Source organism: Metopolophium dirhodum, chromosome 1 (assembly GCF_019925205.1).
Source record: "Metopolophium dirhodum isolate CAU chromosome 1, ASM1992520v1, whole genome shotgun sequence".
NCBI lineage: Eukaryota > Metazoa > Arthropoda > Insecta > Hemiptera > Aphididae > Metopolophium > Metopolophium dirhodum.
Window position 1 is genome coordinate 122,920,087 of NC_083560.1, and position 144,179 is coordinate 123,064,265.

The 144,179-nt window shown below is 28.5% G+C and overlaps 4 protein-coding genes, 1 long non-coding RNA gene and 1 pseudogene across 8 annotated transcripts; 5 read left to right on the plus strand and 1 right to left on the minus strand.

Moving 5' to 3' along the window:
- The first annotated feature begins 6,477 nt into the window (after window positions 1-6,477).
- LOC132933664 (tubulin beta chain-like) lies at window positions 6,478-13,831 on the plus strand. The gene is made up of 5 exons (XM_060999935.1): window positions 6,478-6,572; window positions 8,821-8,929; window positions 11,489-11,684; window positions 11,819-11,978; window positions 12,935-13,831. The coding sequence occupies exons 3-5, from the start codon at window positions 11,539-11,541 to the stop codon at window positions 13,745-13,747; spliced, it is 1,119 nt and encodes a 372-aa protein (XP_060855918.1). The 5' UTR covers window positions 6,478-6,572; window positions 8,821-8,929; window positions 11,489-11,538; the 3' UTR covers window positions 13,748-13,831.
- A 6,231-nt stretch (window positions 13,832-20,062) lies between these two features.
- On the plus strand, window positions 20,063-21,462 carry LOC132937362 (uncharacterized). 3 transcript variants are annotated; one of them, XR_009663661.1, is made up of 4 exons: window positions 20,063-20,377; window positions 20,443-20,545; window positions 20,614-20,717; window positions 21,103-21,462. It is a non-coding gene; the product is annotated as an uncharacterized LOC132937362 (long non-coding RNA). The 3 variants fall into 3 exon arrangements; XR_009663662.1 differs by having other exon boundaries at window positions 20,443-20,510; XR_009663660.1 differs by having other exon boundaries at window positions 20,443-20,717.
- A 5,008-nt stretch (window positions 21,463-26,470) lies between these two features.
- LOC132933872 (multiple epidermal growth factor-like domains protein 8) lies at window positions 26,471-61,744 on the minus strand. 2 transcript variants are annotated; one of them, XM_061000145.1, is made up of 41 exons: window positions 61,611-61,744; window positions 61,269-61,549; window positions 55,920-56,083; window positions 50,840-51,123; window positions 50,578-50,756; window positions 50,274-50,500; window positions 49,973-50,085; window positions 49,670-49,914; window positions 48,328-48,591; window positions 47,236-47,373; window positions 46,977-47,160; window positions 46,627-46,907; window positions 46,398-46,546; window positions 46,113-46,322; window positions 45,848-46,042; window positions 45,465-45,775; window positions 45,212-45,323; window positions 44,902-45,154; window positions 44,591-44,792; window positions 44,185-44,376; window positions 43,939-44,115; window positions 43,620-43,802; window positions 43,316-43,500; window positions 43,027-43,238; window positions 42,677-42,961; window positions 42,380-42,589; window positions 40,019-40,202; window positions 38,299-38,480; window positions 37,403-37,547; window positions 37,154-37,334; window positions 36,702-36,930; window positions 36,445-36,614; window positions 36,210-36,381; window positions 35,921-36,151; window positions 35,476-35,854; window positions 34,197-34,653; window positions 33,794-34,103; window positions 32,556-32,716; window positions 32,305-32,475; window positions 31,995-32,235; window positions 26,471-31,342 (listed from the first exon to the last, which is right to left on the minus strand). In XM_061000145.1, the coding sequence occupies exons 2-41, from the start codon at window positions 61,456-61,458 to the stop codon at window positions 30,944-30,946; spliced, it is 8,757 nt and encodes a 2,918-aa protein (XP_060856128.1). In that variant the 5' UTR covers window positions 61,459-61,549; window positions 61,611-61,744; the 3' UTR covers window positions 26,471-30,943. The 2 variants fall into 2 exon arrangements, with proteins under 2 accessions (XP_060856128.1, XP_060856129.1); XM_061000146.1 differs by lacking the exons at window positions 50,840-51,123; window positions 55,920-56,083; window positions 61,269-61,549; window positions 61,611-61,744 and having other exon boundaries at window positions 50,604-50,712.
- Window positions 61,745-67,434: 5,690 nt separating this feature from the next.
- Window positions 67,435-92,286, plus strand: LOC132937435 (uncharacterized). The gene is made up of 5 exons (XM_061004253.1): window positions 67,435-67,490; window positions 87,153-87,287; window positions 87,886-88,101; window positions 89,857-90,008; window positions 91,625-92,286. The coding sequence occupies exons 2-5, from the start codon at window positions 87,191-87,193 to the stop codon at window positions 91,862-91,864; spliced, it is 705 nt and encodes a 234-aa protein (XP_060860236.1). The 5' UTR covers window positions 67,435-67,490; window positions 87,153-87,190; the 3' UTR covers window positions 91,865-92,286.
- Window positions 92,287-111,254: 18,968 nt separating this feature from the next.
- LOC132953608 (uncharacterized) lies at window positions 111,255-114,580 on the plus strand (annotated as a pseudogene).
- Window positions 114,581-124,452: 9,872 nt separating this feature from the next.
- On the plus strand, window positions 124,453-128,095 carry LOC132953610 (uncharacterized). Its single transcript, XM_061025987.1, has 4 exons — window positions 124,453-124,585; window positions 125,109-125,260; window positions 126,824-127,118; window positions 127,926-128,095. Exons 1-4 carry the CDS (start codon window positions 124,468-124,470, stop codon window positions 128,093-128,095), a joined length of 735 nt encoding a protein of 244 aa, XP_060881970.1. The 5' UTR covers window positions 124,453-124,467.
- The last annotated feature ends 16,084 nt before the right edge of the window (window positions 128,096-144,179 follow it).

Here is a 144,179-nt window from a genome sequence, read left to right on the forward strand (position 1 = left end):
TTTTATGTACCTATACATGATTCAATAAAATACAGTAGGTATTACAAAATAGAATTATCCTAATACATATACTTGAAAATTCAAATCTTTTTTTCCTAAAGCCTATAAAATTAAATGCTTTTTACCACTTGACTAAACCCTGATACAGGGTGTCCCGTGAGGATATACCATAGACATATTAATAAATTGACTGCGCTTCCCACGCCTATTTCACCGTCAGACCAACATTAGAAAGATATCAAATATATTATACATGTATATGAAAGAGATAGAGTATAGTTTAAGAGAATCACAACAGAAAAAAATTTGATTATGTTTTTTACTCCATGATATGTGATTTGTTCTTTTATGACCGCGTCATATGATGCATGCTATGATGTATGCTATCTTTTTCTAATAATGTTGGTATACGAACCTCTCTATCTACGACCGGTCCATTTAGGTAATAATCTGTCTATGGGATATACCTATTACCCATTAACGGTAGAGGGGAACGCGGGACTCGCCGCCCGGACAAAAACCGGTTTTTGCCGTTTACTTATAAACTAAAAAAAATATTAAAAACCATGAGATGAATAAAAAAAAACGTTGAAAAGTCAAAATAAACTCTATAAAATGGCTATCTTCAATTGTTTCAAAAATAAAAATAAAAAAATATTTTTTTTTAACATTTTTACACAATAAATTTAATTTAATTAAAATATAAAACATGTGTAGTCCTTGTCTCTATGAGTCTAATAAAAAAAACAGATTTATGATATATTTATTATCTCAGGAGATATCGCAATGGGTAAATCCTCGCGGGACACTATGTACCTATATGTAATTACTAATTAACATCAACAGTTAGGTAAAACTTTTAGGTAAGTTGATTACATAGTTAAATATCGTGTGCATTATATACGAAAATCAGCAGCTCAATAATATTGGAAACATCGTATGAATTATTTATTGAATGGACAGAAAATGAAGGCACAATAATGCAAAAAAGGATAGTTTATCTGTGTTTTTTGTGTTTAGAAACCTAAACCTTACACGACAATACAAATCGAAATATAATGTTTTATTTAATATGTTTACATTGACATATAGTAGAGTCAATAGCATATATTCTTATTAATCTCAGTGTACATAATGTTATATTATATGTAGTCCATTATCTACCCGAATCGTAGTCTCATGAGTCACATAGGTCATAGTCCATAGTCCATAATTATTATAATACCGAGACTTGAAAATTTAATTCAAGATTTCTCATAACAAGTTCATACTAAAACCAAAAATCTAAAATATGTTTAAACACAATTTTTTTTTTATAGATCTATTTAAAGTTTGAATTTGTTCAAAGTTCAATAGATAATGACAAAATAATATTAGAGTGTTTGAATCTGAGCGTTTCGATGAATGTATTTGTGTAAAGTGTAAACAATGATAAATATATATTTTTATTATTTTTATTGTGATAATTATCAATATCTACATTTAATTCCCTTGCTATATTGCAATAACCGTAATCTTTAATTGCTTTGTAAACATTATTTAGTATCATATCTTTAAACGAACATTATAAATACTTTAAATGTCATATTATACTCATGTGTTATATTAACAAAAACTTACGAGGAACCATGTGTTAATAATAAATAAATAAATATTTATTTATTTATTTATTTAATTTATTTATTGTTATAAATAAATAAATATTTATTTATTTATTTAATTTATTTATTGTACAATTTTTAAGTTTTTTGACTGAATGAACAATATTTTATCGACAATAATTAAAAATAACTAATAAAAATAGAAATATCCTTAAGTTTATAATCAGGTTGAAAAAATTCAAACTATTTTGTAAATGTTATAGTGTTTAGAGAATGCGAATATAAATATTTTGTGGAAATTTAAAATACATCTACGGTTATTATTTTTTGAGTTATATAAAAAAAAATTGTACGTTTTTCATTAAATTTTTCCTGGTAATTCCTGATACTTTTGAAAACCACTGAGAATTTTTATTTTCGACCCTCAAAACTACCAAATAGATTCTCTTTCCTACCAGAAAAAATGCTGAAAAGAAAAACACACATCATTGTAAAATCAATACATTCATTGCTCAGAATCTAAAAATACAAACATTTGTAAAATTTTAATATTATTATTAAAATAGCTGATTGGTAACCTTTGTTACCAAAAAGTTGGACCATCTTTGTTTAGAGGAGGGGGTTTTCAAAATTTCAAAATTACACAGCATAATATGACAGACCGTCTTCGATTTTTTATTTTCCATAAATGTCGATAAAAATTACTAATAGTAAAATAAATAAATTTAATATCAATATCAAAATACATTCAGAACTCCACTCGGAATCTAAAATATATCGTGAAAATAGGTAAGCACATAATAATATTGTCTTTGGCTCAGAACCGTTTTATTCGTAAGCAATTATTCATCAATTGAATTCAAATTTAACTCGTACATTACAGTGACTTACTCAATGACGATGTGTACCCTACTGGCTACTCGACATAATCTACTGTATAGCAGAGTGGTTACCAACTTCCCCTGTTTTTGATGGATTCTCAAAATGTTTATCGTTTAATATACTCCTGTTAATATTGACACCGGCGTCGGTGTGACCTACTTATAACGTTTTTCAACAGTAAAACACGTATAACAATATTTATTTTTTTTGAAATAAACTTCAAAAATTCGTGTATACTTAATACTCGTTTTCAATAATGTCTTACAGGCACAGATCCTATTACTTATTTTAACTAATGCATTTCGATTTTGTTCATGAAATCGTTACTGATCGGTTTAGTGGTGTACACAACACACTTAAAACATTTTTTAATTTTACACACAATTTTCGACAATATTATTGATAGTAGGTACTATAGGTTCAATTATGGGTCTCATATACTACTATAAGCAGATCTCAAAATTACTTACATAAATGGTTAATAAAAAATAATAATGTAATATTGTACTGTTTTTGAAAATAATTTAATTTGCAGGAAGGTTCCCTATACAACTATAATGATACCTGTAACCTATTAAGAAATTATGTTACTGATTTAATTTTACTGATTTAATCAGGGTACCTATTTAATAATTTCATATCTAGTAGTATTTGCAAATAACTACGAAATCATTTTTAATAAATAGATTTCATTTTCACGATTCATCATATCCATCATATACTCGTATGACGGCTAAAACTGTTATAATATGATAATACCTACCTATTTGTAATTTAAATAATATATTAAAAAATGGGTCCACACAAAATATTGTAGATCACTGACTGTATGATGCCTTTTTTAATATGGTAGGTCTAGCCACAAATATGCATGGATATAGATAATGATAAATATTACTTACCTACAGTGTTTATTATCATTGTTATTTGTTATAAATACTATAATATTATAATATACAATGATATTATCTATTAGGTACATTACGAATCGTACAATACAATCGTATTAAATCATATTATAATTCTTACCTATTAATTATTATTGTATTCTTTTAGCATAATAATTAATAAGAAACTTACATTTTACCAAATAGCAATAGTAATTAGTAGTCATATAAATGGAAACGATACTCACATTGAAGGTGATTATGATTTCTAAAAAAAAAAAAACCTGCGGAGGTTGTAAAACCCAAAATCCCCCCTCTTTTTTATACCACTTACCTTACACATTAATATTTGACACACTTTTGTCATTCAGAGGACACACATTGATTTTCAAAGGGACACAAAATGTGTCAGGTGACACAGTATTATAGCCCAGCATTATAGTATTTTTGTGGGAGAGGAGGGGGGTGAAAAATATTCAAAGTCCCCCAAAATTAAAATTAAAATAATTATTATTTTTGTTTACATTATTAACATATTGCCACAATTGGTATCTCATTAATATATTTAAATTATAAAACCATAAATAGGCAGTGTTGGGAAAAGATAACCAAAGAATCATCTGGATAAGATAACAGATAGATCTTTCAAAATGTATCTAGATAAGATAAAATATAACATCATTTTTTTATCTAGATAAAGATAAAAATATACATACATTTATCTAGATAAAAAGTAGATAATTTTTTTAAAATTATATTATAAATAATGTAATTTATTAGTGCCTAATTCCTAATTAGATAATATTTATTAATTAATAAATCCTTAATGTCATTTCTCAACTAAAATAATATATAATTTAAATTTTTAATACAACTAGAATAAGAATAAAATAAAACTTACGATATTTCAGTAAACATTTCTTTTTTTAACTATAATAATATTGGAATTTGGAATCACTACTCGGTTCTCGTAAATTATTGGCTATTTCAGTATTTAAAAATATTCTTAGTATTATATTATTTATCTAGATAAATTACCACAGATAACCATTAAATTTATCTAGATGAGATAAATAGATGATTTAATTATTTTTTATCTAGATAAGATAATAAAAGAAATAATTTTATCTAGATACAATTATTTAGATGATTCCCAACACTGTAAATAGGTAACTGGACAATTTGGTCTTGTTTAGTAAACAACTACAACTAACTATGAACTACAAATAGCGCCTTCACGGCCTCACGACAGTCTATAAAACAATAATTTGGACTAAAAATATTTTTTCTAGGACTTACTTATACTTAATATTTCCTATACTTAAAACTTACTTACTAAAATTTGTAAAATATACGTATTTTAAGAAAAAAAAATTAGTAGTTATCACGACAATAAGAAATTAATTTGAAATAAAATAATTAATCAATGATAAAGAACAGACATAAAATTGTATGAGAATAATACTGCAATATCCGCATATCTTATCATTGTTTTGTACGATGAAATAAACATTACAAAAGAACTTATAATAATATATAATATACGGTAGGTACCTATTAATATTTAATAGGTAACGCAGTTTCGTTAGAATTTTATTGGAGTATACCTACATAAATGTTAATACTTACCTGTTATCTAATATTCAAATGTTGAAATTATAAACAGTGAAGCCTTGAATAACGTAGATATGTATACATACGAGTACCTATACGACCTACCTAAAAAATACGTATGCTTCGGCTAAAGATTTAATACGAAATATTAAATATATAATACAAACCTATTTAAAGGTCAAATTTATAATTTTTTTACTACACACATTACTAACTCATTTTCGTAGCATACCTAATCAATTATTTGTAGTTTCAAGCTTATCCACTTATTAATGTTATTTTAGAGAGATAAGAATTTTATTTTGCATTTAAGTTTTTATATTACTTGTTTGGTGTAAATATAGGTCTTACTACTATTGTCTATTACTAATAATATAAAATATAAGTACATACATTATAATAATCCTATGTACACGGGCACTAATTGTTAATGGTCTCAAGATTAATATTTGGAAAGTGAACATTTCTTTTCTACATTTTTTTAATTTTCTAATAGTTAAACATTATTGTGGTTTTTCACACCATAAATAAATAAACAAATATACAGAAGAGCTAATTTCGACGTGACCATATGGGGTGCGACTGTGTGAAATTACGCAATATAGGTACATATTATTATACATATACTATACTATTCCATATACACGTGTGTGCACAAACGCACCGACATTTTACGAAACACACAAATGATTTGCTGGTGAATGGTGATACATATGTTTCACCGAGGTACGTAATATATTTACGAACTCGTCGAGATCCCTTAATACGTTTCGTTCAACCAATTCTCATTAATAGTAGAAGGGATGACATTAAAATAATTATATATAAGGATCAAACGAAATCCACGCAGCAGCCAGTCTCTTAGGAAAAAAATCGCGAGACACCTCGTCCACACCAAGATATTGCGCTTCGATTTTTTTTCCACACAAACGAGTAGGTAGGTACTTGCATTCGCACTTGTGTATTAATATATTATGTATTGAGTTATTCCAACATCCGGTTCTGATCATAGGATTTATTATTTTCTTTAGTTCGGTTGGCAATCGGTGTCTGAAAATGACCTAATGGTAACTACGAATGTAGGAATTTTCAAAACTTTTATTAATTGACGATCAAATCATAAATGTGGACATTATGTGGTGTTCGAAAATGACTTATGTAGTAGCCACAAATGAAGGAACATTTAGAATCCAATAATTTATAGTTAAATACTTAACTTTTAAGCACTATAACTTTATAACTTATAACTAGATAATAACCCAACATTCTCTAAAAAAAAAAAAATACCGAACCTACATTAAATAATACATTTGATTAAAATAATATAAACTAGGTAACTCATGTAAATGGTGTTCGAATTACTTCAATCATATAAAAAAAACATAGGAGAAAAGTAAATCTCAATATCTTATAATATTATAGTTCAATAAGTGAATAGTGATAACTTAAATAAATACAAATCAAATTACGTTTTACATATCGATATGTTGCAGTGAATTCGAGCATCAAATACTGCCCCGTGGAGACATATCCATGAATATATCTATCAGCTTTATATATTGAACAACACCTACTACGAGCTAGCAAGGTGAGGTAATTAAAATATATTCGCAAAACGTTTATAATGTATAATAACACATTAGGTACAAAATATAACGAATAGTAGTAGAATAGTTTTAAAATCTTACATATTATTCGCCCTGCTTTAGACTAATAAAATACTTTAACATCTAAATAACCTTTAAATGACACCAAGACGCGCAAACACCTATGCACACCTATGCACACCCATGTCCATCATATCATATTATTACGTATATACTAGTGCTGTACAGTCAGAAAATGTTTATTATTTATTTGTCTCTAGTTTTTGTTATGCTAGAATACGTTATACGTATATAGGCTATAGGTAGGTATACTTACAGTTAATAGTTATCATCCATTACTTTATGACACATTTGTTCATAAAGTGTTTACTACACAATATGTGCTTTTTTCTTATGACTACAGCAGGTATATTAAGTCTGCAGCTATAGTCTATAGTGTACATTTAACATAACAATGTATAGTAGCATTACTGTAAATCATACGCGGAAATCCATTAAAATTTCAGAAGGGGGGGGGGCTAACATTATTAACATCAATGTGAGCGGGAGGTCTTTCGATCCTAGAAAACTAAAAAGAAAGGGGCTCGACGGACTTGGGGGGGGGGGGTAAGCCCTCTTAAGCCTCCTCCCTCCGATTTCTGCCAATGCTGCAAATATTGTAAACCAGTGATTAATGTACTACATTAACCACATTCGGTCGGAACATCGACCTTCCTGCATACTCCGTGTTTCACTTAGGTATCCCTCTGCTTACAAATTATCTTCGTACGTAAGCCCCCTTATTTCTCTCTATATTTGTATTCTATTAGGTACGGGAAGAAAGAATCATTTTTAAAGTTCCTGACCAAATCGAGTGGTTTTGTGTAGGTTGTTGCATATTTGTGTAATAGGTACTGAAATTTGCATGTGTGGATTTTTAAATATTGTACCTATACTAAATGTAACCTATATCAAAAAAAATGCATATCCTGCTCGTCTGATTTTGCATGCCAATTTAGTAATTAACAACTATATAAAATTAAATAATTAATAATCAGTTATATATTGCACATAACATAAAACAGGTGACAAAATGTGGCATTAATAATTAAATAGGTAGCCGGAATGGTACCTATATGTACAATGTAGATACTGTTAAATTATGAGTTTATTAAACTTATAACTGGAGTCGGGATGATGCTCAGAAATTCTATGAACATGAAAAACATGCATTTATGATATAAAGACCATAAAATATGGCCTTAAAAAAATAATTAGACATTTTATTTTCAGTTTTATTGGCTGGTATCTGTGTGACAATTTTTAAAAACATTGATACAAACCCCGTAAAATTTACAAAAAACATTTTAAAGCACTTAATAATTTATATCATATTTGTATTACGTTTCGATAATCAAAAGTCGCATTATTTAATACATATTATAATTAAACAATTAATGTAAAACAAACAACGATGAACGATGTGTCTATAATCTATACCTACTATATGTATAAGTACGTGTAAATAAAAAATATTTATCAACCAAAATATATTATGGTATTATTATTTGTTAAATTAATTAATTTATACATTTGTATAAATATATTTATAACTTTATACCTAATATTTAAATGTTTAAATAAATTATTTAGTTTAATTAAGTTTGAACTTACATAAAAATAAAAACAATAAAATCAGAATTCCTAAAGTTTTGTAAGATGATGACAAAACAGAAATTTTATTTGAATAAAGCATATTTCCCTCCAATTACAAATCCAACGTCATCGGACGCCGATGATCGGAAAAAACATCACAGATGGATAAACGTTTTCTGGTATGTTCTATGTTACTGGCCATTTTAATTTTACAACTATCATTTTTTGTGTACACCTCAAACATTTATTGTAGAGCATAATTCACTATTAAACATTTTCATTTAACACATCGTTTACAAATTCAATAATTGTAATAATTACAATTAAAAATTTATTGATTATTAAACTATAATAATATAAAATAATCAATCATGCGTGAAATTTGTCACTTACAAGCAGGTCAATGCGGAAATCAAATTGGTGCAAAAGTAATAGACTTTTATATTAATATAATATCTGACTATATAATATCTGACTGTTAATTAGTATATTCATATTTTATAAATCATGATCTGAATAGATAATTACAGGAACATAAATTATATTATAATAGGTACTTATTACACTACAACGATGAATTTTATATTATTTTAGTTCTGGGAAGTCATATCCGATGAGCACGGTATCGACCCAACAGGGTCATATCACGGAGATTCTGATTTACAATTAGAACGCATCAATGTCTATTACACCGAAGCACTAGGTAAAATTCATTTTAAACCACATAATTATTACCTATTCAATTGGCAAAATATTATTTTAATTAAATTATCATAGCATTTAAATTAATCAATTTCTGTGATGAGAAGATTGAGAACAATCGCATACGTTTTACTGTATAATTTATGGTTATAAAAATATCTAACAGGGGTCTGGAAGTAGACATTTATCTTACATGTGTTTTGGAATGTCTATAATCTGACGATACAATAAATTATAAATAGTAATTTATAATTTTTAATGACTCATTTTTTTGCGGGATTTTTACATTTTATATGAAGTACAATATTATTATTGTCTATAAGTTACGATATTTTCTATACACGATAGTTGGCTCTTTCGATGTATCAATTCATAGAATAAACTCGGAGAGGTGAGAATTAATGAAATATATATATCATTTAAGTACATACGAAATATTTTATTATTTTATTTTATTTAACCAAGATTTACTTTATATCTTTATTCGGATTAAATCAATGGACATTGACTGATGTGTCAGTCAATTAAGCCATGGCTTAATTTAATTAATACCATTTGGCATTTACCAACTGTAATTTATTAAACACATTTTTAGTTATTGTATTTCAGTTTAGTATTAATTCCATACAAATATTTATTTAATGTAATTTAATTAAGGTATTTTTTTTTTTTTTATTTATTTTTAAAAGGATATTTTTTTAGATTATTTTGGAACTGATATCTTGATTTAATTATTATGAAAGTTGTATTAAATGTACACAAACGGATTAAAGATTGATTTAATATTATATCAATTAAGTTAGAAAGTACTAGAATGTTATGGGTAGGTTAAATGTATAAACTAGGTACATTTTACCTATACATAGTTAACTAGGAACTAGGTAGGATGACAGTAGTTATGTACCTATATAAAAGCATATTAAATAATAATTAACAATAATTATTTAAATATTTATATATTAGTTTTGAAGTTTAAGTTCTTTCAGTTGTACTGTAGTACCATGATAGCATTCTTGATTTTGTATTTTTTTCTCTATAGGCATATTATAACGTTCACTTGTTATTCATTATATTATATTGTAACAGATTATGAAATAGTAAATTAAGTTCAAAATAATATATTATATTATATTTGTTTCAATTATTTTTTTGATAAACGTCAATAAAGAACGATATTTTTAATCTATACACAAAAAAATAGATATTTAAAAAATACAAAGAATAATATTGTACAAAATATAATAAATAATAGTTAGTACTTAGTTAAATAATATCGTATTAACATATTGAGATTTTTATATTGTGGTAATTCTAACTTCTAAGCATTACACTACAATATTGTTAAAATGACTGTTAGTGTTATTTTGTTGATTATTGACCTACCTAAATGCAATTTATTTCAAGTTATGATTTAATAATTATGGCAGTCTTCACTCATATGTTTCTTGGTGCTAAGACCTAAAGTACTTATTTTTTCCAAACAGGCAATATTATTCAAAAGTGTGCTGCCGACATATAAATATTATATAATAATTAATAACTTACAAGTTACAAGAACTACTGGACAAAACTACTATACCTATTCTTTCGAACTTCAAACACACATAAAAATTTAATTTGACTTTCTTATAGACATTTTTTTTTTTGATAAAGGTAGACAAACTTATAAGGAATCTTGTATTACATTTTAAAATCTTAGATTTAAAAACAACCATTTATAGGAATTTCTAACTTAAAATAATTTGCACATTTTCGTGATTTTTTAAGTAATTTTTCTAAATCTGAATTTTAAATGCCTAAAAAAATAATGTTGAGTGTATTTTTAATATTTTTCAACTGCCATTATAACAATATATTAAAAGTCATGTATTAAATTTTCAAGCTTTTTGACCCAGTGAATAAAATTTTATTTACATCTATAGAAAAAAACAAAAAAAAAAATTGGAAACTCAAAATATAAGTAAACAGCTCAAAACAAGTCAAAATATTTTAAATATTTTATAGTGTATAAAAAATTCTAATATAAATATTCAGTAAACATTGCATGTATCTACGGTCATTTTTTTTAGAGTTACGCTAAAAACCAAAAACCGATTTTGCGTAAAAATTCCCGTTTTTCCTTAATTTGTATATTGTTTTTTCCGTCGCTTTTGAAAACTTCTGGTAAGTTTGACCTCCTAATGCATCAAATAGTTCTAGTTTCCCATCGAACAAGATACTAAAGTTGAAAATCTAAACATTATTTTGACTACTTATCGTGTACACAGGCATAAATAAAAAAAATAAAAAAATACGTATCATTCTAATATCAATTATACATTCATCGCTCCACTCAGTACCTATCTAAAACTTAACTATATAGTTTAAATTATATTATAATGTAAAATAAAGTAAAAATAATAATAGGTATATTATGTATATTATTATAATATTATATTAATTTTGTATAAATCTAAATTATATTACCTTTGATAATAAATTGTTATATTTTCTATAAAACGTACTGAAAAATTAAAAAAAAAACAATTTTATAACAATTTATTGTATTAACATATACTAGGTGGTAAGTATGTTCCTCGAGCAGTTCTTGTGGATTTGGAACCTGGCACCATGGACTCCGTCAGGTCAGGCCCATTCGGTCAATTATTTCGACCGGATAATTTTGTTTTTGGACAATCCGGTGCAGGCAATAATTGGGCCAAAGGACATTACACAGAAGGCGCTGAACTAGTGGATTCAGTACTCGACGTAGTTAGGTATAGTTATGTTGAAAAACACGGTTTATAACTTAATTAATGTCCTATTGAATCTGTATTAGTATTTAAAAATTATTAATATATTTTTATTAAAATGAATTAATTGATTTTTATTTAAAAAATTTGTAATTTAGGAAAGAAGCAGAGAGTTGCGATTGTCTACAAGGATTCCAACTGACCCATTCATTGGGTGGCGGAACTGGTTCCGGTATGGGCACACTTTTGATATCAAAAATTCGTGAAGAATATCCAGACCGCATCATGACCACATACAGTATCGTTCCCTCACCAAAGGTAACTTATCTTACGTTCATAATCTTATACCCATTTGTATACTGTATGATGCGTATTACGGTGGACAAAGAACACTGAAATGTGTACTTTATATAGTATATTTACCATTATTATCAATGTCTGTAGCATATGCTGTCACATATGTGAATGACGGTGTATTTTTTTTTTTAATTATGCTTTATTTAATTATAGTTATTATTGTTTATTGGCAAAACTTCTCTTATAGTTTTTATTTTGTAGACATACGCCTACTTATTGTTTAAACTTAATAGCCATAATCTGTATTACAAAAATAACTATTGTATTGGGGTATTGTTAATTTATTGCCTTATGATCGGTTTTATTAATATTAAAATATTTAAAGTAGAACTATTGAAGAATCTATTTGTATTAAGGGTGTCGGTGCCGGTTTTTCCAATTTCCCGAAATACTATACAATTTTAAAATTATATTTTATATTTTAGTTGCTACCTTGATCATAATATTTTTCTATTGCTCAAAACCTACTTAGGGTGGGTTGATAGGTATATTATATCAACAAAAATGACTTCACAGGAAAAACTCTCACGCCTCTTTGATATGTCAAATTTCAATAATTTTTTTTTTTATCTGAAAGATGAGAAATTTTTTTCAGGTCGGATCAAAGCTTGAATTTTAATTTTACTTTAAATAGTGCTAGAAAATATGTTTGAAAAATAACGAATATTGTTCATTATTCAAATAATATTTCAAGAGTTTACCCGACTTGAACAGTTTTGATATAAAATGAGAATTGCTAATAGTTTATATGCGTTGATAAGAGATAACGAATTTCTCAAAAATATCCTCTAAAGAGTACTGTATTAAAGTTCTCTACTCTCCTCCCCCCCCCCCAAAAAAAAAAAAAAAAACACAATCAAATCGAGTCATATCGCCCTTCACTGATCGGCCTGTATTTTTTTTTTTTTTGCGCACAGGTATCCGACACGGTCGTAGAGCCTTACAATTCTACGCTGTCGGTGCACCAGCTAGTGGAGAACACTGACGAGACTTTTTGCATCGACAACGAGGCACTGTACGATATCTGCTTCCGGACACTGAAGCTCACTACGCCCACGTACGGCGATCTCAATCACTTGGTGTCGGCGGCTATGTGCGGCGTGACCACGTGCTTCCGGTTTCCCGGACAGCTCAACTCGGATCTCCGAAAGCTGGCCGTCAACATGGTGCCGTTCCCGCGGCTGCACTTCTTCATCACCGGCTTCGCGCCGTTGACGTCCCGCGGCAGCCAACAATACCGCGCGCTCACCGTGCCCGAACTGGTCCAGCAGATGTTCGACGCTAAGAACATGATGGCCGCGTGTGACCCCCGACACGGCCGGTACCTGACCGCCGCCAGCATATTCCGCGGCCGCATGTCCATGAAGGAGGTGGACGAGCAGATGCTCAACGTGCAGACGAAGAACTCCAGCTACTTCGTCGAGTGGATACCAAACAACACCAAGACGGCCGTTTGCGACATACCACCCAGGGGCCTAAAGATGTCGGCCACGTTCATCGGCAACACGACCGCCATCCAGGAGATGTTCAAGCGCGTGTCCGAACAGTTCACGTCCATGTTCCGGCGAAAGGCGTTCTTGCATTGGTACACCGGCGAGGGCATGGACGAGATGGAGTTCACCGAGGCTGAGTCCAACATGAATGACCTGGTGTCCGAGTACCAACAGTACCAGGAGGCGACCATCGACGAGAACGGTGAAGAGGACGAGGACGAAGATGCCGACGCGTAGTCTGGCCAACTTCCATGAGACACATCAAACACATTAATTCTCACAGGTCTGATGTATTTTTTTTTATTACCAAATACAAATTATAACCGATTTAATAAAATAAAAAAATCATTCTATTACGATCGATATATTATTTTAATAGTAATTGGTACAAAATATACCTTATTAATATACCACTTGATTAACATTATAATGTAAGTAAAACCCGTTAGAACGTGGTGTTCAAATGGGTGACCATGCAATTCACATATCACATGTCGAGTGATTTATAAATTATAATAATATGCTATAATTTGTACATCTTATAGACATAATGAGATCAGAATTATAAATTCAAACTTCGGGATTATTAATCTCAAATAAATTTCATAACAAATTTTAAAACTTTTCACATTTTTTATCGTATAATACCTACGATTCTTATCTTACCATGATGTTTTTAGATTATCTGATTACGAGTCGAACGATGAATGTATTGATTTTACAATGATGTGCGTTTTTTTAATTTTTAATGTTGTTATTTATGTATATGTATACTGTACACGACATATAGTTGAAATAATGATTAGATTTTCAACTTCAGTATGTTTTTTGAGACATTTTCCGATAGGAAAGTGATTCTAGTTGGTAAATTGGGAAGGTAAAAAATGTCAAATCTCTCAATCTACTGACCTACAGCAGAGCGACACCCACTTACCCGCTTTTTTTCTATTGAAGTCACCAAAAATACTTCGTTCTTTACATTTGAGAGTGGTTTCTTATATGAAATTCAGAAATTGGTTCTAGTTGATACTTTGGGTGTAAAAAGAAAAAAAATCTTAGTACTTTGTAATTCAAAAATGAATATCTATGAAGATTTAAAATTTTTACCAACTCATTGTATTAGCATTATCTAGTTATAATAAAATTTTAAAATATTTTAAGATATTTATATACATTTGAAATTGTAGACTTTTTTTATTTTTTATTTTCATTTTGGTTTTTGAGTAAAAATAGTTCGAAAATAGAATACTGAAGACGTTTGAAGAAATCACGAATTTTTTTCATTGTAAATTAAAAAAGGTGGATAAGTGGATGTCACTCTGCTGTACAGTAGGTTACAAGTGGTTCACTGTAATGGATGGTGTTAAATTTGAATTCAATGATATAATATCATTGTATAAGAAAAACGATTCTGAGCGAAAACGGTCAGTCAGCCTATGATATTACAAAGTATATTTGATGATATTATTGTGAATAAAGTAATTCATATATAACCTATTTACGTGGAGCCTTGTTTTACATTTTCAATCCTTAGCCATAAAAGTTAAAAATTTATAAATTTTTAACCACAAAATAATTAATAAATTTTAAATTTGATAAATTTTAAGCAATTAAACTTTAATGCTTATAAAATAAAATTGTGCCCATGTATTTTTAATATTTTCAACTTCTATTGTAACAATATATCAGGAGCCTTGCATTACATTTTCACGCTTTTTTACCCAACAAATAAAAATTTATTGATATTTATAGAAAAAAAAACTAAAAAAATTGAAAACTGACAATGTCCGTAAACAGCTCAAAAAGAGTCAAAATATTATCAACATTTTATAGTGTATAGAAAATTCTAATATAAACATTCAGTGAAATTTTCAAGTATCTACAGTCATGCTTTTTTTAATTACAATAAAATAAGAAAATTGTTACATGAGAAATCGAGTAAATATCAAATGTTATAAAAATATAAATTTCAGACGCTCATAAAAATTTAATTTAAGTTTCTTCTAGACATTTTTTTTTTCTGATAAAGGTAGACAAACTTATGAGTAATCTTATATTACATTTTCAAATCTTAGATTTAAAAAGAAAAATTTTTATGAATTCTCATCAAAATAATTTGCTATTTTTCGTGATTTTTCCGTATTTTGTCAAAATTTGAACTTTAAATGCTTATAAATAAAAACTGCGACTAAGGATTTTTAATTTTTTTCATCTGCCTTTGAAACAATAACATAGGAGCCTTCTATTAAATTGTCAAGCTTTTTTACTCAACAGATAAAATTTTATTGATATTTATAGAAAAAAAAACTAAAAAAATTGAAAACTGACAATGTCCGTAAACAGCTCAAAAAGAGTCAAAAATTTTATGGTGTATAGAAAATGCTAATATAAACATTCAGTCAAAATTTCATGTCTCTACGGTCATTTGTTTTAGAGTTACACCAAAAACCAAAATCGATTTTCTCGAAAACAGATTATGCGTAAAAATTCCTGTTTTTCCTTAATTTTTCTTTTGTTTTTCACGTCTTTTTTAAAAATTACTGGGAAATTTTTACTTTTGACCCCCTAAAGTACCAACTAGATTCACTTTCCTATCAGAAAAGTTACTGTTGAAGAAAATCCAAGCACTTTTACTGTCCTAAAAGGTGATGACAGACACAAAAATATAAAAAATAAAAAAAAAAACACACATCATTGTAAAATCAATACATTCATCGCTTCGCTCAGAATCTAAAATATCGAAAATACGTAATGGTTACAATTTTATGTATAGTTTAATTTCAAATTTAAATTCTAAATTTTTTATAAGGGTTTGAAAAAGTAAACGTGGTCTCTCATAACTTTCATAAGTCTTTTAAGAACTTCATGAACATTTTTTTACTATTGTTGGGTGTCTATTCGATTAACAATCGACTGTACAAGTAGGTATTGATGGAATGATAATATGAGGTTCAATTAATAGTGAATAATAATATATTTTATTACAGAGTAAAATATTTATAAATAATCAAGTTTAAAAATAATGAAAAATGAAGTTTGGAACTACGGAAGTCGTAAATATAAAATCGTAAAATCAACTAGCGAGAAGCTGCTGACTAATGTTCATGTTTCATTGACAAAATAGTAAATACATATTATGTCAAATTAATTATTATTACAATTAATAGTTCTCTGGCGCGGGCTTCCTTATATACCTACCTAGTTATATAGGTATATTATTATTTTTTATCTCTCTATATTCTCATAATATTATTAAGTTATTATAATCATAGTAAAAACAATATACTGACTGGCTACTGAGAGTTGAGACCATTGGCAATATCTGTAATTTAAATCTGATAACTCTTTTTAATTGATAGTTTAAAAATACTTTAACTTAATAGTATATAATGTATCGAATAAATCATATTCTGTTTAAAATAAATTTGTACGGGAATATTTGTCCATTTTGAGTGCATCCGCATACTTCGAAGAATATATTTTGTAATTTTTATAGTGCATATAAATCCGAGCTTCCTTTATAATATTGTAGTACACTGAGCACACTGCAGCCACGCGCGAGGATGAAATGTTCGGGAACCTCGTTCATCTAAAATTATTAAGTACTTAAATGGTTTTCATACTTAAAAAAAATATATTGTTCAATAATAAAAATAAATTTAATGCTCTACCTCTATTATACATACGCAGAATGAAATATCAAATAACTTAAAAAATTAAAAAAATCATAAAAAGAAAAAAAAAAATGTGTTTATATTCTGGATTTTAATTTTATAATTAAATAGGGAAATAATATATAAATATGTAAGTAATAGTTATTTAGATTATAAATAAAATATTAAACGCGACTGTTATATTATGGTATAATAGCTGAAATATTATTTATTTATTTTAAAGTAATCATCCAAAGGGCTTAAGTACAATATAGGTAAGATGTATTAATAATAAAATTGTACAGTAATATATAAACATGATACAATAAAAAATGGCACGGTGAATAACAGTAATAGTCATAGATAATACTATAATATATAATATATTGCTAAGCTATACAAAATTACTAATTAAAGTAAAATATAATCAGTTCATAACAATAGCTGAGATGTGTTCGGAGGTAGAAAAACAACCAATGGAGGGATACAAAAGTTTTATATCAAACAAATCAAAATTACTTAACGTATTACATTCGTCATTCACGAGAGATTCGATAAATGTGATTATTGTAACCATAAAAAGTAGATACCTACGATTGATTATAATTGTGGATGTAGGATTAGAACGCCATTGGTGTAGAGGGACTGTTCTTATAGAGTCCAGGGGGGGCTTTGAGATTAACCCCCCCCCCCCCCTCACCACCAGAAAATAAAAGTAGGTATATGTGTGTAGAGTTATTAATTTCAATTATACTGTCTGAAATTTAGACTCTGGATAAACATTTATTCGAGTGACCTACATGCAACCTTGTGTTATGTGTAGTACACATATTATTATTATTATGTAAAATAGCTCGACCAAAAGACGTGGCTGGAACGCCGCGTAAAACTAGTGAACTATGTGATGAAGAAATGTGTTAAGTGTGTGTATATAGGTATTTTGACTATGAAAATATAGTAACAATGGGTAATATGGTAATAATTGAATAAATAAATAAATATGAACAGATAATTCGTAATAACCGTATTAAGGTATTTACAATTTATAGCTCTCCGTTCTCAACAATGTATAAGTATATATTAATTACGAAATAAAGCCTTTGTGGTTCAAGTTGAGGCTCAACAGAAACAATTATTACAGTAGGTATTAGGGCAATCCCTCATGATCAAACTTATGAAATATCTAAAATAATATTTAGTTATAAGTGAAACAATTGAATCATAACAACCTAATTAATGTTTCAAGTACCTATAGTTGGAATAAACTATTTTCAAGGAGGCATCTATTAGCTGGATCAGAGTTTCCTAAACTTTTTACGGTATCTACGACCCATTTGGAAAATTTTGGTGACCCACTACATAGGTAGCCGTTTTTTATTTTTGTTTTATCGATAATTGCTATCTTTAAGATATAAATACCTATATATTTCAAAAATTCCACGACCCACTAAACATACTATTTCGACCCAGGGTTTGGAAATCTCTGAGCTGGATAGTTATTAAAGCTTGTATATAAACATAAATATAAATTCCTAATAATACAAAACTACTATTAACCACTAACAAATAGTATAGTAATTAGTAGGTAACATTGTAACAATAAATATTACGAAGACTATTAGATCCAACGAAAAATGCACAACACAATATATAACACAGCTAGTGATTATAACTGGTAACAAATATAATCAATTAACACTATATCTGACCTATAAAATAATCTGGTTATAGTAAAATAATAATAATAATGAATAATTTGAGGCATAACAATTTAATAAACAAAAAGCTATTGATATAAACTAGAGTTACTGGTGTATTCATACAAAATAATATAATTCTGCTATTCAAGGTGTCTCAGCACATGAAAGAATAATTCATCAGAATTAAAGCCCTTTTGGCCATCAATACAATAAAATTCAACAGTTATTGAGCTGTTATAAATTAATAATTAAAATGGGTGTTCGACCTATTCTTAAAAATAATATAAAATATGATCATTAAAGCTTTTGCCTCTTATACCTTACCGATTTAAATGTGAATCAGAAGGGCGTTAATGCAATGTCGATCTGGCTCAACCAGCTACCCGTCAATCGCCGGGGGCGCTTGGATATTTTTCAATATTGGGGAACCATAGTCAAAGCCAAATGGGAAAATGTATATTTAAGTCACTTATAAATCGTGACTCGGGTTCCATCTAATCAATTCGTAGACATTGGACATTGTAATAAATAAAAACTGAAGTCTTGTGTATTAAACAGATTTTACATAGGAATCAAATATATAGGCATGTTCTTATACTTCCATATATATGGACACAATTAATTGAGTGCAAATGAGCATTTTTAAAACTTAAAATTTAAAAAACCCAACTAAAATATTAGATCTTCAATAATCTAACGATACCCGGATCCTTTAAAATTTAAATTGTCTATTTACTGAAGAAAACATTTAATTTATAATCAAAGATAAAACTATTGGTATGATCTTCCAGCAATTAACTAAAAAAAACTACTATTTTAAAAATAATTTGTAATCTATCAATAATATTTTTTTTACAATAAGAAATTTTTCATATTATGTAGGTATGCAATTGTAAAAAAGTATTTATTTTTTAAAATTATTATAATAACAAATAATTTTAAAGTAATAAATTATTTTTTAATTAAAAATAAAATAATTTTATTGTACTTGATGTTTTAACTTTTAAAAAGCAGTTATTCCTAAGAAATGTATTCATCAAACGTTTTTTATGGGGTGCTGAGGCGTAATCATGAGCCACACCGACACTGGCGTAACTCAATATAATATATATAATAATTAATTTAAGTAGCTCACACTCAAAAAATATAACGAAAAATTCGAGTGGTCATAATAGGTACCTAGTATAGAATTGTGAACACGACGCGCGTTTTTCTTACGTACGTATAAGGTATAACAACATACAAACGAAGAACAACAACAATAATCGGTTATCACAATAACCTTACAATTATTCATGAATATATTATGTTGTTATAATTCACAATTGTAATTTAAATAATAATAATAATTCATTGTGTACCTAAGTGTGTGTGTGTGTGTGAGTGTGTGTTGGCCGGTCGGTGACAAATATAATATAGGCTATTGACCCATATCTGCTCTGCTTCGGTTACGGTGTGGTGCGACGGAAATACATGGACAATCGACATAGTACCTATACGTGGAGTTTGCAAAGGTAGGTAAAGGTATCTACACATATTTTGTAATATTTTGTAATATTTTGTAATATATTTGCAACAGGCACCCATCATAATTTTATTAATACCATCTGATTGTTGGTCGGACCATGGGATTTATGAAATTTATGAGTAATAAGAATAACAATATTTACCTATACCAATAAGTTAATTAATAGTTATAAATGTACAACTAATAAGTATCAAGTAATGACTTATGAAATATATTATGTAGATGTGTATGGAGTATCTATGTTATAATACTATAAAAATCCATTTTTGTTCGAACGTTTCGTACAAAAGGTGTGAACAAAAGCGCAATCGAAACAAAATACTGTGGTAAATATATTTTATTTTAAGTAATTGCTTGCAATTTACACTGCCGCGGTATAATATTTTTAAAAATTATTTTCTTGTGAATATCATCGCGGTTCAATAAAATAATATGCGATTAGCAATAAAACAATTACTCGAATGGGTTTCGAGATTTCGAAAGTCGCTCAATCGTTTGGTTGCCACCTTATTATTTTGCTTAGTGCTTGTTATGAGAATAAAATTATAATATAAAATATAATCGCCGTGTTTTAAAAATCAAATAATAAGTATTCGTACACACACACACATATATATATATATGAAAATCCATGTACCTATCTATCAAATATAATATGTTATTGACCGAATATAATATTATTAATTAATTATTAATATTACAATATTGCAGATAAGCTGGTCCGAAGCTGTAACGCGAACTGCCAGCACCGTCAGTAACAGTCGGTAGTAAACACAAACGTTTTTATTTATTGATAAAAGGCAAAAACAACTTACTGGCCATCCCGTGCTGGCACACGAAATGTTGTGTTCGTCTGTATAAATGCAACGGACACCATTCCCTTCTAACATCTAAGTGACCTTAGAAAATGTTTGATAATTATAATTTTAACTTTTAACCTCGGTCGGTCATTGTAACTAAGTATAGGTGTATGCCTACCTATTTTTTTTATAATAATCGTTATATTTGTAACTTCTTATTTGAATACAATTGAGTAAAATAAATTAAAATGTTTGTGTTGCACGGTCTTAATGTTTTCGATACTAATTAATGTTATACACTACCGTGAATGTTGAATTCAATGTAATTAATACTAAATAGGTAAAAAATAATATTGTCAGCGAGAACCTTTATAATATTTATCAGTATACATATTATACAAACATATTATTTATATTAAACAAATAATTGTTTGTACTTTGTTGAGTAAACATTCGCATGCTTTGCAGTTATTAAAAAAATGTTTAATTCGGGAATGAGTCGATATCACGAACATATTAATATGTATTATATTATAATACCTAATATATGTCGATGTATTAAAAAAATATAGGTAATAGCATTGATTTTAAATACTAGCACTTATAATCAATGGTAATAGCTTTATGTTTATTGTACTAGGAGCTTTATACATCAGTATAATACACTGAAGAGTTCTGTCTATAGCATTTTTGTTAAAACCTATTTCATCCAGTTTTTTTGTCAGTACCTGTATAAATTATAATAATATACTCCCACTAAATATAGTACGTAATATAGTTGGTAGATAATTAATTAATTTGTCCAGTATTAGTAGAGTATTTTCCGTGCAGTGTAGTTCGTATATAAATATATAATTAATATATAATACTAGCAAATTCCGCACGGCGTTGACCGTGAACAATTAAATTCCCGTGGATTTACCCCATCTTAAACTCTGTTAAATGTATTTAAACTACACAGATTTTTAACACAGTAATTACTAATTCGGATGGTTTTATCCAAAAATAATAATATAATATACCTACAGGTCTAAAATGATATCCAATGTTGAGAACTATTTTATTTTCTGTAATCCCTGTGTGAACACTTATTTTTTAGATGCCAATTATCGAAAGTCCTTTCTCAGTGCAGCACATCCACGTAGGTTACGAAAGTACCATGCAAATTTCATGCGTCAATATAGCTGTCATAGTAGGTACTATATAGTAGTTTTGGCTGTTCGTTAATTATGAATCAGTCATTCAGTCAGTTAGTAGAAGTACTTCTTTTACACATACCGACTTATAGTGAATACAATATGGTAGGTATTATAAATGTATAATTTATTACATCATAAATATAAATTAAATATATTTATATTAACATTTTCTGAATTTAGTTTTTGGTCGTCATTAAAAGTTTACTGTGGTAAATTTTGAAATGAAATTCAAGTTTATTTTATTTTTTATATTTCAACAATGCAGTCGTATACTATACACGCTTATTAATATTTTACGAAGCACCGCATCGTGATTTATTTGTTGTGAGCGGCCGAGCAGTAATGTCGAATTTTGGTACCCTATCAATGGACGTGTCCAGACAAGAGGGCCCTACACGTAAGGATATACATTTATATAATACTTTTAAATACCTTTATTCGGATTAATTTGTGCTTAATTAATTTAATAACATTTACCAATTGTAATTTATTAAATACATCATTTGTAGTAGTTGTTGTATAATCAGTTTAATGTTAATTTCATACAAATTTTTTTTAGTGTAGTTAATATAATTTGAAGTTTTTTTTTTTTTTTAAAACCATTAATGCATTATTTTTAAAAGGATATTTTCATTTAGGTTATTTTGGAATCGTCATCAGAGTTTAACAAACACGTTAATTATATTATTAAATGTTATGAACAACCGGATTAAATATAAATTTAATAGAAATTTAGTAAAGTTAGAATGTGTTAGAATATAATTTGGAGTACAATTCATAAACTAGGCACATAGCTAGAAATCTAGGTAAGGTATGATCGAAGACAATAAAAACCTATGTAAAAGCGTATTAAATTATATTATTATGTAACAATACTTTTTAAAATATTAATTCCTAAGGGGACGTTACACCCACATGTCTCGTCTTACAAATGTACAACAAAGAAAAAACGGTTTTCCGCGGGATAGAACCACTCAGACTATAGTGATAGTTAAGACTCCAAATTGGTATACAATAATATAGTCGACTGTCGAGAACATTATATGTGAAATATCATTTTTATTTTTTTTGATATCATTTATACGAAAAAGTGAAACTTGAATAACTTTTTTTCTTGTTCCTATATCGAAAAAATAAAAACGATTTTTCACAGCCAAAGTTCTCTTTTTATGTGGTGAAAAATTCGTTTCTTAGTTATGATTGCAGCCTTCTCGGTTCTTTCCCGAGCAAATCAGTTTTTGCTATGTTTTATATTTGTAGGGCGGGTTTAGCGTCCTCTTAATGCATTCTTTATTTTCGAAAACATGTCTTTTTTCTTCATAGTTATAACTTATAATATAATCGGGTAACATAAGTTGGTTTATATAATGCTGAAACTTAACTACTAAGCAATGTACACTACAATATTGCTAAATTAACTGTTAGTAAGTAGGTACGTAATTATATATTGTTATATTTAATATTCTACTTTTTATTCACGTAAAGACATTTTACCTAATTTTATACTGTGCTTACTGTATATATTATAACAAAGTCTATAATTCCAGTAATTCCAATAGGGCCACTTAAAAATTAATAATTAAGAAGATTAATTATTCGACATAGAATATTATGTAGGTATTAAGAGTGCCACATGTCTTTTTATTTTGGAACACTGAAACTTTTTTGTGGGATAATCACTATCATTATAGTATTAAATGAATTTATAAGAATTGTTAAGAATAATTTTACATAGGTACCTATGTGATTTTAATACTCTGCGTATTTTTTAATATATCAATGGCGGCGAGATTCGAACTACAAGTATAGGCACTCATTATAATTGGATCTTGTAGGGAATTCAATTTTCAAGCGTTTCGACAAAGTGTCAAAGTATAATATTTTTTATCACCATTGATGTGGAATATGACTAAAATTATATAACATTTGAAATGCCTAAAAATAGATTAAAGTTAGTCCAATTTTTTGAAAATGTCACTTTGCATGGACGATATTAGCAATAATGGAATTCAAGTATCTAGGATTTATATTTTTTGAATAATAAAACAAAATCAAAGTTATCTTTTGAGTATAATTCGTTATTATACGTTTAAAATTATAAATTAACAAATCTCATCAAAATTTTAACTTCACTCAAAGAATGTATGTAATTTAACACTTTTTTTAAATTTCAGTAAAAAAAACTTATGAGATTATAATAGTACATAAATATGAATTATATAATATTATATATTAGCATATTCTAGACTTTAATATAATTTCAAAAGTTTATGGTTTGATATTTGTGTTATTATAGATATTTCATATTTTCAACTTTTTTTCGATGTATCTTTACAATTTTACATATAAGACAAAAGTTTTTTTTAAATTAAAAACTTGAAACTTTAAAACATGATTCCTCAGAAGTTGTACTTATAACAATTAAATAATATCTATATTATTTGCAATTTTTTTGTTATAAGCGTTCGAAGTTTTTCAAAATTCTTTTCACAAGTTTTCACAAAATTCATCAAAATCACGATATTTTTTAAATTATTTTTCTTAGATAGTTAATAGTACATTAAGTTTTTAATCGTAGTAATTAAGGCTTAAAAGTGTTTCAATGTACTGACAAATATCGTATTGAATTTTCCAGCTTTTTGACTCATGAACAAACATTTTATCATAAGTCCATTAAATACGAAATAAAGAGTTAACATTGTTTGAAAATATAAGCACATATGGAAAATGGTCATTTTAACATTTGGTGAAAATTTTAAGTGTCTAGGTTATTAGTTATTGAATTACAACAAAATATCAAAAATTGATAGATAAAAATTCGTTAATTTACCGATGAAAATACAATATTGTAAAAATGTTAAATTCAAACACTCATAAAAATTAATGTTACTTTCCTGAAAACGTTTTTTTTTTGTTTTAAGGTAGGAACATTTGTGGGAAACTTTCTATAAAAATCTATGAAAGAAAAAAAACTTTTATGAATTTCTAACTGAATAATATTTTGAAAATTTTAATGAATTTTGTCAAAATTTGAACTTTAAATGCACATAAAAAATAATTGAGCATAATATTGTTTAATATTTTTGATCTTATATTAATTACATTTATAAAGAACCTAGCATTATAATATTTTCAAGCGTTTTTACTTAGTAAAAAAGTTTCCATCAAGAATAATTTCGAAAAATGTCGAAAAATGTCTCAAAGCTATATCTAGCTCAGTCAAAACATTTCAAAAATGTTACCACTTATGAAAAATAATAATTTAAACATTTGGTAACATTTCAAGGTTCTATGGTTATTAATTTATAAGTTAAATTTAAATTTTTTTAAAAATTGGTTTTGCATGAAAATTTCTTCATTTTTATGTTTATCTTGACGCTTTCTAAAACTTATTGGAATTTTCAATTTTGTCATTCCAAAAATATGACTTATGCTCACTTTTCTATCAGAAAAGATCTTAAAAATTGAAGCATTTTCACTACCTAAAACGTTACTGACAAACCAGGAAATTTTTTTTTATTGTAACTCTGTCCAACTGTAGCAAAGGCCCGGGGCCCGGAGTAAGGGCCCTACTTTCCCAGTCCTATGGACGGCTCTGATGATATGAATCAATAGTTATTATAATTTATAGTATAATAGCATGACAATATGACATTAGTATATTACTGTATCTTGAATAGCGGATCTTCTATCAGAAATTATAATTAATTATATTGTATGCATCTTCTTACCAAGAAGAGTGTTTTCGGTTATGATACTCTGACTACAGCAGTTGTAGCTATTTATAAAGCATTGTTGAGAATAATGACTAATATGGTTATCGTTTGGCAATACTTATCGACAGTTGTCAAATCATTAATTTAATTACATATCACAAGAGTTATAGCGGAAATTAATATTTAAACAAGAGGTTAAAAAATTAAAACTAAATAATAGCAAAACATAATTAATATCACGTTTTATCATTTTATTGATCAAAAAAAAAAAAAAATTAAAATTAATCAATAAACAATAATAAATTAACAAACAAACACATCAACACATATCTGAAGTATAACACTACATTAGAAAATATTTCAATTATAATTTTAGTTTTGTTTATTATATTATATACACTACAAGTTTAACAATACAATACGCACTCAAATATTAAATAGAAAAGCTGAAATATAATATACATATATATTTTGCACATGATATTTGTTAAAAATACGTATAGGTAGAATAGTATTATCATATATAATATGTTTAAGGTATTTAACACGCAAATAAAACAAATTATCGTTATTTTAACTATTTATAAGTTACGTGTTCATAATATTAAGGAAATAGCCAATACAATATAGGTAGGTAGGTAGTAAAAGAAAAGCTAAGGTAACATACATTATTATAATCAAGACAAACAAATTGGTAGGTTATTGCCTATTGGTAATATTACGTCTATAAAAATTAAAATATGGGTTGGTAGGTAAGTAGCTGTACCAAGGTAGGATACACTCAACTAAATTATTGATTTGTATTATAATACACATAAATAATAATATACAAAAAATAGCTATAGTATTATGATATGAATGCGAGTTACAGAGGAAAAAGACTGACAGAAGAATACCTTATGGAATTTACACAAGACAAAAAAAAAGGTATAATATTAATTATTTACGTGAAGGGTGTAGCCAAATAAAATTTTTGAGGAGGTTTTACAATTTTTATCTGATAGAATAGAATAATAAAAAATTATATTTTTCATTGTAATACATACGAAAATTAACAATACTTTTGTCTGTCTGTATAATATTGTACTTTTATTGACTTTTCTTATTAATGCAGATATTAATATTTATAAGGAAACACTTGAAGACTTCCAAATACACCCTTGACTTACAAAATATACGACTAAATTAAATTATATGTATACTATTATTATAAATATCAGGAATGGTTACAATTTTCTTATTATAATCGTACAGGTCTACAAAAATATATTATAATATGCAGGAGTAAATATATTTGATCACATGTACGGTTTTGTAATATATATAATTATCGTTTGCACTTCGCACTATGTGCTTATAATGTTGATGCATATAATATTATTATGATTTATAATGAAAGCCACCAAAATATACGAAGATAAGAGACAGATTATGTTGATTATACATTTACACATGAATAAAACGGATTAATGCCGTATATTTTGGTCAATTCGATTATCACAATTGTTTATAATAATGAGGTATATTAAATTATATATTTTGCTAAGTAGGTAAATAGGCATTATTTTGTTTGATTTGTATGAAATTATGAATCTACTTGGCAACATTATTGAAGCTTTATAGCTTATAGTTTTATTAATTTGATTATTTACGTTCGTTCTTTCTAGGTTTTGAATTTGTGATGAATCTAAGATGATAATAATAAATAATGAATCTAGAGAAAAATAATGTATTGCATATTTGCATGATTCTAATGTTAAGTTTTAATTTTGTACGCTATAGTCACTATCTGCCAATACAAATATATTAATAACAATTTGATGTTATAAAGCGTTTATAGGTACAATTTTTTTTTTTTAAATCATAAATCATATCAAATAATTACCAATGCAATAAAGTCAAAAAATAGACTTTTGAATTAAAAAAGGAACAAAAAACAACACATTATAGCGAACAGGGAGAATCAAAATGATAACGATAATTGTAAATCACTCAATTTAAAATTAAGAATTTATCTCATCAAAACGTAGACATAATTTGCAATGATAATTTCTCTATTGATCTAAAATTAAAATTTTTATTTTTCCATAAAAAAAAGTTGTGTACATAATTTCACAGTTGGTATTTTATAAATTGAGCCAAAGTTACATGGTAGGTATAATGAAACACTGTATTATCTGAGATTCTAATCTATGATAAGTATATCGAACAAATTCTAAGAACCTATATACTACCTTCTTAATTATTATAAACAGTACGTTTAGTACAACCTGGTATTATAAATCTTAAATTGCATTTTTAAATTTCAAAAGTTAAAACTAATTTGAACTTATTAATTTGTAATTTTTATTTTAAAAATAAATAAGCATTAAGTATGATTAAATTAATTCAATATTATCTTTATATATTTCACAACCAAATAGTAAAAAATTGCAAATTGGACATATAGTGTTTCAAATATTTGAATTTTTCCTTAATTGTATATTATGAATTCTCAAACTGAAACTATCACATTAAAACATTTGGTGATATTCACAATTTAATAAAATTAAGTTGAATGTATATTGAGGGGATTCGATACAGACCATTTTTAAGGAGTTCTATATAGGCAATTTCCTAAGTTTGTATGTGTTGTATAAATGTATGTGTAGTAAGCGGGTGCAGGATTTTTGTTGGGAGGGAGGGGCTTAAAAATGTTCTTATTTTCTATACACACAAGTAAACAATTTTCACACATATATATACGTATGTCCTTATCGCATACTAATTGAACTATTTATTTGTAGGTATCTAACGTCTACTATATTTGTGACAATATGGTATAATATATAATTTGAAATATTTTTTTTTTTTTGGGGGGGGGGGCTTCAGCTCAAAAGCCCCCCTCCACCTGGGTTAGGTAAGTGATAATTAGTATGTAAAGTGTGACAGTAGTGTTAAAAAAATAGTGGAGCGCTTCCTTACTTTGATAAGGTAATAGAAGAATATAAATATTAATTTTTTTTTTCCAACAATATCAATATTGAAGTCCAACCTATTTATCCGATAAAGTTTTAAGAATCATACTAGAATTTCTTATGAAATTTACTTGAAAATGACATTCTTGCATATTTATTAATTGAAAATTGAAATTTGAAGTGTTCAGTTTCAATACGTGGGAATGTTGTTTTCAAGTTAACTTCATGAGGAATAAAAATATTATTTTCAGAACTTCAGAAGTCTTAACCGATCACTAGGATTTTTGGTACAATTAGCATAAAATATGGGTCTATTTTGGTAGAAAACACAGCCTGGATCGAATCCCTTTAAACGAAAAAATTTGTAAACTATGAGGTGGAGAGTGGACCCTGTTAAATATTAACTAATTTTTAATTAATTAATTTAACTGAATTTTTCTTAAGATGTTGGAACATAGCAGTTATAAAAAATGTGTAAATGTAATAGTGATGTTTTTGAAGGTATTCATTTTCGCAAGTAATTTCACACAAAATAGTGGATTATGGACAAAAAATGATTGCCTAAAATTGATTTGTCTAACATTTTTTTTAAATTTATAATTTCTTTTAATTATACTGATTTATTTACAATAACATTATATAATTATAAGTGTATATGAATCATAATGAAGAGATCAACAAATATAGTGTAATATGATAACATAATAATCATAATAGTAATAATATAAAAAGCAATCAGAAATCATTCAGTTCATTTATCATGGAAATTAGAAAGACTTAGTTAATAAACGATACAATACCTAAACATTATACAAATAATAAATATAATAGGATAAAAACAGAATTAGAGAGTAAATGGAGGGTTGATAACAGCTACCAAAAAGTTCAAATAAATTATTACTAAATATCAATTGACAAAATTAAACTTATAAATAAATTAGTGGAATATTTAAATATTAGGTTTCATTACCCACGTATGTCTACTAAAATATGGTATGTTTTATTTATTGCATGTTTTGGCGAGTTATAATGCACGGGCTCTAAAATTAATTGCGTTCGGTCTAGAGTGAATATCCGATCGGTATGTCTACATGGGCCGCGTACTCATTGTATCAGACTCGCCAGTGATTTGTGATTTTAGTCTCACCAATTATTGCGAGTTGGAAATACTGATTTAAACGCCATGTTAAGGGGCCTCGCTACGGTCATTATTTAAGGGGCAACATTTAGGCAATTTCTAATTTTTTCATAACCACCCGGGATTTATGTGTTAGTTGTAAATGATTATTAGTGTGAGTGAAATTAAATGCGGGTATCCTCTCGTACGCGCATGCACATGTCAATAACACTATAACCATATCAATTTCACAACACGAATTTTGCAAAAACATACATTTGTTTTGACAAAATTAAAGTTAGTTAACGTTGTCTGATTTTGATTCTGAAAAAATTATTGAGTTCAGCAGAAAAATGTCTGTAGATCGTACGAAACATTTTCCGTTTTTAATATTATATTTAATTATGATTCGAAAAAGTTGATATTCAAGTTTTCAATTACAGTTAACAATAATATAAAATGTAGTTTTTACAAAGTGCTTTGTAGGATCTATAGACAATATTTTGGTGAGTTTAAATTTTTTTTCAGAATCAAAATCAGACAACGTTAACTAACTTTAATTTTGTCAAAACAAATACATGTTTTAATGGTTAGTCTAAAATTGACGGCAGTAGCGAGGCCCCTTAATGGATTATGTTACAACACATTACTATTATTATTTTTATTATTGCAAACAATATAATGGTTATTACGACCAGAATATTTTAGAATATACCTTACAAACAATATTTATACGATTCACGGGGAGAACAGTTATCCACAATCACTGGGGCGCGTTCCTCCTTTGCCTAGGACCAGCGTTGTTGTGATGGTGGTGGTGGTGATGGTGGTGGTGTCGGTGAGCGTTGGAAGAGTAACCACCTCTCGGGTTAAGCATGTTTAACACCAACGTGGAGCCGAGCGCCAGCCTCGTGCCCGCTGACTGTTGGCCACGGTCTGGCAGCTTTATCAACAACGTGGTGACCGCCGCATTTGCATCGCTGGTTGGTTCGATCGCCAACGGCCTGATGTCACCAAACCTGGTCACCTGGCTGTTGTTAGTCTCCGGCTGTTGCTGGGGCGTGCTGCAGTTCAGTACGATGGCCACAAACGCGAACGGTCTCTTGGCCATGTGCAACATCTCCACAACCTGCTGGCGACGCGCTCGTCGCATGTCAGCTGCCTGAAAGTCGAAAAAAAAACAACATTTTAAGAAAAATTCACATTATATTATTACGCAATATATAATACATTATAATCTAATCATATCGTTATATCGTAATTACAAAATTATATGGAAAATTCATAAAAATTACGTTGATGCAGAACGGTTATACTCATACTTATGAATAGTGCAAATTAAGGCTAATAGTAGGTATAGTAGGTAAGCCGGAACAGACGTCTAAAACCTTTGCCCCATTCAAAGGATAGATATGTTCACCGAATCAAAAGAAATACCTATGTGAATAGATTCTCTATTATAGAATATGAGCTTCATGACTGAATGCCTGGATTACTAGCGGAAGAAGAAACATAGGTTGTCATAATATTAATTTTTCTCTCTCTCCAGTGAAATTTGCTTTTTTTGCCCTAAACTTTTTTACTTTTGTAGTACAGATTTATATTTAATTTATCTATTGACTTTAATACCCACAATTAGTAATAACAGTAATATAAATAAATTAATAAATTAGAAATAAATATTGTTATCGTAATTTGTATGAGTATTTTTCTATACGATTCTTGACAAATTACAAAATAAATCCATTTCCAGTTCTCAAAACTTATGACACCTCTACGACCTATACATGTAGTAAAGATGTGGTATTATTTACTTGTTTTGCTTTCCATCCAACAACGCATACGGCAAGAAACAAAAAGAAACACGAGAAAAATACAGAGAAAAACACAAAGAGATCAATATGAAGTTGGTCTTGTCTAAAAAACACCGTTCCGTAAGTTGGAACAGGTACTAAATGAGTGGCTTGAGCAGGTAACGATGAGATTGCTAACAACGCCATGTAATATCTTGTTGCTGATAGGTCATGTTTGTCATGTGGAAGTGTAATGATCAATCTGAAAAACAAATGATATAATAATAGTATAATATATTGGTACTGTATTGTATTTTGACCATTAACATACCTATTGTTGACATTTTTCACCATAAGCAGAGACATACTCTTTTTCAGTGTCACGTATGTAGACAAACCTTTGGTTTTGTGCTCTTGATATGTAAATAAATGTCTACCTTTTGAAGAATTTGAGCTACTACTCACACGTTCAATCGTTTCCATTTCACTAAACCACTCAAACCTGAAAAATGTGCCAAATTTAAACTATTTAATTATGGGTCAAATTATCTACCATCTAACTCTATCAATGAATTATATTACCTTGGATCAAAATCAAAAACATTTCTATTAAGTGACTTATTTTTAGTAACTATGAAAATATCCTCATGTGATGTTAAGAAGAAATCGACAGCGCCTTGTGTTATGTCAACAGTAATTCTGATATCGACATTCATAAAACGTGGTTGAACAACGAAAAACGACTAATACAAAAAAGAACAGTATTAAAAAAGAAATACAATATAACATAATACTTTACTTTCAAGATAATTTAGATAGTTAACATTAAAAAAAAAAATTGAAATAACAACATAATATATTAAGGACTAGTAGTTGCTTGACAAATTTAAATATTGTTAGGCACAAGTGTTATGTGTTAGATATTATAATATTGATCAATAGATCAAGAATTATTGTTTGACTGATTTGATTTATCACTGTTAAGGGGTCTCGCTAGAGTCATTATAGAAGGGGCAACATTTAGGCAATTTCTAATCTTGTCATAGCCGCCCAGGATCTATGTGTTAGTTGTAAATGATTATTAGTGTGAGTGAAATTAAATGCGGATATCCTCTCTTGTATGCGCATGCACATGTCAATAACTCTAACTTCTAACCTCAATAACCATATCAATTTCACTATACACATTTTGACAAAATTAAAGTTAGTTAACGTTGTTTGATTTTGATTCTAAAAAATATTTGAGTTCAGTAGAAAAATGTCTGTAGATTGTACAAAACATTTTCCGTTGTTAATATTAATTTTAATTTTAATTATGATTCGAAAAAGTTGATATTTTCAATTACAGTTCACAATAATATAAAATTTAGTTTTTACAAAGTGTTTCATAAGATGTATAGACAATTTTCTGGTAAGTTCAAATTTTTTTCAGAATCAAAATCGGACAACGTTAACTAACTTTCATTTTGTCAATACTTAAGATCTTTTCAGCTAAAATTGATGGCAGTAGCGAGGCCCCTTAATAGGTTAAATATCTATATCTTAAGAGATATACTGCAAGTATATATTAATATATATTAATATATATTAATGTAATAAAAGTAAGCAAAGTAAGGTCTGATTTAATTTTTTTTTTATCTTATTTCTATGACAAATAATTATTTAAGATTTTAAGTGAAATTTGCGATATTTATAAAAGTAACACAATGGATATTATTAGTAAAATGTTTTACAAACATTGTAAAAATGTTTTTTCTTATTGTAAAGTACAAATTTTGATGAAATACAATATTTATTATTTTTATTATTTTAGTGCATACTGTTTGTCCTGGGTAAAGTGGATTAGGTTTTGTTTTACACTCATCAAGCAGTTTGGCATCCAGGCAAAACCTTAAGTCTACACTCATTTGTTTGTAACACTGATGGCCATCAGTTGGAGTGCCCATATATGATTCTCTGCACTTTGAACACTGTTGCATCCAACATAGCTGAACGGTATTTTTTAATGTTCGATGATGAGGTACGCCCCCTGACTGACAGTTTGTGTCACTTTCAGTATTGTTTTGACAATCACATTTTTCTCCAGTAATTGGATCACAAGTACTCCCATGACCATGACATTCACATGGTCTACAGACAAATATTAATAGTACATATTAAATTTAGTTGATGATATAATTTATTGAAAATAATATATAACCATATTATAAATATGATACTTGCCTACAAGGATCTCGATTATCACTTGAACCTCGAAAATGGCCAGATAAACAACCCGAACATGTTGGACCGGTTGTGTTGTCCATACAATTAATGCAATATGCATCAGAAAGAGGTCCATCATTTTGCATAAGATTAGTATTAGGATCATTTAAAATACTTAGAGCATCAAATGGTTCAGTATCGTATTTTTCAACACATACTTGAGCATGCCCATTACAATAATCTGAGCATGGTATACATTGGCCATGATCAACTGGGTTACCAACATAAAATAGTTTACATCGTTGACATTGAGACCCTTGGGTGTTGTTTTTGCAACTCAAACATTCTGTTAAGCGATCAGGACCAGCACAATCAGAGTGTCCATTACATTCACATTGTATTGTACAATTGGAACCAACATAACCAAAACCACAGCGACAGACATCTGGTTTTATGCATTCACCTCTAACGCAGCCTGAAAACCAATACAATTCAAGGTTATTTTTATTATTTTCACTGAAATTTTGATTTGTAATATGGGTTATCTCCCAATAGTGGTCTAACAATGAACTGTGGTCTACCGTAATGATAATTTAATTATAGTATGTGGTCTACAATACATAATAATATGTTCTTAGTTATTATATTTAGTGATTTTACATGAAATAAATAATTGTAAAAAATGAAATAACCAAAATAAAAATATTAACTTGTTTGCAGTTTGCTACAGACCATATTAAATACTTGTCATGAAACTGATAAAATTGAAGATTATAGTATAGTATAAAGACGCCAATTGAAATAATTCAGCAAATTATTCAAACAATGTTAAATTACGCCATTTGCTGTAAGTTTATTAGTATTATCATTTTATAGATTGAAAAAAATTATATATATATTATTAAAAACCATAACTGAGTAATTTATCTATGATTTTTTTCAGTTACAAATGTACTTTAAAATTCATTATACCCATTTATTACCTACTAGTCGGCATAACCCGCAATAATACACCATAAACAATACAACACCAACTAAACTGTTGTCATTTATAATAGCATTGATTTTAAAAACACTGGGATACATAAATATAAAATATTTATCACTAGAAGATATAAAGAGAAAATATATTAAGTGATTTAAAATGATAAATAATATAATAATCTAATGATGTGCTATAGTATAACACAAGACAGTGGCAAGGCATGTTGGTACATAGCCAATGTAAAATAGTATATATGTTAATGTATATTTAAAATTATTAAAAAAATGTTAGTAGTATATTTTAATTAATCACCTTGTGTACAAATTGGAATACATTGAGAATTATCATCAGGTTGATAACCATTGCCACATACACAATGAAAACCATCAGCAAGATCAACACATTCTTCACTTTCTGAATTGCAACTATGATGACCATTTACACATTCATTTTCAGGTGGACAAGTTATGTAATACCATGCTACAGAATCATTCAAGGTTAATTCTTTATTTAATAAAGCTACATCTGTTGATGGTGAAAGTGCATCATCTATTCCGTAAATGAAATCATGAGATTCTAAGTTTTGATAAGCTGCCATTTTAGGTTCAGTATTTAAGTGTTGAAGTAATTCCTGACATGAATGGTTAGGACCAGAAGCTGGACTAGACATATAACCTTCCGTACATATTCCCTGAAAAAAAATAAAAATATAGTTCTCTGCTTTTTTAACTAAAATATTTTTCAACAAATGTTTTACCTGTCCAGTTTTGTTCAATACATCTAAAGCACACCATCCACAATGGGTATGGCGGAGACACGTAGAACATTGAATATAGCTAGAACAAGGTTGAGGGCAACGATCTATATTACCACCACTAAGAACAAGTCCACAAACACCCCCAGCACAGTATAGTGGTTGATAACTAGGTGATATGCACTCGTTTAATGTAATTGACCAGCGACATTCATGCCATCCTCCTTCTCCACCCTATAAGTTAAAATAATTTTAAAACAATTATAATTTATGGATATTAAGAATATTTTACATGAGATGATAAACATGTTTCACAAGATTTGTGCGCAGAACAACGTTCTGGACAAATGGAAGTGTTTTTTATTTTGATATTTGATCGTTGACTGAGATCTAGACTAGAACAACTCCAATCATACAATGACCCACTATTTGAAAGAGTTCCAAACTCAGATGTATGCACTTGCCTGAATATGAAAAATAATAAATTATGACTGAAATAAGTAGTTGAAATTTTAGTAAATGCATACCTAGTCCATAAACAATTTCCTTGCTGATGACATTTTTCACAATTAGTTGCCATACATTGAATATTTGGACACATTTCTACTTTTGTCACTGTTTTACATTGATTATCACAGCTTGAAGCATCTTTAACACATTGTCCTTTAGTACCACAATTTGCACACCATGAACAAACCTAGAAATAATACATTAATAAATATATATATTTTAAATATAACCTTGTTAAAATTTAAAAAAATGTAATTTAAAGTTTATTGCTTACATTTGAGTTTTCATAGTGATTATTAGGCCATGTAGCTAAACAATCGGTACATGTTGTGTACTGTTCACAAGATCGACTAGATATCCAATTTGAATTGCAAGACACTCCATTATTTGTTCGTGATGTACCATTAGTCGAAACACAGGGATTAAAGCCTGGACCAAGATGAGTAAAACAGTAACTGACATTTGTTCCTATCACTTGACAAAATGAACATCCAACCAGAGATCTAGTTAAAACGAAAAAAAACAATACATATTATATAGTTAAAATATTTAAAAAACGAGATTTACATTTTAACATTTACCCTCTTTATAATAATCAGTAAACATAAGAATTAGTAATATAACTGGGTTGTTAATAATTTAAATACGTACATATTTAGGTAATTAAATCAATTAAAAAATTTAAACATTATCTAGAAATTGTATTAAGTTTAAACAATTTCTGACCTGCATTTATCTCGTTTACCAGACCACAGATTACAAAGGTCTTGTGGTAATTGAATCCGTGTCACACGAGATTGTATATCGCCAGCAAAACCACCAAGAATGTACATAGACTTTGTTTCTATGTCTAATGTCATTGCATGAGCATGAGTAGGTGGTGGCGGCAAACCAATAATAAATATATCTGGAAAATACAAATGTATTATTTTCATTTTCATTTGAGCTGCACTTTTTATACTGAGTTAATTTTACCTGGAGTTAATAAACGTATCCACTGGTTACATGCATACGAGTAAGCAATAAGAGTATCATTTGTACTAGGTGGATCAGTCCTTCCACCAAAAACAAACATATATTCATCTGTTGTGATAGCTGAATGTAAAAATCGCCCTCTTGGCTGAAAAATTGAATAAATACTTTTTAGATGGCAATATTAATGACAGGTGTTATGAAAAATGTATATTCTATTCAACTTCAAAAACATAGTTTGCGGGCCACTTGTACGCAGGGGGCGTGGCTTCATTACAGCAAGGACCTCAAACACGAGTACAAATTATAGTTATTCTACAATGAATGTTATTAATAGTTATTATTTGAAATTCAACAGAAAATTGTACAGCTACAAACACGTTGTACGTCCTCCATCGTCGTATGTCAGTAGTTCACGTGACAGTGGGGGGGGGGACAAAAGGCAGTACTTGACCACCGCCGACTACGTTTTCTTAAGTTGAATAGAGTATAAACACGTTAATAATTGCAAATAAATTTGTGAATTCTAATACAGTGTACTCTCGGTAACTCAAAATTATCAACTTCTTGAACAACTACAATTCCCTTCAAATATCAATAACAAATTAAGATTTTGATAACTCAACATTTTTTTCTCTGTGAGCTTCAGAGAGTACACTGTACAAATAGTAAAATTATTTAGAAATATACTATTGCTATAATTAGTATGTATGAATTCAATATAACTTGATTTGAATATTACTTTTGGTCGATCATAATGTATGATTAATAATAACAACAATATGGTATATATATACAGGTGATATATTTCTAGGAGTAAAGATTGTTCAACATCCATTTTTATACTATAATTTATACAATTGAAATACATGTTTACAACATTTAAACTAATTACTTACTAGGCTATTTTTTGGTGGATTATAGTCTTTGAAAATCGGTAGAATAGTCCATATTTGTAATTCATAGTTAAGTGCGAATAATTTATCTGTCATTATTGTTTGATTAACTGAGTAAATATATCCACCAAATACATACAAACTATCGGTTGGACCATGGTATACTGTACTATGTCCATAAATACCTAATAATCAAAATGGTAAAAGAGATACGTTATACATAAGTATAGAAAACAACAAAATAAATACATACATCGGTATTTGGAAAAAAAATGTATTTATGTTACAGTTGACGTGTTGAATCAGTTAGTTAATGAAATAACTAGGTAATTTATAAAATAACTAAAACGTGTAGGTAATATACTTTAATTAGTTATTTTACACATTACCTGGCATCACTTCGTTAATGGGTCAAATTGTATAAAATATCATGTACAATATCGTTATTTTACTGTCCAGCATATTAATAAATTAGATAAGACTGACGTCCTTGTTGTCGGTAACCACAATGTTCATATACGTTTATCATGTTAGATAAGATTATCACTGTACATGTATTATCTATTATTGTTTAAAGCTTAGTAATAGTCTTACAGTCACACGAGTTTAGTATTGGTTCGTCTGTCTCCACACTATTATTTTAAGTATTAATAAAGTAAACAATGAATATAAATGAATTAGATTTAATGAAAGAAGTTTTATATAAGTCTTAAAAATTGTTCATTAAAACCAAATTTAACAAAAGAAAAATTTGATGAAAGACGTAAAAAAAATAAAAATAAAAAAGGAATCTTTTTGTGACTATTGGTTAGAAAAACATTACAATATTGTAAAAATAAACGGCATTGATAAATTAATACTACCCTTAAGTAATTAAAATAAAATTTTTTAAGTTATATGTCATGATTGAAGAAATGTAAGATTATTTAAATTAAATTCACATTTCTATTGGACATGGGGGTAGAGATTGCATGTTATATGAAATAAATAAACGTTATAAAAATATTATTCAATCCAATGTGAAGCAAAACTTGGATTTGTGTATACCTAACCAGCAAAAAAAAAAGTCAAATAAAGGTATTGTTGTAAAACCAGTGGTGTTTGAAGATTTTAACAGCCATTGCCAAATTAATTTAATTGATTTTCAATCTCAGCCCGACGCAGGGTATAATTTATTTATTTTCCATCTGACCAAATTTTGTATTTTAAGGCCTTTTAAAGAGCTTGATTTGGATATTTTTGGTTTATTTGGTGCTCCCTCAGTACTGCAATCATATAATGGCTGAGAATTTTGTAATGAAATTGTAAATTCTTTAAAAGAGATGTGGCCCAAATTGACTTTTGTCCATGGCAAACCACGACATAGTCAATCTCAGGGCAGTTGTGCAACTCAAAATTCCACAATAGCCTTGTGTGTACAAATAAATAATTAATTCAATTTAAAATAAATAAAATATTATAATATATTTTTAATTTTAATGTTATTATACTTTAACGTATATCAAACTAAAGTTGTATGGAATAACTATAGATATTCTATAAAATAACTAGATAAAGTATAATTTTCAAGTATGATTTCATACTTTAACTAATATTTGTAGGTAATTCATGAATACCTAATTATTTCATAAAATGATAGAATTCAACACTTTAACTGTAGCATATATACTTAAATATAAATTAATTACTAATTAATTTTACTGTTGTTTTGTGATGCACTTACCAGCTGGTCCATAGCCACTTGTTTTAAACTTTTTCCAAACTTCTGTTTGCATATCAAACTCCCATACATCTTCAAGGAAACCCATATCTGGACTAAAACCTCCAATTAATATAAGACTTTCTTTTTCACCAACAGATCGTAATGTAAGAGTATGGCCGGCCAATGGCGGTGGATCTAATTCAGTCTGAAATTTAAATAATGAATAATACAATAATTAAATATAATTAAAAATCAAACAAATTGTGTACACATATTAATTAAAAATCTAATATATTGAAAAAAAAAGAATAAAAGAAAATAAGGTATAGAGCTGAAAGTTCCAATTCTATGTTGTCAATTCTATTGAAATGTTATTGCCAAATTTAATTTAATTTGCTATGTTGTTGGAAATAGTGTAAAAAATATTATAATTAAGTAATATCCATTTGTAGGTATTTGAGTATTAATACTCTTATATTTTTAAATATTTGTTACCCTTCATTTATCTTTACTTTAGATACATAGTTTTTATACATGTTGTTCTTATTAATCATATGAAATTATAAAAGTTAAAGCCAAGTTCTAATACAGAAATAATGTATCTATAAACATAATAAACGAATAAATACGGGTTTTTTTAACCCAGGAGAAGTATTGTTTATAAGTCTGGCAAAAGTAATTTTTGTTATTTATATAAGCCATAATTAATAAATGGTGTATTACTTAACAATTGGTAATTTCTCATGCCTTCCATACACATATTATATAATGACTGTTTTAAATAATATTAGATAAATAATATTTAATTTTTTATTTATGAACTGGTGGGAAGAGAGGTTGGACTTTGGGGATGGCTGTACTCTAACAATAAATATATATTTATATAAATTAAACATTATTTATATATCTATATCTGATGAATTAGTCAAAATGATCAATTTACTACTTTTTTTTTTAAATTTTTTTATTTTTGTGGCTGTCATCTCCTTGTAGGACAGTAAAAATGCTTAGATTTTCTTCAACAGTACCATCCATTACAGTTACCCCCTTGTAACCACAGTAATAGAATAACAACAGAGTGACTTTATTAAATAGTTAACAGAAGACATTTTTCAAGTGCTTTTTTTAAGATTTTTTAGCTCATAATATTATTGTGCATATTTCAGTTCGTTTTAGTGCTATAAAATCCTAGTCCTGATGATGACTATAATTTGGACCAAATATAAACAAATTTACAGAAGAATCAGCAAATATCAAAAAAATATTTGTAAGTATTTTTAACAAAATTATATTAAATCAAATTGTGTTTGAAGTTTGCTCCAAATGTAGGTTATATGTTTTTGTGTTGAAAAGTGTTGACCAGGGTTGGGACTTGGGTTGCATTTGCATATTCTTTAATTATGGCTGTAGAATATTCAAAGTAAGATATATATTTAATAAAATAAATAATGGGTGATTCATTTGACACTCATAATTCAAAAAGTATTTGAAGTATTTATTTCTTTTTTACATAGTTTCAAGTTATTACAAAATAACATTTTTAAAAATATATATATATAATATATATATTTTTAAATATTTTTATACTTATAATTTTTTAAGTTTTACTTTTTTGTATGACAACATACAGTTTTATAGAATAATATTATTCTGAGCATTTTGATATATAAAAATGGAATTTATGAGGAGCAGTGTATGAGTTATAAGTAAGTAAAGTAATCTTTAGATGAGTATAGTAGTGGACCAACATTTTGAGGGGTTATCGTGTACCACTCCATCTGCTCATCTAAAATTCAAATACTTATAAATTATAATTCATAAACTACTCTTCCTAAATTTTATTTTTATGTATCGAAATACTTAGAAAAATATTCTGCTTTGGAATATGAAATTAAAAATGTAAGTTATCATTAAAAACTTAAAAATGATGAGGAGAAACCTTGTAAGTATGAGTAATTAAAATATTACAATTTCCAAATTCTTTTATACTCAAGGATTAATAAAGCTTCCCACACGAATTTGGAACTGCTGAATACAAATTTGTTATGTTGTGTATTCGGAGACCACACATGCAAGTATGACATCCTCTAAATTATTGATAACCGTGGTTACCAAATAAATTAAACCATAATAAACCATGTGATTTTCTTATCATTATAATAATTTTACCGATCTGTAAGTATTTACAGATGCAAATCCTATCTGCAGTTTACAGGTCCGGTAGCCGATAATTTACAGAGCCGGTAACTGTACCGAGCGTTCAAGCAACACCTAATTTTATTTACAGAGCCGTTAATGCACTTACAGATCTGTAAGTCATTACAGAACGTTTATGCAACCCGGCCTTAATAGTTTAACACTAATCATATTTATATTAGTTACTTGTATGCCTATCCATCTTTGATCCTTTAAACTGAATTTCCAAAAGTCTGATAAAATCTTCATTGAATATTTCGTAGAACGACCGTAAGGAGTTTGAATTTGTGTTAGACCACCATAGACATATATTTCCCTTCGAGAATGTACTATTTCAGCTGCATGGAAATACCTCCCATTTGGCATATGAGCGTCATTCGTACCATCTACTGTGACCTTTTAATAATATTAATCATATTACAAATAACTCAAATGACTCAAAAAGTATTTACAAAGTTTTGTTTATTTCAGACTGTAGCTTACTTGCATCCAAGAATTGTTTTTAGAGTCAAACAAACGAATATCATTTAAAGGACCATGTGATAATGAATAACCACCGAATAACCACAACTGACCACGCCTTGTTGCAACCACTGAATGTCCAAATCGAGGTAATGTTTGACGCAAGTGATCTAAATTTTCTGATACGTGAGCTGAGTTAAATAGATCCGTAAATATAAGTGGTTGTCGCAAATGACTAGATATAGGAACTGAAATTGAACAATCTTCTCCTTCATAAATACTATCACAAATACAGCGACCATATTCCTAATAAATAAATAAAACAATTATCAGTTATTTAAATCTCTAGAATTTGACAAAAATCTACTAACATGATCACATTTTCCATGGCCTTTGGCATGATTACAATCATTTGGACATATTAAGTCTTGACAAAGTACTCCAGTACTTCCTTTTTGACATACACAACGGTTATGATGACATACTCGGGTTGGGGGACAGAAGTCTGGACAGCTAAACACTACGTACGTAGCATTAAACCCTTCAGTAGGTTCAGATTGTTTGTAATAAACAGTCATCACACCTAAATTTTTAATTAACTGTTTAATGCAACATTTTAACTTGTAAGATAGAAACATCTAATGTAATATGTAAGCTTACCAGTAACCCCTTCTATGGTTAAAGGATACTGAGAATCTCTAGTACAAAATACACCAAGAGAATGAGCTGGGTGTGTTCTAGACATAGAAACAAAATTCGGTAGTCCATCATACACATAAACACTGTTCATACCACATGGGACATTTATATCATTATCGATTGTTAACTGTATCACATAAGATCCACTGAAAACCACAAGAGAAATGAAATACTTAGAATATTAATATAATTTTAGAAACTATTATTTTATAAGTATTATTTATTTGTTGTTATTTTTGCAACTAGAAATGGATTATGAACTTACATTGCAGTTGAATTATTTCGCATGTTTTCAGGATCAATTATCCAGAGACATTCTTTCGATGGCGGACCTTCTAAACGTGTTTCCCAAGCACTAATCTCCACAGATTTTGATCCAAAACCTTGAGGGCCCATGCCAGATAAAATACCTCTGGCCATACATTGATGATAACAAACATTTCCATTTCTATAAAATCAAATAAGTTTAGAAAATATCTTATACAAATCTATACTTAAAAATTAATTAAAAAATATTTTGAATCATATCATTATTATCAAATAATTGGTTTATATATTTAAATAGATTTAATGATAATAATTACTTTGGATCTCCAAAAAATCCTTTTTTGCAAAATTGACAATTATCTCCTTCAGTATAATGTTTACAATAACATTTACCCGAATTAGAATCACAAATACCAAGTTGTTCATCACCATGACCATTGCAATCACATTTATGGCATCCTTCTATCGATGTTGCATTACCATAACTTCCAGCTCTTTAAAATAATTATTGGATTATAAATGTGAGAATAATATTTTTTAAAAGTTTATTTCATTGGACTTACTTGCAATATTCGCAAAACTGCCCAGTGGTCCAATCTTGACACTGGTCACATGTTCCAGGTCGTTCGTTGCAGGTTGAATGATTATTACATCCACAGTTAATTGCACAATCAGCTCCAGTCCATCCGAGATCACATTTACATGTATAGTCAGGTGCTCCAATACAATATCCATTTAGACATTTATGATAACACCTATGGATTGAGTCATATTTAAGTAAAATGTTAAACGTAAAAGTTATGCTCTTAAGTTTTATTTTCCTCTAAATGAAATATAATACTGGTATTATATTAGTTCGACATCAGTTAATACATTTTACTTGATATAATTTCCATCGATAAAATAAAAGGAAAGTATTTATTATTTGACAGTTGAAGAACCAGTATAATACCGGCATAAGAGACTTACGTTCTTGTACATGAATGTTTTCCATCGCCTATAAAACCTCGTTTACACTGACAGCTATATGAACCTTGAGTATTGGTACATTTGGCTTCTTTATGGCAATCATGTAGTCCCAGACCACATTCATCAACATCTGGACATTGTGCATATGCCCAACTTGAGTCTTCTTCATAAGTATTGTTGTTCATTATGTAGGAACAAGTTCCTAGGAGATAATAAACATAGTTAAAATATAACATCCATAGCATATAAAACTGAAATATTTTTAATACACTTATTATAATAATATTTGGATCATTAAACAATGCACATACCTATAAATGGTTTACTAAAATCACCTCCTGTACAAATCCCTTGAATTGGGTTACCACTGTCATAACACCATCCACAACCAAGAGTTTTTAGACAACTAGAACAATTCATACTTTTTTCGCATGAGGTACATGCTAAGTTAGGTTTATCTATTTGCATCTGTCCTGATCCATAATAATGAACACTTCTGTCAATCCATTCTCGACATCGTCCAAATTGATATTCTGATGTATATTCGGAAAAATGGAAACATTCCTAAAAAATTATGATAGGTAATAAAAATTGAGCTAGAGATAAATATAACTACATTACATTTGTTGCTCGGCACCAAACACATCGACCATTGTCCAAGCAATCAGAGCATGAGTGTCTATTTGAACATGGAACAGGGCATGAATCAATAGATACCACTCCATCAGGTAATCTAAAAAAAAGTGGATAGTGATATATATAATCAAAACATCAAAATACTTAGTGTAAATTGCTTGTAAATAATGACATAATCTTCAATAATTCATACTTACTAGTTTCAATAAAATAAAAAAAAATATATTTTTTAACAAACCTTCCACGTCGTTCACATTTGGCTTCTTGACTCCACCATTCACAATATCCACTTTGAATACAATCAACACAATCCACATGATTAGAACAGTTTGGACATAGCTGAGGTGATATAACAAGATATTTCCATTCATTAATATTTTTATTATTATGGCAAAAAACTGAATCTGTTTGATTTCTTGTGGTGCAAACTGATTTTAATTCACACCATGCACAATTAGCATCACTAACACATATGAGACAACTTTGATAGCCAGTACATATTGAGCTGTCTCTGCTATGATATGGTTCAAGATACTCCATTGTAAAAGGCTATTTATATTTAAAATACATTATTGCATAAATAATTAAAAACATTTAGTATTGAATAATAATTATAAATACCTTTGAATTATTATGACCTTTATTGTGTTGTAATTCTACAATAGAGGTACCAGTGTTTTGAGAATATGTTATATTTTTATGAGTAGTTAAATCTAATAAGTATCGTTCAGGAGCATGAAATGGTTGATCTTCAGTAGACCACGATGAAAGTTGTAAACATTGCCAACCATCAGCTTTCAATGTTATATTGATTTCCTAATAATTGATTTTAGTTGATAAGAAAAGATAATTAATGAGAATAATGAGAATTTCTGAATTTACTTACTGGTTGGTACATATATGGAGATGTCATTATAAGTCGTGTATTTGTAAATCGAGAGCATAATTGCAGTTGGTCCTTATGATTGTCCCACATCTGAGGAAATCGCAAAAATCCAGAAAGCCTTACAACCATTGTACCACCAATTGATAGATCAGCTCTTGACATTGGTAAATGGGTTGAAACATCAATGATACTTGTATTAACTACTGATACCTATAACATTTATTAATTATTTAAAAATAATAAGTAATAATCAACATAATAAATATACAGAAAAGTTGAATTTACTAGATCTGGCTGTGAAAAATTTGCAGGATGTAAATATTTGAAAAAAGTCAATCCTGATCTTCTATCTAATGCTCTGCAATTGTCTGGATAAGCAACTTCTATTCCTCCACCATTCAAATTATTATGTAGACCACACACCTCGTAATTATCTGTAAAAATTAAAACATTTTAATCCAGTTATAATATTATTTTATACATTAATAAATATCAAATATAGATATTTATTTACCATTTTTATGATGACATCGACCATCTTGTATGCACCAAACACATCGACCTAATTGCATTATATGGGCAACTGAAGTGGTTGACTGATTATTGCTAAAAGGAGTACTTTCCCCATGAATTAAACACGAATGACAATCAGTTAAAGCAGAACAGATACCCGGGCATCTGGTTGTTTGTAAATTGGTTGTACAATTTATACCCCCGTTGCGTCCATAACAAGTATCGTCAGAAGAACACCATCCACATTCTGGATTTGCTGTACACTCTTGAAGACCTTTGTGTCTAAATATTAATTTTATTGTTAATATTATTTAGGAGTAAATATTTATATATTTTTATAATATTTATTACCTTAAGCACATAAGTTCTAAATGATAGGAATCGTTTCCTGTAGGAACTAATGTTGGTGGTAAAACAAATGCTAACAAATCTGAGTTTATGTTTCCTCGATATCCACCAACAATAATTAATGTGTTTCTGTTACGGACATCAGACCCGTGTCCAAATACACCAAACATTTTCTTATGAGTGAACTCTATAACACATTTATTGACAGTTAAAAATGTAGAAAAATTAATAAAACTATGACAGAAACATTTTCTTCAATTACCTTTGTTAGATAATCCAAGGACATCTCGACTAAGCCATGTATTACAACCAAGATGATACAGATATATTTCATTGTCGTAACAAATTTCTTCCTTGGCATGTCTATGTGTATATCCTCCAAAAACAACAATGTAATTTCCTAAAAACAAAAGATTTGATAAAATCAGTTATATTATTTAAATTAATTTATTAAGGTTAAGTAGCCAACACAGACTTAAAAATATAAAAAATACAGTCAATAACATAAGTCATATACATTTTAATAGTAAGTTTTAAATAATAATACTCATTGATAATAACGAACATGGTAGTGATCAGGTGTAAGACCATCCGTTTTGCTTCGATCACTGAAGGGTAGAATAGTATTGAATAACCTATTATTAAAAATTATTCTAACCATAGCTTAGTTTACTTCAATTAATTTAAGACTGTATAAACATTTATTAAATGTAGTTATGATTGTATGACAGTGAAAAATTTAAATATCTTAAGCTACTAATGTTCACTATTGTTAAATGACAAATATTGACTTCAGATTTCTGAGATTTTTTATTAAATAATATGGTCATTATTGATTATGACACGGCCCTAGCGCCTGCATTCTCTCCTCAACCGTACGTCCGTACACACTGCCGCTCTCGCCCAAGAGGGAGAATATCGAGGTTAATATGATAAGATCGCGGTGGATTACTGATAAGCAGTCCGACCTGTGAATCGCGGGTTAAAATCCAGGACCGTGGGTATTTTTTATTTAATTCTCTATATATTTTTCAACACCGGCAACAGGAATTGTGGCCGCGTCAAGTATAAGGTATATGGATCAGCAGAACACAAAATCATCAAACTATAATTACAATTATTATTTATTCTAAAACTTCATGTTCTATATTCATTTAAAATTTCAATAGGAATGTGTAAAAAGTAAAAAGTGAGTTAGGATTGGTATAAAATTTCAGTAGATATAAATATGGGAGAAAGATTGGAAAACTGCGTATTTAAAGAGACAAGTGTGTAAGTGTTACTATCAAATGTACTATAAAGTTAACAAAAGTTTGCTTCGTATGGAATTCTTAATATGAGTCAATATACAAACCCATTATATTTGCAGAGTGAAAAGCTCGTTCGGTGGGTACATTTGATGGTGGATATTTTATTTCAGACCAATGCTGTGTCGGTATATTAAAAATAAACATACGATCACTAAGTTTTGAAAACCATGATGCACTTGTGACTATTCCACCATAAATAATGAGAGATTGAGAACGAATATCATACACTGTCGAATGAGCTGCAACCCGAAAATTTAATTCTTTGCCACCTCTTGGTTTAATTTCTTTCCATTGTTCGTTCTCATCATCTAAATGTAAAACATTTAATTTTATAACAACATATAAAAAGTTTTGCATAACACATTATAGGTATACAGGGTGATTCATTAAGCGTAAAACACTCATTATCTCAAAAAGTATTTACGTTTTTGAAAATATTTTTCATATAGTTTCAAGTTGTTAAAAAACAACGTTTTTATTAAAAAATCAATATTTTTAAATATTTTTATCCTCATATTTTTTAAAGTTTTTATTTTTTTGATGACAACATAGAGTTTTAATTTCATATTCCAAAGCAGAATATTTTTCGAAGTATTTTGATACAAAAAATTGAATTTAGGACGAGTAGTTTATGAGTTATCAAGTATTTAAAGTTTAGACAAGCGGAGTAATGGACAAACATTTGCGGGGTAACCCAATACTACTCCACTCCGCCCATCTACACTGAGGAAATATTTAAATTGTTAACTAAGTATTTTGTTGATTATAGTTTTTTATTAAGAAGGCCTTGCTACTGCTGCCAATTTTAGCTGAAAAGACTTAAAGTATTGACAAAATTAAAGTTAGTTAACGTTGTCTGATTTTGATTCTGAAAAAAAATTTGAACTCACTAGAAAATTAAAATTGTCTAAAGATCCTACAAAGCACTTTGTAAAAACTCAATTTTATATTATTGTGAACTGTAATTCAAAATTTGAAAATATCAATTTTTTCAAATCATAATTAAAATTAAAATTAATATTAACAACGGAAATTGTTTAGTACAATCTACAGACATTTTTTTGCTGAACTCAAATATTTTTTCAGAATCAAAATCAGACAATGTTAGCTATTTTTCATTTTGTCAAAACAAATGTATGTTTTTGTAAAATTTGTGTAATGAAATTGATATTGTTATCGAGTTATTGACATGTGCATGCGCGTATGAGAGAGGATACCCACATTTAATTTCACTCACATTAATAATCATTTACAACTAACACATAGATCCGAGGCGGCTATGACAAGATTAGAAATTGCCTAAATGTTGCCCCTTAAATATTTACTGTAGCAAGGTCCCTTAATATTATACATTTTATTTTTAAATCAAAAATGGTATATAATTACCTGTATTAAGTTGAATAGAAAATATTTGAGAAGAAAAATATCCTTTGCTATTACTACCACCAACTAAATAAATAGTATTTGTATGTTCCACATATGTTAGAGTATGTCTTGTAAGAGCAGGCGGTATAATTGTAGAATGTTGTGCTCGTAAAAACCATTTTTTAGTATATATGTTATAAAACCATAGTTCTCCTGACAAACCCTTTTTCAGTCTACCACCATACATGAGAAATCCTCCATTGTACCTGAAAAAACATTTTAATATAATTTTTGTTTGTATTTTTATATAATATTATAATCCACTTTGTTGCTGCATGTCCAAAGCGCGGAGCTGGTAATCGTTTTTGTTTAATTTCATTCAATATATGTTCATTATTTTCATCATTAGGAAACTCAAATGGCGAATGACGTGTATTCTGAATTGTGAAAACAAACATACTTAGTAATCAATAATTATAAACATAATATACAACTTAATTCACATAAATTTAAAGCACAATAATTTGAAGTGATGGAAATTTTAACTAAATTAATTTTTCTTTTATTTATTAAGATTAAGATGTATACAATACACCAATATATTTTATTAATAAAATAAAATTACATCATTTTGATGTTCAAGGAATGTTGAATCGTCAGCTAGTGATACAAAGATATCATGTAATACAGCTGACCACGTTTTGTTCCGTCTATGTTCATTTACACGACTAGTATTATCAAAAGAAGAGTATTTAGATCGATTTGTTCCAATTGTTGTGTCTCCTAACTTTGCAGTCATCAGAGCATTTATTGTGGCTGATCCAATGGAATTGACGGTTGTGTGTAAAGGATCTATTTGTGCAAAACAACAAAAATAAATATTAAGATATACTTACAAATATTTATTTATTAAATTACAATTATGTTACCTATGACATTATTATTTCGATCGTACCACATAGAAGTGTTAAACCGAAAGACAACGAGATCACCAAGAATATTGTTTAAATCATATCCACCAAAAATGTATAAAGAATCAGCCTCAGAAATATACACAGCTGAATGGGCTGCTCTCGGATGTATGCCTCCCTGATACAAGTCATGCCATCTAAAATTCAACAAATGATGGAAATCATACTTTATGTTGAAATTGTAAGATAATACTTTAATAAAGATTAAAAAATATCAAACCTATTCCCTGTAGAATCAGAACTATTCAATGTGCAACCCATTCCTGAATAGTTTTGTAAGCAATGGCATCGACCTTGTTTGCACACACCCCTGTTAGGTTCACCACATTTATCAGGACACAGTTCAGTTGCGCAGTCAGGTCCACCCCATTCGTTATCACACACACAAAAATTTCGAAGGCAAAATCCATGATTTGAACAATTTCTTGGGCAATCAGATACATAATAGGAAGCTTCAAAACCTTCTAATGCATAATTTGTGTCACTGAATAACAATATTAACATCTAAACATAAAACAAAATAAACTAATATAAACTAAAAAGTAATGAAAATAATAAAAATAGTCATGAAAATAATTAAATATGTATAATAAAGAAAGTTAATGTTTAATAATAATGAATTACAATTGAATCATGTATTAGGTAACTGTTTTTAAAATGTATCACATAAAGATTAAAGTTGGTGTTTAAAGTGATCCAGAATTATAATAATTATAATAGAGATTCATTTTTGCACTAAATACAAATTATTGAATTTTCATAAATAGTCTAATAAATAGTCTAATAAATAAAAAATGTATTAGTTATAATATTTTAAAGTTAGGACGATTTAATAATAGAACAGAGTTAAGAGAAAATAAATGAAACAGTGATCTTTTATTACTTTTTTCTACAAAACTTTCAACTATTATAGTTGAATTCCTATCACTAAAATTGTAACAATTTAATTTATATTCATAGATAAGTTTAGGAAAATCATTTCTATTAAGGTCTAACAGTAAAAAAGGTGGGCAAGTCACTCTGCTGTACAGTAGACTACAAGTGGGTCACTGTATAATGGATAGTATTACATTAGAATTCATTATTCAATGATATAATATAATTGTATACGAAAACAGAAAAACGATTCTGAGTGGAGACGGTTTGTCAGTGTGGATATTTTATATAATGTTTAATGTGGTTACTTATTATTAATACGGTAGCCGGTAAGTTGAATTAATATTATAAAATAACTAAAATCGTTATTCTTGGTTATTTAATATGTAATTTTGTCCAAATTTGAACATAAAATAACTATTAAAAAAAACTGTGTTTATATATTTTTGAGATTTTTTGATTACAAAATAACCTTCTTACGTGGAACTTTGTTTTACATTTTCAATCCTTAGCTATAAAAGTTGAACATTTTATACATTTTTAAATTTTAAATTTTTATTAATTTTGTCAAAATTCGAACTTTAAATGCTTGTAAAAAAAGTCATGACTATGAATTTTTATTATTTTTCAAATGTCATTGCAACAATATAATAGATGCCTTCTATTACAATTTCAAGCTTTTTTTACCACCAAACAAATAAAATTTTATTGACATTCATAGAAAAAAACTAATTAAATTTAAAACTGGAAATGACTGTAAACAGTTCAAAACAAATCAAAATATTTTGAAAATTTATCGTGTATAGAAAATGCGAATATAAATAGCCTGAGAAAATGTCATGTATATACGGTCATTTGTTATAGAGTTAAAAAACTCAATCAAAAATCAAAATCGATTTCAAAATTCCCATTTTTTCTTAATTTTTATGTTGCTTTTTCCTGGCGCTTTTGAAAATTATTGGAAACTTTAAATATTGACCTCCCGAATGCATCAACTAGATTTACTTTCCCATCGAACGAGATACTATTGAAGAAAATCGAAGCAGCTTTACTGCCCCAAATGATGGTGACAGACACAAAAAAAAAAAATAAAAATAAAACACACATCATTGTTGTAAAATCAATACATTCATTACTCCGCTCAAAATCTAAAACATTTTATTTAAATTATTGCAAAATATCACAGATTATATTGAATATCTTGAATGCTTAAATGTTATGATAAATCAATTAACAGTAGAAACAAAAAACACACATTGTTATAAAATCAATACATTCATGATGTCATGTATCCTGACTCCGCTCAGAATCTAAAATTTCTGCAAACAGCTCAATAACAGTCAAGATTTTCACCATTGGTGCTGAAACCTAGCCATTCAAACAAAGAATAGATAGTGTTGGACGACTATGGTTTTTTAATGTTCCAAAAATTTCGAGTTAAAAACACGAGTACTCGACAAATGCCAAGTATGAAAAAAATTTGAGTACTGGGAATTGCTCAAGTATTTTAAATAATTATACTACACTAGAATTTCAAAAATATTTTTAATTTTCTTTCATACAAACCTTGCCCTGACAATTACTAATGTGAACCAAATTTAAACTTTTAATTATCACCTACCTGGTATTCTTATCGGAAATATTTGTGTTCTATCAGTTATTTATAGTTTTAACATTTATTTTAAAAAAAAAATACTAAAAATAGCCTTGAATCGAGTACTCGGTCTTAATTGACTATTTTTTGGTCCAACAATATATTTTAGTAGTATATTTGAATAAATACAATACTGTTAAAAATTCTTTTCTGAAAAAGAATTATTTAAATTGTCTTTATTACTACTACCAATCAGAAACATTTAAACAGATTCCGTACAAACCAGACGAGGCCTGAGCTATTTTCGATGGTAACAACTTAATAAAAGAACAATACTTACATAAATATTAGAATGCCTGCAAAATTACGAAATGCAAATATTTATCTTCCCTATGAAAAAATTATGTTTTTAAAAACACAGTGTTATCCTGATAATTGTATCATACCAGAAACGTGCATCGAAATTGTACGTTGAACTAAAAACCAAATTCATATTTGTGTAAAAATTCCGGTTTTCCTTAATTTATATTTTGATTTTCCCGGCGTTTTTGAAAGTTAATATGATTTTAAATTTTAACCTCCCAATGCACCAACTAGATTCACTTTCCCATCAAACAAGATACTGAGGTTGAAAACGAAACATTATTTCAACTACTTATCGTGTGGACAGACAAAAATAAAAAAAAATTTTAAAATTTAAAAAAAGTGCACAATTGGGTACCGGTCTGCTGTACAGTAGTGGTCGAGCATGTTGTTGTGATGAATGTGTTCGATTCGAATTCAATATCAATCATTGTATACGAAAAATGATTCTGAGCTGAGACGTTTTGTCATACCTACTTGTATAAATAATCAAATTTAATACTCACACATTTAATTTTTACAAAAATCTAAAATACCTCATAGCGTGATTTTGCGATAAACTCTTTTTTTTTGATAGAGGTAAAAAATTTTGTTGGGAACCTACTAATAAAATTTTTTTGGAACAAAATTTGAAAAAAATATCATGGCTATAAATCCCTCAAAATAAATTCAAAATTGTTTTAAAGTATTACCATATATATAGAAAATGGTAGTATTAACATTTGGTAAAAATTTTAAGTATCTAGGATTATTTGTTTTTGAATTACAACAAAATATCAAGAATTGATAAATGAAAATTTGTTAATTTACCGATAAAAATCCAATATTTTAAAAATTATAAATTCAAACGCTCATAAAAATTAATGTTTCTTTCTGGTAGACTTTTTTTTTTTGATTATAGTAGGAACATTTTTGGGGAGTTTTCTATTAAAATGTCTAATGTTAGCTATAAAAAGAAAACTTCTACAAATTTCTAACTGAAAAATAGTTTCATAATTTTCGAAATTTTGATGAATTTTGTCAAAATTTAAACTTTGAATGCATATAAAAAATAATCGAGGTTATGTATTTTTGAACACATGTTAACGAAACTTATAAGGAACCTGTGTATTACATTTTCAAGCATTTTTTACTAAGTAAAAAGTTTTTATTGAGAGTAATTAAAAAATATTTTACTCATTTCTAAAAATATCCCAAAGCCATAACCAGTGGCGCATTATGGCTTACATTTTTTTTTGGGGGGGGGGGGAGCTCTAACCTTACCTGATATTGTATGGAAATTAAATTGTAAGGGCATTGCTTCCACACCCTATATTCACTTATTAATATAAAAAAACATCAAAAAAAAAAAAACCAAATATTTATTTACTCGAGTTTCATTTTTCACAATAATAATATATGGTCTGTGGTTATCGTAATAAAAATCCCTAGACAATATTACACACAACCACTTGCAAATGACTGAACAAATATTTTTTAAAAGCTAATTAGTGTAATTACCACATTATTAATATTTAATAAAAATATATATTCATATACTATAGCAAGGCTGGGCATTAACGAGTTAAAAAGTTATAGTTAAGTTAAAAAATTTATTTTATTTTAACTTTTTAACTTAACTAGTTACTTTTGGCTTTACATTAACTTAACTGTTAACTTACTAAATTTCTTTTTTAATTAATGTGAAATTAACTAATTCATTTTTAATTTTAAGAAGTAAGAATTAATTAATTTTGTTTTGATTTAATTATATTTCACTATTTTGTTTTCATGTCAAAAAATATTTACCATGAATTGCTTAAAGTTAAACATATATATCATTCAAATCTAACTTATATGGAAATACTGTATAAAGTATAAACACTTTACTTTATAATTTAGTTTTGGGTTGGAAAAAAATTAAGTACGCTAGCTTTATATAAACGAATTAACTTAAAAGTATTTTTTCATTGAATAATCTAATTTTTATTTTGTGTGGTTCATTTTATTTAATATTTAATATAATTTTTTTACTTTTGGTAATCATTTCATAAATCATAGTAAAGAATTATACTATGAAGAAATGTAGATTAAATAGGTATTATAATAATAATTATGATAACATTTCAAAATAATGTTTCTATTTCATTTTGTTATCATTGTGTGGCTGCTTTTATTGGGAAATTACAATATGAAATTTTTAATAGGTACTTTATTGTATTCCCTGATTATCAGTATTTCCAGTAACATATTAACAAGAAGTCTTGAAATATTGATAAATAATATTTTTCAAAAAACTATAATAATTTGGTAGCATTATTATTTGTTTATTTAAAAATACATTTAAACATTTGACATGCAAAACTTTTTTAAATTAAATAGCATTGTTATAAAATATTTAATTTGGTAGCAATAAATAATTTTTAAACAATGTAATTATTGTTTTTAAATTGATACATATGATAATATATTCAGTAAAAATACTTACAAAACCGGATGACGCTAATATCGATTGAGGTTGATTCTTTCCACTATAACTTCCAAGGAGTGGTGAATTAAAAGAATCTCCATCATAAACAAATACATAGTCATAAGAACATTCTGTGTTTAGTGTCTTGAACTCCAAAGTAATAAACTGATTTGTACTATTCGCTAAAACAAGTAAAAAAAATACTTACGGTTAAAAAATAATTTTTTACAGGTAATAGAAGTCTATGAGCTATAAATTTAATTCACATACAATAAATAGATACAAACAATCAAAAATAAATTGGATTAATTCAATTGAATTATAGTCATGATTATATAAATGTACATACATATGTATTATTATAGTCATATAGATAATGAATAATTTAAGATGTTTAAAAAGGTGGGTAAGTGGATGTCGCTCTGCTGTACAGTAGGTTACAAGTAGGTCACTGTAATGGATGGTGTTAAATTTGAATTCAATGATATAATATCATTGTATAAGAAAAAAGATTCTGAGCGAAGACAGTCAGTCAGCCTATGGTATTACTAATATATTTGATGATATTATTGTGAATAAAGTAATTTATATATAGGTAATCTATTTAACCTTGTTTTAAATGTTCAATCCTTAGCTATAAAATTTGAACATTTAATAAATTTTAAACCACAAAATAATTATTAAATTTTAAATTTGATACATTTTGTCAACATTTGAACTTTAATTCCTTATAAAAAAAAATTGTGCCTATGTATTTTTAATATTTTTCAACTGCTATTGTAAAAATATATCAGGAGCCTTGCATGCAATTTTCACGCTTTTTACCCTACAAATAAAATGTTATTGATATTTATAGGAAAAAAAAACAAAAAAAAATGAAAACTGACAATGTCCATAAGCAGCTCAAAAAAAGTCAAAATATTTTCAAAATTTTATGATGAATAGCAAATGAAAATATAAACATTTAGTAAAATTTTCATATATCTACATTTATTAGTTTTTGAATAACAATAAAATAACAAAACCGCTACATGAGAAATCGAGTGAATATCTAACATTGTGAAAATATGAACTTCAAACGCTCGTAAAAATTAATTTTAAAATACGACTTTCTTATAGACATTTTTTTTTTGATAAATGTAGATAATCTTATAAGAAATCTTGAAATTACATTTTAAAATCTTAGATTTAAAAAGAAAAATTTTATGAATTCTTAACTCAAAATAATTTGGTAATTTTCGTGATTTTTCCATATTTTGTCAATTTTTGAACACTAATGCTTATAAAAAAAAAACTGTGACTAAGGATTTTTAATATTTTTCAAATGTCATTGTAACATTATAGTAGGAGTCTTGTATTAAATTTTCAAACTTTTGTACCCAACAAATAATGTTTTTTGACATCCATAGAAAAAAAGACTAATATCATGTATAGAAAATGCTAATATAAATGACCAGTGAAAAATTCAAGTGAATACGTTCATTTGTTTTAGAGTTACACCAAAAACCAAAATCGATTTTGTGGAAAACCCTTTATGCGTAAAAATTACCATTTTTCCTTAATTCTTATGCTGTTTTTCCCAGCGCTTTTGAAAACTATTGGACATTTTAAGGCATTTTTGAAAGTTAGTAGGAATTTTAAATTTTGACCTCCCCAATGCACCAACCATATTCACTTTCCCATCAAACAAGATACTGAAGTTGAAAATCCAATCATTATTTCAACTACTTATCGTGTACACACAAAAAAAAAATAAAAAAAAAACACACATCATTGTAAAATCAATACATTTATCGTTTCACTCAGAATCGAAAATAATAAATATACATAGGCACAAGTTTTTATTAAGTTAGCGTTTTTATTTCAAATTTTGACAAAATTCATCAAAACCATATTATTTTAACATTTTATAATGTTTTGACAACAAAATCACATTTTTATTCCAAAAAACAAATACTATACATATAGTTTGAGAAAAAATGAATTAAAAATAAATTGTGTTTATTTCAATTAGGCATATTATAGTCAGTTATAAATTATAGTACAAATATACATATAGTTTGAGTAAATTATAATTAAAAATAAATAAATACACCTTTTTTCATATGCAAATGATGTCTGACCTTTTGATGCAAGGTAAACAGTTGATACACAAACCATGTATATTGTATAACCCATAAATCAAATGATGTGCAACTGCCTTACAAAAAAGGTCAAAATTAACAATAGTAATGCGCAATAGACAACCGGCACATTATGTATATTCATAAATTGGCTAAATTGGGGTTTTATGCTTTTATGTTATTTATAGTGCTTTTTTAGAGCTTGACCCAATTTTTAAAAATATACTTATAGTATTTTTGTTTTTTAATTTTTATACAAAATTGAAATCAAAATCCATCAAATGACGTAGAATAAAGTTTTTTTTAAAAGTATAAACAAATATTATAATACGATTGTCGATAAAAATGTATGTTTGAAAACTTAAAAACACTTAATTCTTTCAATGCAGCAACTCAGATGATATTAGGAAATTATTTTAGTACTGTTTTATCATTTATTTTTATAAATTAACTACCTAAAAGAGTTAATTAAATTTACAGACTAACCATGGAAAGAAAAAATTACAGCAAAATAAATTAGTAAAAATATAATATAATGATACAAATCAATCTTATAGTTATTTTATTAAGTTTTTTAAAGGATTTTCATAGCTTTATTGCAAATGATTTTATTTGGTTATATAATGCATCAAAATTCGTAATCTACATATATATCATAAAATTTACTTAGTAATAAAACAGACTTCGCTCAGAATCATTTTTTGAATGCAATGATTTATCAAGGATTTTGATAATAAATCACGTTAAAAATGTTTATGAAAAACAATTTATATTAAAAAGAATCTAATCCTAATCTATTATTTATAGAAAAAAATAAATGTTTTCATTTTGATATCATTTTTTTTAAAGAGTCGATTCCATTTATTGCAAATGATTTTTGTTCAATTTATTTAGTTTTAAGCCTTGATGGTTATGAAATTAATAATAAGGTTTTTTAACACTAAACATTTTGTTTAAAATCCAAAAAGTAAATTTATATTAGCTTGGTTGCATATAATTATAAGATAAAATATAATAAGTATACTGAATAGTGAATTATGTTTATGTATAATATGGTACTTTCTTATTATCCGTGACTAGACTACAGGCAAGAATTGTGATAAGTGTCACAATATGGTTATTTAAAGCTACCAAAATGTACTGCTTTTTTGTTATTATCTCGGTTATTGCAGACTACCTAAATTAGCATTTTAATATGATCAAGGTGACAAGATATCAAAGATTCCAAATTTAAAAATAATTATTCATACATTTTTAAAATACCATAGGATATTATAATATGTATAGTAATTATCAGGTAACAGTTGCTACCTATATTCAAATATAAATTAAAATGTGTAAAATATGTCCCTATACGTTAAGTACAATATTTCTGAAGCAAACTTACCTACCTACTCCTTATACAGTTAAATTTAAACTCCTGTTGTCATATCATCCATTATTTAGAACAGTTTAAGAGAATATCACACACGCATGTGTTGTCTTCGTCCTATAAATTTACAACATTGAAAAAACGTTTTACGTGGGACAATTTTATTCCCTCTGTATTTATAGTAGAATTACCAAAAATCCACAACACATAGGGAAGAACTTTAACTGTGTAGTAGTGTTTTTATTATTTGGATAATATAAGTACAGTTAAAGTCATCAGTTAAGGAACATTAGAATTTTTTGTTTTTTTTTCATTTAATTATTAAAACTTATTGGTTAGTGTTATTAAAAAAATGAAAACACTACGACACAAATAAAGCTCTTCCCTATGCGTTGTGAATTTTGTAATTCTACTACAAATATGGAGGGAGTAAAGTTGTCTTGCGTAAAACAGTTTTTTTTTATTTTGTACATTTGTAAGACGGAGACAACACATGCATGTCCTCTTAATGGTAAAAATTAAATTAGAACTAACAATGGATTTTTGTTAAATATTATATTTTGTTTCAAAATTGTGTCACTTTTGTGTAATAACTAATAACTAATGAATAATTTAAAGACTCAGTCGAGCTATATAACAATTTATAATTTATACACTGTCTTAAAATATGTTTGATACACAACTAATATCGGTTTCTTCAATTATTCGTAATAAAATAAGCAATGTGATAAAATCTCAATAGTAGTAGTTACTACAGCTGAGGTGGTCAAGTTAATAGTCTTGTACAACAGAAGGTAAGAATTATTATTCAATTTCAGCTAAAAAAAAGTATGAACATGAGACTCTACAATTAAGTTGCGTATCTATGGGGAGGGGGATATAGGGGTCATATCACCCTATGGAGGACAACATTTTGTACATAATACAACATGTATATAATAATATGATTATGTCTATTTATATCCCCCTGTGAAAAATCCTATATACGCTATTGATACAGTTAATAATATTTATATTGATACATTAATATGTGAACATGAACCTATTATGCATTGATATCTATAAATATAAGGTCAACACAATAAAAGATAATTTACTAATGAACCTTTTATTTTCAAAGCAAGAGCTGAGAATTAATATTTTTAAATCTTTAAAAACAATTGCAAATCAAGCATTAGCCAAAGCTAATAATATTTAAAGGTGGATAAGGTAATGAAAAAAATTAACTAGAGTCAATGTTAAGAACGTTGTTTATAGTAAAATAATTAACATTCAATATATCCAACTTTAAAACTTTAAAGTTAATACAGAGAAAAATATTCACTTAATTCAGTTGGAAATAAGTTAATTAGTGTTTTGCCACCGGGTCAAACAAAGTGATTGTGCAACTATCAAATTTCTGGTGCTAAGGTGCCATAAAATTGAAAATAATATAAAAAATAAGATTAAAATATTTGGTAGGTCAATTGATTTAGTTAAGACATTACCAGTGGTTAATAAATAAGAAGTTAAGCTTGAACTAAATTCATTCAGCATTTGTAGTAGTAATAATAATAATAATAATAATAATAGCTATTGCTATAATCAAATAAATCTCAATGAAAATTGCTATATTTACTTTATTGCATGATACCAATTCCACATATTAAGTAGGCATTGGTAACTAATTAAAAATATGTACCCAATAATTTAATAAAGAATGTTAACTGTAAACAACTTATTCTACTCTTAATTTTCATACTTTAACTACTATTGTCTATTGGTACATAGGTTTGCACGCAACAATAGTTAACAAATATATTTCAATTAAGATTTGTGATTTGTAACAATAAAACAAACTCTCATTCTATAACTTTAATCAAAGTAACTTACCTTTGATTAACCATTCGCAGTGAGTGTTCTGTGAGTAATTTGTTCCCGGGGGACCATGAGTGATGATTCCACTAGCCTGGGACAAGATGGTACGGGTCTTGTCGCAAGGCACATCGTTTGAACGAACAGCATTCAACAACAAGGCGATCGCCAGCAATTCCCTCGGAAACATGACAGATATTTCTCCCATTACGGTTTAACATGTTGGATACACATTAAACGCAATCCTCATCGTCACATTTTTTAGTGCAACAGAGTTTGTAGATGAAAAATCCAATGACCTATTAAGATGCATCGAAAATTTGAAATCAATAAGATGGGAACGTTGGTTAGCGTACCTACATAGTTTCGAACACCGCCGGAGACATTTAAGACGTGTTATTTGGACGGTTCCGAGCGATATTCATAGTTTTATGTTGAGTAAATAAAAAAATTATTCACTAATTCAGAATTCTGTTCATTAATTCAGATTCTTATCACACAATTTGTGTTTTGATTTCTGTGCCATTATCACTTAAGGCGTATCGTTACCTGTTATCACCGAATATCAATAACAAACGAAAACGAGATAAAGTATTGATGTTTTTTATTCCGACCGAGGGACACAATTTATATACAACATATTATAATCACAGATTAAGTGAAAGCATCGAGATGTATATAATATACATATAGTATATAGATATATAGTGTACCTATAGTCTATATACTATATGTATATACTAATACTATACATACAATCTATATACTTTATGTATATACTATACATAGTAATATGTATAGTACTATAGTATCAAAAGTATAATAATATACATCTCGATGAGTCGATGAGTGAAAGTGAAAGTGTCACTTAATCTGCGATACCATAATATTATCATTATAATATTTTGCAAGTGCACAACATGTACCTTGTAATTAGCTAGAAGTATAGTATAATTACATTGATTCAGGGAATACAATTATGTGCAGTAGCTAATATTAAATGTGCAGTAGCAAATTTAAAAGTGTGCAGTACTTATTTTCGGCTTTTATAAATTTTTATTTGATTAATATTCAATATTGATTATTGAAAATTACTAATTACTAATTAGCATATTGTATTCGTTTAAAATCACACTGAAAATAATACCGACTACACCATATTCTGGGCGGCTTATAAGTTATAATATCATAAGTATAATACCCAAGCTATTTCGTTTTTAATTTTAAAATGTTTAGTCATATAGGCATATAGCCCTATAGGGATCAAGGAATTTTATAGAAGAATGTCTCAGATTGTATTTATTATAACTAATTAATAATGAATAGCAAAAACAATTATGCAATGAAGTTATATGTGGCATATGCACTACTAGGTCTATGTTCATTATTTTAAAATATTTTGGTGTGGAATTCGGCGTGGAGTAGCAAAATATCTTAATTTTAGGCCTTGCATTGATTATTATAATCAATGGTACTAATTACGATAATATTTTGTTTGACCGTTTGATGTTTAAGAGAACGCCACACCCGCATGTGTTGTCTCCGTCTTACAAACGCGTAACATACCAAATGTACGCTCAGAAATTCAAATCTTATGCCGTTTAGTGGCATACTCACGGGGGGGGGGGGGGTATTGGGGTTTAACCCCCCCCCCACCCATCGGCCGTATTTTTTTTCACTATTTCATATGCGTATTACAATTTAATATTTTCTTACCAACAATATCACGTTTATTGATTAAGTGATTAAATTAATAAAATAAATAAAAATAAATTAATGTATTGAATTTACAATGATGTGTTTTTTTTTTTTATTTATTTATTTATTTTATTTATTTGTGTACACGATAAGTAGTCGTAATAATGCTTCGATTTTCAACTTCAGTATCCTGTTCGATGGCAAAGTGAATCTAGTTGGTGCATTGGGAAGGTCAAAATTTAAAATGTCCAATAGTTTTCAAAAGCGCCGGGAAAAACAACATAAAAATTAAGGAAATATGTTAATTTTTACGCAAAATCGGTTTTGGTTTTTGATGTAACTCTAAAACAAATGAACGTATACACATGCATTTTTCACTGGTAATTTATATTAGCATTTTCTATACATGATAAAATTTTCAAAATATTTTGATTTGTTTTGAACTAATTAGGAACATTTTCAGTTTCCAATTTTATTAGTCTTTTTTTCTATGGATGTCAATAAAACTTTATTTGTTGGGTAAAAAAGCTTGAAAATTGAATACAAGGATCCTACTATATTGTTACAATGATATTTGAAAATTATTAAAAATGTTTACTCACAATTTTTTTTAATAAGCATTTTAAGTTCAAATCTTGACATAACACGGAAAAATCACGACAATTAGTAAATTATTTTGAGTTGTGAATTCATAAAATTTATTCTTTTTAAATCTAAGGTTTAAAAATGTAATACGAAATTATTCATAAGTTTATCTATCTTTATCAAAAAAAAAAAATGTCTACAAGCAACTCAAATTAAATTTTTATGAGCATATTCAAAATGTATTGCATATTTATTGCATATTGAAGCAAAAATTTAAAAAAATGTATAAAATAATATTTTGTCAAGTAGAAAAATTAAAATACATTTTATGGGCACGACGTAAATTTAATCGCTCTTGCTCTGTCAGTCGGTTATCGTCGTTATCGACATACCACTCTGTTACATCGACGATTAGAAAATAATCTATGTACTTTGTACTATGTACTTTTGTGTCTACCTATAATCTTAATACCTCTTGCTGTATCAGTCAACTATCGACATACCACCGACTCAGTAAATTCAGTTTCATCGTTTGTCGTTGTCCGTAAATTGTTAACATGCCGAAAATAAGTAGTTCAATTTGCAACAAAATTCGAGGATGGATTTCTTCAGCAAACCAAGACACCGAAGTTTTCACTACAGACGGAAAAGTAGTATTTTGTAATCCTTGTGGAAAATCTATTTTTTGTGAGAGGAAGTCTCAGGTAGATCAACACTTAAAAACAGTTTAGTACTTATACAAATAGAAATAAATTTTGTTTATTTATTTTTTATATTTTTCAATAATTGACGAAATCAAAGAAAAAATTAATTCTATTCCTGGGCCAAAAGGTGCAACACATACTACAAAATTAAATGAGCTTTCCAATAAAAATAAAGGTCTAGAAATTCTACGAAAAATAAATGCAGTACTATCAGGCGAAAACGTTCAGCTCGAAGATGTTTATCAAGACCCGAAAATAATAAGTTGCTTCAAATATGCCCCAACAACTTCGGTTGACGTCGAACGTTCGTTTTCAGTATTTAAAAATATGTTAACTGATAAACGTCATAGCTTCACTGAAAAAAAACTTGAAATGCATATGATCATTCATTTTAATAGTAAATAAAATTAAAAAAATTTAAAGAGAAATTTATATAAGTATTTAATATTTTAGTATTTAAGTAATTAATTGTTATAAGAAGTTTAATTTGTAAAATTTTAAATAAATAAAAAAAATGAATTTCATGATTTTTACTGCATATTTTTGCATATTTTCATGATTTTTACTGCATATTTTTTGCATATTTTCATGATTTTTACTGCATATTATATGGCATATTTTGATACTTTTTAGTGCATAAAAATCCGCGCTCTAACCATAACCATTTCAAAATATTTTGAATCTTTTTGAGCTGTTCACGGAAATTATCAGTTTTCAATTTTTTTTCAGTTTTTTATTTTATAAATATCAATACAATTTTATTTGTTTAGTAAAAATGCTTCAAAATTTAATAGGATAAGGCGCCTAATATATTGTTTCAAAGACAGAAAAAAGTTATTAAAAAATCATGGTCACAATTTTTTTTTTTATATGCATTAATAAAGTTTAAATATTGACAAAATACGTAAAATTCACGAAAATGTGCAAATTATTTTTAGTTAGAAATTCAAAAAAATGTGAACATTCAAATCCAAAATTTGAAAATGTAATTAAATATTTAAAAAAGGTGGATAAGTGGATGTCGCTCTGCTGTACAGTAGGTTACAAGTGGGTCACCGTAATGGATGGTGTTAAATTTGAATTCAATGATATAATATCATTGTATAAGAAAAACGATTCTGAGCAAAAACGGTCAGTCAGCCTATGATTTTACCAAGTATATTTGATGATATTATTGTGAATAAAGTAATTTATATTTAACCTATTTATGTGGAGCCTTGTATTAAATTTTCAATCCTTAGCCATAAAAGTTAAACATTTTATACATTTTTAACCACAAAATAATTAATAAATTATAAATTTGATAAATGTTGTCAAAATTTGAACTTTAAATGCTTATAAAAAAAAATTGTGCCTATGTATATTTAATATTTTTCAACTGCTATTAGAACGATATATCAGCAGCCTTATATTAAATTTTCACGCTTTTTTACCCTACAAAAAAATTTTTATTGATATTTATAGAAAAAAAAACTAAAAAAATTGAAAACTGACAATGGCCGTAAACAGCTCAAAAAGAGTCAAAATATTTTCAAAATTGTATGGTGTATAGAAAATGCTAGACATTTTCAAATATCTACAGTCATACGTTTTTTAATTACAACAAAATAAGAAAATCGTTACATAAGAAATCAAGTAAACATCAAATGTTGTAAAAATATGAATTTCAAACGCTCATAAAAATTTAATTTGACTTTCTTGTAGACATTTTTTTTTTCGACAAAGGTAGACAAACTTATGAGGAATCTCGGTTACATTTTCAAATCTTAGATTTAAAAAGAAAATTTTTAAAGAGAATTTCTAACTCAAAATAATTTGCAAATTTTCGTATTTTTTTACGTATTTTGTCAATATTTGAACTTTAAATGCTTATAAAAAAAAATTGTGACTATGGATTTTTAATTTTTTTTATCTGTCCTTGAAACAAGAACCTAGGAGCTTTCTATTAAATTTTCAAGCTTTTTTAACCAACAAATAAAATTTTATTGTTATTTATAGAAAAAAAAACTAAAAAAAATGAAAACTAAAAATATCCGTAAACAGCTCAAAATATTTGGAAAATGTTATGGTGTATAGAAAATGCTAATTTAAACATTCAGTCAAAATTTCATGTACTTTCGGTCATTTGTTTTAGAGTTACACCAAAAACCAAAATCGATTTTCTCGAAAACAGATTTTGCGTAAAAATTCCCGTTTTTCCTTAATTTTTCTTTTGTTTTTCACGTCGCTTGTGAAAACTACTGGGAAATTTTTACTTTTGACCCCCCAAAGTACCAACTAGATTCACTTTCCTATCAGAAAAGTTACTATTGAAGAAAATCCAAGCACTTTTACTGTCCTAAAAGGTGATGACCCCAGACAGCAATTTTTTGATTAATAATATTATTATAACATTGTAACAATGAGTAATAGTAGTATAACGTTATTATAATATTATCATTACAAAATGCTGTCTTGGACAGACACAAAAAAAAAAAAATAAAAAAAAAAACACACATCATTGTAAAATCAATACATTCATCGCTTAGCTCAGAATCTAAAATATGACATTTGAAAAAAATTAAAATTTTGAATTTTGACAAAAGGCGTAATAATTACGAAGATATGAAAAGTATTTTGAGTTAGAAATTCCTAAAAATGTATCTTTTTAAATCTAAGTTTTGAAAATGTAATTAAATATTCCTCATAAGTTTGTCTATTTTTATCAAAAAAAAAAATGACAATAAGCAGATCAAATTAAATTTTTATGAGCGTTTGAAGTTCATATTTTTACAAAAATTTGTTGTTGTTCAAAAAAGAATAACGTAGGTACATGACAAACAAAAGGGTCAAACAAAACATTAAAAATTTAAAACAAGGCTATATAAGTAAATACGTAAATAGGTTATATATGAATTACTTTATTCACAATAATATCTTAAAATATACTTAGTAATATCATAGGCTGACTGACCGTTTTCGTTCAGAATCGTTTTTCTTATACAATGCTATTATATCATTGAATTCAAATTTAACACTATCCACTTGTAACCTACTGTACAGCAGAGTGACATCCAACTACCCACTTTTTAATATTACAAATGTACAACTGTACGTCTGTACAGTAATGATTAATATACACCAATATGTCTTGCAGGTGCATCGAGTGTGGCCCGCATATAGAACTGCAGCTACAGCACGATAGAATATGAATCGGACAGAAATGGCATGTGTGAAGTGTAAATTCCACCCGAAGTAAACTGGTAAAATTAAGGTATATGGTAAATTCCGCCCGGGAATATATCTAGATAAAATATTGTACATTATTGACAAAAAATAAAGAAAATTTGTATCACGTTTCCGACTGTATCACAATCATGCGGGTTAAAATGGACCGTTTTTTAAGGTCTATATATTTAGTATTTTAGTATTTTAGTATTTAGTATTTTTATATCATATAAATAATTATATTTACTGTCTGCTGGAGGGAATAAAATCATTTTCGATTACTTCAACCCTCATTGAAAATTAAACTTACGGGACAGACGTGACAAAATAATATTTTTATTATATTTCCCTATTAATATGTTTTGGAGGATACGTTGGTATAGTAGTATACGTAATGTATTGATGCATCCTTCTCTACTTGTCAATCTATTTAGGTGCATAACAAATATTTCAAAAATTACTATCTTATTGGTAGTATTGTAATACTATTTTTAAGTATAAAATTGTATTACAGTTAATATTGCATGATTTAAAATAATTATTATTATAAGATATCCTTTTTAAAATAATTGAATCTATTACTCATTAGGTTAGAGTGTAGTGTATTAAGGAATGGTGTTAGGCATCTTATATGTTCTATATATATCTTGACTGTGTCAATGTGTGAGTCAGTGGCGGATCCAGGGTTTAATTTTGGGAGTGGCATGGGGAGAGGGGGCAAAAGTACAAAATGTTGCAAAATTGGCTAAACACAGTGTAAAATAAAGGAAAACTACGGCGATTGGGGGGGGGGGGGGGAGAATGCCCCTTTTGCCCTCCCCCTGGATGCGCCATTGTTGTGACTTATGAAGTCAAGAGAAGTAAATTAAATTAAAGTTAGTTTATTGCGTAGGTAATCTGTTTTTCTGGTACACCGATGCACGACACTTATACGTAGGTATATTTGAAATAATATTATTACACAGTGCCGTTGTTTAGGGTCATGTTTTTCATGTTTCTATACATGTATGTAGGTAGTAAAAAATGTGTGCATATTATGGACAGTGCAAAACCTTCCAGATGTACAGTTTTTTTTTAGGTACCTGTAAATCTCATACTCTGCCAGGTAAATAAAACAGGTAAAATTTGGGTTCATATAAACTCCGCCAAAGAAAATCAAATAACAGTATACAATTAATATAGTACACCAATTCTTAGGAAACAAAAATTCATAATTTTATAGTTTTATAATAGTTAAGTATGCGTATATGCCAAAAAATATATAAAACTTAAACATAAAAATAATAATTGCCGGAACAAATCATACAAATTGTAATAATCAGTATTAAATTAAAAAATCATGATGGATAATATTGTAATAATCAAAAAATATTTATAGGTGTGTTATACTATGACATATGTTATAACTTGTAATATTTTAAACTGTAAACTAAAATTATGTTAAACAATTTGTAGATATTCTAACTATTAAATCTAATAAAAATCCATTATTATAACTATTTATAGTGTCCTCTATACACCATAATTTTTTATTCATTTTGAATTTTTGAGTTTACTTAGTTGAGATATATTATTTAGTTTAAGATAAGTAAGGCCTTAACGCTGGTGGAGTTTCCATATACCCATTACAGGTAAGAGAATAAAACTGGTGGGTTTTATATTATACCTTTTCATTATTTTTTGATCCAACCGGAAGTCTGACCCGGTAGTTTCTTCGAACCGAAATTCCTACCTTTATATGGTTTGCACGAGGCGTTTGCGGCGCCGGCGAACAGTTTTTTTTGTTTGGTAGGTAGTTTTTGACCTTTGGTCATCAGGTATGCGACAACAAGACGCCGAATTTTGAATTGTTGTCGGAAATCAATAATACATGGACCGGTTTTAAGGGTCTTTATATTCGAGTTTTAAACTGCATGTGCTGTATCGATCGAATTATATAGACTATCCGAAAAATAAACCAGGAAAATTATAAGAAATATTAAAAACCATATTAATAATAACTAATAATACCACCATATGATGTATGTGAATATCTAACTGAAGACAGCAAAATGACACACGAAGAGATTTTGTTTCTGTGCGATTTACACACAACACACTATAGGTTCATATAAACATAATTCGACACGATCAAATTTTTGTTTTATTACATAAAAACTACCATGGCTAAAAGTGTCAATGGAGTAGCTAAATAGTTATTAAACAAATTCTAAGCCTGATCTAAATAATATATATAATTATTCAAATATTATATCGACCAAAGTATGCTACGCTAAAAAAGTAATATGTACGTTTTGTGTGTCGGGATATTTATTACAGTTTGGTATGTTACAATATTAGGCATTACAATGGATTTAAATATTTAATATCCGGTCTCTTTGAATTACTTAAAAATAAATCATTGTAGATAAATATTGTAATTTTGATTATTGTTTTATTTTTATTTATTCACTAATTTATAACTTTTTTAAAGTACGATAATTGGCTATCATAATTAATAATTTTAAAAATACATATTATTATCTGCAAGCGGCAATAACGTCGTGATCTCGAATTTTCTACTGATGAAAACCGATGGGCAATATACTATACAAAATATAATTATAAAATATAGGTAATGTAATAAAAATATATAATTTAATATTATAATGCGTAAAGCAACAAAAATTATGTCATCTATTAAAAATTGGTTTAATGCAAACTCTCTGGAAATAAATTTTAATAAAACATGTTATATTCCTTTTTCCTTATCAAAAGTTAAAAGTCTTGAAATTTATGCACCCATTAAAATACACGATGACAATATTATGATGGGTTTTATAATCGTAACTATATAATTAGTGTAAGAGGTGCAGAATCAGTGAAGTATCTGGGGATCATGATTGATAAGTTTTTAAAATGGAATTTTCATTTTGATTCAGCGGTTAAAAAATTAAGAAATATGTTTGGTAGGTTTAAACTTTCAAACATTAAATAATATTTTATCACCCAACTATATGAAAATGGTTTTCTGTGCAATTGCACAGGCAGTATACACATACGGAATTTGTGTATGGGGTAGTACCTTCATTAAATATTTAGGTTTTCTCAGAACTACTATAAAATCATTACTAAGGATAGCCTTTAAGAAAGCCTTTCATTCGAATTCTGACATACTATATAATACTTATGATATATTAAATTTGGGGAAATCTCATGCAAAAGAAGTACTTACAAATATATATTTTTATAAATTTGAAAGTGTCAGTTTCAATCATAATATTATTCTAATCCTCAAACTATATACAATGTTTTTAGATTAAATAAATATAATACTGAATTTGGGAAAAAAGACCCCTTTAATATTAATATAGGTATTCATTTATGCACGAAGAACGATATAGATTAAATAATTTTTATTTTATAATAATTATGAACATTATAAAAAGTATATTCAAGTGCCACCATCCTCCACCCGGGCATGGCAGATACATACGGGTGCCCAAATCAAAAATTCTGCCAAAACAAACACACACGTGTTTCTCCCCTTACCAATAAAAAAAACCTACAAACAAAACAAAAAATAGCTAATGGCCTTAGTTACCGGGCTCAAGTTCAATAAAAAAAAAAAATTTTGTTAAGTATACGTTGAAATCTTGTTTATAAAATTGTACATACATTTGTACCGTACTTAAATATTGTCCCTGTCTTATAATATATTATTTAGTTATTACTTATTTGTTTGTTCAAACTTAATTTGAATAGTTTGATAAGAATTATTAAGAGGACGTTATACCTGCATGTGTTGTTTCCGTCTTACAAGTGCGTAACATAGCAAAGTTTACGCTCGGCAGAACACGTGTAGCTCCGTTAGTATAAAAATTAGAGCGATTGACCTCTTATAAAATCTAAAGGTAAAATTATTATCTAGGCGACCTCATGGGCTTTTTATTATATTTTAATTTTAACGCGAGTTATGAGTATTTTAAAATCGTAAATTTTTTATACATCTTAAAATACTCATAACTCGCTTTAAAATTAAAATATACTAAAAAGCCGATGTGGTTGCCTAGATAATAATTTTACCTTTAGATTTTATAAGAGGTCAATCGCTCTAATTTTTATACTAACGGAGCTACACGTGTTCTGCTGAGCGTAAACTTTGCTATGTTACGCACTTGTAAGACGGAGACAACACATGCGGGTATAACGTCCTCTGAATGTAGTTGTCTTAAAATTGTAAACAAACTTTTAAAATAAGAATTGTTGTCTCCTTTAAAAGCCTAGGTTTTTGGAGACAATCATTTAAATAATTTTTATTTGTATGATGTATGTATATTTTTTCCTAAAATGCAATAAAGTTATTATTATTATTATTATTGAATAAAACTCTTTTAAGATCGCAATTAGGTTAGGTATGGTATGTAGATTTAGTCAATGTCAGACTATATATAATCTTCTGTACTAGTGGTTTTTAACCTTTCTAATAATTCGGTACACGCCTTCTTCATACTTTATAGGTATTAAGTATATTAATATATATTAAATATTAAACGTAGACTTTCCACTTTTAATAGATTTATGCGGCACTCTTTAAATACGCTAGCGGCACACTGGATGAAAACCATTGGCCTATAATACTATAAGTACGTTATATATAGCACGTGTAGGCATAGGAAGATTTATTTTAACACATTTAAATATCCGTTTTCACATTTACTGAGTATAGATAATAAATATATTTTTATGATTTAATTCATTGACATGATTTATACATATACATATAGTTCAACTTTATATTTGATACTAACCTGAAAACGTATTATTTATAATCATAAATTATATTTTTACTGGGACCTTATACCTTATAATGTACATCCTCGCCGATTGATACATAGTTGCGACACCGTTATTATAATACAGACATACAGTAGGTATTTTCAGAAACATGAATAAACTTTTCGTTTTTAAATCTAAAGCGATCTTCGTTTTGCATTTCTATAAGTTGTGTGATAGCACTATTTAATGACTGTGGAAATGTTGGGTAATCTTTTCGACGTAAATCATACATACTTTTTCGAACCCGACCTATCTTATTTTCAATTAGTTTGAACTTGAAATGTCGGGGTAAATATGGAAAAGTTCAGGTCCCTAAATAATATGCACTAATTGTATCAATCTCATGTTACAAGAATAAACGTGCGGAATCGCATTCGTTACATGGCAACGTCGCATTCGAATACAATACGGAGTTGGGTCGAAAAAAAAAGGTAATATAGAACAATGAACGTGCGGAATCGTGTTATACCCATACCTACACTATACGAAATACGTGTATGGACAGACCGAGCTATGAATGATACTCAGTCAACGGGGCACCAAAGATATTAAGTGTCGTAACGTAAAAGAAAAAGAAGAAGAATATTGTTATGGGTAGAATACTAGAATCCGATTTCGTACGATTTCCCTTTTTATTTTATTATATTGGGACTTATGTTCTCTGTAGGTGTGTATCAGGGGTGCACACTATTCGACGTACTATAGCGTCCCGAGTTCGTGTCGAACGCTCAACCAGTGTTGGGAACCACTTGCAAAGGCGGCTTATAAAACGAAACACGGGGTGCAGCTCGCCAATCGCCATTCTTGTGCTAACCGTGCCATTAGCTTTACAATTTCTCACGCCCGCAGCTGACTTAGTTACGACCGTTTTGAGTTTATTAGTAACACGGTAGATGAACTAGTAATTAACAAAAGTGAAGCACACATAATATTATATACATATACAGGGTGTATCTTATGTCATTGTACGCGGGGTTTTTTAACGATTATGGATCGATGATATAAAATTTCGTTAAAACAAAAAAAAACGTGTTTCTCTATTTTTAACAGGAAATTTTTTTATAACAATTTTTAAATTTTTAAACACGCAGGTGTACCAATAGCAAAATCAACTTTATTTTTCAAATGGTAACTAATATATCTTTTAATGGATTCTGGTAAAGCTTTTTTTCTGAAAATTTTGATAGTCAAATCATCAATTTTGGTTCGCTAGTTTATTAACTATGGGCCTCTAAAGTTTAGTAAAATATGCATTAATACTTTTAATTGAAATAATTGGTATAGGTTTAATTTACAAGAGCTAAATAATTTTTTCTTGTAACTACCTATTTATACACTTAAGTAGTTTAATCAGTAATCTAATGACACTCTCTCTCTCAAAAAAAACATAAACATAATAGTTGGCAAACATAGTTCATTATTTTTATTTTAACATACAATTATCAAAATCTGTATTAATATTTTAATTTGTTATTATAGGTAATCGTATTAAAATCATATTAAAATCATAATACCTATAAGATCATAGCCTATACCCTATATATTATACCCAATAGGCAATAGGTAATTAAGGCTAGTGAAAGAAAACCATTTTTAAGGGATTGGATTTAGGAAATATTCTATTTCCCAAATCCATTGTGAGTGATGTGTGACTGTGTGTATATAGTGACTGATCGTTAATATGTGTAAGTTCCCCGAACACTTTATGCTAAGATTCTTGGAAATCCGTCACGTACCTACATACGCGCAGACTATATTTTGATATCTAAAGAGTTTCAATATGAAAGTCCCAAAATGTGGAAACATATTTTAATTCCTTATTCTCTTTTCTAAGTTATGTAGGAAATGGATTTTTGAATTTTTATATTGTTTAATTAGTACCTATAGTACCTACGTACCAAATCAATATTTTATTTTTTTCGAAATTCCCCTTTACTTTATTGATAATAATAAAATTAATTTCCTACATAATCTAGAAAAGAGAATAAAGAATTCAAATATTTTTTTAAAATTAAAATTGGTCTTCTGAAAGTATAATTTTTTTTCTTCCACTTATTGGTTTAAATGCCCGAAAAAACGAACCGTTTCTAACTGCCTTAATGATTGTGAACTGTGTATTAAATTGTATTATTATACAGTAAAGACAATATAGAATATAGTCATATTAAGACAAGAAAAGGTTTAGAAAATGTAATTAACTTCTAACTAAAATACAAAATGTTTTTATATTTATAGTGGTTACAAACTATTTAAGGATAATTTCTGCTTTGAATTCAAGTTCGGGACAGTTTAACCTTATCTGACTAACCCAAGACTATTATAGTTATTAAATATGTAACTAATTTAGAGGAGAGACTAAACAATAATGTTGAAATTGTAAATTAAGGAACACCTTATTGTATGTGTTAAATGACAAAAAAAAATTCCATTTTTGGGGGGCAATATTAGTAATATTTTCGATTCATACTTCCCGGGCTGAAAAAAATCGCCAATCCACTCCTGCTCATAGTTAATGTGTGTTTACCAGCGTCTGTATACGAAAATAATAAGTAATTAGTAAATACTTTTAAAAAAAGAATACTCATTGCGTGAGTTGTATATTTTATTGGTATTACAACATATAATATTTATTGTCAGTTTACAACATTTGAAGTTATATCTTATAATAATTGGGTATACTCAATTATACTACAATATTAATGGTTGATGTTAGATATATTTGCAGTTCAAGGGTCGGTTTGATTCATATTTCCCGGCCGAAAAATAGCCCCTGGGCCTCTATACTTGTTATTTCTGATTCAATTGTCAATGATGGTAACGCAAAACACCATTATTGGTCCGTAGTTTACCTTAAATATTTTTTGTAATTATTAATACAAAATCCGACTAATTTATGAAAATAATATACATTTTTGAGCCACATATAATAATTAAATTTTAAAATTTATAATATAAATTTATTTATTTTTTGTTACAATAAATACACAATAATAATATATCAATATTAATTTGTCGCACTGGGCAACAAGATACACTATTGTCTCACCCTAAATACGTTTCTGGTTATGTTGTTACCGACTTCTAGCTACGACGACAGATTTAGTAGGTATCTAATAACCTATAAGCCTGTAGAAGCTACGGAAAAAGAGCTATTCAGTAGCGGAAGATATTATTGCGGCACAACTGGCCTTGCTGTTCTCACTATCTAGATTTTCTAAACTGTTTCATATAGAACAGCACCGGAGTAACAGGCCATCTACAAGCAAGAATATGATATAAGAGATAAAACATAATATCGATTCGTTCACGTATATTAATTTGCTTTGGACAGTAAACTTTCCGACAACTGTTTAGCGGAGACTTCCAATTTACCGCCTCTAATCGGAAAAAGACTTTAGTGTTAAATTTGAATTCAATGATATAATATCATTGTATAAGAAAAAATATTTTGAGCGAAGACGGTCAGTCAGCCTATGATATTACTAAGTATATTTGATGATATTATTGTGAATAAAGTTATTTATGTATAACCTATTTACGTGGTACCTTGTTTTACATTTTCAATCCTTACATATAAAAGTTCAACATTTTATAAATTGATGACTACAAAATAATTATTAAATTTCAAATTTGATAACTTTTGTCAAAATTTGAACTTTAAATACTAATTTAAAAAATATGTGCCTATGTATTTTTAATATTTTACAACAGTTATTGAAACAATATATCAGGAGCCTTAGGTATATTAAATTTTCATGTTTTTTGGCTCGACAAACAAAATTTGATTGATTTTTGTTGAAAAATAAACTAAAAAAATTGAAATTTAGCTAGAGATAAGCTTATGATAATATTATTACTAAGTATATATTTGATGATATTATTGTAAATTTGTATTTGATACATTTTGTCAAAAATTAAACTTTAAATGCTTATAAAAAAATTGTGCCTACGTATTTTTAATATTTTTCAACTGTTATTGAAACAATATATCAGGAGCCTTGTATTAAATATTCACGATTTTTTACCCAACAAATAAAACTTTATTGATATTCATAGAAAAAAAACTAGAAAAAATTAAAAACTGACAATTTCCGTAAACAGCTCAAAAAGAGTCAAAATATTTTCAAAATATTATGGTGTATATAAAATAAAAATATAAACAATTGAAATTTTCATGTATCTACGTTATTCGTTTTTGAATTACAACAAAATAACAAAATCGCTACATGAGAAATCGATTGAATATCCAATCTTGTAAAAATATGTACTTCAAACGCTCATACAAATTAAATTTGATCTGCTTATAGTAATTTTTTTTGATGGACAAACCTTGAGGAATCTTGTATTACATTTTCAAATTTTGGATTTGAATGTGCACATTTTTCTGAATTTCTAACTCAAAATAATTCGCATATTTTCGTGAATTTTACGTATTTTGTCAATATTTAAACTTTAAATGCTTATAAAAAAAATTGTGATTACGAATTTTTAATATTTTTCATCTGTCTTTGAAACAATATATTAGGAACCTTCTATTAAATTTTCAAGCATTTTTACTATCAAATAAAATTTTATAGAATAAAAAACTGAAAAAAAATGGAAACTGAAAATGTCTGTAAACAGCTCAATATAAGTCAAAATATGGTTATGGTGAATAGAAAATGCTAATTTGAACATTCAGTGAACATTTCATGTATCTACGGTCAGTTGTTTTAGAGTTACACTAAAAACCAAAATCAATTTTGTCAAAAATCAATTTTGCGTAAAAATTCCCGTTTGTCCTTAATTTTTCTTTTGTTTTTCACTGCGGTTTTTGAAGACTACTGGAAACTTTACTTTTTACTCCCCCCAAGTTACAACTAGTTTCACTTTACTATCAGAAAAGATACTGTTGAAGAAAATCCAAGCACTTTTACTGTGATAAAAGGTGATGACACACAATGAAAACACACATCTTTGTATAATCAATTCATTCATCGCTCCGATCAGATTCTATATTCTTTTTGTTAAAACAATACTGAGTAATTATTATAAAAAAAAAATTTATAAATAATGGCAAATATCGTATATGTAAATTCGTTTGAATATTTAAAGTCGATTTTTCGAATAAAAAATAAAAGTACAGCATACTTATACAAATCAAATGCAACGCACTACGGCACCAAGTCGTTTGTATTTATGTTTAATTGTTTAAAGCCATAAATAGTCACCAAATTAATTATTTAATTACTTATAAATTATAACTAACTTTTCGCATAATGACGTGTGTTTACACCTTCCGGCTTCCGTACAACAAATGCATAACTTCTTTCAAGCATCGCTTGTAAGTAACCAGCGTATATTATCGAACCCGATATGATTTTATGTTACCTGATTAGGTATATACATAATGTATTGTGATACTATTGATTATGAACACGGTGATTCGTTGCTATTATGTATTGTTATCCTTATCTACTTGTTAATCTATACAGGTAGGTAGGTAACAAATATTTTTAAAAAAAACATCTTATTGGTGCCGAAACACTGTTATCGATTCATAATAATTGTAATTCTATTTTATATATATTGTACTACATTTTTATATGATTGCATGATTTAAAAACTTAAATACAATATCATTAAAATATATCCTTTTTCAAATAATTAAATGTATTATGTTGAAGAGTAGATACTAAAGTTATGTTAGGTATCAGTGCCGTAGTCAGGGGGGGGGACTGAGGGCGCGTGCCCTCTCCCCCGAATTTGCTTAGAATTTGTTTTGGCTTGTTTTATATTATATTATATGTTTGATAAAAATTAAAAGTTAAGGTTGTCAAAAGCGAACCATTTTGAAAGGGTTGTATTTAGGAAATATTCTACATCCATAAACCGTTTGGGCGAATCGACTCAAATTATAGTCTGTTTGGGCGAATAGATATATACCGTTTGGGTGAGGGTCAATTCAACTAAAACTATCGTTTGGGCGAGGGTTTATTCTACCAAAGCTTCCGTTTGAAGCTTTTTGTTAATAAGGTTTAAATAGGTTTATAAGTTAATTAATCATGTATTGTATAGTACCTAATGTACATAATTATTCATATATTGGTATAGGTAGATATAGCTATATTATTATATAGTAATCCACAGTAGAAAAATAATAATTAAAATAACACGTCACATAATATTATAATAAGGTTTCAATTGGTTTATAAATATATTAATTTATATATTGTATAGTAATATACGATTTTTAGTTTAATACTTTTTAATAACATTCGTACAACGTACCTACCACAATTAAGTATAATAGTATATACACAGCACATCACATAGCACACTGCAGTGTTATTACTTATTAGTTATTATTTAGGTATACAACTTGTACAGAATGACTGAATCATCATCTGGTTTTTAAGTAAAAATAATTCTACTCACCCAAACGGTACAAATGATACTCGCCCAAACAGACTATTTATTTTTCGGTAAAAATGATTACCTTTGCCCAAACGACCATCCCCCGACTATTTGTATAGTGACTGATCATTAGCGTGTGTGAGTTCTCTGAAGCTTTATGTAATAATTAAGATAAACTATGGCTAAGATTTTTAGAAATCAGTAACGTATGTACGCGCAGTCACACGTCACTATATATTCGAACAAAAAATGAAATGTTTTGTTTACAACACATATTGATATAATGATATATTAATATACTTATATTAATGAATACATTAACCTATGGTTTACAATAATATTAATATATTGTTATATTAAATATTGGCACCATAGTTGTTAAAATAAATATATAGTCATAAAAAGAGTAGATACACTTTATGAATAAAGGGGTCATAATTAGATATTCTAGCATCAAAAAAGCTAGAAAATGCCCCCCCCCCCCCCCACAAACAATTTTTTTCTGGCGAAGGCACTTTTAAGTATGTTATATGGCTTATATATTTTGATTGCATCATTGTGTAACTCATGAGATTATGTAATTAGGTATGTAAATAAAATTAAAATTTGGATATCGTTATTATTTTGTTATTGTCACACCAGTGCACCGCCGTCCGCCAGTCATAAATACGAGATGTATGCGTATTTATAAGAACCAAATTAAAAAATATGAGTTCTCATTAGTTATTGTAAGACTTAATAGTCAGAATTTAGTCTTTGTTTAAATAAAACGACGATTGAGTACAATTTAATATAATCCCATAATGGGATTCCCATTATCAAATTGATTAAAATGCCTATTATATTATAACTAATTTTTTCCGATAAAAACATTCATCTAAAACTGAGCGCGACGTTTAAGAGGGTATATGAAATTATATGTAGTAAATAATAATATTATTATCCCACAGAATATGTGAAATTTCACATATTCTGTGATTATACCGTCTCGTTTTATTGTGCATACATAGTATAGGGTCGTGTTTTCGTGTTTCTACTTTCTAAAAAGGAATGTACCCATTAAAATTGTATGCAGGTGGTCGTGTCTGTCCAAACTGCACCGGATGTACGGTATTTTGAAATTCTGACCTTGGGATTATTTAGGCATTAGTGACGGCCTGACAAGTATTTTGTAGTTTTTGTCATGTGGTCAATGGATATGCGACAACGAGATGCCAATTTTTGATTTGTTGTGTTATTCACATATTTGTAGTTCAAAATTTGACGAAATTCATCAAATTCGCTAAAATTTAAAATTGTTATTTGATATACCTATTTATTATTTTAACTTAAAAAATGTTAATATTTTTTAGCATAGGCTTACAAATTTAATGAAAAGTTAATGATTAGTATGTAGTTTATTTTGAAACTTTACAAAATATAAGCACCAAAATATTTTTATACCGTTTAATTAATAAAAATAAATAAATAAATTCTTATGGTTATTTATAACCATAAGCTGAAAATAGTGTTGAGGCGGTAAAAAGTCACATGACGCGATTTCGTCCCACAATTTTTCGAGGTTGTACCCTCCTTAAAAAGTTTTACTTCAAAAATGTCGATAAGAAAGTCAAATTAAATTTTATGAGCGTTTGGCGTTCAAATTTTTACAACATTGGATATTCACTCGATTTCTCAAGTATAGATAATATATTCTTATTTTGCTGTTAATCAAAAATTAATAACCATAGACATCTGAAATTTATATCATATCTTTACTTTACTAATTCCTAAACTTGATAAAATGTTCAAAATATTTTGTTTGTTTTCGAGCTGTTAACAGACATTTTAAATTTTAAATTTTTTTAGTTTTTATCTTCAAAATTTCATTAAAATTTTATTCGTTATGTCAAAAAGCTTGAAAATTTAATACAAGTATTCTGTAACCAAAAAATATAAAACACAGGTTTTTTTATAGTTATTTTATGTTCAAATTTGACAAACCTTTACCGCTCAGAATCCTTTTTCGTATACAATGATATTTATCATTGAATTTAAACTTATTACTATCCATTATACAGTGACCCAGTTTTAACAAACTGTACAGCAGAGCTACATCCATTTGCTCACTTTTTTTATATTATATCCAAGTAGTGTTTCGGTGTTACAGAAAATGTATTTGTTTAATGCAGTGCATAGCTTTTTTTAAACTAATTTATCACTAGCTTATTTTAAAATCGAAATTGAAATTTTCAGCATTAAATTTAATTGTTTTACAATGCAATTAAAATATGAATATAATTTATGGTGTTAGGTTTATAAGTGTACAATAATAATTTTACTATCATAATATTTTATTTGTATACAGTACCAATGGTAAACCAATATATTATTATAATGAGTTAATCAAACATACCCATAATGTACCATAGTTAGGGGTCCTCGCTACTGCCGTCAATTTTAGCTCAAAGGACCTAAAGTTTTGATAAATAATTAAAGTTAGTTTACGTTGTCTGATCTTTATTCTGAAAAAAACATTTGTAATTGTCTATAGATCGTACAGAACACTTTGTAAAAATTAAATCTTATATTATTCTGAACTGTAATTTACTAAAAACTGTCTAAATGTTGCCCCTTAAATAATAGCTGTAGCGAGGCCCCTTCACAAAATTAATAATAATATCATTAGTGGCCAAAATAAATGTATTAATAGACACGTGGTATTTCCGTTCTTTCGTGACTGTACACAGTACTAAAAGTGCAGCAGACGACGGTTTCTTAGAATAGGTCAGTGTTTGGAAAGAACGTCGTTCATGAACATTCGTTTACGCGTTCACGTTCATATTTAGTGAACGATACGTGAACGTCATTCGTTATTTTCAAATAGAACTTGAACGTGAACGACGTTAATATATTTAATGAATTTGAACAATTTTTAAGACGTTCAAATTTATTTATTATTTAATAAATATTGATTGATATATTATGATATATAATATATTACGAATTATAAAAATAAAACACTTGAAATTCCAGTGAGCACGCCTGGACATGAAACAACAATAATATTATGATTTCCACGATGTTGTATTCGTATTTAAACGATATATACAAATAAAATAAATTAACGACGAAATGAACGCATTCATATTTTCAAAGAACGTGAATGAATTAATTTTTTTAGTGAACGGAACGTACGTTGGAATAGGTATTTACTATATTGAGCATAATCATGGAAATTCCAGGCTACGCCACTGCTTACAGGGCTAATTCAGAGACTGGAACCTTTTGAATATATCGGTATCGGTTCTGGTTAAATAAAAAAAATTTATTTATTATTTATTATTTTTTCTCCAAAAATAAAATAACTGTACCGGTTCGTTTCTGGTTTTTTAATAAAAAAAAAATAAAGGTAGGTATCGGTTTTAAATAATGTTGGTACCGGTTCTAGATAATTTAGATACCGAAAAGTACCTACAATAATTAAAAATACCTATCCCCGTATTACGGGTTTAATTAATAGTATGAGAAATATAAGAAATTTCATATAATCATATATAGTTTATACACAAAACAGTAATACCATTAAATTATGATAAATTAAATAATTTTAGTTTTGAACCTAGAAGAACCTATTTTATTTAAGTTTGGTTCTGGTACTTTAATTATTAAAATAAAGGTTTCGGTTCCTGTTCCGGTTCTTAATATTTTAAAGGTTTCAGTTCCACTCCCTAGGCTACAGACCAAAAACAAAGAAAATAGGTTTAAAATAATACATTATACTCTTACTAACCATAATATCAAAGTCTGCTATTTAGATTTTTTATATAATGGTTGTAACTTGTAAAATAGTATATTGTAATAATAAGGCAATTATTTAGTTTGTAAGAATAATCTATATACTTATCTAAAAATGGTGTGAAAAATGTATAGTAATTCATCAATTGAGAACGAATGGGTTGATTTGGCTCAAATTGTTTATGTATATTTGGTAGTACTGAGAATAGGTCTATTTTTTAAACCCCTAGGTCCAACCCCAAGGAGGTGCTCAAACGGGGATTTTGAGATTTACTGAGAAAAATGTTGTTTATAAATGGTTGCTTTTGGTTATAGGGGAAATTATTAGTAGAAATTAGTATTTATTTATTATTGGTTACCATTGGTTATTCAAAAAGATCAGGTACAAGTATGCATCAGATCGAATTTTTGAACATTGATTACCATGGTAGATGAATTTCACTTTGTCCGTGATCAGACATAGTCGGATTGCCTACCAGGATGGCTGAATTGCACTTACTGCAGCGAGTTACACCTAAAAGGAGTTAAACAATCATATTTTTTTTAAGATTTATAATTTTTTACGGGCAACAAAGTGCTCGGGATCACCTAGCAATATATACAATAAAAAGGTAATAAAGTTGAAGTTATAACAAAACAATGTTATTTATGATTTTGAAATTGATGATAGGTGGTGTGCCCGGCAAAGCCCCCTAAAATGTAGCCTTTAAAGTTAAGTCTATATAATCAATGACGATTGACTAGGCTTACATTTCATAAACAAATGATTATATGAACCTAAAATGACGATAAAAAAAAAACCTTAGATACGTATTTTTAAGATTTTTAGGTTTATGAATAATTTATGAGGAATCTTGTATAGGAATCTTATACACTTTTAAAACATAAGTTTGAAAATTGAAACTGTATACATTTGTTTTGATTAACTTAAAAGTTTGTGTATTACAAAATAACAAGATAATTTTTTCTAAAATAATTTTTACTGTTGCATAAAAATGTTATTCCTTAATGTTTTTTTTAGTTTTTCAAATCATTTTTAAAAGCAATATTTTTATACTTTTGCTCCAGAGTACAAACTATATCCAATTTTGTGCCAGAAACCTTCTTCAAAGTAGTTTATAAGAACAATTTATCTACTACATTCATTGGAGCGCTATGAATCTAAAACATTATTATTATATTTACATTATGTTATTATCCATGTAGATTGTTCATTGTACAATAAATTTGTAACTCATATGTATAGGTACTATAGTTTTAATTTCCATGTTTAAGAAAAAAATAAGAATTTTTAATTATAATTTTTAAATATGATAGGAGTTACTGTTACCTATGTTGAAAGCTCCTCTGATTATTATTGTTGATAAAATATTCGGCAACATTCCACCTGAAATTTTGAAATGTTGACTTTGCGCTACAGCCTACAGCAGTTTCCTACATTTAGGCTACATCAATATGCCGTATCCGTATATTGTGCTTCCACCGGTTGCTTTACTTTAAATAATTTTAAACCTTTTATTTATCTTAATTATTTTATTTATCTACAACTTTCAACTACCTGTTGAATTACATTTTAAAATATGTAAAAAAGCACAAATTTTATCAAAATAACAATATTTGTTTTTGGGCAGTCCAAAATAGAGCGTCTAGCTTTTTGTCACGCATGCACCGAAAGTTTAGTTTTCGATGACGGTTAAGCGTTGGAAAGCGACCTTTTTCTGTCCAGAGGGTGGTAAAGTGGAAATTCCCAAAAGTGCTGGGCGCGCATATCATGCGTACCTATCCCCCTGACACAATCAGGACACTGAAATTTGTACCACGGTCCTTACAAAACATAAACTTTTGGTTACATCTTATATTAATATTATAACCTCCATGCATGACGCTTAAAATAAATAAAACCAAATCGTTTCTTTTGAAATATATTGATTATGCATAATATTCTGGTTGTTGCATAGATCCCTGCATTACCTTTGCCGTGATAAATGAAAGCAGAGGCGTGACAACAAATACCTAGTATGAGTGAGGCGTGTGCAGGCACGGAGCTAGAATTTGTGGGGCAAATATTTTTTTTACATGGGCTAAGGTTTTTTCAACAAACACTGAGGTTAATAAATAAAAAATAAATATTTTCGTATCATATAACATAATTTAGCTATTAGCTATATAGTACACAAGTTTTTATATTGTATGCCTTAAAAGTCTAAACAGATATATATATATATATATATATATATATAATATGTACAAAATTTTGAATAGTTAACATTTTTTGAAGAATAATGTCAAATATTTTTTATACACCTTATGTAAGAAAATGTTTAATCACAGACCTTCAACAACTATATTCATAATTAATAATGATGTAAAAAATTATAATTTCTTTATGACTTCAATATTACATACTTTTGTGAATGAATAATTATGTTTCTTTTACTTACCTACATTTCATAAATATAAACTAAATTAATTGTGTTTAGTAATGAAAGTATACGAAAGTATTTCCTTTTTTAATCTGCAAGGCTTGAAACCGATATTTGATACCGATTTTGAATAACGTTAAAAACGGAAATCGATACCGAAACCAAAAACAAAATCGAAAATAACTAATACTGGTAATCAAAACCAAAATCGAAATCGGAAAACTTCAAAACCGGTATTCAAAACCAAAAACGAAATCAGAAAAAATAAATACCGATATTGGATACTGAATTGAATACCGGTTTAAACCGTTAAAACCCGAAACCGAAAACAAAATCGAAAAAAATAAATACCGGTAATCAAAATCGAAAAATATAAAAACCGGTATTCAAAACCAAAAACGAAATCAGAAAATATAAATACCCTTATCCAAAACCAAAACCAAAATTGGTAAACATATTTACGGTTTTAAGAATAATGTTTTATCACTTTATTATATCGTACATATTTTTTAGTGGTGGGACTGGTGAAGGGGCTGAACTGTTCTCGGGGGGGGGGGGGGGGGGGTAGAGCCCCACCTTGCCTCCCTTGACACCGCGCCTGCTCGTGCAGGAAGGCAATTTCAGTCTTAGGCAAAATGCGGACATTGCCGGGGTATGGTCAAATTGCACTTATTTTAGTTGAACTGCACTTAGATTTAAAAAAGGTAATGGTCGAACTGCACTCGAGTAAAAAGCAGGTAGTGGTCGAACTACACTTGGGCTCAAAAAAGGTATTTCAACAAAAATATCATGCATTTGAAGGGGTTAAACGTTTATAAAACACTCATTTCCCTTTCCACTTACAGGCTTAGGACTGACAATGATTTTAATCATGGTTAAAAATGATTGTTTTTTACATACTATTTTCCATTATGTTAATATAATATTATATAATATTCATATATTAAATCATCAAATATTATTATAAATTTTTTTTTAAAAATAATTTTTATAATTTGTTGTAGTAATAATATACATATATTTTTTTTATTCTTTTTTAAATTGTCAAATATTATTATAATAATACATTTGAACGTCCATAGTGACCTTAAATTTTAACTCCTTTTTTTTAACTAGTGCAGTTCGAACACTATCTGCTTTTGACCCGTGTGCATTCGACCATTACCTTTTTTGAAACCAAGTGCAATTATTCGACCATTTATTTTGAGGTAATAAGTGCAATTCGACTATCCCGCCTCACCCGCGGCTCGTTCCGCACACGTCACCCACGACTGAAATAGTTCACTTCCCGCCCTTGTCACACAATATTCTATTATATCATTATTCGATTCTTCAAATACTAGTGGTGCTGGGTGACATATATCCCAATATAGAGCCATTAAATTGTACTGGATCGATCAATTTGAATTCAGATAATTTTTTTTTAATATTTAACCCACTGACATAATAATATCTGTGTCTATAGTCTATTCACAATGAGATCATTACTCGACGGCGACCAGTTTTCGTCCGGCGGCGGTCAGACATATGGTCAGACGCTGTCCCCACTACGGCAACGCATCAGACGCTGCCACAGAACAAAGCCTCGCCCATGCGCACAACTTGGCCGCCGAGTAATGATCTCATTGTGAATAGACTATAGTACTAACTATATGTTTGAAACATACCAGAAAACTGATTATTAATTTTTGATTTTTACTGGGGCTGCATAAACAATATGTTTGCACCATCACCTAACTTAACCTAACCTACAAAGTTGTCACATTGGTACAATTCTGTATTTCTGTATATACTATACCAAATACGGACGTGTTCAACCTGAGCACGCACGTTGTTATACAGCTATAAAGGACAACCGGTCAATGTGGCGCCGAAAACATTAACTGTTGTAAAATTGGAACACTAAAGAAAAATAAGAAGAGAAAACATATTTTTATGGGTAGAGATCGATTTCGTACGGTTTTATCTTTTTATATTAATGCACTTAAAATACTTATTGTGGTTTATGTTCCTGGTACGCACGTATCAGTGGTGTATTGTTCCACCTCGATGTATAGTGTCCTGAGTTCGTGTGCCTATAGTAATACGATACATTCTACGCTCAACTGGTGGTAGGAAATATAACTACAGACTACGGCGTCCGCCGCCACTAACGTGCCTTATAAAAAGGAACGCAGAGCGTGGATCGTCATTCGTGTGTTAACCGATCCACATTTACGATTTTTCTCAACCGTTTTGCTCGCGATCGTTTTGTCTCTATTCCGTCCGTTTAATTCAGTTTTTTTTTCTTACAGTTCGTTTTAGCTGATTTTCTCGATAAACCCAAAACAGTATGGATAGATATATTATGGAAAATATATTCATTTTGCTTATCATCATCTCCTCCGTGGCGGTAAACTCGAGTATACCAGAAGAAGAGGCACACGAAAGTATGTTATTTTTAGTTATAATTAATCGATATATAATTTAGATGTATTTTTGATTTTTTTTTGACTTTAAAACGACATAGGTACCTCATCGCCAAATCCCTCAAATTGTATACTAATAATATTATGAACCACTGTACAATTTTACTTAAACTCTGTATTATGAAAACTCTATAGGTATCTATTATTATGATGATACAGTTTAATTATAAAATGGTCGTTTTGCAGTTATAATACATTTTTTATATGAGTAGAGATATAACAGGTTCCTATTAAAAAAATAAGAATAAAATCTCTAAAAACCCCACCCTTACAACAATAGTAAAATTTAAAAAATGGTTCTTATAATATTCTAATATTATTTTAGTACTAATTATTATTTATTAATAAATGAGCAATAACGCCAATCATTAACAGAAGGAATTTAGTATTTATCATTATACCTACAGGCTACAATGTATACAACATAATTTTAAATAAATATATTACCTATACATATAAGTATATATTTTTAATAGGTACCTACTTCAAATTTTTATTACTACAAATAGTATAATATTCCTATAATGTAATACGATATTTGTATTCCTATGTGTTGCAGTCTTGCGTTTTCAGAAATTAATATGCCCTCCAGTTGGAGAAACAAACGAATTTGAGTTAACGACTTTACAAACTACGACGAAAATGTTCGGATGCGCCTTCCTGGGACTCCACAAGCCAAGTAGCCCTGTACCAATGTTTCATTTGTGGGTAGAAGATCCACAAATCGTGATAGACAACAGTATAGACATGGGTGGAGGTTGTCGCCGCACGCATCGTACGTATAACGAATCATTATTGTATCATAAATGCACAAAGGGGGTGGACGCCGGATGGGTTAGGTGCGCTGCCTCTGTGGCTACATGAAAGCTCTCCCCGGCTAAAACTATGGGCATAATATTATCATACATTATATTATTATTATTCTATGAATTACTTGTATAGTTGTTTCTACTGAAATGTACTATAAACGCACAATTATCCTCGTCTGTTGTGACAGTTTTTGAAAGTACTACTATTAATATGCATATACACAGAATACAATGTTTATTTCACAGATTTGTATTGTAAATTACATGAATGTGTATGTTTGTGTGTTTTACATTGCTGTGTTAAAGGATGGGGCATTTTTCACGGGGCGTCACAGCTTTATAAAACTTTGGGTTGTACGGCTCAATATAAAACCAACTATAAATAATTTTAAACAAAATTAACTATAATATTATGAATTATGATCGTCATTCTGTAGTTAGTTAGTTTGTATGATAATATTATCACATTGGCTTGCGCTTTGCACACGTATTATTTGATATTTCTATACTATATTAATACTAGGTACCTACTACCTACTATACTAGGGAGAATAGTATACATTATATTACAATTCAGAATCATTGTACAATTAATCACGGGTGTAATGGTGTATGTATATCAGCCCCTCACATCAAATGTTGGCCCCCCGTACTAAATGTTTTGGGGGCCCTATACAAAACTGCAAATAAAACACAACCCATTACAAGCGATATGAGTGCCCCATACACGATTTCTAGGTAATCAATGGATAACCCACAGCTTAAAATAACAAAGTAACTTAATATAATACGCATATAATATTATTATAATATGCATTTATATTATAAAATAATATTTTATATAAAATAAGTATTCCTATCAAAATTTCAAAAATTACAAATTAATTTCAACAGGTAACTAAAATAGCCGGGTCTCTTTACTTAAGGGTCCTACACCCCCCCCCCCCCCTTGCGGGAACCCTGTATTTATATTATATTATGTATTATGACATCTGTTAAACATGATAATAATTCAAATTCGTCCAATGACATATTGTACCTACCCATAATCATTTTAAGGGTAATACTAAAAGTAAATGATAAACAAATAAACTAATCAGATAGATAATATAAAACTATGTACTATTTTTAGTGTTGTTTTGTAAATCACTTGTGCTTTGTTTTGATGTTTATTTTAACAATAATCAAATAAAAAAGTGGAATATTGGTTGTACCTACCTGTGTAGTTTCAATTTCAACATATGTCATATACGTGGTAAGGTAAGGGGGGGAGGTGCTTAAAAATGTATGCACCTGAGCACCTAATTGCCCCTAACATGGCTCTGTTTTGATACATATCTGATATTATCCGTAATATGAAATCTCTATAAAATCCAATTGAAACTGACCTTGCTGGTAGAAAAAGTCTCATTGTCAAAGTCCATGTAACTATTATATTATATAATATTTGTGTTATTAAAGATAATTTATTAAAACAGTCATCATTCAATACATACAATTGCAACAGACCACTAAAATATTTGGGCCCATGTACTTCAGGCACGACCCCCCCCCCCACGTGCGTGGCTATGCTTACATAATATAAAACCAGGCCGGTAATAAAAGGTACGCCTAATGTACACTCACGCAAACAAATATTACTTGTGTCAACAAAAATTATTCCCGAGCAAAAAAATTCATCATACTCTTGTATATTTTGTTCTGTCGGTGTGTTCTATCAGAAATGGACCACTTCATGTTCAAGTGTTTGTCAAGATTTGTACCAACTGATAAAATCGAATATCAAAACAACTGGTTGTATACATCACTACAGGAATATAGTGCAGCTGATCAATGTAAAAATGTAACCACAAAGAAAACCTACAGATGTGCCGTGAGTATACTATATGTTTATGTTTTATTTTATATTTTATATTATTGCATTCAACTGATGGAGGGGGACACACGTGATTGAGGATCATTCTTATTTCTTATACACAATATACATATAGGTTTTTCGTTTTTACGTGAGTGGTTGGTGATATACTTAATACTTATTATTAGTGTACTAAGATCATTAATATAAAAAATTGTATTTTTAAAAAAGTAGTTTACTGTAATAATTAAAAACGAATTATAGGTCTAATGCGCAAATATTATAATCGTAGAAATAGGTATTGCTAGCAAACGATAATTAATCACCAACTCACCCCTCTCAACATAATTGAACGTATAATTTTGCATACCTACCTATTCAAATTATTGAGGCCCTCGTGTTGTATACAGGGTGTTACAGGAAAACCTGAAAAATGAAAATAATTTTGTTTTAATCAACATTTTTTAATTTTATTCTATCATTTACTGGCAGTTGCGTTACACATATAGTATAACATTCTTATTTTTTATTCTAAATGCTAAAAAGTAAAAATAAAAATTTTAAACATGATATACATTTTTTTGAAAAATTTTAAACAGACAACTTGTAATTCTAGGTTATCGAAAAATGTCGATTTGTAAAAAAATGTATTTAAAGCTGTTGGAGCACACCGTATTTTTTGTAGTTCTAGACCAATAAGCGGAAGATTAGTTTATGTACTTCCTGATGTCCAATCATTATTTTAAAAATATGTATGAACTCATCATCTCCTCTTCTAGGTTATGTAGGAAACAGATTTTTGATTTTTGTATTCAATGAGGCTTAAAAATATGTCAAAATTTAAAAAAATTATGAAAAATTTTTATTTTATACACTTACATTCAGTTTTAAAACATTAATTATTTTTCCTACATAACCTAGTAAAGGAGATGATGAGTTTATACATATTTTTAAAATAATAATTGGACATCGGGAAGTACATAAACTAATCTTCCGCTTATAGCTATTTTGTACCGATTTTAACGGTTTTTTTACGATAAGACGATAATGGCCCAGATAATGGATTACACACAATAAGGTTCATTTACTACTGACACAATAAAAAATATTTGCCAATAATATTTTTGCACAATCTCCTAAATTGTACTACTTAAAATATTCTATGCTCCAACAGCCTTAAACCTCATATACCTAGTTTATTTTTGAAACAATTTTCAAATATCATTATTTTTGTTAAGTTGAGTTAATCCAGTCGTATAAAGCATTTTAAATTAAAAAAGTTTTACATTAAGTTAAACATAACATCTAATAATCAATGAACACAAAACAATTACTTTCCTTGGGCTTTTAAAAATAAATTAATATTGAACCAAAAAAATCATTAAAGTGAACTATAGTTATCAGTGGTTTAACTGATTGTTATTCATCGCGGATTTTTTTACACAATAACACTCGTATATTAATTTAAAACTTAGTGTGAAATCTGAAGATCTAAAACTAAATGTCATCGACAATTGTTGATGGAGATTAAGGATGGATTTCAGTGTACCTATAATGATAATAATATATATTATATAAGTTATGGTTAATTCATTTTATTTTTTTCTATATGTCTTTTTCCGGTCTGCGCACAGATGTACCATGTGGTTAACGATATCGAAATGGATATTAGATCAATCCGGATGGTAATTAGTAAGCCTGTAACAGAAGAGAAATTTGATATAAGCCAGTGCGAAGGATTATCGGCTCTTTTGGGACGGGAAGATCTGCCAATGCTCCCCAAGGGCATGCGATATTGGCCGGACGGATCCATGCTCCTATTTTTATTAGGAAGAGCGCCAAACTCCCGCAACTTCACCCAATTCGATTACTAATTTTCTTCTAGAGGAGCCAGGCCAGGATAACGGCACCATGAAAGAGCTTCTACAAAAATAGAAATTAAATGTACACTCTCAGGTCACCCGGAGCTTCATATATTATTTATGTGTATGTATATATGTATATATATTTATTATTTATGTACATATATACTTTGCTATGGAAAGTAGCCTCTGGCTTTCTGAGAGTTCTGTAAATATTTGAAAAATAATAAAAGTTACTCGTTTTCAAACTGTTAAGACCAGTCGTGGTCGTCCAACTGAAGCTACACGAACAAAATCTCATTATAGTGTAGATGATTTTTTTCGTAAATTAATAATGACTATAATAATAATAGCTAAGATAAGATAGTTACAAGATAGAATATGATTTTTTTTTAATTTCAAAAACATAATAGTTAAATAATTGTTTTATACTAATAATAGCACCAACGTTAATTTGAGTTAATAAATCTCCTATAGTTTTATACTATAATATGTAATATGTACTATTGTATGTTTTATGTGTACCTTATGTCTTTCCATCAACATAATATGTTTATTATTTGATCGAAATTGTTTAAGAAATGTATAGTCAAAAACCTTTTTTGTATATATTTAAAAGTATGAAATAAAAAATTAATCATCAGTTGGAATTGTATTGAAATTGATTACACATGTAAGGTTTAAAAATAATTGGCAAGGTTAATAATAAATTAATAAATTCATGATGTACAGTATATTAAATAATTTGATGATATGAATGTAAAATAAACATATTTAAATTTAGTTCAGAAATTCTAAAATCAAATTGTTTAAATAAAATTTATTGGTAATATCTATCACAATTAAATTGTAAACCACTATAATTAATAAAAATAAGACAACTCTATATCAAATATATTAGTTTTGACATCACTGGGTTCAAAACACATTTTTTTCTCCCTCGGCAATTGATTGAATATAACTTTAAAAGCATATCCAAGAACAAGACCTGCATCACTCTTTTTATGTATATAGGTACCTATGTATTGTTTTCCCACCAAGTAAAATATGTTTAAAACAAAAAAATATTTAAAAAATGGATAGGTATATAAAACAATCATATAAAAAAACCTTGCCTACTATTTGTTATATTTTTTATCCGATACCAATAATTTGTTCCTTAATATCATTGAAATTATCCAGGTAGATATGCTTGTATACTGAATGTTTATTCAATTTAATTTAATGTAGTTGCTGTGGATTCAGCTAGTATTAAAATATAATATTCGTCTCTATCGGCTGTCTAACATTGCAGTATCGTTTAAAACGAATAATTTATTGTGGTCTAAAAGTCATAAGCATTTATCATACAAAATATTCACGTACCTCTATACTCATGTCAAAAGTTAGTCTGCTTACAAAGTATTACACATTCATACAAAAAAAAAATTACCGGGTGAATTTCATTAATACAAAATATAAAAATCAATAACTTAAAAAATGTATAAAATAAAATAAAATAATTTAGTTAATTATTATTTGTTATTTAATTGTAGGTACATGTAAAGGGTGTGTCCTTGGGTTTGTACCTTAATAGGTATAATACATCAAATATTCAAATGATGTAACTCTTATTACTACATTATTGTCTTTGTATTTAATAATCATAAAATATAGGTACGTGTACAATACGCACTGTAGTACTGCAGGTACGTAATAATTAATAAATATAGGTATGTCGTCTCTTCGGCAGCAGATCGGATTTGGTTCGCGACACTTTTTCGGGAAACCCAGACAACTACGTTTCTGCATACAATACGTATTAATTATGGATGTACCTACGGAAAAAATTAAACAATAATAATATTCTATTATATCGAGTGAACAGGTGGCATGGTAGAATTGTACTAGGTTAGTGTCGATCGGACGTAATACATACACGTATCGTTTAATAATGGGGGGAGTGGTTTATAGGTATTAACTATTAACCACCTCCAAATATAATACTTATTATAATTAATTTTAATTTTATTAATCTGATATGATTATTAGTTATTACGTATTAGCAAGTAAATTTTTTTACAACCTCCAGAGATGTGTATATACTATATGTATTTTATAATTGCGTTATTGGTGAATGGTGATTAGAAAGGGTTGAAGGTAGAACACCTTCGCAGTTCACATGCGAGTAAGATAAATTATTTTATGAACATATTCTATACAATTAAATGCTTACTCCTCTATCCTCTCTCCTCTCAAAAAAAACTTGTACCCCTTGGCCCTTGTTCAAAGATATTTTTTTCATTGATTCTCAGAATTCCTCCAGGTTGACAAAAAAAATATTAAAACAATTTATTAGTTATACTTGTAATATATTTTATTGCGGTACACATATAGTCAGATTTATCGTCATTGGAATGTAGTGTTTACATTTGAAAAATATCCGGTACGACATTCTTTCGGGAGCCCCAATTCAGCGTGTTGTTAAGTAATTGAATAAAATTATTCAAATACTTTTTAAGTACTCAAATACGTAAATTTGAAAGTATTTAAAAGTAGGTATCTATAAATATTTTTTAAAGTATTTTTTTACCGAGTTTTCAATTACGTATTTTAAATACTTTTTAAAATAAGTATCATCTGTATTTGTAATTGAATACTTTTAAAAAGTATCTTTTACAAGACTGTGCCCGATACATCTATAACACCCCTAAAGGATTCAACACTATACACTTTGATGCCGGTGAAATTTGCGGTCGTATGTCATCCGGATTCCCGAAATCCAAATAAATCATCAAGGTAGTATAAAAACATTTGTAAATCCTCCCTGTAGTCTAACTAATATATGTCGTATTGTGGCAGCCCTAACAATGTAGTGCCCACCGCACTAATATTATATTTAAAAAAGTGGGTAAATGGGTACTTATCTGCTGTACAGTAGGTGTTCAGATAAGTTGGGCCGTGGTTGAAGCAATGGGAAAACAGTTCCATCCCCGGTTCTCGATTCAATCGAGGGACAATAAAATGTGTCTATAGATAAGTAAATTTAGAAATGTATTGACATATCTAGAAAAAAACTAAAAAAAAAATGAATATTTCTATTAGGTATAATAGATCAAAATTAGTAAAAATTGAAAATATTGTAAAAATCTTCAATTTTCGTGTATAGACAATATTAAATAAAAACATTTGGTGAAAACTTCAAGTACCTACCTACTAGTTATTGTACTAATAATTCATGTCACCTGTTTAGAACAAGCAGGTAGGTACCGTGCACAGAATAGGTTATTTATAATAATTAATATGTATTTATTAAAATGAAATCCGATATAAGAAATGTGCACGGTTTAAATCATTTTTATTCAAATAACACCCATATGGTTATATTTTATAGATTACGCCTATTTTAGATTCAGAGCGAAGCGATGAATGTATGGATTTTATAATGATTTGTGTTTTTTTTTAATTTATTTATTTATTTGATTTTTTATTTTTGTGCCTGTCATTACCTTTTAGGACAGTAAAAATGCTTGGAATTTCTTTAACAGTAACTTTTCTGATAGGAAAGTGAATCTAGTTGGTACTTTGAGGGAATCCAAAGTAAACATTTCCTAGTAGTTTTCAAAAGCGACGTGAAAAACAAAAGAAAAATTAAGGAAAAACGGTAATTTTTACGGAAAATCTGCAGTTTTCGAGAAAATTGATTTTGGTTTTTGGTGCAACTCTAAAACAAATGACCGAAAGTACATGAAATTTTGACTGAATGTTTAAATTAGCATTTTCTATACACCATAACATTTTCCAAATATTTTGAGCTGTTTACGGATATTTTTAGTTTTCATTTTTTTTAGTTTTTTTTTCTATAAATAACAATAAAATTTTATTTGTTGGTTAAAAAAGCTTGAAAATTTAATAGAAAGCTCCTAGGTTCTTGTTTCAAGGACAGATAAAAAAAATTAAAAATCCATAGTCACAATTTTTTTTTATAAGCATTTAAAGTTCAAATATTGACAAAATACGTAAAAAAATACGAAAATTTGCAAATTATTTTGAGTTAGAAATTCTCTTTAAAAATTTTCTTTTTAAATCTAAGATTTGAAAATGTAACTGAGATTCCTCATAAGTTTGTCTACCTTTGTCGAAAAAAAAAATGTCTACAAGAAAGTCAAATTAAATTTTTATGAGCGTTTGAAATTCATATTTTTACAACATTTGATGTTTACTTGATTTCTTATGTAACGATTTTCTTATTTTGTTGTAATTAAAAAACGTATGACTGTAGATATTTGAAAATGTCTAGCATTTTCTATACACGATAAAATTTTGAAAATAATTTGACTCTTTTTGAGCTGTTTACGGACATTGTCAGTTTTCAATTTTTTTAGTTTTTTTTTCTATAAATATCAATAAAATTTTATTTGTTGTGTAAAAAAGCGTGAAAATTTAATATAAGGCTCCTGATTTATCGTTCTAATAGCAGTTGAAAAATATTAAAAATACATATGCACAATTTTTTTTTATAAGCTTTTAAAGTTCAAATTTTGACAAATGTTATCAAATTTATAATTTAATAATTATTTTGTAGTTAAAAATTTATAAAATATTCAATTTTTATAGCTAAGGATTGAAAATTGAAAACAAGGTTCCACGTAAATAGGTTATATATAAATTACTTAATTCACAATAATATCATCAAATATACTTAGTATATCATAGGTTGACTGACCGTTTTCGCTCAAAATCGTTTTTCTTATACAATGATATTATATCATTGAATTCAAATTTAACACCATCCATTACAGTGACCCATTTGTCACCTACTGTACAGCAGAGCAGAGTATCCACTTACCCACCTTTTTAACTTTTTTTTATTTTTATTTTTTATTGATCATTGAGCCAAGCAACCATGGCCATTAGCTGTTTGTTTGTTTGTAGGGGAGGATACTGTTGGTTGGTAAATACGTATGTGTAGTTTTAGCAGTTTTTCAAGTGGGCACCTGTAGGTATATGCCTTGCCTTTTTATTTTTTATAGATGGTATAAATTGTATATTAAGTATTGCATAATATTTGATGCAAATAATATTTTGTTTTTGTGTTTCCTATTTTTAGTATAATTGCGTTAAATTACGTTTTGTAATAAAACCTATATGTTATATGTAAATCTAGATAATCTATCCTCTTAGAGTTCCTACAATAAAGTAGGTAGTATACTTTATCTGCAGTTAACGAATTACCATCGATAAAATAACGATCGGTCAGCCGACCCTCTGTAGTCATGGAGGGTTAGCAGCTGATAAATATATATCTACCGTGAACCGCATTTTATTTACACAAGTGATCAAACTTCAAAATTTGATTTATCGTCACTTCACAATAATTATTTGTCAAATTTGTTTTACATATTATTATTTGTTTTATGTCAGTTGAAATTGAATTATCTGCAGTATATAATATTATGGTATAATACAATGTGTGTTTATTCAATATTGTAACCCAGTGACAATTTTTTTTTGGGGGGGCTTTCATGACTGGTCTTATAGTAAGACTACATTAATTAAATATAATCTTCGTTAGTTTAACATATTTTTTTACTTATTATATTGTACAGTATTATTTTTGGTGGAATTAATAAACCCTTGTAAATTTAAAACTATTAGTAACGATAATCAAATAAAGTAAAATATTAAAATATTTTAATTCTACTAACGAAAAGTTGAAACCCATTATCTTGTATATTTATAGTATGTATGGTGATTATCGTGCGTTCTTGTCTTTTCTTGCAGCTGAATATTGATATCAGATCTTATTTATTTTTCTCGAACGGGTGAAAACATGAGCATTGACCATACATACGAACATCGGAACACCTGTAGTTTACTACCCAGGTCATTGTGTAGGGATGGGACGGGTAACATATGCTTCGTAGTTCGTTATAAAAGGATCTTCATCGGACGGCCACAATGAAATACGATGAAGGCGATGTTAATAATAATAGTTAGGATCCTCCACGCGCAGAATAATAATAAAATAATATTGTGTATGAACTATAAACTGTATTAATATTGGATTTAAGACTTTTTTTCTCCATCACTCAGCTTAAGAATAACATGTTTTCCCATAAGATAAAAAATCATGAAATATCTCTTTTATACTTATAAACAAGGGGGTTATGACGGTCAGAGAAACTTGACAGTTCTACACGTTTTACCGTACATTGTACGCGTTATCGTACATAAAACTAATAATATATAGGAGTGGCCCACAAAGCAATATACTTGTATTTATGTGCTTGTTATCATAAAAGAATGCTCTTAAGGTTCAGAATGTTAAATTTGTTAAATTCACCCGTTAATGAAATTAATTCACGAAAAATATTATAATTGTTTGTGATTAGAATATTCGATTCGTCAGTATAGTAACTATAGTTGTTCTCAGATAATATATTTTTCTTCGCAATGTACTTCCATTAATGTGGGTGAAGAAGTCACTGTTCCGAGGCCGACCAGGAATTATTTATTGTTCAGGTTTGGTCATCGAGCGTTCTCCCGTTTAGTGTTTGATTGTGCGTTCTGATTAGTTTTTATTCTTCTTCTCGTTTATTCTTATCTATATAATATATAAAAAGACTTGTCCTGGGTGATTCATCATCGCCTAGCCGGAACTGCTGAAGCTATGTATATGAAATTTTCAGTAAATGTACTTATTACTATGTATAGGCGCACTAAGAAAGGATTTTTCGAAATTCACATTTTAAATAGCTGCTCAAACAGGGAGATTGAGGTTCAAGATGGAAGTTGGAAATTTTATTTTTATTTATTAATAGTTGCCATTGGTTACACTCTACAGTAGAAATTAGTAATTATTTATTATTGGTTGCCATTGGTTATTCGGGCGGATCAGGTACAAGCTGGCATCAATTCGAATTATATTATAATATCAAAATTAACTTGGTATAACTTCGATAATTAGAGTTAAATCCTACACTTACGTACAAACAGCACTGGGTCCGCGACCTACCACAGGTAAATTACCTACCTGACAATATACTGCTGCGAATCAGAATTTTTATTCCAGGAAACAGAAAGATAAGATACATTTCGAACACCATACACCGAATATTAAATAACGAATTGAACAAAGTTTGAGTCATAATATAGAGTTGGTACATTTAACGGGCAACGACATATATATATATATATATACATATATATACCGCCACCGACACCGACCGGCTTAATACCGAACCGAAAATAAACCGAACGACGAGCAGATATATAGATATGTCTCGGATACTCAACACTTTATCGATTACACATTATATTATTAATTTCGATTTTAAAATAATACGGTGGCATGTGCCGTTTATGATTCTATTATAACGCTTGCCATAATCGACGACGCGCGAAGCACACAGGCTTTTCCAACAGGAGTAGTAGTGGGGGTAGGCATGCTGAGAGTTGTTAGTATAGATAAAAATGAATGGTCGTGTGTAGATTAGACCTCTGTAAAGAAGATAGGCTAATTTAAAAAGTGTTAAATTTGTTTTTTTTTTATTCATCGGATTTTAGAACGGTTGCGTTAGGCTTTTGTATTAATTGATTATATTAATCCTCCGTGGGTGGAATTAAGTAAAAATGACAAACTTGGTACAATTTTTATACTTTAGAGTTAAATCTTACACTTACGTACAAACAGCACGGGTCCGCGATCTACCGCAGGTAGATTGCCTACCTGATAAAATACTGCTGCGAATCAGAATTTTTATTCCTGGCAACAGAAAAGTTAGGATAAATTGTGAACACCATACACCATACACTGAATATTAAATAACGAATTGAACAAAGTTTGAGTCTTATACAATAAATTGGTACATTTAACGGGCAACGAAGTGCCAGCGGGATCAGCTAGTCATTCATATACCTACTTTTAATAGTAATTTAATTGTTAAACTGTATTTACTTAACATAATTTAACATGACTATGAAAAGAACCACGAGTCTGTATCTAATATGGTTTTCTTTTTACGTAATGTGATTTACATAATATGTATAATGTTTAATATTATAATAATATGCAAAACGCTGACATTAATACACGCGGATACACATAGACATAAAATAGCTAGATCACTTATCAAAGCTGGGCAGTAAATAGTTGAAAAGTTAAAAGTGAAGCTATAAGTTCCTTTTTTGATAGTTTTCTTAGTGCGCCTATACATAGTAATAAGTACATTTACTGAAAATTTCATATCCATAGCTTCAGCAGTTCCGGCTAGGCGATGATGAATCACCCAGGACAAGTCTTTTTATATATATATATAGAGATGACATATTTATTATTCAATATCACTATAGGAACCACTCAAATATAGATAAAAAGGTAACATGAAAAAAAGGTTCATTTATCTGTTTTTGTACGCAATTCACGTACAACGCCCCATACAACGTTCACCTTCAGACCTGCAGCAGTGATCTGGGTCCGGACCCCCCACCCCCCTCCAGACAATACCCATAATGGGCTACCTATATAAGATAATTTTTTTTCTTTATTTAATTTAGAATAATAAATTTCTACACAAACTGTTATGAGCAACAAAAATAATAATTTTGTGATACCTAGTTCCAAATTAAAATTACAAAACGTATGATAATTAATAATAGGTATACATAGTTTAAAAATATATAAAGATTCGTCATTTTCGTGTCTCGTTATCCCCGACAAAAGTTATGCAGGACCCTTTTTGTCCCATTTTTCAAGTCCGTCTCATATCAATCTGTTTATTTAAATCTACTGTTAATTTAAATCTTTTGAGATTTACTTTATAATAAAATTGTGTTATTTTCGATTCTAATGTATTACATTATTCAATAGAATATGAGAACCTACAGGTACTTTTGAGTGGTATTTTTAGATTCTATTGTTTTGACATTTAAGCGGGTATAAAATAAAATATTAATAATGTCACATTATGATTGTCGGTGACGTAAAACGTTAGTACTTATACTGAGTTATACATTTATACCTAATAATATTATATTTTAAAATATTTTTATATTATAGTTATATATTATATTATTATTATTATTATATATTATAGTATCATTATCGTTGTATATCATAATATATTAATATCTATTTATATTTTTTAATATCCATAATATTACATCTATGTAAGACATTTTAAATGTTATTTTTCATTATTATTTGTACCAGATTTTTTTGTTCGTCCGTGGTTGTGTGTAAATGTCTTTGTTCTAACAAGTATGAACAAGTAACAGATAATTCTGGTTGCGACACTGTCCTGCAGTAACGTCTTTATTTATGGCACTCAAATTCCAAATGATCTAAATTTTAAAAATCTTGGTTCAACCCTATAGATACAAAGCTGATCTGGGGCCTGCATGATAAATCGAAGAGAGTATCTTAGTGAGTAAAATTATATATACGGTAACGCACACTAAAAATCTCATTAATAATAATAAACATTTCCAAGTCAATAGGTACTAAACTTATTATTTATAAATCCTTACTCAAACCTTCTGTCTATGTTGATTGTATAATCAATTATCTTAGGTACGATCTTGTATGAATATTTCTCTTCTTCGCATTTTTTACTCATTGTGCTAATAAGTACAGAAAGTAAATTTCTTTTAAAAACAAAAATAAAAAGGTGGGCAAGTGGGTGTCACTCTGCTGTGCAAGTGGATCACTGCAATGGATGGTCTTAATAATTTGAATTCAATCATAAAATATCATTGTATACGAAAAACGATTCTGCACGAAGACGGTCAGTTAGCCTATGATATTTAACTAAGTATATTTTATGATATTATTGTATATGATGTAATTTATTTACCTATTTACGTAGAACCGTGTCTTATATTTTCAATCCTTATATATATATTCCTAAATATTTAACTGCAAAATAAATGTTGTCAACATTTGAACTTTAAATACTTATAAAAAAATCAAAATATTTTCAAAATCTCATGATGTTAAGAAAATTAAAATATAAACATTCAGTGAAATTTGCATGTACAGATATTCGTTTTTAAAATACAATAAAATAAGAAAACCACTATATGAGAAATCGAGTAAATCGTCAACGTTGAAAAATGTGAACTCGTTTTTAATAATTCTATTGTGGGTGTTATTGCTTGCATAATTAGCTACTTTTGTGTTAAGACAAAATTTTTTTAGACCTTGTGTACGGGCAGGGGCGTTTAAGTAATGTGAAAATTGAAAGCTCATCCCGATACCTTGCAATTTATAAAGTAATGACCTGTATAGTCAATTAAGAAACTTATGCTTACACACAGCCTTACTTGCAACTTTAGGGTATGCCTACAGGGAACAATAAGGTATGTAAGACTGGTAACACTTTATTTTTAGAATGGGCCCAATTCTGTTAGGTAAAACAATTATATTGATTGTAAATCATAATTAGATATGGTTACAAATTTAACATTAACTGCAAACACTATATACACTTATTCAGTATCATCGACCCGACAGAGTCGCGCTAAGTATAAAAAGTAAAGAGTGCCTTAAAATACACACATAGGTAAAACACACACTTAACTGCTGGATATATTACAGCAACCAGCAAGATTTACGAAAACAATTTGTAATTATATTAATGAAGTTTGAAAATACAATAATCTGATTGGAAATTTTACAGTGCATGATATGTTGTTTTAAAATCATTTTGAACAATATTAAAAGCCAATTTAACTAGAAATTATTGTAGCGTATTTTCAACATTTTATTAGATAATATTCACCACGGCCTGCATTACAATGCACTCTCAGACACCTATCATGGCAACCAATAAACAAATAATAATAATAATAATAACAATAATAATTTCTAATAAAATTATTACAATCTACAAAAAATAAAGACAAAAAATATCATTGTAAAACCAATATGTAGATAATGTAAATAATTAGGTATCTACAAAAAACGTGTGTGTCACGTACTCACGAGTGACCCTCAGAAGATGTGAAAACATATTATATATGAGCTGAGATGCTGAGAAATATAGATTTATTATGGTAAATTTAAACTAAATGTTCTTAATTTAAAATACGTGCTTTCATATTATTTGTAGGATAGGATTGAAAATGTTAAAGAATTATATTTGTTCAAATTTTATTTTTCAGAACACAAAGAGATAACTTATAATAGAATAAAAAATTTACATACGTGATATACATCTTTACACGCATATATATAAAAGTGACGAACAAATAGAAAATTGGCTTGTCACGAATTCCGATCTCGACCTACCTCGTTACACAAAGACGATAACGCTCGACAATTTTCACTGCCCAAGCGGAAACATCTGAACACCGTATAAGATGTTTTCATATCAAAAATGAGTGATATCCCAACAAAAACACTCCGCCATACTTCGTGTAAAAAAAAAGGCTAAGTATAAAAAAACGGCTCTAAAAGTTGTGATATCATTTTGTAGGTAGCTAAGTCTTTGAACTATAGTTATCATTTATGTTAAATTAATCTGCTAAAAAATTGATAGTAAAATCAAACTAAGTTAAGAAAATGTCTACTAGAAAATCAAATTAAATTTTTATGAGCGTTTAAAGTTCATATTTTTACAGGATTGGATATTCACTCGATTTCTTATGTAGCGATTTTCTTATTTTGTTGTTAATCAAAAACAAATAACTGTAGATACATTCAATTTACACCATATTTTTATTTTATATTGATACAATTTTCAAAACATTTTTTTTAACAGTTTGCGAACAATTTTTTTAAATTTTTTTTCTATAATTTTTAATAAAATGTTATTCGTTGGGTCAAACATTTTGAAAATTGATTACAAGGCTCCTAATATATTGTTACTATAGCAGTTGAAAAATATTAAAAATACACAGGCACTTTTTTTTTAAAAGTATTTAAATTTTAAATTTTGACAACATTTATCAAATGTAATAAAATTATTTTGTAGTTAAAAATGTATAAAGTGTTCAACTTTTACAGCTAAGGATTGAAAATTTAAAACAAGGTTAGTTGTTGCTTGTGACCTGCTATACAGCAGAGTGACACCCACTTTCCAACCTTTTTTTTGTATATCTTTTATTCCTATAAGAGCAGTAAAAATGCTTGGATTTTTTAATTTGAGGATGGCTTCTGAGAACAAATTGAATCTAGTTGGTAATTTGAGAAGTCAAAAGCATTACATTTTTTTTCAAAATGATAGGGAAACTATAAATTATTTGGTAGTTTAAAACATATAAAATTATCAATATTTGTTGCTTGGTCTAGAAAATTGAAGACAACTACAGATACAAGGTTCCTCATAACTTTTGTTTAACTAAAAATCACAAAAATACGTTAGCCCAAAATTTTTGTTATAGATATACCCAATTATTGTTAATTTGGCCAAATCGGATATTTAAATGTAAAATAACGATTTTAGTTATTTTTTTTAAACAATCCAATGTAAGCAAAATAATGGTATAACATATTATATTATGTTTATCTGTCTAGAGCTCTAGGGCTTAACAGCCATTGTAATCAATAGGTGACACGCCTATGGAATCGCGACGGTAATTAGTATTTAGAAGATTGGAATTTTGAATGTTTAATTTCGTATTAGTGTAAAAATACAATAGACCATAGTATTTTAGTATCGCATTCGTCAAATATGCCCGGTATTCTTATGGTCTCATTACACTACGATGGAATGGTGACAAAATGGACCCGGCTAGGAATTTTATCCGTCAGCGTTAAACGTACCCGTTCCCAAGAATTCACACTAAATGGAACGTATTTTGTAATATTAATGTAATTTGTTTTTTATTAAATTAAAAATATATTAATCAATGTGCTTTCACAAGGAGGCAATGGGCATGTGTCCCTCTGGATTTTTTCTGAGTCATTTGATATATTATGTACCTATTATAATATACTAAGAAATAAACATTTTAAATTGAAAACAAAAACAAAAATCATTTTTTTTTCAATTTAAATAATTAGGTGCCTACTGTCTAAACTTAATTAAGGAATGATGAACTTTGTACTGAAAATCACAGATTTACCCAGTAAACATTTCTTGGTTCTGCAAGAGTTAAATAGCTACATAAAATGTAATATTTTATAATATATAGCTATACAATTTCTTACATTGCTTAAAGGATATGAGCAAATACGTTGTACTCATAAAATATATTCCATACAATTTGTAGGTACATATTTCATTATGAAAAGTTATATTTTTCTTAGATTTTTCTAGTAAACCCTAAAGTGTCGTTGTTAAGGACGGTGTTTTTCGTGTTTCTATACATGTAGGTAGTATAATATCTGTGCCAGTGGACCGTGCAAAATCGTTCATATGTAGGTACGGTGTTTTTGAATTGAAATTCCTACCAAGGGTTTGCATGAAGCGGTGGCAGCGGCGGCGGCGGCGACCAGTTTCTTTTGTGTCGTAGGTATGTCGATTTGGCAGCGGGTGTGCGACAACGTGACGCCAACATTGAATTGTTGTCGGAAATCAAGAACATGTGGACCGGTTTTAAGGGTCTGTATATTCGTGTTTAAACTGCACGTGCTGTTTTCATCAAATTTTATAGCAGACCTGAAAAAAAACCAGCAAGGCTGGCCACACATTAAGATTAGTGTTTATGATAATAATAATAATATATGATTTTGTGAACAGCTAAACGATCGAAGCGAAATGACACACAAAGACATTCTGTTTCTGTGTGATTTACACTGTGAATTTTAACAATAGTTCATATAAAAATAATTCAACACGACCAAATATTTATGTTATTACATAAAAACTTCCTTCAGTGGCCAATGGAGTAACCACATTAATTAACACATTTTATAAGCTTAATCTAAACAATATACCTATATGAAAATAATATAAATAACATAATATATTATAATATATTTATTACAGGTATCGACCGAAGTTTGCTACGCTAAAAAAGGTAGTCCGTTGTGTGTGTCGGGACATTTATTACTGGTAGATACCCATGTTACATAAGGTATTACAATAGATTTAAACATTGAATTATTTAAACATAACACATCATGCCTATTAAATAATTTTAATATTGTTTTATTTTTTTCATTCACTAATTTACAACTATCTACTATATTAATTGATGTACACGAATTGTCCATCATAATTAAACAATAAATTAATTTAAAATACATATTATTATCTACAAGCAGCAAAAAAAGTATTAAGTGGATGTCACTCTGCTGTACAGTAGGTTACAAATGGGTACCTGCATAGATGTTATTGAATTTGAATTCAATGATATAATATTATTGTACATTTGTATACCAAAAACTATTCTGAGCGGAGACGGTTTGTCAGTATTTGATATTTAATATTTAATTTTTATTGTTATTACTTATTATTAATTCAGTAGCCGGTAACTGGTAAGTTATATTAATATTATAAAATTATAAAAAAAATATAACTAAAAACGTTATTCCTGGTTATTTAATATGTAGTTTTGTCTAAATGTAGACTTAAATTACTATACAAAATAACTGTGTTTTTATGTTTTTAATATTTTTTAGTTACAGAATAACCAGTTACTATATAGCCAAATATAACCCATGTAAAAAAAAAGAAGATAGTAATAATATAATGTATAACGGTCCACCACATGTAGGTATAGATATTGGACAACACAGAGGATTTAAAAATGTTTTATATTACCTTGGTGATTTATTTGGGTCTGGGGATGACATACAACCGGACGTGGAGATTTCACTACCACCACAGTGAATAGTGTCGATTTCGGTAGACTTATTATATTAATTGTGTTGGTCATTACCGTAGGGTAGGTACCCGAACGAATGTCTACGGAAGCCTCTTCAAATAACAATCAACGACGGTAACAATGATAATATATAAAGCAGTATAATAATAGATAGCAAAGGTAGGTAACTATAATACATCCTGTCGTACGTTTTTTTTTTGTCGTCTGCCGACCGTATGGATTTCTGCGAATCAATAGAGAAACCATCTAGACACGCTACAGATTCGTTTTTTTTTACAAGACAGGAGGAAACATTTTATACAGCTGTTCTTAAAATAATTTATCTTATTCGAAGATTAGTTGTGAAGGTCATCTTCCCTTCACCATTCCTGAATTCTAACCAATAATCATCATCCACCAAATTAATATTAAACATAATTAAAATTAAAAACATAACACGTTTATAATTGTATAAAGTAAAATAGTTCTTTACAAAATTTACACATAAATCTGAAGGGGACATTATTACAACATATTAATTGCTAAAAATTAACAGAACAATAAAATCAAAATTCAAAAAAATATAAAGAATCATGTGTTCAATTTTCAAATCTTTAGATATAAAAAGATACATTTTTATGGAATTATAACTCTAAATAATTTGCAAATCTTCGTGATTTTAACGAATTTTGTCAAAATTATAACATTAAATGAACATAAAATATTATTGTACATTTACCTACGCACATTTTGTATTTTAATTTCCACTAACAACAACTTATGAGGAACCATATATTAAATTTTCAAGTATTTTGACCTATCAAAATTGTTTTTATCGATATTAATTTAAATGAACCTTACAAGAAAACTTCTTATGCCTATAAATAATAAAAGTATTTTGAAAATGTTATGGTTTATAGAAAATATTACCTAATATAAACATTGAGTGATATCATGTATCTACTTTTTTAGCGTTATACCAAAAATCAAAATCGATTCGATCGTAAACCAAAAAGTTACGTCGGTTGCACCATTAGGCCGATCACATCACGTGCGTGCCGCTGTACAATTAAACACCGTAAGCCATAGAGCGGGCGTTAAAATCGTCGCTCTTATTTTAAACTTTCACCAATATTTCATCGCGTGAGGTCCATTGTGCCGATATTTGCCGCGTGTGGTTGTTTGAAGGCAGGGCCTTGCACCCGAATCATTTATTCGGGTTTCGGGTTTCGGGTGCTGGATGTATTTGAGTGCAAACACCCGAATAAAAAATTCAAACAAACATTTGGGTTTTCAAAACCGTTATTATTCGGGTTAATATTGGTTAATATGGGTGCTGAGAAATCTGGATAAAATAGAACTTTTGATGACCCCCCCCCCCCAAAAAAAAAAAAAAACAGAAAGTGTTCATGATGTTTATGTTATTTATAATAAAATATAAATGTTTTACCCACATTCGCAACGTTTGTTTTTAACTAAACTAGGTTAATTAATGTACAGTAGTTACCTTTTTCTATGAACTATAAGAAATAAGACAATGGGAAAGTAATTATTTAACTACCTATTAGTTTTATTATAGGCATTAGAGTCCACGTAACTCATTTTTTTTTTACTATATAACATGTCTAAAATCTAAATAGGTACTGGAATTAAATAACATACTAGCATATTTTAAAAAAAAATTGTAGGTACTTATTAAAAATATTCAGAAAAATTTTATTTGATAAGCAAACAAAAAACAAAATGTTTACAAGGCTTTCTGTGGTCAAAAAATAGTTAACTTGCTAGAGCCTAATCCCATTTAAAAGTAAATACAAAAACATAATGAATAGGTATATTTTGCAAAATCAACAGTTACAACAGATTGATATTTTAATTTTGCATAATGTTACGTACCTACCTATTATATAACAGAATAAGTATTAATTATTTTGTGATGACTTAAAAATTAAAAAAAATAATCTTTATAAATATTATGAATAATATTATTATACTATAACTAAAAGGTAATATAAAAAATATATAGGTATTCACAAATTGTACGATGAAATAATAATAAAATTGAAAATTGAGTAGGTACGTATAGTGAGAGGCGCGTCGTAGACTCGTAGACCGAATGTGATACAAATTAAAAATGTACAATTTCCCCCATTCCAAGTCGATGGATATAATAAATAATAAAATATTAAAATGTTTAAAATAGATGGCCAGGCGGGGCGCTGACTGTTGAGCCATAGACAAATAAAATAAAATATAAATTATGATTTCGTGATTACCGAAAAACTGGTAAATAATAAATTTAGCCGCGTATTACGATATTCCAGTTACTAAATTAGATATTATAGGACATAGGTAATTCCGCTTTGGAAGTTCGTCGCAAATAATGAAATAACACAAGTTATTATTATAGTTATTAGTGTTTGGTATTTTGGTCACGGCTGTCAATACTTTCAGTTTTGTTGAGACCACGTCTATTTTATATTGCTATTGGCTATATTTGGATTTATTTTACTAATAAAGTAATAAAGTAATAAATTATATCATATAATGGGTATGAGAAATAATTAAATACTTAATATTTTAATCAGAATCAATTAAATTATTAAACATTTTAATGGATTTTATTTTCAAGAAATTACCTATGATTGTTTGTTAGATTGTTCCTGTTATTATTATTATTGATTATTTAACTCTACAAAATCGAACTCACCACAAAAAATACATACGAAATGATATTATGTCGCATGAAGAATGAAAAAAAAAATTATTCGGGATTTGGTTAACACGGGTGTTTTGAAAACAGAATCATTCGGGTTATACGGGTTTCGGGTGTTTGATTTTTTAAAGGTGTTTAGGTGTGTTAAGGCTTCGGGTGAAATCGGGTGCAAGGCCCTGTTTGAAGGCGATTCGAGGTGAGTTTCGAATTTCAAGACATGATTATAATACCTAATCGATATTTTATTTGTAAGAGCCGTCGATCTTTATCGTCGCCGCCGTTAACGGGTATCCGCTGCGCCGATGTTTGTAGAATATATAAATGATAAATAAATATAAATTGTTTCAAACATTAGTATAAAATACAAATTAATAGAATGATACTTTAAAGTAATCTAAACTTCACTGATACTCGCCATTGAAATAATGTAAAAATAATGTACCGCGTTATTATAAATAACCTTAAAAATAAAATAAGTAAAATTATCATATTATGATGATTGTAATACTAAATAATAATTCAGTTTACATGTTACATACAACTTTAAAATAAACTAAACTCCACTGATATTTGCCATTAATCAAAGTTTACATGTTATAATAATTCTATTACAATTTTATTTATTTTTTTTGTAGAATTAATAAATTACCCTATTATAATTATTCAGTTTACATGTTACATAATATGCGAAACACCGTGCATAACAAATGTATGCACTTGTCGGAAAATAAGTAAAATGGTTATTATCATTTTGCAATGATTATGTAGTTCTTAAAAGGCCTAAATGCTGTTAGTCCGTATGCAACAAGCCTGAAAAACAGCAGGCCGTTTGGAAAAATAGTAAGTAGTTCGCAAACGGGCTACCCCGTTGCAAAGAGCCTAGTCTTTTCGCAAAAAGATTAATTTTCCAAATGGCCTACGACATAATATACACGTTTCGTAACTATGTAATTGTTGTGTAATGTTATTTTTTTATTAGGGTTAAGGCTTCGACTACTAGGTAATTAGCCTGTGGTACTGTAGGGGAGGGTGCTGTAGATTTGTTTTACACGTGATTTGTTTTGGCAGAATTTTTAATTTGGGCACTTGTAGGTATCTGCAATGCCCGGGTGGGGGATGGTGGCACTTGTTCTCCGGACACCGTGACTTGCCCGAAGAAATAAGGCCGCCCACAGCCAAGGAATCGAACTCGGGTCGGCTGCGTCACAGCTGACGCCTTAGTCCGCTCGGCCACTCCGCCCCCTCGTAATGTTATTGAATGATAAGTAAACTGATAAAGATATGGGGAGTATAATTATATATTATCATTATTATTGTTGTTGTTATTATTATGATTATTATTATAGCTACATGTTTCTTGCGTCCCAGAAAAGGGTATATTTTACAGGAAGTAAATTTAACCGGTAACTTGCGCGACCCGTTTTGGTGAAGCAAGTCAGCTATATAATTATTATCTAAATAATCAACTGAAATCACTAAAATCGATAGTATCGCGGGTCACTTAAATCGATAAATCGGGTATTAGAAAAAATAGCTTAACAATAGGGTATTTTGGTGGCGTTAAAAAATTTATTGAGAAAATCGAAAAATTACTATTCTAATAAAGTACCATCTTGATCCAATTTGCTAAAAGATAAGATACTATAATATGTTGATACCGAAGCACTCCTTCCGGTAGACATTTTGTTTTAATAATAGCCAGGTATGTATTATAATATATTTCTACTGTTTTGCTTTCGTCGATAACAACCCGTTTCTTAAGGAAATCACACATCCACACACGGCCACACGGGTTGCAATTTGTGTACTATTGGGATAATATTATTATTTTTTATAGATAAAGTGATATTCAGAATACCTACATCATTTGCTGGGCCCGGTTCGATCGCACAGCAGGCCCTCCTACCCTTGGACTGTCAATGTTGCGGACACGCGGTACATGACGTATAATACAACAATGCCTTCGACGCTCAACTGGTGGTAGGGATCGACACCAGGGCTGCCGCTACCACCGCCGTGTTTCAAAATTCAGAGCTCATTCACCACTCGTGTGTTAACCTCGTCAGTTTTTTTTTTGCCCGTCTGCTACGACTATTTTGATTTCATTCCGTTGGTTTATTTTTACATACCGAAAACAAGATGGAGTATACCATAAGAAATATTTTAATCTTGCTTACTATCGTCGCCTCAGTGATGTGTTCAATAGAAGATACTAAGCAAACAGGTACCCTATATTATGTTTAAAATGTTTGACTATAACTGTTTTATGTATTCTTTATCTATATAATTTATAATATTTTTTATATACTTTATTATATTTTTAATACTACAAAGAGTATAATATGCTTATAATGTAATACGGTATTTGTATTTCTGTGTGTTTCAGTTCTGGATAGACTCAGTGGCCATGTATGTCCTCCATTTGGGAAAAAGGCAAAATTTGGGGTTGAGACTATGCAAACTAAGTCACTGATGTACGGATGTGCCTATATGGGAAATGAAATTTTACCAATGTTCCATTTGTGGTTGGAGCGGCCCGATCAAAAATTTGGACATGGAAATTGCGACAACACGCAGAGTACGTATAACGAATCATTATTATTACAGAACAGTTGTTTATGGTTAGGTAAGCTGCGCATGTGGTTACAGTAAATCTCTATCCCTCTAAACCAATGAGCATATATCGTACGTTATTACATATAAATATATGTATTATTTGTATATATTGAATTACTCTATAAACGGACATTAACTTTTAATGTCACTGTATGTTGTATAGATGGCAGTTTTCTGAAGTACCTACTTACTACTATTAATATATTTTAACACCCATATTATGCATTATACGCGAAATACAATAAATTATACTTCTTATATTTAATATCGATATTGCATATAATACTGTTCGTGTTTTTACATGATCGTATTTGGGGGGGGGGGGGGGCTTTTACACCGGGCCTATACAGATTTTTGGATTACCCGCCTCAATATAAAAATCAACTGTATTATTAATTATCGTTATTCTATAATCTATAGTATGTTTGTATGATAACATCATGAAATTAACTTGCGCTTTGCACACATATTCCTATAGGTGTACCTACTATATTAATATTAGGTACATAATATATATTAGAGAGTATAAATGTAGGTATTATAATTTATAACTATTGTACAAAATAACGGGTGTAAAAACTCACGCAAACGTGCTGATCAAAATAACACTAAATATTTCTTGTGCTAACAAAAAATATTCCGATCAAAAACATTTATCATACTCATGTTTATTTTGTTCTGTTATTCTCTGTGCCACTATCAGATATGGACCACTTCATGTTTGAGTGTTTGTCGAAACATGACGGGCCGACCAATAGAGACGAATCTGAAATGGGCTGGCAATATATATCACTTCTGGAACATACTGCAGGGTCAATGCAAAATAAAACCAAAACACGATCACACAGATGTGCCGTAAGTATACTATATTTACCTACGTGTTATTTTATATTGTATATTATTATAGTAGGTGAACTCATGCAACAATTTTGATTATTCATCCAGTGCCAGAGGTGAGAGGGAGACACATGTGATTAAAGATCATTCTTATATACATACGACATATCTATCATAGGTTTTTCGTTTTTACGCTGGTGGTTGGTGATATAAAAGATACTTATTATTGGCGTACTTCAGCGTTTCTCGCCCTGTGGTACACGTAGGTATGAGAGGTACGTGAAAAAAAAGCGTAATGGCGGAAATATTTAATAATGTGGCACAGGACTTTATCTAATCGGGTTACGGTAACGTTGTTCAATACATTGTCATTCATTTGTCTATTAAAAATCTATTAACCATTTTTATATTATTTTCATATATATATATATTATACACATACATTGGATATTTCATATTATGGAGCATGCAAATTAAATTAATTAATAAATATTGTTTCCAAATTTTCCATCATCGAACTTATCTCATAATATCTTATTTGTGTTGTGTGTAATTATACGATACATTGACATTTGGGGGTACGTAAAGCAGTGGTGAGTGGTAAATGAAAAAGGTTGAGAAACGCTGGTGTACTTAGATAATAATATAAAAAATGTATTATCAAGGAATAGGATATTGTAATAATTACAAAATAATAATTATTATTTTGTCTGAATACACATCTGTTAATATTTATAAAATTGAGAATATTCAATTCTGCATTCTTTGTACACCCCAATATTAGCGAATCTTTCTCTTGAAATACTTGATCATGCAAGCTTCTCAACGGTAATATTGAGTGTCATGTTTTCTTAAGTCGTTTATCCATTATATAGATACTTTAAATCTTAGCAATTAAATAAATAACTATACAAATAACACCCCATAACAGCATTATGAAAACTATCAATAAATTCAAACATTAACTCATTTAAGAATTAATGTAAATCCATTCTCAGCTATAAGTACTAATTATTGTATATTGTTTCACTGTTTTTTTTTAAAACTGTTCTAACAAACGATTGTAATAAATTGTTACTATATGTAATTGGGCCTGTGCCCGTTAAATCTAAAATAAATAAGTAAATATATAAATAAATGCTATTAAACGGTTTGACGATTCATATATTATATCTATTTTTTAATAAAAAGAATTTATAATGTTAAATATAATATTATCTAATACACAACCAACACCAATCCAACAACTATCCTCGGTAATCTTATAGTGAAATCTGCAGGCCTAAAACTTGTGTCATCGACGTTTGTAAATGGAGATTGCGGGTGGATTTCTGCAGTGTACTTATAATTAAATATTTAATAAATATTAGATATGGTTAATTAACTTTCTTGCTCTCTATCACTGTATTTTTCCGTTCTGTCCACAGTTGTACGATGTGCATGACGAAGACGATAGATCCCTTAGAATAATCCGGATGGTGATTAGCAAGCCGGTAATAGGAGAAGAATTTAATGTACGCCAGTGCAATGGCTTATCGAATCTTCTGGCAAAGGATGAACTGCCAGTCATCCCTGAGGGATATCGATATTGGCCTGATGGGTCTTTGTACATATATTTGTTAGGTAGAAAGGCCAAAATATTTTACAATGGTACAAAATACCCAGAATTTCCAGTTACTAGTCATCCATCAACAACGACCAGTCAGCCATCAACAACAACTACCACCCAAAGTCCTACTACAACTACAACAAGTGCAACCACAGAAAAATATCGTCATCCTTCTTGGTTTTTCTTCCCTGATTATTATTTGCATTATGTTTAATATTATTTTATTATTATAAATCTTAATTTAATTTAATTTAATAAATCTATTATAGTTTTATGATATATATATATTCCCTCTGTACTTAATATCATTATAATATGCATATTATTCAACTTAAAAATAAAAACATTTTCTTACACATTTAAATAAAATATAACAAACAATTAATTGTCAGCGGCATTTGTATTGGATATTTATTTTTTATTGAATGGTGCATAGATAAGAGCTCTTTTCATATATTTTTTAACATCATCAGTAACATTATTATTATTAAACTGGTTCAACATTTTTATAGAACTCAAAATAAAATATAAAAAGGTAGGTAAGTATCATTGAATAAGAAAAATCATTCTGAGCGGTGACGGTTCAACAGTGTGAATAATTTATAAAATATTTATATTGTTATTACTTATTATAAATATGGTATCTGGAAAGTTGAATTAATATTATAAAATTACATCAAAATAACTAAAGTCGTTATTCTTGGTTATTTAACATGAAATTTCTTCAAAATTTGAACATAAAGTAACTATAAAAAAACTGTGTTTTTATATTTTTGAGGTTTATTGGTTATAGATTTTATAAGTTGAATAATTTATAAATTTTTAACTGCAAAATCATTTTAAAATTTAAAATTTGATAAATGTTGTCAAATATTGAATTTTAAATGCTTATAAAAATACATGTGCATATGTTATTTTAATATTTTTCAACTGCTATTCAAGCATTATATCAAGAGCCTTGTTTTAACGACTGCAAAAGTCAAAATGTTTTAAAAATGTTATCAAGTATGGTAATTGGTAAAATTAAAATAAGTTGTAATTTGAATATGTATCTACAGTTATTTGTTTTTGAGTTACAAAAAAATAAATAATAAATATTTTAATATTTTATGATGAAGAAACAAAAGTTATTCAGCATTTTGAGGGTGAAGTTTATTTCTTTTAGCTTCATATACTAATCCTGCCTCTGAGAACGACCTCTCAGAATAAACACTGGATGCTGGCGCTGATAAATATTTTTGTAATAGTAATTTATTTTCCACCAACTTAATGAATCTTCATCAATCGAAACACATTTCATATTACATTATTTTTTTTAAATTCGACAACTAGATCCTTATTGAAATTATGGTAGTCATCCAAATCTGTATAGTTAAGAGACATAGGTTCTTCAGTTTGGTCGATATTTGATGTTGTTGCAATTTCTTTATAAAAATCCCATAATGACTCTCTATTTCCAGCATTCAAATTTTCTACTGCAGTTATATCAGTACTAGTAGGTTCATGTTCGATATTTAAATTAAGATTGTTGAATTTGGATATTATTTTTCTCATTATTTGTTTATTTTCTGGTTTAAAAAATAACAATTTAAACCTTGGATCCAAAAATGTGGCTATAATAAGGTTGTCATCTTTGATTACTTTTTCAAAACGCTTTGAAAGACGAGTGAGCATAATATCCTTAGTAGTTCCAACTCCAAAATGAGATGGGTTAGGTCGATTCAAAAAAGTATCTAATATCATAATTGTAGGTATAACTTCACTAATAATAGATTTATTTTAACTTATACGTTTGATGAGCTCCTCAAAAGCATTAGTAAATGTATTAATGATTCCATTAATAACCAATCATTGGGGTTAAAATTCGGTAGAGTTGATTCAACATCACTTATATATACTATAATGGCAGTTTTTAATTGTAACAATCGTTCCAACATATAAAAACTGGAATTCCACCTGAAAAAATAACTAATATTAATTTTATTTGTATTTTTAAATTTTTACTTAATGAAGATAGTTGGTGTCACTTATTTATATTAATAGGGGAGACATATTTGTTAAAAATAAACGAGCCGTGCGCTTTAAATACAAATTAGGTAGACCAAATTATAAAAAATAGAATATACAATTTTAACTTGTATTTAATATTTATACCAACCTAGTGCAAATGTCCTGAATAAGTTTCTTAGGGTGAGTGCCAAGTTCAATTTGAATAGACTTAAGTTTATCAGGGGCAGATGATGAATGGTGAAAATGAGTAGACACTTTTCTGGCACGAATCATTTAGTCTTGAACAGATCTTTGACTCTTTATCGATTCAGTTACAAGTAGGTTAATAGTGTGTAGAAAGCAACCAGAACTGCATAATGAAGCATCATCGAAACCTTTTTTCATATTTGCTCCATTATCTCTAAAAAAAAATACATTATAAGTACTTTAGTTAAAAAATATATGGAATTTCTTCTTTCTAGGATAACACCTAGAATAGGTACCAAAATATGTCGTATTTAACTTACAGTTTTCTAATTTTTTATATTAATCAGTTAATATATTAATTTAATAAGTTAAAAAATAAGTTAATTTGTCCACTGTCCTGCAGCTTTGTGTTATTATACTTAGATAATTAGAAGGTATATTTTGTACAAATATATTTATTAAAAATACAAATCTTTGGCCTGGACAACGACAGGCGGGACAGCTAGTTATACATAATCGCTTAATATTAGGTAGCTGTTTCCCACTTGGCACTCACCGTACTAATAAATGAATCTTTTTTTCTAAATCCCATTCCTGCAATAGTCTTTCTAATGTATCTTTAATGGCGAGGCCTGTATGTCTTCCAGGGAAATGTCTAACATTTAAGACACAATGATGTTGTATCATATCATTAGAAATCTAATGACATGTAGAACTTAAAAAACTTTCATTGTTGTGGCTGCATGTCCAAATATCTGATGTAAGCGATACAGTATGAACCTGCTTCAGCATATCCATAATTTTTAATTTAAGTTCAACATACATTTCTGGAATAATATTATCAGTAAAATATTTGCGACCAGGTACCTAAAAAAAGAAATTTACATTTATTTATTATTTAATATAATAAAAATAGAAACAAGCTTACTTTATATTGTGGTTTAACAATTTCATTGAGTTTTTTAAACCCTGTCCTTTCAACTAAATTATACGGTTCATTGTCAACACAAATCATTTCACCAATTGCTTTATGAATAACTTTGGATTTTTTATCATTTATATCCCAACATTCTGTTTTGGTCAGTGGTTCCTAAATAGATAGTTGATGACTTTTAGTCTTAATATCACATGTAGCAGATTTAAGATTTAAATGCTTTTGGCCTTTTTTTGATTCATTAGAATAATAGATACAAAATATTAATATATTACTTTTTAATCTTCATAATACCTAACCATTAACCAACTATAATTTTATAATTATAATAATTTCTTAACTTACTTCAGATTTTAACATTTCTTTGTACAATGGTTTATGTTTTGATTCTAAGTGTTTCCTCATAGAGGAAGTAGTCATATTTTTCCCCAATCCTTTGAATACCTTTTGCTTGCATTGTTTACAAATAACTCTACTCAGGTCACATGTAGACTCTTCAAAATATTCCCAAATTAAACTTAATTTTTTTATTTTTAATAATGGCTCTATTAAAATATAAAATAAATAAATAATAATAATCAGGATTAAATTTAAATTGACCAGTAGGTAGCTCTGGTACCAATTATTTTTATTAAGGTACACCAGAATGTTCCAAATACTACCAAATATTCATAATACAGTTGAGATTTTGAATCTTGGTTTTATTTTAATTGTTAATTTACTTTTATCAAGTGTGTTTCATAAAATGATGGACTACTTATCTAATATAATATGTGTAAAAAACAATTCATTTTATTACCTAGTTATTGTAAATGGCTAAACTGTGGTTATACTTAATACTTAATATTTAATAGTTAATACTTTAATAAGTATTTAGTTAGCCTATAACATAATATAATATTATGTTATATGGTTCCTATTTAAGTATTTATAATTGTTTTATTTTAAAATAGCTCCTTAGTCTTTATTAAATAATGTAAAATTGATATTCATATTTTTACTATTTAAAAAATTAAAAATACATATTATGCACAATTTTATTTTATAAGCATTTAAAGTTCAAATTTTGACAACATTTATCAAATTTAAAATTTAATAATAATTTTGTAGTTAAAAATTTATAAAATGTTTAACTTTTATAGCTAAGGATTGAAAATTTAAAACAAGGCTCCACGTAAATAGATTATCTATAAATTACTTAATTCACAATAATATCATCAAATATACTTGGTAATATCATAAGCTGACTGACCGTTTTCGCTCAGAATCGTTTTTCTTATACAATGATATTATATCATTGAATTTAAATTTAACACCATCCATTTCAGTTACCCACTTGTAACCTACTTTACAGCAGAGTTTTTTTTCTTCTTTAATCTTGTTTGTTGCTGTAATCTATCCAGCAGTTAAGTGTGTGTTTTGCCTATGTGTGTATTTTAAGGCACTCTTTTTTTTTTATACTTAGCGCGACTTCCGTGACTCCATGTTAAACCTGCAACCATATTTAATTATTATTTACAATCAATATAACTGTTTTATCTAACTGAACTGGGCCCATCCTAAGTATAAAGTGTTACCTGTCTTACATACCTAATTGTTTCCTGTAGGCATACCCTAAAGTTGCAAGAACATTGTATTCCTTTCTTTTCTTTTTGTTATTGATGAATGATTGTTATTGTTAATTAATTTATATAATTGTCCCTGGATTGTTTAAAATTGAAATAGATAGTTAATTTTTTTCAAAATCGAGTTAAACCTACTTATATACATCTATATTAAAAAAAAAAGTGGATGTTGCTCAGTTTTACAGTAGGTTACAAGTGGGTCAATGGATTGTATTCAACTTGAATTCAATAATTTAATATCATTGTATAAGAAAAACGATTCTAAGCGGAGATTGTTTGTCAGTTTATATTGTTATTATATTTTATTATAGCCTGTAAGTTGAATTAATATTATTATCTATATATATAAAAATGGAGACAAAAAATTCGAAATTACATCAGTTGAGAACGGCTGGGCCGATTTTGCTAAAATTTTTTTTAAATGATAGAGAATGTCGGGGAGCGGGTTTATAGCATAAATTATGGACCTAACTGATGTGAGTTAGAGATTTAGAGACAAAAACTGAGTTACACCGGTGGCGCCCTCTAGCAGAAAAAAATATAAATAATATAAAAATAATAATAATAATAATATATAATATAAATAATAATACAAATATCGATAATAGCTGGGCTTGATATCGATTAATATCGATACAAATCGAAAAAAAATAATATATTTTTATATTCTGGTTGATATACATTTTTTATTTTAGACACTCATAACTCTAGAGTAAACAAATATAATAGTAGGCACATTATTCATTTTATTTTGAAATATTATCGGTTTATGTTATCTAAGAACTTTTTCAATCAAAAACGACTGTTGTTTTTTGGAGAGAATTTTTATGCTTGAATCATGCCTCCTATGAGAAGAACAAACATTGGACGGCGTACACGTAATGCAAGAAACATAAATGAATTTAGACGTGCTCATAATACACAGGCCAGCGCTGCACAAACGCCGCCTCAAATTCGACAACATGTTAATATAAGAAGAAGAAGTTCAGATATAGCCTTGAATCGCGCTGCTTTCGAATACGATTCCGCATTCGCTTACAAAGATCTTTTGTGTGTTGATATCGGCTCATTATATATCGTATGCCAGCATTGCAAGGCAAATAAATTATAAATTGGTTGTTATTGGTTATAGGAGAAATTATTAATAGAAATATTATTAAATAGCAACCAATAATAAATAAATACTATTTCTATTAATTGTTTCTCCTATAACCAATAGCAACCATTTATAAACAAATATTTCCATCGTAAATCTCAAAATCCCTGTTTGAGTACTGCTATTAATTGGTCATGGCGTGATGTTATATAGCCTATAGCCTTCTTTGATGAATGGACTATCCAACAAAAAAATAATTTTTTAATTATAGGAATACAATGTTCTTGCAACTTTAGGGTATGCCTACAGGAAACAATTAGGTATGTAAGACAGGTAACTTTGATACTTTAGAGATAAATCATACACTTACGTACAAACAGCACTGGGTCCGCGATCTACCGCAGGTGGATTACCTAATAATATACTGCTGCGAATTTGAATTTTTATTCCAGGCAACAGAAAAGTTAAGATAAATTTTGAACACCATACCTACACCGAATATTAAATAACGAATTGAACAAAGTTTGAGTCATATAGAGTTGGTACATTTAACGGGCGACGAAATGCACAGGATTAGCTAATATATATATACAACGTATTTTATTAAATTGTTATAAAAAAGGCTAAAATCTAAAATTAGAATTTGTTTAATTTGATTATAAAGCTTGAATTTTTTATTATGAATAAATGGAGTGTTTATGATAAAATAAGTGTTCTTTAAACTAGTGGAAGCATAATGCAATAAAGGAAAAATATAGATTTTGGGTTATCACCTTTACAGGACTTGAAACCGATTGAAAAAATTTCGGTTTTGGTTTCAACTATATATACCAGTTTTAATTTTTTTGATTTTGGAATAAATTGTTCAATACCAGTATTAGGAATTTTGGTTTTGGTTCAGATTTTATATACTGGTTTCCAATTTTTTTCGGTTTCGGTTTTAGATTTAATAATGATTTTCAATTTTTTCCGATTTAGTTTTTGATTTTGTTTTTGGTTTCAGTTATTAAACGGTTTATACCTGTTTCTAAAATTGGTTTCAAGGCCTGTACTATTTACGTTAATTCTTAGCTTATACATTTTTTTGAATTGCCGGATCGAGCGTTCGCTTGTTGTGTAAAGTAAACTTTCCAAATTTTCAAGACACAAAGATTTTCAAAAAAAATTACGGTTTTTTTAAATTATATTTTTGGTTTCGGTTTTTAATTATAATACCGGTATCCATTTTCGGTTTCGGTTTTGAAGTTAATACTGGTTTCCAATTTTTTGGTTTTGGTTTTGATTTTGTTTTTAGTTTCGGTTTTATAACGGTTTATACCGGTTTCAAGCACTGCAATTTTAATGGAGAGAAAAAGTAAATTCTTAATTGAGGGGGCCTAAAAGTTTTTGCGACAATTAGTAAATGGAAATTGAGAAAAAGGTGTTCCTAGTGCCAAAATGTGTGTACCTAGGGCGCCAAAATCGTAAATACGCCTCTGTCCGTAGTAATAGTAAATTATGTGTTATGACACAATTTAACAATAATAATACTATTAAAAGTATATGAATGATAAGAAATAACGAGAAGAAGAATAAAGACGAAAAGAGTGCACGACGAAAAACTATAGATAAGGGAAAGCTTGATGACCAAACCCGAACAATAAATTCCTGGTCGGCCTCGGAACAGTGACTTCTTCACCCATATTAATGGAAGTACATTGCGAAGAAAAATGTATTATCCAAGAACAAATACTGACGAAACTGATCACAATAAATTATAATATGTTTCGTGTTATTTGAATTTACAGGTCAACGGTTGTACATTCTAATCCTTAAGTGCACGCTTTCATGATTACAAGCCCATAAATACTTTTATATTTTTTATAATATATATAGTTCATTTTTAATGCATGTGTTTGTTGCTTCATGGGTCACGCCTATATATTATTAGTCTTATGTACCTACGATAACGTGTACAATTTATGGTAAACCGTGTAAAGTTGTCAAATCACAGTGACCGCCATCATTAAACCTCAATCCCCTTGTTATTATATGTATAAAAGAGACATTTCAGGTTTTTTTTTCTTAGGAGTAAACGTGTTATTCTAATGTTGAGCGCCGATGGAGAATATAATAATAATACAATTTATAAACAATATTAATTTATTATTATTTCCACGAGTTGGCTGGGCCCGTGGATTCTAGGTCAGGTTTATGCGAGGGACCCCGCGCACTAGGTCTGCGACTGTGTTGTCCGACACGCATCGGGGTTTTTCACAAAGTCCTGCCGGTATGTCGCAGGGCGTTTTAATGCTCCCACTCGAGTAGGTTGTTCATGTGCGGAATAGAAAAGTGCCCTTCATCTCCTCGGTCCCTGTTAAACAGGGCCCCGTGCCGAGGTCTTTTGACACATCTAACAGGATTACACGCGCCGGGCTCCCTCGCATACATTATTATTGTGTCTGTCATCATCTTTTAGGACGGTAAAAATGCTTAAATTTTTCTTCAACAGCATCTTCTCTTTTAGGAAAGTGAATCTAGTTAGTACTTTTGAGTTTTGGGGGTAAAAAGTAAAATTATGTATGATAGTTATGATATGCAAACACCGAACTATTTTGTTACTGGTTAAGAACACTGCAATCAAGGGTAAAATTAAGCGGGTTATATGGGGAATGGACCCCCCTCCCCAGAAGCCTTACTAACACATATATGCAAAAAAGTGGATAAGTGCAGAGGGATGGAGTATTTCTGCGGTGTTGGAAGTTTGTCTATATTCCCTTTGGCCCTCGAACATGATAGTGTATTATTACAGTATTCGATAAAAACGATTCTGAGCGGAGGATTCAGTGTAGCCATTTTAAAATTGTATTCATTTCTATAGTGATTAACAAAACGTTAAAAAAAATTAGCTTAACAACAAGGTATTTGGTGATTTTTTGGTTAAAAAATTATTGAGAAAATAGAAAAATTACCTCTTTAAAGTACCATCTTGATCCAATTTGCTAAAAGATAAGATACTATATGTTGACATCAAATCACTCCTTGTGGTAGAAATTTTGTTTTAATAATAGCCAGGTATGTATAATATTGCTACTGTTTTGATTTTCGTCGATAACAACCCGTTTCAAATCACAGATTCACACACGGGTTGCAATTTGTGTACTATTGGGATAATATTATTATTATTTATAGATAAAGTGATTTTCAGAATACATAATTTGTTGGGCCTGGTTCGATCGCACCGCAGGCCCTCCCACCCTTGAGCTGGCACTGTTGTGAACACACGGTAGATGACGTATAATACGACAATGCCTTCGACGCTCAACTGGTGGTAGGAAATATCACCACCGCGGCTGCCGCTACCACCGCCGTGGCCCATATAAAACGGAACGCAAAGCTCTGCAGATCGTCATTCGTGTGTTAACTGTGCCAGTTTTTCTCGTCCGTCTGATACGACTGGGTCACGATCGTTTTGATTTTATTCCGTCCGTTGAAATCCGTATTTTTACTTACTGTTCACTTTAGCTAATTTTCTGAATAGTCCGACAACACGATGGAATATAATATAGCAAATATATTAACCTTGTCTACCATCATCTGCTCCGTGGCGGCCGATTCAGTTTCAATAGAAGAAATTAAACGAACAGGTACCTGTATATTATGTTTAAAATGTTTGACTCTAATTGTTTTATGTATTATTTATCTATATAGTTTATAAATGTAAAAATGTAAATTTGAATTCAAAAGATCTTAGTTCGAGGTTGAGAATTCAAAAATAATAATCATATACCTACTGCTACTCGTAATAATTAGTATTATAATTTTTTTTATTATTATTCTGTCATTTTTTGGTTGTACAATTTACTAATACAGGCCATGAAACTGATTTAAAAAATGTCAGTTTTGGTTTCGATTTTGTATACCGGTTTCAATTTGTTTTCGGTTTCAGTTTTGAATTTAATACCATTTTAAATTTTTTTCCTGTTTTTGGTTTCAGTTTTGAACGGTTTATGCCGGTTTCTTAAAACATACAATTTCACTTAAATTTAAATTTTAAATAAAAACTATATAAAAATAATAAATATTATTAAACATATTTTTTTTATAGTTCACAATATTTTTAATAGGTACTACAAACAGTATAATATGCTTATAATGTAATAATGTTATACCTAATACTGTGTGTTTCAGCTCTGGGTAGTCTCAGTGTATGTCCTCCATTTGGAAAAAAGGCAAAATTTGAGTTAGAGACTATACAAACTAAGTCGCTGATGTACGGATGTGCCTATATGGGAAACGAAAGTCTCCTAAGCACTGCTCCATTGTTCCATTTGTGGTTGGAGCGTCCCGAGAGATCTTCTGGACACGGACATTGCGACAACACGCGGAGTACGTATAACGAATCATTATTACACAGTAGGGGGGAGGGACGGGTGCGCTGCACCTGTGGTTACAGTAAAGCTCTATACAGCTAAAACTATGAGCATATATCGTACATTATAATGTATAAGTATGTGTATTACTTGTATATACTGAAATAGTCTAAAAACGGAGTAAAACAGTAAAGCTCTATAAAAAGAAAAATAGAAAAGTTAACTGTATTAAAATTATCGATATTCTATAATCAATAGTATGTTTGTATAATAACATTATGAAATTAACTTGCGCTTTGCTCACATATTCCTATAGGTGTACCTACTATATTAATATTAGGTACATAATATATATTAGAGTATAAATGTAGGTATTATAATTTATAACTATTGTACAAAATAACGGGTGTAAAAACTCACGCAAACGTGCTGATCAAAATAACACTAAATATTTCTTGTGCTAACAAAAAATATTCCGATCAAAAACATTTATCATACTCATGTTTATTTTGTTCTGTTATTCTCTGTGCCACTATCAGATATGGACCACTTCATGTTTGAGTGTTTGTCGAAACATGACAGGCCGACCAATAAAGACGAATCTGAAATGGGCTGGCAATATATATCACTAATGGAACATACTGCAGAGTCAATGCAAAATAAAACCAAAACACGATCACACAGATGTGCCGTAAGTATTCTATGTTTACCTACGTGTTATTTTATATTGTATATTATTATAGTAGGTGAACTCGTGCAACAATTTTGATTATTCATCCAGTGCCTGAGGTGAGAGGGAGACACATGTGATTAAAGATCATTCTTATATACATACGACATACTTATTATAGGTTTTTAGTTTTTACGCAGGTGGTTGGTGATATAATTGATACTTATTATATGTGTACTTAGATCATTATACAAAAAAATTCATTATCAAGGAATAGGTTATTGTAATAATTAAAAAAGAATAATAATAGGTCTAACTATATAAACAATAACTATATGACACACCCTCCTCAACTTATAATTTTGCATAGGTACCTAGTAAAATTATTGAGGACCTCGTGTTCTACAGATACACTTTCATCAAATTTAAGAACGCGAGTACTCTCAAATTTTGATTACAACCTAAATGCTGTTACGCTACATCGTAATATGGGACCTATTAAAGATCTTGGACGTTGGACTTTTCGATCTTAAACTGAAATTTTGATGTCATATCAACGACATTGTGTTCAGATCAAATAAAATCTTTGGCTTTATTCGTCTAAATTGTGCATATGTCGATGAAACTTTAGCTATAAAATCCATATAATATTGGTTGGTACGTTCCATCTGTGAATATGGTTCGATTATTTTGTCTCCATACACATCTGTTAATATTTATAAAATTGAGAATATCCAATTAAAATGTTTAGGTTTCCTATCTTTTAAATGTTTCATACCTATACGCATTCTTCGTACGCCTCAATTCTAACGTATCTTTCTCTTAAAACACTTGAACAGCGTCGTTTACTATTAAATTTATTTTTCTCATATAAGCTTCTCAACGGTAATATTGATTGTCATGATAAATAAATAAATAAATGAATAAATAATATTAAACGGTTTGATGATTCACATATTATATATTTTTTTTATATCGAATAAATATAATTTATGATGTTAAATATAATATCTAATACACACACAACCAACACCAATCCAACAACTATCCTCGGTAATCTTACTGTGAATTCTATAGGTCTAAAACACAACGTCATCGACGTTTGTAAATGGAGATTGTGGATGGATTTCAGTGTACATATATATATATATATTCAATATTCAAAATTTATAAATTTATAAAATGTAAAATATTTATTCTCGTCAAGAATTTGTTTACCAACACAAACATCTTTACATTTTTTAAATCAAACCACTAGAAGTACCTTAATTTTGGTTAGGCTACGCAACGGCTAATTCACGTCCATAAATTGATTTTCTAATGACTTTTAATGACTTGTGCATGTGTGTGCGTGCGACCATAAACCAGATAAGAAATAACAATGAATTGTAAATTGATGCGTGTCGCGGGTGATGGTAGAGGAGTATACACACACTAATGATCATTTACTACACACGCAAAGACGATCAGTAATCGCAGGAGAGAAAAAATTGCCTAAACACAACTCCTTAAAAATGACACATTTGCAGGGCCTTAATTAATTTTCTTTCTCTCTATCTCTGTCTTTTTCCGTTCTGCCCACAGTTGTACGATGTGTACGATGAAGACGATAGGAAGATTAGAATAATCCGGATGGTGATTAGCAAGCCGGTAATAGGAGAAGAATTTAATGTAAGCCAGTGCAATGGACTATCGGATCTTTTAGCACGAGATTTACTGCCAATCATCCCCGAGGGACATCGATATTGGCCCGACGGGTCATTGTACATCTATTTATTAGGAAGAAAGGCAAAAATATTCTACACTAATACAAAAAAGCCGGAATTTCTTGTTATTAATCGTCCAACTACTACCACCAGTCGTCCATCAACAACGACCAGTCAGCCATCAACAACGACCAGTCGGCCATCAACCACGACCAGTTGGCCATCAACAATGGCCAGTCAGCCATCAACTACAACTACCACCCAAAGTCCCACTACAACTACAAAAATTACGACCACAGAAAAATATCGTCATCCTTCTTGGTTTTTTTTCCCTTATTATTATTTACATTATATTTAATATTATTTTATTATTATAATTAATACAGTTCCCTAACAGAATTTTTTTTTTTAATTTCTTATTCCTATAAGTTACATGATGGTCTAGTATCAAAAATAATACCAAGATCTTAATTTAATTTAATTTAATAAATTTTTTATAGTTTTATGATATATATATTACCTCTGTATTTATCTATGTTATACCTATGTACTTAATATCATCATAATATGCATATTATTCAACTTAAAAATAAAAAATTTTTTTACACAATTAAATAAAATATAACAAAAAATTAATTGGCAGCTGCATTTGTATTAGATATTTTCTGTTTTATTGAATGGTGCACAAATAAAAGCTCTTTTCATATATTTTTTAACATCATCAGTAACGTTATTATGATTAAACTGGTTCAACATTTTTATAGAACTTACGAATAAAATATAAAATGGTAGGTAAGTATCATTTCGAAATATTATAATATAATATAATATTTCGATATCATCGAATCTTCTGGCAAAGGATGAACTACCAGTCATCCCTGAGGGATATCGATATTGGCCTGATGGGTCTTTGTACATATATTTGTTAGGTAGAAAGGCCAAAATATTTTACAATGGTACAAAATACCCAGAATTTTCAGTTACTAGTCGTCCATCAACAACGACCAGTTGGCCATCAACAATGACCAGTCAGCCATCAACAACGACTACCACCCAAAGTCCTATTACAACTACAACAAGTGCAACCACAGAAAAATATCGTCATCCTTCTTGGTTTTTCTTCCCTAATTATTATTTGCATTATGTTTAATATTATTTTATTATTATAAATCTTAATTTAATTTAATTTAATAAATATATTATAGTTTTATGATATATATATATATATTACCTCTGTACTTAATATCATTATAATATGCATATTATTCAACTTAAAAATAAAAACATTTTATTACACATTTAAATAAAATATAACAAAAAATTAATTGTCTGCTGCATTTGTATTGGATATATATTTTTTATTGAATGGTGCATAGATAAGAGCTCTTTTCATATATTTTTTAACATCATCAGTAACGTTATTATGATTAAACTGGTTCAACATTTTTATAGAACTTAAGAATAAAATATAAAAACGTAGGTAAGTATCATTTAATAAGAAAAATCATTCTAAGCGGTGACGGTTCAACAGTATGAATAATTTATATTATATTTATATTGTTATTACTTATTATTAATATGGTATCTGGAAAGTTGAATTAATATTATAAAATTACATTAAAATAATTAAAGTTGTTATTCTTGGTTATTTAATATGAAATTTCTTCAAAATTTGAACATAAAGTAACTATAAAAAAACTGTGTTTTTATATTTTTGAGGTTTTTTGGTTATAGATTTGATAAGTTGAATAATTTATAAATTTTTAACTGCAAAATCATTTTAAAATTTAAAATTTGATAAATGTTGTCAAATATTGAATTTTAAATGCTTATAAAAATACGTGTGCATATGTTATTTTAATATTTTTCAACTGCTATTCAAGCATTATATCAAGAGCCTTGTTTAACGACTGAAAAAGTCAAAATGTTTTAAAAATGTTATCAAGTATGGTAATTGGTAAAATTAAAATAAGGTGTAAATTGAATATGTATCTACAGTTATTTGTTTTTGAGTTACAAAAAAATAAGAAATTCGATACATGAGAAATCGAGTGAATATCTAATGTTGTAAAATTATGAACTTCAAACGCTCATAGAGTTTAATTTGACTTTCTGGTAGACATTTTTTTAACTTTGATTGATTTTACTTTCAATTTTTTAGCAGTTTATTTTAACATAAATTATATCTGTAGTTCAAAGACTTAGATGGTAACTATAAAATGATATCACAACTTTTAGAGCCGTTTTTTATACTTAGGCTAGGCCTTCGAGTTAGGTCGAGATTGGAAGCACGTGTTTTAAATTAAGAATATTTAGTTCAAATTCACCATAATAAATCTATATTTCTAAGCTCATATATATGTTTTCACATCTTCTGAGGGTCGCTAGTAACACACACGTTTTTTGTTGATACTTAATTATTTCGGGAACATATTCGTTTTGCAATGTTATCATTGTATGATGATGTATCGATGTGATATCATTTTATAGGTTGCTAAGTCTTTGAACTATATATATCATTTATCTTAAAATAATCTGCTAAAAAAATTAACTTAGTTTGTCAAAACAAAATTATACTCAAAAAATATCTATGAAAACAATAATATAAAAAACTTAACTAAGATTTGTGATAATTTTTATCTAAGTTTTTTATCCATCACCAACTATTCCCTAATGGTCGTTAATCGTTCTTATTACAAATTATACAGGTATACTTACTTAATTGTATAACGATTATTGTGATGTTATCGCCGAATAGAATATATGTAATCAGCGAGTATTAAAATATAATAATATTTGTCTCTATTGAGTATCAATAGTCCAACCATATTTAAGTATCGTTTAAAACGAATATTTTATTGTGGTATAAAAATAATAATTTATCATAATATACATTTATCATAAAAAATATTCACGTATAATCATGTATTCATGTCAAAAGCTAGTTGATAAATATTTAGGTACACATCCGGTAAAAAAAAAAAATACCGGGCGTAGTTGATAAATACGAAAAAGCAATACCTAACTTAACAAAATATGTTGGTAAGTTATAGGTATATTATAGTAAAAGAAAATAATATAGTTAATTATTATTTTGTTATTTAAATGTACATTAAAAAGCAATGTCCATAATAAATATATAATAATAAATCCATGGGTTTGTACAATTGTAGCTTAAATAGGTATTAGGTATACATAGTATACATCAAATTATGTAACTCTTATTAGTACAATTATTGTCTTTGTATTTTGGCATTTCGCCTATAATAAGCATGAATAGATACGTGTACACTGTATAATCCGCATTGTAGTACCTACAATACGTAATAAATAAGTATGTCGTCGCTTCGACCATAGTCCACAGTCTAATCATGTTAAAAGCTGGTGCATACTGCATTGACAAATCATTATTGTTAAGAACTATTTTATAATCGCATTCTGTTATTTTGGGGGATGATGGTTAGGAAGACCTTTAGAGCTCACCTGCGAGTAAGATAAATTATTCTAAGAATGTCTATATTATAGAGTTCATCCTCCTTCCCCCCCCCCCCACACCTCTCATTTAGATAATAATTTGTATAGCATTTTATTGCATTTATTTAAATTTTATATAGCAGTCTTGTAGGGCGATAAGGAGGACTGATAAGGTGACACAAAGTTGTCCGTCAGTTTTAATTATCACTATTCGGTATTTGGTTTTAATCACGATTTGTCAAAACAGAATTTATGGTAAGTGTTTTATTTTTTCACTGCCCCTTGAGAGAAATTTCTACGGGCGGCCTTGTAGAAAACTATTATAAAATTAACGTAAAATGTGAAAATCGGTTCTGTTGATTATATAAGGTAAAAAAAATATTTCAAGAATAATTTGGTGAATGTGAAGGTGGGAGGCATAAAATTGACTATTGAAGTGCATGTGAACGTTTTCAGCACCATTCATTGTTCTTGGGCCAATGTCTGGTTCACTACCACATAATATTCTGGCCTATAATCAGCATCAGATTCAATGTAATTTTTTAATATATAGTCTGGAAAATCCATACTTATATTACAAGGAGCTATTGCAATTATTTCAGTAAATGCGTCCGGAACTTCATTAGGTAGAGTTTAAATAAGGTAAACCGAAATAGTATATTGTGTGGCAAGGGCGGGAAGTGAGCTATTTCAGTCGCGGGCGACGTGTGCGGCCTTCCCACACGAGCCACACATACTATTTTTTGTCACGCCTCTGCGTTCATTGAACGCGCTATCACGGCAAAGGTAATTCAGGCTAGGACCTATGCAACAACCAGACTGTTCTACGAAAACAATTTCATGAAAGAAAAATGTTTACGTGTCATGCAAGGAGGTTATAATATGAATATAAGATGTAACCAAAAGTTTATTTTTTATGAAGACCGTAGTATAGATTTGTTAGATTGTTTGTTCAGAGGATACGCGTGATATCTGAGCTCAGTACTCTTGGGGATTTCCATTTTACCACCCAGTACTTTTGGGGATTCCCACTTAACCATCCACTAGACGGAAAAACGTCGCTTTCCAACGCTTCAACCGTCATTGAAAACTAAACTTTCGGTGCAGGTGTGACAAAAAAGTGTTTAAGCCACCTTCCAAATTCAGAATCATTTTTCGAATATTATTTTAATAACACTTAATTTTTTTTCAAACGCCTAAACCGACTCGTTCCTTTATCAATTGACGGTTGTTCAATTGATATCAATAATATTGATCGTGTATGGGCAGCTTAAGTACATCCAAAACTATACCAGCTGGTTTCCATTGTTCACTATTTTGTGCGCAAATGAGTTGTCGTAAATTAAAAATACATAATAATATGTGCGCTAACGAGTCTCCACCTATTTGGCCGCCTCATAACCCAATGCCAATATCGTTTTTCAATTATTGTTTTGAATTTCTTATATAACGATCTTGAGACCCACAAGGATCTTTTAATCCTCTACAACATTATGGTAAGAATACCACCATACAAATCAACTAGGTGGTCGTATAATTATCGGGGTACTCATTCTCCTAATTATAAGCTGTAATAATTTTACAAAATGTATTATGTTATTAAATATAACTGTAACTTAATTTATTTTACTTTTTTTAAGTTTTAATGATGACTGCATTAAAATATATCTACATAATTAAGTACTCCCCTTAAAATTACGTAATATCTATTATAATAATTCTTATATATATATATTAATCACACATATTTTGTAAAATAATTACAGTTTATATATTTCTATTATAGCTTGATAGGTACCAAATAAAAATACCTATTATAATTGTATGGGTAATTTTATACTTTTACCCATTTTACGCAGTGTTGTTCTAAATATTTTCCTGAGTAGTGTCACCACGTCACCCAATTTTTCATTTTTTGTCTGAGAGGAGAGGATTTGAGGGGGTGTATTGTATTTAAAGTTTACTATTTTTTATCTTGCCATTTATAAGAGAAATGTACATGCACTGATTATAGGTAATATAATATTTATTACATTATACTTAATCGTTTACGCACTCTGCCGTAAATAAAGACTGACCGAAATTATAAACTACAAATTAATATACATTTTGTTACAAAAATAGTTTTAATATTAAATACATGAGAGTTGTATGGAAAATACTGATCACTTTATTTTTATACAATGGTTAATATGAAATACATGAATTGGGCTATCAAAAAATTTAGTTTCGACTTTTACATTAGGTACTAAACGATTAGTTCAAATGTACTTTCTTTATGACCTTATCTATTATCGAGATACGCCGATATACGTAGCACCGCATTTTAGGTTTATTAATTTTTTCTCGGGTGAAATCGGGTGATACAGCTACCTAGTACAATATAATTATGGATGAGATTCCGGATTGTGGCATGGGCGAGGATGGTAAGTGGCCGATTTCGAATGCATTATATTATATTACAATAATTGGTAGGTAGGTATATATTTGTATACGTAGTTACTGGCAGCCGCCAACATGACGCCGACGCCAGTACAGTAATTGGTACCTACTTTTAAAATATAATATATAACGGAGCAAACCATTTATTATGTTTTGGTAGGTTTACTTGTACAGAATAAAATAAAGACAACACCCGGGTCGTGACATGGACAATGATAGAAATTAGTCGATTTTCGAATGCATTATATTTTATATTATATCCGGCGCCACGATCGTGGGGCGACCTTAGTAAAAAAAAGTATATAGCGGCGGCACGACAGTGTAGATATATATTATCTCGAAGCAGGAGTCACAATAATAACACTTTGTCGAACTCCGTGTAAAAAACTAACGAATAAAAAACAGATCTTTACGTACTATAAAGATGTGAAATCATAAATAAATGCTTTGTAAATTGAATTAAAGTACACTTATTTGGTTTCAATAATGTATTTACTTGGCGAGAAAATATATACTTTATATGACACGGTAGACGAAATAACGTGAACAAAATAAACAAAAGGCATCAGAAGTTTATTATAATTTAAAATATTAGTACAAGTAACTTATTGACATTTTTTTTTACATGTCCGATTTTTACACGGAGTTCGACGAACTGTTTTTGCTGTGAATTGTGATTATATTATATTGTGTAGTTGAGTTTTAGTTTTAATTATTGGGTATCATTAATTTGTAGCATTAAAATGTGTTTAAAAGTAATGATACATTTTATAAAAACCAAGGGAATATTATTGATTTAAGTATATTTACTTTGATCGTGTTATAAAAATATCCCATTCAATTAATGTTTAAACTAATCTATTATAAGATATAATAAAGTAAATATAAATAACACAGATATTTGGATATTTGAACACAATACAAAAAAAATATTTTTAATAATTTAATTTATTTATTAGTAACATTCTAACTCCAAAACATTATGTTATTAGTAAAATGTACACCGTATTGCTGTCTTAAGATGCCTCTTGTCCATTCAATTGTCATAAGTTATTCGTAAACCCTGTTTATTATTTAATCAGTATTTTGATTTTTTGATCCTATACCCTGAGAAGCTTTTTAATTTGCTCACACAAAACAATTAATTCATGTATCTCAATTTATTTAATTTTTTTAAATTTTTTATATGATACTTTAGACGGCTTTCCCAGCTTATTACCCTAACTTTTAGACTTTTGTATATAACTGTAATTTGTATAATTCTTAATTCATTAATTTATTTTGATTATTTTTTTGCATTTTTTAAATGTTACAAAAAGGTGTAATATCAACAAGCACCTACAAATATTTTGAGCTCATGGTTTTTACTTTTCAAATCTATGAGTATATATGTATTATATAAGGTTATGTCTGATAATACATGGTCGGACCCATATTAATAAAAATATATTCCCACATATATAGGAACTACATATACGTGTATACAGCGTGATTCACCAATCATGCTCACTCACTATTTTTCTTCAATAATGTAGTTATTTAAATTTTGATTTTTGGTTTACTTAAATATCATATTTTCAAATTCTTAAAACATAACAGTACCTACATGTAGTTCGTAGTCTTAATTTAAGTATTGGAAGTTGCTTTACAAAAAAATCATTTTCAAAATATTCAATCACTATTATTTTAAATGTGGCTATATTATAATATAAATTAAGGTGAATTCCATAAACCAAACATTAAATAGCCTTCAAATGTAAAGTACACAAGATTATATGGGTATTAATTTTATAACTGCAGAAAATACTGATGATTAGAAAACCAACAACTATAATAAAAATAAAAACTAAGCACGACCGCAAAATAATATATTAAATTAGAACACCAGCTAAATTGTCAAAACAGACATAGAAACAATGATAGGTCTACTAGGAATGAACTAATTTATTCTATATATTGTTTGTTTTTATAGTCCAACCTAACGGTATGTATTTATAAGTAAGAAACTACGAACTTCCTTATGACGAGTTATTAGTTATAAACAATGTTATCGTCGGTTAATTTTACTACAAAATTGTACAAAAACATTGAGGAAAATACGTACAGAAAGGTGGTAATTAGTGTTTTGCAGTAGCATGGCTAAGATAAAGTTAAGTATTCTGTTTCAAATCTGAATATTGTATTAAAATAAATTATGTTTATGTTCACAAACTACAATAGTATTACTAATTTTCTATATTGAATGAATAAATATATTAAAAAACTATTGCGTTAATGAGTTATGATTATTTTATATTTATTATGCTAACATGTAAATTTATCATATAATTGTGATAATTTATTGATCTCAATTCCAACAAAATCATAATCATATATATAGTTGTAACTTGTAATTAAATATTGTAAATAGTTATTACGTTGACGACTAAATATTACCTTTTGCTTACATAATATTGATGATAACAGTAACTTATATAAATACAATTTATTTTTTTTCACGCCTGCACCGAAAGTTAAGTTTTCGATGACGGTTGAAGCGTTGGAAAACGACGTTTTTCCGTCTAGCGGGCGGTAAAGTGGGAATCCCCAAAAGTACCGGGTGGTAAAGTGGAAATCCCCAAGAGTACTGAGCTCAGATATCACGCGTATTCTCTGAACAAACAGACACTAAAATCTATACCAGGGTCCTTACAAAACATACACTTTTGGTTACATTTTATATTCATATTATAACCTCCATGCATGACGCTTACGATGACGCTCGTGCCGCACACATAGATAATATAAGAATGGATAGGACATGCCTATACCAGTTCCATATGGGGCCGTGTGCTTTTTTGGGGAAGAGAGAACGTAAAGAGAGAAAGACGATATGGGGCTTTTTAAGGTTATGTGCAAAACTATTTTATTAAATAATAATGATAACTTGATGGTCAGTTGTATTTAGATATTTGTCAGTTTGTATTTTGATTGTTTTGCCACTTGTGCCTGGAAAATTACTCTAAACTTTGTTAAATATTTAAAATATTTATTATTATTTATCAATTATCATATCAATCTTTGCCCCATATAACCTTAAAAATAGTATCACTAAAGTTTAATGTGATAAGTTCTTATGTCCTATCCATTCTTATATTATCTATGGCCGCACACGTCGCCCGCGACTGAAATAGCTCACTTCTCGCCCTTGCCACACAATATACTATTACATATATTTAATCATTTTTAATCCAATTACTAGTCGTCGGCGTTGATACTGTCGGCGTAAGGACATGGAACCGCCGAAATAGTGTAAGAAGTCGGCTCCGATGATGGAACGCGAGACGTTAGCAATCAAGAAGGTCCAGATGAACTTGCGCGCGGGACCAAAGTCGAGGTTGAGGGTTTTTGAGTTTTTGATCCGAATGTTTTGATGCGTGTCCCGTTGGCAACTGTGAGGTTGGCGGGAGCCATAAATGCGGTATTAACGAGATTTCGGCACCCGTATCGACGAGGAACAGCTTGCCGGAACGGAGGTCGTTGATATGTACCCTTGTAGAATCATTGTGAAATCTGACTTGAACCGCTGTCGATTCGGGAGGAGGTCAGCGCTTTCAAGGCGATTATATCAACTGTATATAAATGCCCCATGCTATTTCAAAGCGGTTATAAAATTAATTATGACTATATGTATTTTTAAATATTTGCTTTGTAATAATTATAAATGTATAACAAATAAATGTGTAAGCAAATAGATTTCCACAATTCCGATTAACTATATAGATGACTTCAGAACAATATTATTACTCTATTTTGTTTTAGTAAGAATGACTACTTAACACGCGTTCTTGTCTACAAATACTTATTGTAGTTGGACGTGTCCATATGATATCGATTTGGAATTTTCGGAAGAGCGTAGTTTTTTAATTTATTTGTTTGATTTAATGTACAATATTTATTATGATAAATTAATTATTAAAGCTTAGGAAAACATTTATACGAATCTAAAAGACTTTATATTTCTGAAAATATAGAATTTTTATTTTTATCATGATAATATATAAATACACCGCTCAACTATCTATTTGTGGAAAACATTATGTACATATTTATTAATTTATTAAACATTATTATTTACAGTAAATGAATGTACGTATTATTTATATATTTTTAACTAGATCCAATTTTTCTACTAGAAACCACCCTTAGAGTTGAAGATCCAACCATTGTTTCTGTTATAAAACTAATACATATATACCTATATGAAAAAACACACTATCGCAAAAATAACAGTCCCTGAATGTTACTTTATAATAGAGCCTCAGTCCTAAATACATTTTGCTTTATAATGATTCATCGTTGAATTTAAATCCACACATAAATCACATATTGACTTCGGTACTCAATCCATAAATCCACACACGAAGTGTGAAATGTACTCACGGCAGGGTGACTTTCCGTTATAGTTCGTATTATAGTTCAATGAAAAACAATAAGTTGACAAATTAAAAAATGATTTCCTAACGATATTTTTAACAGTTGATAATTTATAATTTACCCCGAGTTAACATGTTTTATAAATCACAATATAATATGTAGTAGGTACCTAACAATAACATTATAATAATTTGTTTTTATAGCGTGGATAAGTAAGTAAATATTATGTAGTTTTATAATTTTATTATTTTAACATACCCTTAAGCAGAGGAATTTTATTATATTATTATAACAATTGTGTTAATATTTAACAGAACTTATCCTAGTTTCTTCCTGGACCTTCAATATTTAATATTTATTGACAATTAATATGGTTAGTAATTTCAACTTATTTCTTCTAACTATTCAGCTGACTTGGCCGGTAAAAAATATTTATTGTGTATTTTATTTCACTGATCTTTTTATATTTATTTGAAAGATTCTTGGTGAATTTATATAAGCAATATTTTTCTTCTCTTAAAATTTTTAAAAGTTGTAAATCATATTTTCCCGAATGTATAGTAATTTGGTCAGTTACACTTTATGTACCTAGTTATATTTTTAGCCTGTATTGGTTATTCTTTGCTATTCTGATAACTTTTTTAGTGTGGTTTAATAAGTGCAAAATGTTCCTAATGTAATCTAACTTTACCTATATAAAATGCTTTTTTAAACTCGATGTTCCTGAGATGTGTCTTAATTCTTCATAATTGTTGGCAACTTTGAGTACTGTAGATAGATGGGAGTATGGGACCTAATAAAATTAGATTTTATAATTTATTAGTCTAATTATAATTATAAATTATTTTTTTTTTTGTAAGTTGTGAAATTATTATGAAAGTTGTACCAATTTTACAAACTTGTAAAGAATAAAATATTATTGTAAATAATTAATAAACCATGTAAATATAAAGGATGAAAGTACTATAATACATATTAAGATCAAATTTAGATTGTTTTTGTATTTCTACCAAAAAGTCTTAATTTTCAAAGTTGGTGTCCTGCTAAACATTCTGTAAATTTAATGAAAACTTTTCAAATAAATCACTAGATCTTCCTCTATAATCGTAACAATATATTACAAATTTTTTATAATAATTATACTAATAAATTGCTACCGGGTATTTTATTTCTAACTAAAATAAGCAAGTCATTTTCTTTAATTGTAATTTCCTAAAAGTTCCTAACTTTTTAACCTGACAAATTCTATTGCAATAGGAACCTTTTCCGTGATATAATCATTAATTAAAAAATAAATTTAAGACAATCGGTCGAGTAGTTTCCGAGAACATATTAGCATCAAAGGTGTCGTTTTATTTTTCGTTACAATATTTTTTCCTCAAGAAAGAAGTTTTACTTTAAAAAAGTATTTACATTTAAAAATGTAACGTACCTAGGTAGCTTAGGTAGCTAAGCAGCTAGTTAGTTAATTGAGGTATTAGTTAATAATAAACTAATGACTCAAGTAAGTGTACAGTTATTTATCACAGGTTTAGAAGTATTCTGGTGTTTCAATTAATATTTTTCATAATTTTAAACGTTTGAAATTAACTGGGTGTTAAATACGATACCTACAGACAACCAGTGTTGAGACTTATCTAGATAATTATTTAATTATCTTTTATTTTATCTAGATAAATAGTTATCTAAATAATTATCTAAGATAAAAAATTCATCCATCTGGATAAATTTATCTATATAAATTTGTCTCAATACAAAAAAAATAAAATACACTTTTTACTGTCAATTTTTTTTTTTTTTGATAATTAATACTTTAAATTTGAATTGTCGTCATCTCAGTAAAAAAATTGTATGTTCATAATAATATTATATATTGGGTACCTATTATTTATTATTGATATTTTCGTTAGGGGCCCAGCTTAGTGCTCAAATATACCTACATTTCATTGTTATCTTATGTTGGTGACTCGTCAACAGTAAATTAGTGGAAAAATGATTATAATGATTTAATTTATAACTTACCTATAAGTTATTTTTAGGTAGAGTAAGCTACTCAGTCAGAGCTATATACCGCGTATTTAATTGTGTTTTCCTAGTTCCGACGTGTGTTGTACCGATAGGGGTCAACTGTGTCAACCAACTGCAATGGGCTTGAATTTTTAATTAGGTTTGAGTACGATTGATATTTTAAGTAATCGAAGCTATATAAATCTTTATATAATTATTATTTATCAGTAATAAAGTAATAGCTAATGAGCAGTGTTAGGAACAGATAACAAAAAAATCATCTAGATAAAGATAAAGATAACAACACTACATTTTATCTAAGATACAGATAAAAGATAAACAAATCAAATTCATCTAACAAAAAGATAAAAGATAAAAATATTTTATCTAGATAATTATCTAAATATTTAAATAACAGATAATTTTAGAAATTATAATTAGAAAAACTAATTTAAAAAAAATTATATACCGTCATGTAAATACACAAAATAATACAAGAAAACACAAGAAAACCACACAAGAAAACCCATGGCTAACGGCCGTTCTTGCCGGGCTGGTGGTGGGGTCACCGGCCACTTTTCGTGTCACATACTATAATTATTATTATTAATTAACAACATTGAAAAGATATTTACGAGTATTGTGTATTTGTGTATATGAAATAATGTTAATTATTATTATAAGTCATGCGCAATTAAAATTGATTTAGAGATTGTTTATAGTCCATAGATTTATAATATAAAACATAAAACCCGAAATATATAAATAGCATCTCATGTATTGCTCGTCAGACTTATCAATTGTCATTAATTTCAGACGCATTGCAAATACGGAAAGAATAGACTGCTGGTTTATCTTTATTTCTCAATGAATAATATTATATTCTATGGAATTTTGTTTGGGACGGCAGTGGTTATAACTTGCCGTCTGTTCTATTATTCGTATTTTAATTATAGTTTAAAAATATTTATAAAATTATGGGAATTTGACATATTTGTTGCGACAGTAAAATACTAATATTGGCTAATTACATAAATCAATTAGTATATTATTTTATATATTATTAACCGAATACAGAATATTAATTACTTATAAGTAATAAGTACTAAATAGGAATAATTTATAGTCTTTTCAGAAAAACGTCATATATTTTTAGCCCTGGATGTTATTTTACGTACAAGTTATGCCTCAGATAATGAGAATAAAAATAAAACATTTTCGAACAGATCTAGCTAATTTACTCCAAAAAATTGATCTTGTAAATTTATCTAGATAAGTTAAATTTTTATCTAAAATAAATACTTAGATAACTTATATTTATTTATCTAGATAAGATAAAAGATAAAAATAATAATTATCTGGATAATTTATCTAGATAAGTCTTAACACTGCTAATGAGTAATAACTTTATATTTGTAACAGTGTATATCGAATTACCCGGAATTCTGAAAATTTTAAATGGTGTTATGTTGTAGATGTTTGAATAAATAATATTATAAATAAATTTTATAAATAGTATATTGATCTTTGTTGAATCGTTAATGTTATAAATATTATATTTATAAATAATTCATATCACCTGTTACCTGTGTATAAATTATATTATCAATATGACATGATCATAACGTAAAATAAAATGTTCTCTTATTTATTGTATGGTATATACTTATGCAATGTACATGATATTAGATGTACTTTACATAATAACAATAATTGTATATCTACTAAAAAAATTTAAATACATACTTAAACTATTGTAAGGGTTCATAATAATTAAAGTTTACAATGACGAGTTGTATAAAATAGTTTTTTCTTGATATTTATACCTAATTTTGAAAATGTTTCAGTTATACCTTAGTTATTGATTAATATAATAATGTTCACTGCTAACATTAATTTAAACATAGAGCCGGTGTTTATATAAAATTGAAGTCTTAAGTAGTATATAAGCTGTACTCTCAAAAGTTAGACTTTATAGTAGGTATTAAAAAAAAAAACATCTTTTTTTACCTAGATAAAAAAGTACTTATCTAATTCCAACACTGCAGACAACAGTATATCGTTTTATAGTTTGTTGCACAGGTTGTGCTGATTATCTGAAATATTTTTAATCAATGATCCTGATTTAAACTATATTTTGTTTATATTTAAAATCAACTGTCAGAAATTAGAAAAATGACGCTTGTCAGAGTCTTTTGTGATAACAGCAATAATGTCACAACTATGCAGAAGCGAGTATTTTTGATACCTGTAACGGTTGATTTGCAACTTTGTAATTCAAAATTAACTACAAAATTCAACAAAAAATAACTGGTCGGAAATGGGTTGATATATTTCATAAAATAACCTCATACAAAACACCGGATCGACCACGGCCTCCCCCCCCCCCCCCTGTTTCCATAACATAACCTGTACAATCCTGTTTCCCTAGTTGTGCATTAAGTCCTATTTCTTTGCATCGTCGTCATGCGTTAATTATGTTGCCTATCCACCCCAATTCAGCCGTGCATGTAAATTTGCTAACAAAAAAAATTATAGGAGCAACATTGTTCTCAGCCGCACACACTACCTATAATACAATATTTATGATTGATTAATGTTGTGTGGGCTATAACTCTAAGATCGCTTTACTCTTTCTCGACTGACCACGATAACGAGTACTGGAAGAGAAAGTAGGTACTATAGGATCTTGCTACCTCTTCCAAAAAATGCTTTTCACCACAAATGCTTGGAAAAAACTTTTTGGGTCAGAAACACTTTTATTGATGCAAGTATAAAATAATCTTAAAATAAAACACCCTTACTAAAGTTGTAAGACACCAGCGTACAACCGTCACACCTATACGCTCTCGCCGAATTTCCAGACGACAGCGTGACAGCATCGTGCCTACGCATGTGCCGGTGTTATATGCACAAATATTAGTTTCGCCTTAGCCCATTTTAGCTTTATTGGTCGGACAATTATTTACTTATTCGCTAAACTATATTTCTACATTAAAAATGTGATATTCTGGGTTTTTTAACACCAAAAAACCACCCACAAGCCCAGCGGATCACTGGCCTCGTGGTCCGTAAGTCCCAATCAGTGTTATCGGGATTCTCAATCGTCATAGCCTGACCCTTACAGCTATTCCGTTTATTATTTCGGCCTGACCATTACTACGCGGACTTTTTGACGCTAGTTTTACGTGGTTGATACTTAACTCATGACAGAATTTTTCAAACACTGCGGCCGTAAACGCCGTAATTATTCGTTCGGGCCGGCCGTACGTGCATATAAATTCGCGCATATAATACACAGTTTCGTTAGCCGTCACGTCTTTAAGTACGACATATTATACTTGCTAAGCCCGTCTAAGATCGTAAGAATATATTTGTTATCTCTCTCGGTCAACACAAAAGGTCCCACATGGTCGAGATGTATTACCTGAAACGGTTCAGTGCCTTTATCCAAAGGGTACCAGTCAAATTCTCCTATTTTATAAAACATGCAGTTCACGCATCTATTTACATATTACTTCGTTACGAATTTTTTCATATTGGGGAAGTAAAAGTTTTATTTTATTTTAGCTATTGTTTTATCTATCCCGAGATGTACTAGTTCCCGATGGGTAAAGTACTAACAACGTCATACCTGAGGTCAGTCTGTAAATACAACTGTATTTACTACTGAATAAGTATTTTATATAGAGGATAATCAATGTTTATGTCGGATTAATATTATCATATTTTGAAGTGATGTTATACAAACTGTATAGAGTTTTAATATAAAATGTATTTAGTTTAAATTTGAGTGTATAAGCTTATAATAATTTTTAACTTAAAAAATGTTTCGTAATTTCGATATTGTATCTGATGAAGATGAATATAATATTGAAAATTTGCCGAAACCACGAAAAAAAAAGTATTTCGAAATCGAATAGAAGATTTAGAAATTTGGGATGATGATGAATTTTTTATGAGATTTAGACTAAAAAAAACCACAATTATAGAACTTTTTATCTAAAATTGAATTTCATTTATAGTCAAAAACGTACAGGTAAGTAATTTATTGTATATAATATTTATATGAAACTATATCTTTATACCTACCTATTTCTAATATAAATTAACCACCAGCAAGAGCAGACTAGCCCCTATAGTTTTAAACTTGGGAATTTTGTCCAAGTTGTAGCTTACTTATATATTATATTATACATAATCATATTGTCGTGTTATTACTTATTATAATATTAATACTAAAGTAATTGGTTCGTCAAGCTTCACTTTCAACAAATATTGTTGCTATAATATTAAACACGAACATTTTACTCAAGAATAATTTGATTACATAACTTTATTCGTGTCATGTTATCACACTGACAACTGTATTATAGTTTTATATTTTTGATGACATTATTTTAAAACACCTATTTAATATGTGCCAGTTGAAATAAATGTACCAAAGAATGATTTTTATATTTTCTTCGCGCACACATCTGAAGACAAACATGATGTCATTAAACTCATCTGCCGACCGATTGTATTTGTCCCTGGGTAATGTCGCAAATTATTCTTCAAGTAAAAAGTACTACGATGCTGGCGGTGGCATGGTAGGCTGTGCTATGGCCTGAAAATTTATATGTAACTATTTCTTCAATCCTTCACAATAAAATGAATTTTATCAATATTTAATTTAAATTACATTTTAGCTTAAGAAGCTGCGTTACGTGGCATGTCTATTCTTCTATTAGAAGGAGGTCCAAATCGTAAAGATTATATGTCCGCAAAGAAAAATACACTTGACAACTGACAAGCCTTACAGTAATAGAGTCTCTGCTGTGAGCAAGTAGGGTGTAAGACAGTAAGGTAACGATACGGTAAACCATATTTTATTTGTGTTTTATTAATTATTG

Excerpts from the sequence above, each read along its gene's own strand:
- LOC132933664 (XM_060999935.1), top strand. The coding sequence starts at position 11,539 with ATGGACTCCGTCAGGTCAGGCCCATTCGGTCAATTATTTCGACCGGAT. Across the intron at positions 11,685-11,818 it reads TCAGTACTCGACGTAGTTAG|GAAAGAAGCAGAGAGTTGCG; the intron begins GTATAGTTATGT and ends TTTGTAATTTAG. Across the intron at positions 11,979-12,934 it reads GTATCGTTCCCTCACCAAAG|GTATCCGACACGGTCGTAGA; the intron begins GTAACTTATCTT and ends TTTTGCGCACAG.
- LOC132953610 (XM_061025987.1), top strand. The coding sequence starts at position 124,468 with ATGTACGGATGTGCCTATATGGGAAACGAAAGTCTCCTAAGCACTGCT. Across the intron at positions 124,586-125,108 it reads ACATTGCGACAACACGCGGA|ATATGGACCACTTCATGTTT; the intron begins GTACGTATAACG and ends TGCCACTATCAG. Across the intron at positions 127,119-127,925 it reads TCGTCCATCAACAACGACCA|TTACTAGTCGTCCATCAACA; the intron begins GTCAGCCATCAA and ends CAGAATTTTCAG.
- LOC132933872 (XM_061000145.1), bottom strand. The coding sequence starts at position 61,458 with ATGGGAGAAATATCTGTCATGTTTCCGAGGGAATTGCTGGCGATCGCC. Across the intron at positions 44,116-44,184 it reads CAGTTTTGCGAATATTGCAA|AGCTGGAAGTTATGGTAATG; the intron begins GTAAGTCCAATG and ends ATTATTTTAAAG. Across the intron at positions 37,548-38,298 it reads ATCCACCAAAAAATAGCCTA|CCAAGAGGGCGATTTTTACA; the intron begins GTAAGTAATTAG and ends TCAATTTTTCAG.
- LOC132937435 (XM_061004253.1), top strand. The coding sequence starts at position 87,191 with ATGGATAGATATATTATGGAAAATATATTCATTTTGCTTATCATCATC. Across the intron at positions 87,288-87,885 it reads AGAAGAAGAGGCACACGAAA|TCTTGCGTTTTCAGAAATTA; the intron begins GTATGTTATTTT and ends TATGTGTTGCAG. Across the intron at positions 90,009-91,624 it reads AGAAAACCTACAGATGTGCC|ATGTACCATGTGGTTAACGA; the intron begins GTGAGTATACTA and ends GTCTGCGCACAG.